General features: G+C 40.3%; 4 protein-coding genes and 1 long non-coding RNA gene across 12 annotated transcripts; 3 read left to right on the plus strand and 2 right to left on the minus strand.

Moving 5' to 3' along the window:
- The first annotated feature begins 1,341 nt into the window (after positions 1–1,341).
- LOC105684890 (protein eva-1 homolog C-like) lies at positions 1,342–70,282 on the plus strand. Of its 5 annotated transcripts, XM_048656378.1 has the most exons (10): positions 1,342–2,904; positions 38,347–38,561; positions 43,531–43,669; positions 44,647–44,796; positions 45,375–45,518; positions 58,630–58,851; positions 65,126–65,380; positions 66,381–66,612; positions 66,724–66,937; positions 67,731–70,282. In XM_048656378.1, exons 1-10 carry the CDS (start codon positions 2,835–2,837, stop codon positions 67,767–67,769), a joined length of 1,680 nt encoding a protein of 559 aa, XP_048512335.1. In that variant the 5' UTR covers positions 1,342–2,834; the 3' UTR covers positions 67,770–70,282. The 5 variants fall into 5 exon arrangements, with proteins under 5 accessions (XP_048512335.1, XP_012254017.2, XP_048512334.1 ...); XM_012398594.2 differs by having other exon boundaries at positions 1,343–2,904; positions 66,724–70,282; XM_048656377.1 differs by having other exon boundaries at positions 1,343–2,904; positions 43,546–43,669; positions 66,724–70,282.
- A 14,325-nt stretch (positions 70,283–84,607) lies between these two features.
- Positions 84,608–105,725, minus strand: LOC105684894. 2 transcript variants are annotated; one of them, XM_012398599.3, is made up of 3 exons: positions 101,391–105,725; positions 100,420–100,780; positions 84,608–88,730 (listed from the first exon to the last, which is right to left on the minus strand). In XM_012398599.3, exons 1-3 carry the CDS (start codon positions 101,953–101,955, stop codon positions 88,649–88,651), a joined length of 1,008 nt encoding a protein of 335 aa, XP_012254022.2. In that variant the 5' UTR covers positions 101,956–105,725; the 3' UTR covers positions 84,608–88,648. The 2 variants fall into 2 exon arrangements, with proteins under 2 accessions (XP_012254022.2, XP_048513474.1); XM_048657517.1 differs by lacking the exon at positions 84,608–88,730 and adding an exon at positions 99,573–100,231.
- Positions 105,726–105,869: 144 nt separating this feature from the next.
- LOC105684893 (probable cytochrome P450 6a14) lies at positions 105,870–108,308 on the minus strand. The gene is made up of 4 exons (XM_012398597.4): positions 107,073–108,308; positions 106,759–106,980; positions 106,415–106,666; positions 105,870–106,306 (listed from the first exon to the last, which is right to left on the minus strand). The coding sequence occupies exons 1-4, from the start codon at positions 107,935–107,937 to the stop codon at positions 106,143–106,145; spliced, it is 1,503 nt and encodes a 500-aa protein (XP_012254020.2). The 5' UTR covers positions 107,938–108,308; the 3' UTR covers positions 105,870–106,142.
- Positions 108,309–108,337: 29 nt separating this feature from the next.
- Positions 108,338–113,439, plus strand: LOC125501471. 3 transcript variants are annotated; one of them, XR_007279045.1, is made up of 5 exons: positions 108,338–108,476; positions 108,812–109,544; positions 110,067–110,162; positions 113,084–113,184; positions 113,390–113,439. It is a non-coding gene; the product is annotated as an uncharacterized LOC125501471 (long non-coding RNA). The 3 variants fall into 3 exon arrangements; XR_007279044.1 differs by lacking the exon at positions 108,338–108,476 and adding an exon at positions 108,490–108,639; XR_007279043.1 differs by lacking the exon at positions 108,338–108,476 and having other exon boundaries at positions 108,490–109,544.
- An 8,578-nt stretch (positions 113,440–122,017) lies between these two features.
- On the plus strand, positions 122,018–127,651 carry LOC105688685 (sodium channel protein Nach-like). Its single transcript, XM_048656842.1, has 10 exons — positions 122,018–124,018; positions 124,080–124,696; positions 124,803–124,980; positions 125,077–125,222; positions 125,337–125,478; positions 125,569–125,851; positions 126,126–126,179; positions 126,412–126,613; positions 126,688–126,794; positions 127,356–127,651. Exons 3-10 carry the CDS (start codon positions 124,927–124,929, stop codon positions 127,649–127,651), a joined length of 1,284 nt encoding a protein of 427 aa, XP_048512799.1. The 5' UTR covers positions 122,018–124,018; positions 124,080–124,696; positions 124,803–124,926.
- The last annotated feature ends 3,017 nt before the right edge of the window (positions 127,652–130,668 follow it).

Raw genomic sequence — 130,668 nt, forward strand, 5'->3', positions numbered from 1 at the left:
TTTAGAAAAAAAAAGTGAAAAAAAAAAATATCGGGAAGACTTCTTCACTCCCAGCTCTTCTTCTTCCTCTTCCTCATTCGTGTTGAATTTTATTCCGAATGTACGGAAATTTTTCTCGAAGGTCGCTAATTTCGAACAACCTCTTCCGATAAACGTGATTTTATTCGAAAATTACATTAGCTTCCTCTCGTCCGACTGTAGAGTAAAATATTCGGCCGATAGGAAGATGGAATACCGGAGGATGAAAAAAGAAATAAAAAATAAAATGAAAGACTTGACTTTAATTTTGGTTTTCACTCTCCATCGGACGTGTGTCGGATATCTGCAGCTTATGATAATGTTGCGTATGGGCAATTTATACATGCGGTGAACGATGACGTGGAATTTTTATAGCGGGTTATTTGCGAGCAGCAAACAGCAGACGACCAATAATCAGAATTGTAGATTTCATGGCTCGCGTATATATAAAATGTGTACGTATATATATATACAAACGCACACACGTCGCGGGTCGAACGACGGAAAGCGTATATTATTCTCATATCCGTAATGCGATACTGTGTCCATTTTTTTCTTCTTCTTCTTCTTCTTTTTTTTTTCCATCATCTTTTTTGATCAATTTATTAGTTTTCTTCTCTTCGTTTTTTTCCCTTCATCTCCCCGTCTTCGCTACGTTTCGTTTGGCTCGTTCGATCGAACAGCAGCAACAGCAGCTGTGATGAGTGAACCGAATTACGGGAGACACAATATTCTTCGTTACATATACCATGTATCGATCGATCTCACTCTGTACAGGGTGGACAATATTTTCACCGAGACGAGATGATATTGACGAATCAAAAAGGAAAATAAATTACATTGACTTTTCACCCGGAAAATGATTTTATTCTATTTTCGTCTCCCTTTTTTTTTTTCTTTCTTTCTCCTTTTGGTATCGCAGAGAGCTGAGAGAGTGAAGGAAAAAAATAGGAAAAAAAAATGGAGAAAATTTATACATGCGGAGGGAAAAAACTGAATAGGGAAAGAAAGGGAGGCAAAGATGGAAAAAAAAAAAAAATAGAAATTTTTGCGGGACTACAATCTCTGGAAACGTGACCACAATATTTCACCCCCCTCCGCCCGAAAGACGGTGTGCAAGGGATGATAGGGGGTGAAGGGACGGAGATGAAGACGGAGGTGAAGAAAAAAAAAAAGGGAAATCCTTGGAAAACCTTCTGTATCTTGGAAAACCGAGGGCTCCTCATATTCTCGGTTCGTCGGTCTCTTTCGTCGGACGTTTCTCTTCTCGTGTGGGCGCGCGTCGCGGCGCGTCGTGACGTCACATGACTCACCAGGTTTAAAATCCCCTTTGGGTTTCAGTCGCGCGCCGACCGTTCCCACGTACGCACGTTCGTGTGAAATTTTCACGCCTCGATATATGTACCAGCTCTGATTGTCAGGATATCGGTGAGAGGAAAGCTGATCGAAAATTTCCCCCTTCGATTTCACCCGTTTTTCGAAAAATTACCATCGTTCCCACACGTGTTCTTTTGAATCGAATTCGAAACGCAATTCTGGAAAAAATTAACGTACGTGAGTAATGAACGAGAAATAATTGAATTTCAATAAAATTTGAAAGAAGGAAATTAAATTATTCAGTGTTGTGCTGTTGAAAATATCGTTTTCAATCACTGGATGTTAATTAATTAATTAATTAATTAATTAATCAATCAATTTTTTTTTATTTTGGGTGGTAGTGATAATTAGTTTTTCTTTTCATTTTGAGAAAATTCCCCCTTTTTTTTTTTTTTTGATTTTTCTATCGATGTTTCGATTTTTTTATCGAAACCGCGGATCAACGATCTTTAAAAAATTATCAAATAGTTAACAAAATATGACGAGTGGGAGTGAAATAATTGTGAAAACTGCAGCACCTCCAGCTGTACAAGTTTCAGGTGTGATCGAGGGACGACGAGTCGTTGAGTTTTGAAAAACAAAAAATTTAATAATAATTAACGTCGCTAACTAATTAACAAAAATAATTTCAGTAATAATTCGGGTGGAAACCGATGGTAGTTGAGCGGTGCTCCGAATTGGTTTCATTCTTGGAATTCGTATTGCGTCGCCGATGTTGTTTTTCGCCTCTGTTATTCTGTGAGTGACCCCTAAGTGAATCGACATGTGAAGTGTTTCGTTCCCTCTCTTTCTCACCGCTTGAAACATCGAAGGGTGAATTCCAGCTACTCCAGTTGCACGGGAAGAGAGATAGCGAGAACAACAAGAGAAGGATTAACGTCGCGATCGTGCTCACACAATTTTGGAAAATATCGCCAGTCCGTAATCTACTCGAGGAGGGATAGAGACGCTCGCTCGCGGGAGAAAAAATGAGCCGCGTCACAACGCCTTTGAATTTTGCACGGAAATTATTTCACCGTGAATTTCTACCGTTCGTTACATTCTGCGATCGTTGAGTGACATCGTCATCGTCCACCGAACTAACGAACGTCGACGTTCCTTCCCGTCTTTTTTTCGTTCTTCCTTTCTCTCCTTTCAAAATTTAAAATTTAAAATAGTCGCCATTTTTTCCCGAGTGCTTCGAGTAACTCCGACGATCTTCGTTGGTTCGAATTCGTTTTCTTCACCTCCGTTAAAAAGTGCCGCGAAAAGACAAACTCGGATTCTACTACGCAGCAGCAGCTTGAGGAAGGTCGGAAAGGTCGAAGAGAGGGATCGTGACATGCGGTACCCAGCCAGGTGGTTTTAGCGATATTTTAACACCGGAGCTAAACTTCCCACCGCTGGTACCCCACTGCGCTGCTCCTCTTCCGCTGGCCACCGCCTCCGCCGCTATCATCATGATTAAGATCTTCGCTGCTGTCGCCACCCTCCTCTGCCTGCAGCCCGCTGTAACGGCGGATAATTTGGGTAAAGTAAATTATTAAACACTCTGCACACTCTGCCATCTTTACCCGCTTCTGCGTTAATATTTCAAGAGATAAATGCGCCCCCCTCCCCCCCGTACGTAACGATCCACCCCTCGCGGGGTGATCAGGTGGAGGCGTAAAAACACCCGGCAAGCTTTTCTTAGGCGTAAATAAAATATTTAGAAATCGGAGAGCCGCTTACTTCCCTCTCTCCTCTCGTCGGAGGGGATGAAATTCGCAGCGACGCGTAGCCGAATAAAATCAAAAAAAAAAAAAAAAAAAAAAAAATAGGAATACAATTGAAAAACAAAATTTTGAAAAACAAAAAAAAAAAACCCTCCTCGGTCACTTTTCTCGGGCGTATTATTCACGCGGAACTTCTCGAGGGTCTGAAGGGGAAGGGGGGGTTGGGGGGGTCGGACAAAGGGTGAAGTAAAAAAGAGTGTAGATATCTTCTCGCACTCTTCATCAGGGCGTGTCTGGCGTTCAAATTATAGACTCGAAGGGGCTTCCTCTATAAATTACGTAGCTACCCCGCGCCGAGTACGGGATGAATGTATGTAGATCCTCGTTTATCTGGTACGCGAGCTTTGGAGTGCTTATGTACACCGGCTATGTGCGTGCACCACGTTAAGCACATAGGACACGACGTGGCGCGCTTCTGTGTAAACGCTAAGTTGCAGTAATTATTTTATTATTTCAACATATAAGAGAAAAATATTCGTCTCGATGTATTCGTACGTGTACGTGTGTATCGTTGTGCACATAGGCACGGGGTACATATCGGTTCACTAATCGAATCGAGTTATATCGTTGCCCGGATCCTGAAATATACGATGAAAAACTTTTATAATTCAATATCAGTCGAGTGGAGGAAGAAGTTAGTCAGCTAGCGAGCTGGCTATTGTATCGCATGTACACTACGTGGGTATATAAATAAATCCATTCTCGTCTAACGAACTCGAAGATCTTTTTTCTCTCTTTCAATTTCTTTTTTTTTATTCTATCGATTCAACTTTTTTCGTCTTGTTTTTCGAGGAGGCCGATCACGCCCGATGATTGTAGAATAAATAAATCGTTGCATGTTCTCGATCCGTAGCCTTCGACTCTTGATTGGCCCGGAGCCGATCTCTTCACGGAGCTTAATTTTGAGTCGGTCGTCTCCAGTCCGAAAAAAAGCGAAGCTCGATTCGGTCATCGTCTTGATTTGAACCGGACCGGATTTTGATTTCGTTACTTCTTTTTATTCTCGTTTCAATGCGCAATTGAAATAACGCCGAGTATAATCATCGAGATTCAATTTTGCTCGATAAATTGTCCGATGGAAAATAGGCTCTCTTCACGTAGTACGATTTATAACGTACACGTTGGATATACCTAAAGTATCGAAGCGATCGAATTCCTCTTCTGAGTGACTTTAATTTGATATTGTATAAATAGGTCGAGTTTATACGATATACACCTTGAACCGAATATACATATTCCGAAGGTAGATTAATTGCTATTTACCTGTAATATAATTACATGTATATATACCTCTACCTCGTGGACGTATAGATGTTATATTAATTGTCACGCTCTAACGTTCCTATGTAATTAATATCCGAGGAAAAGAGAGCGAGAGAGAGAGAGAGAGAGGAATGATATCGCTTCATCGAGCGTCTGATTGTCTGCTGAGTAAAAAAAGGAATTGCAAATATTCCGTTTATTTGATTTTTTTTTATTTTAGAATTTTTCCCAAACTCCTTATCGAGAAACGTATGTATAGTCGGGGTTATAAAATTCGAACGAGATGAATAGGGTAAATTTCTTCGGTGAAAAATTTTCTTCGAATATTTTACAAATCGTTGATTTAATTGGCGCGTGTTCGATAAATCGGAAATCCTGACTTTTCTATATCCGTAAGTGTACAGGGAATGCGAAAGTTTTTCAAACTTTTCCACATCCCTCATAAATTGCAAGCAAAGTAACGTGCGGCAAAATATATACGGTACGTGTATGTACATGTATATCATATAAAAGCTCGAATTCCGGGCTCGTTCAACCAGCGGCACTTTACATACACGTATGTACTCGAGTATAAACTGAGCTTTTTGAATGAGAAAGAAAAAAAAAAAATGAATAAATAAATAGAGAAAATCTGAAAGAACCGATTCAAAAATAAAAATACTACTTGCTCGTATTTCACGAGACTTTTCGAGACGAGTAAAATGTATAGTAATAAGAATTACTCGTGTATAGCACTGATATTTTTCTCATACCCGTACATAAACGTATATCCGCAGTAAATAAAACATTTATACATATATCCATGTAACGTACATATGTATCGATGCGTCAAAAACTTTTGGATAAACAATCATGGGAAAAACCTTTCCTCCTGCAGTTATCCGCAGTAGGTATTACCTATTTTTCTCTGCAGAGCGTAAAATATCCTCGAAAATCCCGGTACGGTACGGAGATGTACGATTTTTCAAACTTGCTCAACGCGAATCCAGACGAGACGATTCGACGATAAATAGATAATAACAAATTCAAAACGGTATGAATAAAAAATCGACGACATTTCGCTTTAAAAATGTGAATTCATTTTATTTATACGGTAATCCCGCTGTATATTTCTACGATGTAACGTACTGTATAGACGAGCTAGCGCGTCCCGGTGATCACGTTTAATTGAAATGCAAATTTAACCACCGAAAGCGAAAAATAGAAAAAAAAAAAAAACAGAAACTTGTCTTTTTTGCTTCCACTTTGATTGTTGGGCGAGGATTACACTACGTTAGCCGCGTGCGTGTGCTGCAGGGCGAATTTTATCGGTTCCGCGGCGGGCGGGGCGGTTCGCCGATGCTTTTTTCCCCTTTGTTTCGTCTGAAAAAAGGCAAAAAACCGAATCAAAAACCAAATGAATGAACTAAAAAAAAGTCAAAGTTGGAAATCTAGCAAATCAAGTTAATCGGAGGACTCGATCGAACCAGATTTTAAACACAGTTGTCCGAATGGAATTGAATTTTGGATTATCTTTCGTATGACAAAAAATATGACACGGTCGTGCACCCCGCTACGTAACGGGAATCCGCAATGGGAAAATCGGGATATTTTACGCCGTTACATGTATACGTATGTACATCAGCTGATAAGCTAAATTACCCATGCACGTCATTTTTGACATTGTTTTCTCTGTGTATAAATTTACGAATCGTTGATCGTAGGTCAACGAATATATCCGCGAATGATAAATTAATTCGAACAACGGGGGACTCGGTATTTCATTTTTTATATTTTCGATTACTTTTTTTTTATCATCTATTTCGTTCGCATCAAACGATATAATGAAATCAATCGGGTCATGAACGAGATAATTTTTTTTTTTTTCAACGATCGTTCGGCGCTATACGTTCCGTTTCGCGTTCGATGGAAAATCAATTTCCGAATAATCTCCCTAAGCTCCCCGAAATATTGAGGGTGACAATTTCAACCGTACGCGGATGTTCCCCAGCGTATCTCTCCTCGGTGTTATTTTCGCCGATTTTAGGGTGTCTCGCAGGGCCCTACGTCCCATCCCTCGCGCCCACGCGACCCTCGAGCCGAAAAAGGGTCCGAGATTCGAGCCCTTGGCGCGCCTGGAAAGGAAACGCGTTATCCGCGTCGCCTTCGAACGCACGATTCGAGGCTGCGACTACTTATCCGTAGAACGGAGAAAAGCCCCCGCAACGACCACCCGCAGACGCAAAACAGCCACGAGAAACGACGCTTCACGTGTTTCAAATTTCTCCTTTTCTACGGATCGCTGCTGCTGTCCCTTCTGTACGTACGCCGAAGCACGTGCTCTGCAGCTACGTAGAAAAAAAAATTCCCCATTTCAAGTTTTTCGAACGAAATCACGTCAACTTCTCACTTTTCACGATCGCACGTGTACGGTGCATTCTCCGCCAATTACATCTCAGATTTTTTTACTTTTTCCGACGCTTTATTTTTTTTTATTCTCGATTTCAGGTCGATCTCACTTTTCGTAGTGAGATGAACAATCTTTTTTCGAATCGTTTTCATTTAAAAAAACCGAACAAATTATTGTAATAACATACAGGCGCGTTTATTTGACGTGAGAAATGGACCGTGTGTTATATCCATACGTTCGTTATACGTATGCCTACGTATGATATGCTAAGCATATAATAAGGTGAAGGGCCCGTTGGTCATTGACCTCGATACGTACGGGTTGCCGGCAAGAATTGTCCGTTGTCCAAATAACTTCTATCGACTATCCGTCCGGACGGTTGACCGCGACCAAATTTGGCGCGTCGAAGGTATTCCGAAGCCAACCCAACCCGGACATATCATAGAGCCATCGTAATAATGATGATAATAACGTCGTAAGTCAGCTCGTTTCATTTACCGATAGGTAGGTAGGTAGGTAGGTAGGTAGGTACAACATTTCGAGTACCTAATGCTCGTGTGTAATATACATATATTCATTCGTCGTACGCGATGTGTACGTATCCGAGAGATTTTAATATACCGATCACTTCGAGATTTTCACGCGGCACGGATGACGTGGTAAGATACCGGTCGCGAGTTTTTTTTTTTTAATAGGTAGTCACCTACTCGCTCGTTCAAGTTCACCGAATTCGAACCCCGTCGGGATTAATGTCGAACTGCGTTCGCGTCCTCCTCCTCTCATATTAGACGTGACTAATCGCGGCAATAAATATTAACAAAAAAAGGATGAAGAAGGACCGAGGACTCAAGGTTCTCGTATCCTCTTCGCGATTCATTTCTCCACCTCTTTCAACATTTTCAAATTACTTTACTTTTGCTTTTCTGGTATATTTTTTTTTTTTCTTTCTCTCATTTCAATTTATTTGACGCGTCGTCAATTTCGTGAAATCATCTCGATCGTAACTCACGTTTCATTTTCTTTTGTTGAAAATATCGAATGAATTTTTCAACAACCTCTACAAGTACACGTAACAGAAATGACGCGATGGTGGGATTGTTTTATTTCGCTCTAATGTACCGTCCGTTTTAATAGATGTCACGCGATCTCCTACTCATCGTATTTTCAACGCCTCAATTCTTTTTCTTTTCGTTGGTTGGTTGGTTGGTTTTTTTTCTTCTTTTTTTCTTTTTCACTATTCTCACCTGTCTTGAATTAATCTTCTACTCGCTTATTATTATGTCTTCATGCACCCACTCCTGAACATGGAAAAACTCGGCGTCATATTTCACCTTGTAATTTTCATCGTCCACCTCAAGTGCTCGAGTGTTTGTTATACCTTAGATGTATATTTATATGTATACGCTTATGTACTATGTATCCACTCTTTAATTAATATTGGTATATCAAAGCGTTACTAATTGAACTGTTAATCACCAGCCGTGGCATCGCCTTCTACGTACAATTTTTCTTCTCTTTTTTCATACGCAGGCAGTTTTCGTTCTCATATTTCCTATCCCAAATTGATGAAAAGAATAATTATAAAAATTACGAAAATTACGGTAGAAAGAGAGAACATTCAACGCTTATCTAATACAAGACATCTTCAGTTTTTGATATTCATTTATTTAGTTTTTAGTTGGTTCTATCTTTCGATAGACGAACTCCTTTTATTTGAATTAAATGAACTTTGAATTATTGAGACAGTAATTTTTTCAGTTCATTCTTTTTTTTTTTTTTTGCTCCTTTTTCTTCATGTGGTACAAACTCACCGTACTATAGGTACCTACATGTAACCCAGATAAAAGTTTCTTCTCTACGACTTTACTGAGGAATTTGTTGTTTCGGTTTGTTTGCCGATTTATATCCCGTTTTCTTCCTCTCAGAGCTCATTTTTTGAAGGTGTTTTTTTTTTTTTTTCTCATTCTTTCCCATTTACTTTTTGCTCGTTGCACTTTTTCTCTCTGTGTATTATACGTGTGTACGTGGGTGCATACGTACGTAGACCGTTGCATAGCTGCTTCGTTTTTCTAGTTTTTTTTTTCCTTCTTTTTAGATTATCGTTTCCTGTTTTTTCTTCTTTTTTTTTTTTCAATTCAACGATACTGCAGGTGCAAGCTCATGGCATTCGCACGCGATTCGTTTCCAAACCTATTCCGTGCTCTCATCGATGTACATGTACGATAAATGTACATACGTAGACGTGATGTATAATAAAATTTTCCAAGTACAGGTTTACGCTCCAAAAAGTGAAAAATTGCTACGAATTTTTCCCCATCGAGATATCCTTGATTTTTCTAATTTTTTTTTTTTTTTTTTGTACAGCAAAATAAAATTCCATTCATCTTCAGCTACGTAGACGAGAGTTATAGGTATAGTTTTGGGAAAAGACTCAAGTCAAACAAATAACGCGAGAAAACTTTTTCCCTACGATTGTTTGGAATAGGGAGAGAAAAATTTCAAATAAAATAGCAAAAAGAATGTAAAAAAGTTTGGAATACCTGCAACCGACTCGGCGGTAATGTTAACACATTAAAAAACACGTGCTTCGCTTCTGTTCGGTTGCACGGATCACACGTACGAAATTGTATAAATATTTAACGTTTCTCAAGTACGCACGTATCTTCTTCTTATTTTCGATCTCTCCGAACGGAAAGAGGTTGAAAATTTCCCTGCGCACACGAAGTGTCGCCAAAAATCTCACGGTACGTCTTTTTCTTTCAATTTCGACCCAACGGATTCGAAGAATTTCGAGACGCGAAGCGAGCCTCCGTTCGTCAATTCCTTAGCTTTCTTTTCTCAACTCCTTTTTACCCTACGACAAAATCCTCGCGGATGCGATCGTCATCCTCAGTGTACAGTGTATACACAGAGGGAGTAGGATTTATTTCGTTTTTGTCCGATCCGGTGGCGGTTTATCGGTCGCTTTTCGTCGGTTCGATTTTTTTATTTCGTTTTTCTTTCCTCCCTCCCTTCATTTTTTTTTTTTTCTTCTCTCCAAGGGTTCCTCCCGCAGGGGGTAAGCGAACCTCCACCGCCGCGTCACCGAGCTTATTGGGTCGAGCTTAATCCGATCTATATCCACGTCACCGTGCAAACTCCGGGGGCTTTACACGCTACACCTCATCCGGTGTACACCTCCTCCACTCCTCGAACTCTGATGGTTACGTTTGAATTGGCCACTCTCTCTCTCTCTCTAACCAACTTATTCCACGTTCTCCCGGACCCACCGCGAACACCCACCCGTGCGTCAGATAACAAAGTTTCTAACGTTACCCTTCAATACACGCAAATTACACTCGTACGTCCGCACATATAATTTAATACACGCTCGCAAAACCATCTTCTGATCACCGGCGGAGGATCGTCCAATTTAAAGTTAGGCACCTACCGTACGCGCTCCCCCTTATTTTACCCCGGGTACCGGAGAAATTCGAACACCGAAAATGAGCCGTTTTTTTTTTTCTAACTCTTCGATAATTTTCACACGCGATTCGGGGTTATTTTTTGAGGTTTTTCATTCGCCGATTTTCGGCAAGGTCATTTCGCTTCGCTTTTCACGTACGTACGTAGAGGGGTTGGCGTATGCGGTATATTATAACGTGCGTGAATCGCTTGTGCGTCGCTTCGGAAACGGCGTTGAAAGAGCGCCAAGATGACGACGCCGTGGACACGTGCTCGACATAAGTTACGACCTGTGGATACTTCGGTTTACTACTTCTGAAAAGATCTCGTGATGTAGTATAAGTTTTCGGGGGCTGTTCCTTCCACCGGCACCCTCCTGTATAAGAACCTCCATAAGGTTCTCTTGTCTCACTTACTTTCTTACCTACCTACTTAAGCTCATACTTCGCTTCTCCGCGGCTACCGCCTGTAACCCCCGCCTTTTTCTTAGCTACGTTTTTAAGCCGCGTAAACCCGCTAACGTTGTACTCGCGAGCTTTGTTTCGTTTACTTCGGGGGGCGTAAAACGAGCACGCCTCTTTTTCCTTTTTACTTTTCGCATAGTCTCCTATTTTTCTCTTTCTCTAGTTTTCTCTACCTCGTACTTCGCTATTTTTCATTCTCGATACACGTTGGAAAAAAGCGTTGCACACACCTGCGGAAATACGTACAACACGGAGAAGGGAGGGGAGTAAAAATTCCGCACTTGTGCTTTTTTTGTTTTTTTTCTCTTTACTCATTTATTTACAAAAAAAAATTTTCCCTTCCCCCTCACCGCGAAATGAAGGGAGGTAAAAGAGAACGAAGAGAAAAATCGATGGCTGATGATCATTCCAAAGGGTGATTTTATTTTATCCCAACACCCTTTGTTTACTTTTTTTTTTTTTTCATTTTCATTCTATTCTACTGCGATAACATCGTTAGTCAATTATCCTCACTCACGTGTTTGACAATAGGATGACGTGGGAAAAAGGTAATTAGCTATACGCGTATCGAGAGAGTTTTCGGCTTTTTTTTTTTCCAAGTTGAACTTTATTTTCGGATAGACCAGTTTTTGAAGGTATGTAATGTTTTTACCAAAATTAGGGAAAATTGGATAGTCGAAGTTAGGAAAAGTTTAGAGTTTCCTCTCTCCATTCTACCGTACACGTGTATATTTTTCCAAATCAGCAAACGATGACACCCTTATGTGTATATATATATATTCGACATTCCGAACACGTGTAGAGTTCCGTTTCATTTATTTGTACAGTCTAGGTTTTGGTTGTGCGTAGGGTTCGCCCGTCGTGTCCGTCATACGTTTGCGAAAACGTATCGTATTTTATGTACAATACGAAACGGTGGCGGTGTCGCACACCTATGTAACCGGTAGGTACGAGGTACTCACATACCCACCTTCATTTGCCGCACACGTGCTGAACAGACGATGATTATTGTGGGAAAAACCGAACAACCCTTGGAACAAATTTTGCCAGAACTCCGGGGTGCTGCAGTTCCTTTTTTCTTCTGTTTCGTCTATTTTCGCTCAACGACATTTTGCCTTTATTCTAGGACGAAAATTTACAACTCTCGTACCTACACTTCAAAATTATTTCTAATTTTCCTTTTTTTCTATCGTTATTTCATCTACCACTTTATTTTTACCTCGGCTTTCGGTTTCTCAACTTTGTCATCAATTCGACACGCAGTTAACGGACTCGGACCGTAACATTTTTCCGTCCCCCCCCCCGTACGAACTGGTGTAGGTACGTACACGCCATTCGTACACGGGCTGCATTATATACATGTGGTTTTACCCCAAAGTGTCGGATGTCGTCGCCGAAGCTTTTTAAAACCCTGCGCGACGCGAGGAGTACGTACGTGTAGCTTTTAATAATACACGTGTTCGCAATAACTGCAGCAGCATATGCACAACGACGACGTATGTCATAGGAGACGTTGGGTTCTCTACTTTATTTATTTTGTTCTTTTTCACATATTTACCGCACATTTTTCACATTCCTTCGTACATATTTTTAATTTTACGACGTTTTATTGCCTCCTCTTAGACGATAAAGTCGGGCGCATTTTTATCCGTGTACCGTGCGCGGATCTCGTGCGAAGAAAATGAGATACGAAAAAATTTGGAAACCGAAGTTACCCGATATTGAAAAAAAAAAAAAAAACTATCTCATGAAATCGGACGGTGCTTTTTTCAAAGTCGAAATTTCGTTTCACCCTCGAAATTATTATTTTTCAAAGACATATTTCTGACGTTGGTTGACGGTGGAACGAATGAATCCGCCGTTCAAACGTCAAATTTTTTCGGGAACAAAGGAGTAATGTAGCGTGAAAAGAGAGAAAAAAAAACAAAGAGGAAAGGAACGAAATGAAATGGAGTATAAAAATGAGAAGCGGCGAATTTTCGGGGTTTATTGTAAATTCCCGAAGGGTAACTCGGTACAAAGTGCATTCAAATTACCCGTTGCACATTATTATGTGCGGTACGTTGGTTAAAACAAAAGTGCAGTGTATAAATAGCCACCCCATAAGGGTATCGTTCGCGGCGGGGTGAAGGAAAAAAAAAAGAGAAAAATCTCCAAGAGCGATCCGCAGAGAGTAAATAAAAAGGAAGGGGAGAGAACAAAAAAGGTGCATAGAAAGAAGGCGAAAAAAAGAAAGAAAAAAAAAAAAAATGAACAGAACAGACTTCGCCCCATTGAAATTGAATAAAAATCGCATAAGCAAACGCGCGATGCAAACAGCCCCTGACCACCGCCACTACACACCGGAATCGGTGGGTAAAGTCTTTTTCACGGGATGGTTCGGGTTATCGGTTTTTGTTCGAAAGTCTCTTTGGTAAATCCTACCCCTCGTCTCTCGCGCCAACCACCACCACCACCACCATCACCACCACCCCTGTCGCGTCGTACAGTCAACCTGATTTCTTTTCACGCTTCAACATTCCTGCGTACGACTTGATATTCATACGCGTAGGTAGTTCGAATCGAACAATACGGAAACCCTCAATTGACGACGACGATGAGAACTCTTGAACCAAAAAGAGAGAAAGAAAAAAGAAAAAAAAAGAAAATTAATCCATTGTGCTCCATCCAGACTCCGGTCCCGGCCGATGACTCTCGTGTGTAAAAAATGTTCGCGAGCCCGAGTAACGTCATCATTTTTTTCCTTCTCTTGATATACACGTACAGGTATTTCTCTTTTTCTTCTCAGAAAATGCCGTATCTCGTTTCAAACGTTTTATTCAACCCGGTTGAAAGAGAAAAAGTGAACCGCGCGATGTCGGGGCGGTAGATTTTGGGCCACCGTGATCGCGTCTGAACCGTGCGGTTTCGTCGTAAAACGGTGGCAACGCGCGGCGTTGCGCGCGGACGGGGGGGTGGAAAAAAAAGGGTGAAATCCGAAAGAGCGACCTTATTCGACTTCCAGTCAAATTTCAGAGTTCCTCTCCTCGCCGTTTGTTCGCTTCGTTTTCCGAGTCGGCTCGTCTTCCACACCGTCTTATTCGATACCCACTCGCTTTCGGTGTCTCGTTGACCGAAGTCTGAAACAATTCGATCCCACGTTGCGAAAACAGAGTTTGGAAGGTACCGAGACCCTCGAGAAGTTAAAACTGGCCGAGGATCAAACGGAGGGTAACCTACCCCCCTCCCCCCCTCCCGCGTCTAATTTCCAACCGGCTGTACAAGGAATACGAAATTCGTCCAGATCGGAGTCTTCTCTCCGTTCGCGACTCGCGTTTTTCACTTTTACGCTCCGCCTTTTATACGAAAATTAAGGAGACGAAGAATCTCGAGTTCGGGGGGCCGGACCGAGGAGCCGCTCGGACATATCTTCTCTTTTGAACTCCTGACGTAGTTTTCTGGTCCGTTCGCGATGCTCGATGTCCGTCCGTTTCACCTCGTTTTTCTCCCCGCGTCGTAGCCGCGAGCATTTTCTTCATTCTCGTTTTGTTTCAGTCCCTCCGACTTCTTGTTCCACGTCGCTATCCTCTCCTCTCCTCTTCCTCGAAGAGTTCCGAGAAGGAGCGAGCGCGATGATACCATCTGCTGCTCGTTCGGGCCAAAAGTGCGTCGTGAGCCGACCGCGACGCGTTGAATAACTTTAACCCGCGACGTCACGTAACTCTTTACCGTTAAAACGCGCAACTGGCTTCGATGACTACCTGCCTGCCTACCTGCCGTCTATCCGCCCGGCCATCTAACTCCCGCCCTCGTCGTGATTTCGTCTCCTCGTCCACGAATTTCGTCTCCACGTCTTTTGTACTCCGCGCGTTATTCGACGAATGGATCGAGGGAGCGGAACTTCCGCACTGCGGACGAAACGTCGAAGAGCGACGAAAAAAAAAAAAAAAAACGTCACGAAGTTCGAACGTTCGATTAGTGGCTATCGCGGACGTTCGTTAGCCCCGGCTACACCTCGTGTAGCTCGAACGGGAAATCGAGGCGGTTGGCCCGCGACGTCGTCGAACGTCTTTCTTACGCGGACGGGTTCGAGTTACTTCTTCATTCCATTGACCGGCTCCTCGGTTCGACGTTTCTCACCCAATTACGGAGGAAATAAACCCGTCTCCGTCATCCAGCGTTCGCGTATCCATCGGCGAACCGACTCTGAACGTCACCCCGCCGGTCTAACGGATACGACGCACGACTACTTTTCTCGTATAGTCATAAAACCACCATGTACCCACGTTACGTACGATGCACTTTGTAAATATGTACCGAATGTCGAGCGTACGGTGCTAACTATAAGTGCACTGGTTCAACTTCGTCGCGAGTATCGGGTATTGTAAGGCGACTGACTTTATAAGGTTTGCCGCGAGGGCCGCTCGACGAGAAAAAAAAGTCCCGGCTACGGAGCTTTGAAATTCCCGTGGGATTGTCCCCGTACGTCGCGGTTACGGACAGACAGACGCTACCTTGACGACTCGGCGTGTTCTTCTAATTTGTAGACAATTCCGATCGGCTACGTGATTTTCTCGCACAATTTCGAATAGCTACCCGAGTGTATATGGAATAATTTTACTCGAGCAAGTTTTTTCCCCGTTCTATGCACGGTGACCGTGTACAGTTATTATCCTTGTGAATATAATGGCGATAAAATTTTCGTCGCGCGCAAAATTTCCACCCCTACCTATAGTCGTTGTACGCGCTGGTCATTTGTTAGACGAACTTTTCAACGTTACGCGAAAGTTTGTCGAGTCAGCGAGGAATTTTACCATAAAATATACAGAAATTGTCGAACAAAACTTTGTTTATTATGTTTCTCTACGTATGACGCGTGTGACGCGTTATCGTTGATGATATTGTTATTTTTGTTGTTGTATTGTTTCAGTTTTTGCTTTTGCTTCACACACGACGTACGCGTGCTTCGGTTGTGCCTGTATCGAAAATTTTCAAAGTTTGAAAAGCTGAAATTTGAGGATAATCGTATTCACGCGAGCGTTTTCGCGAAGGGCATTATACGAATATGACGAAACGCTCATATAATTAACCAACGTGAACGCGATTTGAAAATATTTTGCGAAAAGAATTTTCTCGATTCTTCGTTGCTCTCACCCCTCATTTTATGTTCCTTTGCTTTTTGCAACAAAATTCACACATACGCACGCATACCTGTCTACTACGTACGATATTTTTGTGTACACATATGTGCTCTAGAGCAGATTTATGTCGTGGGAAATCCGGTGAACCGTTTCCGGTTTTACCCCCGATGAACCCTTTCTCCATTTTCTTTTTTTTTTTTTATCGTTAACTAACTTTGTTTAATTTCTACCTCGTCGTACCTACTTTATCTTTCTTCTTTTCTCTTTTCATTTTCTTTTTTTTCTCTACATAAATACTTATACAGATAACTTACTTATACTTATATATATAAATGTATCGGGTTTCGTTCACCCCCCATTTACACGACGTTAATATCATACGTGTACATATAAGTATATGTGTACGTGTGTATATATACTTAACAACCACCACCGACACTGGTATGATATATAGAGACGCCCTTGACCGAACCTTGACCAACCGCCTAAAAGGATAACGCACCCTGTGTGTGCTGTCCTGCCTGCCCCCAATTTCTTTCTCCCTAGGGACCCGAACCCTCTTCAACATCGTAAAATATATATAAAAGTAGCTCTTTATTATATAAAGAAATAAAACAAAAAAAAAAAAAAAAAAAAGGGAAAGGGAAAGAAAGAAATTTATATTATGAAACAAGAATGAAACGAACGGAAAGAAAAGAGAAGAAGGAAAAAGTTTTTTCTTCACGTAAATATACTGGAAATAAAACGCAATTACGCACTTTTTCTTTTCATCTTTGTTTAATGCAATTTGGGAATAATGTGTACACGGTATTTTTTGTACATATATACTTTGCACATGTACCTATATTAAATTGTCGTGTAAAGTAAACGCAGGTATTATACCTCAAAAAGTAGGTATAAAAAGTTTTTTTTTTTTTTCTGGGGGACGGTTGTATATGCGTTTATGATGTAGGTACTAAAAAGCTCCGAGGTGTTGTTGTTCACCGCTGCACGAGTTTGCACAGGTATCCGGGGTCCTTCTTCTTCTTCTTCTTCTTCTTCTTATTCTATTTCGTGAGGAGAACGCGTTAGCTAAAAGCCGCCGGCGGTATCATTTGTCTAATGGGGTAAAAGGGGTATGCATTATACTCGTTAAACCGGGTCGTCGCAAAGCCGAACTTAATACTCCACACGTAGCGTATAGACCAACGCGTGTATCCCCTACGCACGTGTGAAACGTGTGTAGTTTGGAAAAAAAAATAAAACGAACGAAATAAAAATGCAAAGGAGCGATAAATATCATCACCCCCCACCCCCCTCCTAAAAATTGGCGGTTAGTTTTCTTTCGATGTCCCCTGCGCACCTTTAGTCAGATGTATACATATACATACGAGTATGGGACATTTTATTTTATACATAGGTTGGAAAATTGGATTTTCAAAGCAGAAAAATCGTCGTGGATTTCCCGTTGCGGCGTAGCTGGATGTGACCGAATTCAACCCGGTAATAATATATTTCACATATAAGTATATATGCATACACACTTACGTATTTTATATGCAAGTATTTCTTGCCCTGTATGCACCACTGCAAATATATTATTGTAGGTACAGTGGCAAAAAGCGAGCTTGGATTTTCAGATTTTCCCGTATACGGGGTGAGTTTTCCCGAAACTCCACGTCGAGAAAATCCGAAGTGGGTCCTCGGCCTCGCTCAGACTCCGCTATTACTCACCCTGTACATTTTGTATAAAACTTTTCAACCTTCCCTACGTACGCTCACTACCTCCGTCCGTATACTTTTGCAAAAATTTAACAATCGCTTCAAATTGCCCTCGACTTCTTCCCGCGTAATAACATATATTTTTCTACCCCCGGCCGCATCTCACATAATATATGTACGTGTATACGTGTGTATACATACACGCGTAGAAATGCAACGCGCGTTCTCCACCAGCCTGGAAAGAGTGAGGTCCTGATGCAACTTCAGTTGCGAAAATGGAAGTCTTCTTTCGAGAGTTTTCGCCTCTGTTGCGCGCACGTGTGTACACCGCGGTTTCGTTATATTTTCTACCTTCGTTTCGTTTTTTTTTTTTCTTCCCCGTTTTTTTTCTCATCGCTTCTCGACTCGAGGGTAACTGATTCTCGCGCGGTCGTTCCTTTGGAGTAAAGAAACAAAAAAAAGAGAAAAAAAAAAAAATCTAAAATTCCGTATCGACGTGCCTCGGGGATGATTTTCTTTTTCATTGTACGTAACGTAGGTACGTACGTACGTGTACCGGTGGATGTAACGTGCCACAATGTAGATAAGACGGACACACCGGCGTTGATTTATTCAAAGTCCACGAGTTTCGAATACCGTATGAAGAGTTGGTCATCTCCTATCCTTTTCATTCCACGTCGTTGAGTATATTTCATACGTGCAATACGTGGAATATGCATGCACACGTAGATGTACGTACGTAGTGTACGTAGCGGGATAATATCCTGCGGGATATAAAAACTGAGATTCAAAATCGCGTTGCGAACTGTAGGTAGCAGCAAGAAACTTACGGACGATACGAACAACGTGGTGTTACGTACACGCGAAATACGTTTCTATACGTACACCTATGTATATTATTACGTGTGTGTACGTTCCGTATGATAAAGGAAAAGGGAACGAGGGTGGGCGACAAAGGGAAGAAAATATTACGTCAAATTCAGGCGCGAACTATTCACATCTTTCTTCAAGCTTTTAGTCAAAAAGAGAAAGAATATGGACGAAAAAAAAACTGGAAAGAACGAAGGAAATATATCTCAAACTTCTCCTCTATACATTCCCTCCACCTATTATAGGGGAACCTCAGGGATGAAAGAACCCGCGGATAAGCTATTATAGAAATTCACCGGTAGCGGTGGTGGTAAAAATTCAGAATAATCCCGGAATAATCGCTTGACCACGCACATTTATAATAAATCGGAGGTGTTATGTAATACATAAGCCATTGAGAGATCTGACGCCTCTGAGAAACGGGAAAAAATGGAAAAATGTGAGAGAAGAACGATTTTTCGAGACTTTGTTTTTGTTGATACAAGTGAAAAAAACCACGAGTCTCTTTTTCTCTTTCGCGTCGCAAATAGAATTTTCCTCGTCAAGCGAATCGTTGCAGCTAATCTACGGAATTTCAAAGGGTAAATAATTAGTCTATGAGGCTTTCACTTCGGGGTCCTGATTCTGAAGGGTTGTATGATTAATCGATCTCACCGAGTGTGGGTGTGCGTACGAGTTACACGTATCGGGTATGCAAATATTTGTATCGTGTACACGCGTGTACGGGACGAGAGTTGCTCGAAACTCCGAAAATGGAAGGAAGGAACCTCGTTCCCCTTACTCGCAGCGTTCGAGAAAAATGAAAAGAGTCGAATCGAAATTATGCAATGAGCCTATGAGCCGGTTCAGGCTCCTCCCCGTCCCGGAGTTCGAAAGTACTCACCCTGTAGTGTTGCATGCATCGTTTCATTCGTGTACATGCCTTACGTTCAAAGCTGACGGGGTGTGATACGCGCGGTTATATACACGGTGATTCGATTTCGTACGGATGGGGTGGTTTGAAAAGTGATCGAAAATTTTCGCGGGCGAAACAGAGGCAGCAAGAGCGGGACGGACAGTAGATTATGTATCCGCGTAATTATTTAGGTAGTTAATGAGTGGATTTATAATATTCACGAGTTTTAGCGTGTAGCGAGAGATGTTTAAAATTGCTTCTAAATATTTGATCACCCACGGGAGTCTGCGGCCATTACCTTGTTTCGTCGCCGCATTTTTATTTCACCGTGTACCGAACACTCGTCCACCCGTACCTGTCAATTATTGCGTGCATATTGCATACGAAAAATACCGACGTTCATTTTTGTTTAACGTAGTTTCGAGCGTTTCTAAGTTTGAATTTTTTCTTTCATCTCCGTTATACGCGGTGTCGGCGAAACTTTGCTCGTTACGTCGTCGTTGAAAATACACTTCGTCGTATTCGTAATTTCGGATCGACACGAGGGATGAAAAATTTTTTCTTCTCTTTCCATCGAAATATCGTAGAAGTTTTAGGAAAACTCGTTACGTAGCGATTTACAAAATCCTCGATACAACCTGATCCATATTTCGGAGCTTTTTTTTTCTTGAAATTTCACACACAGTTGAAAAAAAAAAACCAGAAGCTACCGCCGATCGTTACAGAATAATCGAATCAACTGTTATTTTTTTTTCTCTTCTTCGCCCGGCCAGGGCAACCCGTTCGCCGGGGTTAACGCTCATCGCTTTATCCGCAGGGCGATCACCCTCCGATTGTTCTTTATTCCTTTTTTTTTTTTTTTCCTTACCTGGCGTCCCTTCTTTTATTTCTCGGTCATTCTTCTCGGCCGCACCTCCTCCATCAGCTAATTAACAACGAAATAACTGACCGTAGTTTACCTTAGTTTCGCGTGTTTACTCGGCAAAAACCACTGCTTCTATCTATCTGTGTATTCATACGTACGTGTAAAGTATATTCGTCTTCCCACTTCCCTACGCTAAAACGATCACGTGTATAGTCCGGGGCGAGTTACGCCCCTACCGCGCACCTTGTCAGATTTTTTTCTCACCCCTTTTTTTCCCCGCTCGCTCGTTTTCATTATCCTCCCAAGCTGAACGTGATTCCACGTCGTACGTTTAGTCGCCAGCGTGCACAACGTAGAGTACTGTAAAATTAACGAACGGTTTTTCAAAATTCAAAATTCAAAAACAAAAAAAGGGAAGGGAAGGGAAGAATTATTCATAATGGTTGTCACGTCTCAGTGTTGGCGACGTGTTGCAAGATTGTGAGAAGAAATTGATGGTTGCTTTTGGATTGATTGCATTTTTCATTCTCTTTATTTCCTAATTACAATACCTAATGTAATTGAATATCGGATACCATACGTATCGTGTATATACCTGAAATTAATTACGCACCTGATAAAAGGGATGTTCTGACACGATCGGAGAGCTTTTTATTTCTAAACTTTTGACAAGTTTTATCCGAAGTTTTTCTCGCTTTATTAATCTCACTCTTCTTTTCTTTTCTTTTTTTTTTTCTCATTTTTTCTTCTCGTACATCTTTTTCTCGTGTCATTCATAAAAGGTTGGAGCTTCAATAAATGTACAAAATTGTACCTGCCTTTCATTATTCTTTCATTCTTCTCAACTTTTCACGATAAAACATGTGCCTCTCCTCGTACAGCGCACGGTATAATTTTTTTATCGCCGTATACGTACGTCGTACTTTCGCAACATTTTTTTTTTTTTTTTTTTCGCTCTCGAAAAGAAGAATAAAAATCGTTACACCCTGCGTAATACTAGTTGGGTTATCTACGTCTAATTACACTTCAACTGCCATGCGGATCGTTTTTTTTTTTTTTTATCTACATTTGTCCGCAATGTCCGTCTGTTTTATTTTATTGTTACATATTTTTTACTCTTTTATACTGACTTACTTGGTTACTTACTCGGTTACTTACTTCCTCCCTATTCCGTATACGCGCGCACGTACACACATAACTACACCTTTTTGTACGCTGAGTATGTATAGTTTACAACAATAACGTTAATATTAAAAAGTTTTTTGCTTTGTAGAGAGAAGAGATAAGAAAAATAAAGAGAGAGAAGAATGAAAAAAAAAAAAAAAAGACAGAGTGACTGGGGTAGAGTTTTATATTTATACACGGGGTTTGTATAATCGTATATATGTATACCGTTGTTTGTATGTAATATGAAAAAGCTACTTAAAACTTTTCATATTCTTTTGATCTATTTTTCATAACCACTTGAAACAGACTATATACCTGCATATATATATATTAAAATACGATTTTTCTCCAGTTTTATACAATAGGGACATTCGATACATATATATATATAAATACGAGTATCTATGTATACATATTTGCGTATAATGTATAAAACAAGACATGCAAAATTTTTCTCCATAAATCAGTCCTAAATCCAATTTCTTTTGGACTGGGTGAGAAAAAAAAAAAACGAAGAAATGAAAAAAGAACAAAATTCGCCATATTCGAGCACGTACGTAGATACGTCTTCTTACAGTTGGCGCAGGTTCGTTGGATTCTTTTTTTTCTTCATTTTAATGGAATATCGAATACACAGAAAAAGAAAGAAAAGTTTCCATCAAAATAAACTCAACTTTTTATCTCTGTGCGTCGGGCAGCAATTTTTCAATATTTTTAATTGAAAAATCTGTACGTAGCCCATAGTTATTCGAACACGTAGTTCCGAACGTTCGTCTGGCTGCGAAGTGAATCGAGAAAAAAAATGCGAAGAATTTTTTCGACTTTTCTTCCGCCTCGGCACGAGGGAATTCGTTAATTCGAAAATTGCGTGTCCGCGCTTCCCTGCGTTTTTCTCTGGTTTGTTTTTTGGCGAAATTTTTTTGTTCCTCCGTCGTTATTAGTGTTATCGGTATTACTTTTAAAAAAGAAATTAAAAAACAATTTCATCCTTTCATTCTTATTCAATTTGCTCCGCTCTCCACCTTTCGTTTGATTTATGTCTTATGGCGCTCGCGGAAAAAGGAAATTCCTTCGCGAATTAATCATTCTCTATGGTAGCTATGTATACATCGTACACACCGACTCCTATCTCTTCTCTCTTCTCTCTTCTTCTTTTTTTCCGTTACCTTTATCTGTCTCTTTGTGGCGCTAAAAATGATTTTCTTCTTCTCATTCTTATTCATTTTTAAAGACCCCGTGCATTCGAAAAAAAAAAAACAAACAACTACATATAAGCTTTTTCAATAAATAACCGCGTATGTATTCGATATTTCCAATCTGAAAAGAATCAGATGAAGAAAAAGAAACGTCCTTTCCAAGACTTGATTTTCTTCTCCTCGTCAAAATCTGCGATAGTTTTTTTTCCAATACTACGGGTCGCGTAATTGGCCATTCGAAGAGACGGAAGACGAGCAGAACGGAAGAATAAAAGTCATCCGGCTAGCGTTTTAATCACGTCTTCTTCCTTTTTCTCCTTTTTCTTTCTTTTTTTCCTATCCATTGTTTTTACGGGCAACGTGGAAAGTTGAAAATCCGGCTAAAAGCTGGCGTAACAACGGTAATCCGATAATACGGTTTTTTCGATCCTCTGTTTAGTCGGCTCTGCTATTGGTTCATATTACGCCCCTTTTTTGGCGGAATAAAAAGAAAAAAAAAAAACTAAATTAAATTAACGAATATCTGGAGGTACGTGCCACATTTTTTCTCACCCCTTCATTTCGTCGCTCGATTTTATCGTACAGATGAAAAAGGGAAAAGTAAATTTTCGAATACGGAATAAAGTTCTCCGATTTTGTACACATTTTCGACGATCTACTCTCGTTTTCCCAATCATTTTCATTTTTTCGTTCGATTTTTGAAAGCCGATCGTGAGCGCGTGTAACAATCCGATATTCTCGTCGCGAGTTGAAGCGGAGAAAGGAAAAGTGGAAGGCGAGAAAAAAGCGAAAGAAAAATACGAAATAAACAAAATTGCCGGGGTACATAAGCTCGCGAATAAGGACAGGGGGGGCTAGAAAAGAGCATTAAGGGTGATCTTAAACATTTAGTACATACAGAGCGGTGGGTACAGCTTTATCTGGTAAATGGAAGCGATATATTTTTCCTGTCGTAAACACGCGCTTTCCTACCGAGTAGTAAATAAATTTTCTTTCAGCTAAGGCAAAAACTTTTCGAAGGGGTAGTTGTGCATCTGCAGTGTACAGTTAATATACATACACATTTATCAATGCGAGTGGTACGTGTGCACGTAACTTTACTCGGTAAGCCGAGGGATCCGTCTTACTCTTCCGCTTCCTCATCATCGTCTGGATTTTTTATTTTATCTCCTTTTTTTTCCTCTTTCTCTTCTATCTCGGTTTCGGTTTTCTTTTTTTTCTTCTTCTTCCTACTTTACGTGGCGCGCGAGATGAATCGTCGGTTTTTATCGAAAATGCAGTTTCCTTTTTTTACTGGTAACCTTTGCGTCGTTTTTTGTCTCGAGTTGCTCTGTTTTCTTCCAATTCTTTGAGTTTTATCGAGAAAAATTCGATTTCGTTGAATACAGCGATTACAAATTTTTTTAATTTTTGACTCCTTATTTCCTCTGTGTCTTAAAATAATCATCCTCATTATTCACTTTCTGCCTGATCAATAATATTTCCGGGGGCAAAACGAGGGAGAAAATCTTCGCGAGGGTCCCGCCCGAGATTTGATTAATTCTAGTAAAACAATTCGCTTGATTGTAATTTCACGTATAACCTATATTCGTGTATATATGTATACACGTTTATGATGTATGTACATAACGTAGCTACGGTTCCGTTGTAGCTTATGTACAGGTGCACGCACATAGGTATAATACATAATAACGTATTGTGGAGTATATCTGCCTCGCTACAGAGTAAATCAAAACAACGTGGTACGGAAAGACGATTTAATTAAATTTACTAATCCGAAGTACTAATTGTAATTCATAAATCAAATTTCGCCTATACTACCACTACTATTACTACCGTGTAATATGACTATATCGCTTACCCAACAACTCTGCACGTATATTATATTTGCAGAAAGGTAAATGAATTTATATATCTCTCTCTCTATAAATTCGCGTACACATAAACACTGTAATACTCCTCGAATCTGGATGGAAAATTATCACGTAGGATAACCGTCGACTGTATCGTGGCGATAAATCTTTTTTTTCTACATCGTTTCTCGAAAATTCTTGTTGATTCAATAAAAAAACGTTGAGCGAGCCCAGGGGACCCGGGCGAGCGTGACTCGTCATTTTTGTTTTCTCACTCTTCGGGATTCGAAAATTTGCTTTTTCCAAAGCTCCGTCGGTTGAAAATCATCGATTCTTTTCTCTCCGCATTCGGATATGACAAAAGTAGATCTCTGTCGAGTAGAAATATCGTACGTGCAGGCAAACGTTGGAGCGAGAAAATATAATTCTGCTTTTGCAAAAGCTCGTGCGGAATGTGAACCGATACATTTACACGACCTCGAAAGCAGAACGACGTGTTTCACCGAGCCCGGTTAACCCGACCACGGGATTCTCGAAGAGTCGTCGAAATCCAGCTAAACGCCGGGAAATTTTCTCAAAAATTCTCACCGTCAAAAATTTGCAAAATTCGCGAAAATAAAACGAAAAATTTGACGAAACGCGTTTGCGACGCACATTTCTCTCCTCTCGATTTTTTCCCTCGCGGAGAGAGAAAAAAACTACCGAGACGGAGGAGCTATGGATTCCCGAGGCGGTTCGGACGCGCGCGAGCTTGGGGGAATTGAAACAAGCCGTGTGAGCCTGAAATATCTGCGGCGAGTTTTTATTTTCTCCCGAAATTGTTTTTTCTTCATTCGATTCCTCTTTTTATTTTCTTCGGTTTCTCCCGCTACCGCGACCCGAACGGCTGGACTCCGGTAACCAACAATGTCCATATTATTAGCACGACGGTTCGGCTAAATATAAAGCGACATGCGACCGTGTGTAGCTCGGTGGTTGGCGCAAAAGCTTGATATTCCGTGGCTTTTCTCAGCGATGAATTCTCAAAGGGCTCTTCGCTCCGCGTCGCGCGTCGACTTCTTCCCCGAAGCGTTTCAAACGCTACTTGTGCACCGCCGCCACCGCCACCACCACTACTCCCCCGGGATCTTGCGACGAGGAAAAACGTACGGGACTAACTGAAGATTCGAAGGAGAGTTTTTTTTTTTCCTCCCCATGAATTCGTCGAACGGAGACCTTCGATCGTTTTGATTCTTCCGAAAATTGTTAGAATTTTTGGAATCCAGTCGTCGTTTTATTTTCCCTCGTTCTAAGGGTGGAAAATAAAAAGAACTCAGCGACGTGGAGGAGTAGAGGGAAGAAAAAGAGGGAAAGAAGAAAAGGAGATACGGAAAGAAAATAGAGGGAAGAAAAGCCAAGGACGAAAAGCCACAATCGGGTCTTGATTGGTAACGGGGATTTTCGCGGTCCCGTGTATTCTCGGTCTTATTCCGCTTGTAGTCGTACGCAACGTGGTCCTCCTTTCCAGATGCGTATCTGCTAATGAACAATAGACGAATCCCGCTTGTTTCAAACCGTTCGCCGTCGATCCCCGTGGGAGCACCGCGCGCGGTGTATTCGTGTTCGGTTACTATACTGATTACGGGGTTCAATAGTTGGAGAGTCTAATTACACCGGGACAAAGGACGCCATTTTCCCTTAGGAATTCCTACGGGGCAGAGACCCGGCCAAGAGTACATATTGTGTTACACGTACACCACGCTGCTCACCTATACCTATGTGGGAGGGGGGACAATTTTAACCACCCGTGTACACCTGTGTACATAAACGTCGGTTTACCCAGCGGACACCGTCTTCGAATCGGTGTACGTACGTACGTACGTACCACCCGATGATCCAGACGGACGATTCAAATTCACTTGACATCGGTCGCTATTATGGCCCTTCGAACGGGGAAGTGACGAAGCCCTCGTGTACACCGTAGATGTACTACACGTACTACACGTACACGTGCTGCTTCGACACACACGCGAATACGAAGGAGAACCGCGGACGAAGATATATCCGGCGAAACAGAACGGGAATCGCTCGAAATTAAACCCGAAACTACGTAGACAAAACCCATTATCCTTATCAACGATCCGTATTGTATCCAAGGTCGGTGGTAAGACGACTGACTCGGTGTGTCGCGGATCTCGCCATCTTCGATGGAATATAAAATTCCGAGACGAGAAGTCTCCGTCGATTTTACTTGAGGGACACACCGTAGATGAACGGCGAACGAAGTACACCAACTACTTGCAAGGGTTGGAAAATTTCTTCTCTTCTTTTTTCCGAGGATCAAATCGACGAGAAACTGGGATTCCAATGAAAATTATACACTCGACTTTACTATTCGTTACATTACGGGAGGATAGTACTGATCCTCTCGGATCAAAAGGTGAAAGAGGACGAACGATGAGAGAGTAGTTCTCGAAGGACGTGGAGTGAAAAAAAAAAAGTGAGTCCAAGTATTGGTGCGGTACATATCGTGAGCACATTAGTTGCATCGGTGCTCCAGCCGAGCTACATAGTTATAGTCGAGCGGGTACCCGAAGTACTTAAATTCTCGAGTCCTTCCAGAAGCTTCCGCGCTCGGTCCCCCTCCCTCCCCCCCCCCCCCCCCCCCAACCGACGACGACTTTTCCTTGCCCCTTTTCCTTCGGCTCCGGAAAGGACTCTCCGTGCCGTTGCCGCTAGAGCGTCTCGCGTCGACGACAACCCTCGGGGATTACTTGGAGCACTAAATCCCGAGTTTCCCTTTTTTCTTTACCTTTATATTATACCTCCATGAATAAGGTCGTCAACAAAGATTGTTCCGTCGGCTTCGAGTCTCAAAATTGTCTCGAGTGGACCGCGAAGTTCGTTTTTTTTTTTTCTCTTTCTTCTCTTTTCGGTTTTCTTTTTTTTTTCCCCCATTTCATTTCTTTCGACGCACTAGCGGAGCTTTCTTCTCGGCTTTCCTAGATTTTGGCAGTAGTTATTCACAAATAGAGATAGAGATACGAAAATTTAATTACTATTATTATCGTTGAACAGTCCCGGTAAGGATCATCTCCGTCGATGAATTATTGGTTTTCAAAATTCACCAGATAAAACGCACAGAAGAATGGAAAATACGTTGAGCACATACGTGTATTTGGGAAAGGAAACAATGCCGGTGAGGGTGGCAACGCGATGAATAAAAAATCCGTTTTCCCTTCTCGTTTTTTTTTTTTTCTTTATTTTTTTTTTTGTTTTTTTCATTTTCCTCTCTTTTTTGAATTTTTTTTCCGTTCAAAGGGTCCAATAAATGTAGGGGCATGCATGGGAATATCCTCACCGAAAATATATGATCCGATGTTCGAAAGGCAGTCGTCCTCGCGAATAGCAGTGAATATATATCTGGTTTATCGGTGTTAAGGGTAGGTTAGTCGGTTCTGCGGTACATAAATATTTATGCGGTCGGCAACGGTTCGGCCCCGATCGTGTCGCGAATCTTTATTGTTTCACCAGGGTAACGCGAACTCTTCTATTCCTCAGCTTAGACCTATACCCCGATTCGTCGACCCCCCGGCCCCCGGCCCCCGGCCCCCGGCACCCGCACCCCTCGCCACACTTTTCGCATTATCATTCCTCATACACTTGTATCCCATCTTCCCACCCCTTTACTCACTCATTCAACAACTACTTTCGTACCACCTGCATATTATCGGTCCCCCCCCCCCCCCCCCCCCGAAGTTTTTCAATGGAATATTTGCTTAGGACCGTACGAAAAAAAAAAAAATGTTTGCTTTTTTTCGTTAGTCTTAAATTTTGTATCCACTTTTGAGTTTTCCATCGAACGAAGAATCGAATATGTTCGAAAAAATTGTGGTCTTTGCTTTTTTTTTTGATGGGAGAGAATTTTTTTTACGTTTCTCGGCAGTCGATTTCTGGAGGAGATATAACTACGGGGTCGTTGTTGCAGCTACGTAATCGAATGAAATTCCGATTTCCGATTTGTAAGGTTCACAAGCTATTTACGACTAACGGATAATCGAATCGTCTTTCGCTCAGCTGTTTCACCTCTAAACAGCTACCGAACTAAACTAGCTTTGGGAATCGGGCCGTGTGGGCTTTGGCTATTGGGTATACTTATAGGTAGAGAACAACACCCCGCGAACGCGTGAATCAGAGAGACCGAGGCAACCAGCAGTTTTATATTTATAGAACCTTCACGAATTAGGGAATGTTAGACGCGCCACGCGACTTATTTAGTTATATACGTGCACGTGTGTACTGTACGCACGTGCACGTGTGATCTCTGTCGCAATCGTTTTGTCCACATCAAAATTCGAAACGGACCCCGTGAAATTACCCGATCGAACGAAATGATCGATCGATCGCGATCGATTTCCAATCACATCGCGCGCGCATCGGGTCATCCGATTTATCCGAATAGAGGGGTGAAAAAAAGTGTATTCAGCTCAGTTATCGTCTCATCGTTCGTCAAATTTCAATTTTTTTTTTTGGATTGAATTTTTTTTTTTTTTTTTTTTTCTCCCACTCGTCAAGTCAAATTTCGTTCGGCTCGACGAATTTAGGGTTATTAACTCGGCGAACAAAACACGTGGAGTGTATATGTATAATAACGTGAGATCTGTTTTTACCGTTTGGCAATTCCTACCGAATTCTCTCGCTTGCTCTTCTATTTTTTTTTTCCTCTTTCTTTCTCTCTCTTTCTCTTTTACCGCTTCTTCTTCGCGCACGCCACGACGCGTGTATAAAAGCTCCGCGGCACCGCGAGCGCGTGGTCTATTTTCTACCGATCTATTTTCGATCGCGTGTTCCCATGCTATTACCATCTTGCCCTCTTCTCCTTCTTTTGTCATATAATATAAGTCGCATACCTTTATTATATCTACGTTGCCATCGTCGAACCCCACCCCACCCTGCCCTGCTCTCGTCCCCTGGTCGTTTTGACTTTTTGATTTTTGATCTTTTCCTACCAGCTCTTGTTCTTTTGTATCACCTGCCCCGTGAAATTTTTTTTTCTTTCTCCTCTTCGTTCCTTCTTTCGAAAATTTCCATTTTTCTACGCGATGCCGACGAATGCGTGAATGGTTCTTTAAATTTTCAAAAAAAAAAAAAAAGGAAAAAAAAATAAACAGAAAAATCCCTCGATTCGCGAACGATGCTCGTTTCACATCTGCTCGTCGCCAAAGAAAGGAGAGAAAGAGGAAACTAGAAAGAGGAAAATTCACCGTTTCGTTGTGAATTGTATATAACACGTCGAATATCGCATACATGCAATTCTACATATACCTGGGAATGCATATATCTCGCTTACTCACGCGTATGGAGATGCGTTATCGATAATCGATGCTGTAGGAACATTTATCCTGATTATTATCGCGCGTCCCATCTATACGCAAGCTGATAGGGTGAATATTTATTATATATATACCTTACGCGTACGTATACGTACCTCTACGTATCTATATATATATAACTCGTAACGAATGACAAATGCTATTGTACGTAACGTCCCAGTGCATTTATATCTATATCGATGCGCATACTTACCTGACCCTATCTTATTCGATGACCAATAATACGACCTACGTATCGTGTCGTTCGTTTTCATTATAATCGTGCACATAATCGTCGTACGTTACAGTTACAGCGTGCGTGAAATTCAACGATAATAATAATAACTGTAATTATTATAACAATTTCCAATGCACTCGAGTCACCGCGCAGCAAATCATTCGTTAATCGATTAACTAACGTGCGTAAAATATTTATTAATGAAGATACCTTGAGCGGAATCATCGTTATTAACGTTGCTATTATTATTATTATTATTATCATTACTACTATCATTGTCCAACGTTATCGGAGGTCATCTCTTGAAAATCGATATTATTCGCTGACGACATTTGAAACGAGATCCCGGTTCAATAAACTTCAGCACGAGTATGGTACGTCTACTCGTACAGGTATATAGATACTCGTACATTTTATAGGAGAATCATATAAAGGACATTTCTTTATAAAATATTTAATATCACTCTCTCTCTCTCTTTCGTTATAATCCACTTTTATTCTCACTTTGAATAAACCCTTCGGTCTGTTTCCTTTAATCCGCATGTACGAGAAGTTATTACCATTGAGAGATATAGAGGAAATAATGAAAATAGAAAATAGTTAACGTTGAAAATTGCTGTTATTGTAGTAATTATATTCCGTAATGTGAAGTTAGTTCGTAGCGACGACACGTTTGAACTTTGATACCTATGTATTATTTGCGTAACTCCGATATATACGTATATATATACATATATACGTACGTGTACGTTGGAGAAGGCATATGTATATATGATTCATAGAGAACTAGGTAATAGTGAAACGATGTTACAGAGGACCTAGCTCTGAGTACGTACGTACGTATCACGTTATACGCTCCACGTACACACACGTATCTCTGTAATTGTTGATGTTCAAGATTGCACTTAGCTCACATCTCGAGTAAAACTTGAACTTGCAGCAGTCAGTGAACGCGCCCCGTGTCTCGTCGTTAACACCACCGTGTGTCTGGTTGCCCGCCATCGAACGCCAGGTAAATCAGACGAACGAACGTGGCTGCCACCCTGACATTCCTGATGATATTTCAATCCGTTCGTACGAACCCAATGCATTTCTCTCGCCTGTACGGTTAGCGTCGATTTTCCACCACGGTTTGTAACCGTGATTAATATTAATTCGATTACGACGTCGACGCTTTTGGGCAGGTGGGAAAAATTTTTAATCACCTTCCCGCCCTAATCGACGAATTATCGAAGACAGAATACGAGGGGAAGGGGATGAGAAGGACCGGAAAGTTTTCGAGCAATTTTCATTTGGTTTTTTTTTTAATTTTTCTTTTTTTTTACATTTCACGCGAGTAAAAAGTTGTAATCGAAAATTTTGATTCGCGCATAACGCGATCGATCGAGATTGGATATCTTGACGGATGTTTGGGACGATGTAATATTATACGACTGGAATAGATAATAGTTTATTAAATTTATACGAGCGAAACGATAGATTTTCCGTGTGTTTGTTCGCGGTGTGTACGAGTATTGTATGCCATGTGGCGTTGTACCGATACCGGGACACGAAGCACCGTATAACGATATTAGTGACGCCCAACGAACTTAAGGGATCTTATGGGTCGGCCAATCGATTCTATTTGTGGTAGATGACTACCGAGAGCTTCCTCTCCACCGTTGCATACGTAAGCGATGACCCTATAAACACTTGAAGACAAAATTAGTCGTTCCCAAAGGCCGGTTGATAGGGCATCCTCCAATTACCACCGTACCTACCAAAACGATCGAATCATAAACGCATCTGCATTACTGGTGATTGGTTACGGTGACGGTCGATTAAAAAATTCAATCTCATTTCACCCTCTGTTCTTCCTCCCTTTTTATCATATGATATTTCGAACGTGACGAGGAATTTCGTAAAAAAGTTAGAAAAAAAAATTGAGGGGAAAAAATTCACATCTATTATACGCGCAGATTCGGAGGGGGGGGGGGGGCACCTTCTCCGATTCCTCCTGATTTATTTATGATGAACCAAATCTGTCGGGAGCAGGTTCCACAAATCACGCGATCTCAAGTCTTCTACTACAACTTTTTTTTCTTCTCTCTTATTTTTTTCTTTTTTCTTTCTTTCTCTTCTTCGCTCAAAATTCAATTATTATTAACTCGTGTGCCGGGTCCGCGTCGTCGTATCATCGTTTTCCTCTTGACCAGGAGATGAAAAAAATATGATGTCCCGTGTAAGCCAACATTTATTCAATTAGATCGACGAATGGTAGGGGATGAAAATATATTTAGCGGACCTTTTTTTTTTGTTGGTTTTTTTCCGTCATCGAGTCGGTACCGCATCGCCTGTGCACGGGAAGGGATAACGGGGGGGCATTCCGGTTTACCGAATAGTCTGAATTTAATTGGTTGAAAAAAAAAGAAAAAGTCGATCACACAGCTCAAAAAATTGAACCTTTGAATATCAAATGCACGCGACACGGGTATAACCTGTGAAAAAGATTGTGGGGGTAAAGGAGACGGGGTAGTTTTTTTTTTTTTTTCCTTTCACGGCGTCGGACGTGAACGAGATGTGTGGGAAGAGGAGGGGAGAGGAGAGGAGAGGAGATGAGATGAGTTGAGGAAAGCTGCGGGCGGTTGGTGCGATGATGAGGTATAACGTCAGGGAGTCAAGTTACCGGAGATAACGAGGAAAGACGCTTAGACACGCGCTACGTCATCGTAAATGTCGTTTGGCTGCGGGTCCCTGGGATCCGTATAGGTATACCATAGGTACCGTAATATAGGGCTAAGATCTGTCAAATTGTGCGAACATCAGTTATGATTAATTGCCCTAATTATTACACCAAACAGTACCAGCTGTACACAAACTTCTTCGTCTCGTCCTCCGCTTCCTCTTCTTCTTTTTTCTTTTTTTTTTTTTTGTCTTTCTCTTCTTTTTCTTTTCTTTTCTTCCGACTCCATTCCGTCAACTTCATTACTCATACTTCTCTTTCAATCCCTTTCACCGTTTCCTCTGTCACGTTTTGATTTTTTTTTTTTCTCGGGGAAGGGTGTTTTGAAAACAAGAAGAAAAAAAAAAAAAATTCAACATTTTTTTTCTCAGATAAGAGTTGAGAAATTTTCTTTCACTTTTCTCTCCCCGCTCACTTCTTTCATTTATCAAACCACATCGGCTTCTTCGTTTCATTGTTCTTTTTTCTTGTGGTCTCTTCATTCGGTTCGGGACATTTTCAAATTTTTACGAGCTTCTTTAACAGCCGGAAGAAATTGGTTTTCAAGGTTTTCGGCTCAGAGCGTGTCCCGGGACACCTGGGCGACGACCAGAGATCGAAACTTGTAAGTTAAACAACCGCCAGGGCTGCCCTTCGCAAATTTTTTTTTACGATTTTCATTATCTTATAGCCCCTCCCTGCTCATTCACCCCTTGTTTCGTTCTCGTCCTTTTTCTTTTTTTAAAAAGGGAAAAAAAAAAAAAAGTCAACGAAGCGATAATTATCTCTCGTTATTTTATCATCAGCGTTATCGTTACATCGCGTGCAACGGGGTGTACGGAATAAAATGAAAAATTTGATTTCGTTTCTTTTTTTTTTTTTTTTTTTTTTTTTTTAAAAACTAGTCTTTCTCGCCGTTATCGTCGCGCGATAATGTGAGTTATTTCTTACAGTATACCTCTACCAATTTGTCGCACCGGCTATTTCGTAGAGTTTATAGCAGACACTTACTTAGTTTCCTGTCTATGTATACGGTAACTTACTACCCTGCTGACGTGTGTTATGTATGGGCGTATATGCCCCGCATACATACGTATACATACACGGTTCATAATACACACTTTGAACTTATGCATATACGTGTACTTACGCCTAGTACATGAACCTAAAGTTAACGACTCTCTGACATGTCAGATGTATGTATATGAGGGTATGTAAATGCTATTTATATATGTACAACATGTGTGTATATATATACATATGTATATCTATAAATTCGAGGTAGTGCGGAATCTAGTTGCTCACACAGTTACGTCGTCACGGTTTCATCATCCGTTCAATCAACTTCAAAGTAATAAAAAAAATGATTATCTATATCGCATCGATGCACGCGCGTACGCACGTGATGTACGTACCGCGTACACCGAGTCCGAAAATCAAAAGAAGAAAGTTCGAAGCGGAGGGATGAAAAAAAAAACAAACAACATTCAAAGCACCGAGTCCGCAACGTTGAAAAAGCGAAGCTGTCGCGTTGAATTCGAATATCGTCATTTTTAATCCGTATCCTCATTATAGAGCGACGTTCGATACGTGTCACATGGAAAATCTGCGTGCGAACGCCACGTAACGTACGTACGTATCCACAAGTATTTGTATAAATATCTCTATGGGGATAGGTATGTGCATCGCGACCGCAGCGTGTATCACCGTTCGTAATATACGTTTGACACTTCTGTGCGGTGCAGTTTCCCTCCGTTGATCAAATCATTCCGATTACGCCTATCGCACAGCATCCCACGACCATGTCCTACATGGAACGGTGTGTAAAGTACGAGCGGATGGTATTTGTGCATTTTTTTTTCAAATTTTTTCTCCTCCTAATTTCGTCACGTTCGTTCTTAGCGATTGTTCCTTCGTAACGGTCGAATCTGATCGGGAGAAAAAATAAATTTCTACGTCCGGTCGCTGTGCGTAGGTACGACATAGGTATACATATACGTACACGTGCGATGTGTAAATCGGCAGAGTTTGTGAGTTTAGAAATGTGAGTTTTTTTTTTGATTTTATTCGCGTTGGCGCTACGATCGGAGATAAATTGAGAGATGATTTAAAATTGTGCGAGGGGATTCGGTTGGTAGAGTGAATTTTACCGTGGGAGTAACCGAGGGTATTCCGGAGGTAGTTTTATATATAGAATTTAGATTTCCAACAAAGATTTCTGCTTCTGAAACTTAAATATAATATTATACCGAAACTAAAAAGACGAGGGGGAAAACAAGTATACTTATATATTCACTCGGTTCTTCTTGGGCGCCAATTAGTTCCGTCAGATACGGTTATTTAGTTTCACGAATAAACTTTAACGTACATCCACTTTACGAAATATCCTTCGGCGATTCAAAGAACGGAACAAACAGATGTCGGTTTATATTTAATTATTTATTCCTTCATTTTTCTCTATTTTCTTACTCGTTTTTTTTTTTTTTTCTACAACTTTTTTCCGCTTTTCTTCTATTCTTTCTATCTCGGAAAGCTTCCGATTTGTAGAAAATTTCTGTATTTTTTCTCTCACTTTCCAAAATTAGAACGGTACGAAGACGTCGTTCTCGAGTACCTACGTCAATTTTTTCACGAATTATTCATCCAATTTTCGATTCGATTCTTTTTTCGATTCCTTCTCCAAACGGATGAAAAATATCTATTTTTTTCTCCTCTTCTCCCGATTTATATTTTTCACGCCAAACTTCACCTCCATTTTTCATCGTCGTTTTTTTCATTTTCTCGTTTCTATTTATTCGTTTATTTTTTTTTTTTGGTCTTAATTTTTTCTTCGAGATACCGAAGAAGAGAGAGAAAATTCACGGGGGGGGGGGGGGGGGTGGAGAATTCGCGAGAATTAGCATAACGGTCTTAATCAGATTCGTGTCCGTTTTTGAAAGACGAGATAAAAAATTGAACCAATGAATAATTCAAATAGACGTACACATGTATATTGTATATCTACGTGGAAAACTTGTATAATTTATACGCGTCGGGTCAAACTAACCCTCGCACCGTTGTGTTGAGGTTGCAACAGCCAACAACAACACGGAGCAACGTCAACGGTAGCAACAACGTTCGCGCAATATTTTCACGCGAAATTGCTTACGAAACTAATTTATCAACGTTAATATTCATAGACGCATTCGCGAAAATGGCGTGCTTTAAAAACAATTTAATTAAGTTTACTTCCCTCGGGATGAGGAGGGGCAACGGGAGGGGAAAGGGGGGGGGGGGGGGTGGAAGCTACTCTCCTCTGTTCGGTGGAACTACTCATCCTCGTTCCTCCGCTGCAACCATGGTGCATTATAGATATTATATTTTCTTCGCGTAAAATTTTTCAATCGTGTCAAGGGTTCTTTTTTTCATCCGCAGGACGATTAATCAACCCCTGAGATTGTCGTCCGATTTTCAGCAGTTTTTTATTTTTTTATTTTGTCAAAATTAGCTCGAGGGTAGTTGCAGAGAGACAAGTGGTTGAAAGATTGAAAATCAGAGTGATTAGCTTTCGAGAGGTAGAGGAGAAGATGAATGAAAATTTATTATTTTCAGATTGGAATGAATTTCTTTCGGCGAAGAGTACGTAGTTCGTCTATTGTGAAATCGTTGCCCCGTACGAAACGTAGATAGCGTAACTCGAGGTGTGACGTGGGGTGGGGTATTATTAAAATTTAATCGCAAGTAAATTACGGGTATTAAACGTGCTCGAAATTTAATCCGGCTCACACCACCGCGTTGGCAATACCGTCGTACCGCAGGTTAGAATTCAGAGGAACGTATATATACATACGAACTGCGAGCGAGTGGCTGTATCGTATAATAATCCGCGTTTTTCAACCAAGTGAATCGCAATAATTAACCCGTTCGAAGTAAAGTAATAAAATAATAATAATAATTCGAATAAAAAAATTCGCAAATTCGAACTACCCACGTGTAACGCGCAGCGTTCGGGATGAGAACGAATTCAGACGTAATGACGTAATTCGTTTCAATATCGCAATCGCAAAGAGACCGGTATACGTCACATGGCTACGTGGGGGATAAATCTAATTGCTCAAATTATAAAACCAACGCGTGCGCTGCACGTATTACGTTAAGTGTACATAATATCGTATACGAAAATTTAGAACGGAAATTGTCGAGTACGCTGCACTCGCGTGTCCGTAATTCGTTGCAATATACGAATCTGACGTTCGTTACGTACCGCAGTTTTACGTTTCGTTTGAATTTCTTTTCTTTCTTTTTTTTTTTCCTCTTACTTTCCGATCGAATCAAACTCCGCCTTTTTTTTTTTCCTATCGGCAATCAGACGTTCTCCCGAAACGCGGGGATCGCGAATGGAAAGAACGAAGAATTGAAGGAAAAAACAAAAAAAATGGAATTCCTTCCTCGGATCCCGTTGAAATTTTATTTTTTTTCCCTCGTCCCTATTCCTTCGTGCTTACGTGTCTCATCAACGTGGAGAAACGGTTATTCTTCGTTTTTATGGACGCTTATTCGGAAGCTAATAAATGCTACGGAAATTGTAAACTTCGCATTTACAACCCTTATTCCTACGTACATATATATGTACACTTGTATCATGTAACGTGGGTATGTAATGCCCACATTGTATGTACAACGCGTTAATATAATCCGCGCAATGTGCACATACCTCGCACACGTACGTACAGGTAACGTGTATGATGCGGTTGGTTTACATCCCTCGGCAATTTCAAATGAAGTTTAAAGCTCGGGACGTACTAAAATGACATAAAGTGCGGCCGTTGTACCTGAAATATATTATGCAATTCTCTCCGATACTTTTTTCGTACGTAATGATATTTTTATTAATAGCCGCGGTGAAAATACACGCCTTAACGGGGTGACGGAAAAATTATACGTACGTGAAAATCCGTCGATCGAATTCGTTGCCGCATTTCAATTTCGAAAGTCAGTTTTTCGAGAGCGAAAATTTTTAATTCCTAAAATCAAGAGCTTAGATCACGTGTGCTCTTGATTTATTTTTTTACATATAACGTTCTGGCGGTGGGCTGCGATGCGCGAGAATCGAAATCAAAATTTACTTCGTAAACCGAAAGTGTGTAACGTAAAATCGAATGCAAATTATGTTTAATTGATCGGTTAATTGATACGTCGAAGGGTCAACGAGGTCGTTAAATTACTGTGAAATTGAACGACCGTGTCGGATTGCGAATCGGATGGAACGACACTGCGGCGTAGTGCGATGATGAGGTCATAGATAAGAATCGAGGAGAAAAATTTTCAATTTCTTTTTCGCCCCTCCTCTTTCGCATTGATGTACAATTTTTACTAAATCACACACGTCCAATGGTATTTGGCAACTGACAACGATGTAATCGTTTCTTTTTTCTCTTTTCTATTTTCATGTCTGCCCCGATGTCGCTGGGAACTTGGCAAACGATAAACAAAAAAAAAAAAAAATTCAAAAAAAACTCAAAAATACACACGGATCATTGGTGATGGTTGTAAAAAAATTAATTTACCTCTAACGAAAATCAAACGAACTAACATGGGACTCTACTGGCTGTGGATCGGAACCGACGGGCATAAAAAAACAAAAACAAAATCCAAAACAAATAACCGAAAAATTGGAATAATTATCTATCTAACGGTCCAGCCCTTTTGTCAGGCACTTTAAAGACGTACCAGAGGGCGGCGTGCGACGAGGAAACTATGACCCTGAGGTGTCCTCCGGGCACCACGATTTCCGTAACATTGGCTCAGTACGGGAGAGCGGGTGTGGCGAGTATCAGCAAATGCAGCACTCCCAGTCCTCCTCCGACCATCGACAAGGAACCCGTTCGTACCTGCTTGTGGCCGAGAGCGTTGGAGGTAAGTTTGACAACTGAATATTCTTAACTTTTCCCTTAACTTGAAAACATGAACGGACAAAAAATGGGACCCGGAAAAACTGATCTCACACGTCTCCGACTTTCTCGTTCCCTCCGATATCATGGGGATAAATTTTCGCTGGGGATTTCGAAGCGGTAAGGGATGAAGTCCTTTTTTTCGTTGGTACATTAGACGCGTGTATCCGGGGACATACGGATATGTATAAATCCATGTAATATACGTTGTATTCATAGGCTACGGCAACTGTGCGGACCCTTGTATACATATGTATATATATTCGAACCCTTATAAATTCTCATACGATACAAAACGAGGTGGATGCGATACGTGTATACACGCGTGCTGCACTATACGTGCGTATAAATATCCCTTAGTCGAAAAAAGCGAACGACGGAATCGCCCCACCCCCCCTCCCCAGCGTTCAAAAATCGAGACCCTGGCAAATTTTCCGTGTCATTGAAGAAACGGATATCGTTAAGTCTAGCGTCGCGACGCGAAAGCTCCTTCGAGTTCTCTATAGTGTATACCTGCGTTATACAAGATACCTCTGTATACTCGTGTATAAAGGGCAATAGTGGGCAAAATTTAAACGATTCTGAATTTCTGTGGGCATCGCAATAGGGGGGAGGGAACCTCTGGAATCCTGAATAAAGATTGATACACCCCACCAACTTGTATACACGCCATATGTAAATATATACAATTTCTTATGTATTGAATCAGTTTTCGATCGATCCTTGAAGCACTTTCGAATTAGAATCACTGGAGAATAATGAGATCAGTATTTTTTTCCCTGGTTTTGTCTTCTCAAAATTTTCGGTATATTTTAAAAAACGTTCGAACGCACAGTAGAAAATTTTCGTAGGTCGTAGCTCTTCTTCGTCATCTGTTCTTTTTTCACTATCGATTTTTTTTTTTCTCTTTTTCTCTTTTTATGTTTAATATACAAAATGAAAAAAGTTTCCACATTTTCCTGGACGTTTAGTTTTTGAACCCTCGACGCTTTCTTGTGAATTAATTCTGTTTATTGTTTGACAAAAAAGGACGACGGAGTCAAAAAACAAGGGGAAAAAATATTTTTTTTGTTCGTTATATCACTTTTCCCTTTGTACTCGTGTGTAATGTGTACTAGCGTTGGCCCTATGTCCCTTGGAATAATTTGAATTTTTGGACAAAACGAAAGATTCTCATTTACCGTTCTACTTCCGACCCCCGACGTTATATGGGTACTGGGGGAGGATAACATTCTTTAGAATTTGTATGTCTAGGTACGTATGTACGCGTAACGTTACAAAGTCGTTTTGGTGACTGTGGGAGTACGATTCTCTATTTTTTTCAAGATCTTTTTTTGCTCTGGTTCGATAATAATAAGTCACGGACCTCCACTGTAGCTTACAATGAAATTCACCGCGCCATATCTATCTGTCGAGAAAACTCCATTTCATTTTTCACGTTTCAATGCTCCGGAAATAATGATTGCCAAGGAGGAAACCGTTCTACCGATTCTCATCTTTCTCACTTTTTTTGTTTTATACGTATAAACTAGCGTTGCACGCGCCGCATTTGATTTCATTCGTCGTTGGAATTTTTGTCCCGTTGTTTTTTCTTCAAAGTCGATTTGGCTTTCGAATCCACTTTGAATTTGTTCAATTTTCAAGCCGAGAATGAAGTATTTTCTAAATGCGTAGCCAGCAGCGTAGCGCTTTGTTGTGAGACGTCACCTCTGCTCAGCCCTGAAGGTGACGCCTCAAAACAAACCGCGCGCCCGTGGCTACGCTGACTCCAGCTAAGCTCGGGTTTGCTGGTGAATTGAGAAATTCGAATATTTCGACCCATGCATAAATTGCGACGAAACAAAGTGGGTCTACGACTAAAACCAATCGATATGTTTTATAATTTTTCTGCTCCCAACAGCGAATAAGTGATGATTACTCGATCGATTGCATCAGTAGGTGATTTTGGCTCTAAGATTTAGATTCCTGAGCTGATTAAACGTGAGATTACTCTTGAAGAACCAAAAAAAAAAATCGATTTTTGGGCCAAAAGTAAAGTAGTTTAAAAATTGATTGTATTACACTTTTCTTACGTATTTTGACCTCAGGAATCCGAATCTGAAAGAAAAATTGATCTATCTCTAAAATTGATCGGGTTATCGCCAATTTTCAGCTTTTCGGGGTCAAAAATAAAAAATTGATTTTTTGGTCTATATTAATGTAATTTGAGCTCAGGAATCTAAATCCAAGAGAAAAATTGATCAATCTTCAAAAATTACCGAGTTATCCTCATTTTTTCGCATTTTTTGGTACAAATTTGAGGATATCTCAAAGGGAAAAAATCGTAGCTCAATTTGGACAACGGATTCGTGTTCCTGGGGTCAAAATACATAAGAAAAGTGTCATACGATCAATTTCAAAAAATAAAAATTTTTGGTCAAAATTTGAAAAAATCGTAAGGGGTACCCCTTGGAAAAATCTCAAATTTTGACGAAAAATTTTTATTTTTCAAAATCGATCGTATGGCACTTTTCTTATGTATTTTGACCTCAGGAACACGAATCCGTTGTCCAAATTGAGCTACGATTTTTTCCCTTCGAGATATCTCCATTTTTATGCTAAAAAATGCGAAAAAATGGGGATAACTCGGTCATTTTTAAAGATAGATCAATTTTTCTTTCGGATTCGGATTCCTGCGCTCAAATTACATTGACATAGACTAAAAAATAAATTTTTTATTTCTGACCCCAAAAAGCTGAAAAGTGACGATAACTCGGTCAATTTTAGAGATAGGTCAATTTTTCTTTGAGATTCGGATTTCTGAGGTCAAAGTACGTGAGAAAAGTGTCCTACAATCAATTTTGAAAATTAAAAATTTTTCTCCATATATATATCTCAATTTTTCGACTTCAAAAAGTGAAAAATTGGCGACAACTCGATCAATTTTGTAGTTAGATCAATTTGGCTCTCAGATTTAAATACTGAGATTAGAATACATAAGAATATCATTGAAACCCTGATCAAAAAAAATCTTCATTCATAATGATAATAATATTCAGTTTCATAATAATCTGATCGCCGGATTTCAAAAACTTGAGGAGTCGTTGATTCTTTTTTGGTATTCCTTTCGCGTTTTTCATTCTTCCGGATTCTCAATCACGTTGATCCATCCACAAGCATATTCTTCAGATTCTAATTTATTAGCCAATAATACATTTTTCGATACATCGATTCGTCGGAAGGAAGACTTTCTGATCCGCTTCCACGTGAGCTTATCCCTTCCTATATTCTTCACCCACGTTTTCACCTCTTTCTCTTTCTTCTCCTTTCCGTAACTTATTCATCTCTGAGCTCCGTCGCGTTTTCATCCCTTATCCTCTTTTCATCGCTATCTCTTCTCCTCTCTTTTGTCTTTCCTTTTTTTTCGCGTTTCTGTTTCTCTGAAAAACACAAATCTACACTTTGGCGACGGAGAACCGTAGCTTTTTGCGTAAAATAAAATGTCCTTCCTCCCCCCCGTCCCACCCCTCTTTCTACCCTATGAACGCGTCGGTGTAACAAGAAAATGGCGAATGACGCGGCTGGAGATTTGGCGCCGTAGAGAAAGTGTCGGGAAATGAATAAGTAAACTCGACGAACCAAAATTCAACACCCCTTTATACATAGAGATTTATTTACGTACATATAAAGTATGTATGCATACATATGTACGCATACCTACCTCCAAATTGTATTAATAAATAAATTAGAAATTTACATATCTACAAATTTAGATTTCTATATATATATCTCGTTCGGCTTTTTAAAATTACTTTTCACCCTTCGTTTGCGACGATGACGATATGCCTTGTTATTTTATCATTAAAAATACATTTCCCACTGTGTCAATATTATACCTAAATTGAAATGATTTATTTTCTCAACGGATAGTTTCTATCGTCTCCATATTTATCTATTCGTGAAATGTATTCCTCCTCCGTATACCCCGTAACGATTTATTTATTTTTCAACTGCCCAATTTAAATGAGAGAAATTTTCCGTATAAAATCTTGCGTCGAAAATCGAATGGAGGGTAGGGAAAAATTGATTAAAAATCGATCGTTGTTAGGGTAAAATTTTAGGTCATTTGGTAGCAACCATACGGATACTCACCTACACCCCGGTTTTATTGATAGAAAAAAAAAATGCTCGGCATATTTTCGTACAATATCGGTTAAAAGAAAAAGGTATAAAAATTTTCAAAATTCACGGTTGAAAGGCATATTTGTTCAAAATTTTGTTCACCATGGGTTTATGAATACAGCTAAATCCCTTTTCAATATTTGTAAAAAGGACTGAAATCGTTTCGATTCTCTTAATTTTCGAACGATCGATCGAGCCGGAAAGAACGAAGGGTGATCGAGATTCGGTAAATTATTGATATTGTGAAACTGAAAATCCTCCATTCGCGTACCAATAAGCGGTTCAATTACGATAATGAGGTACGGTAATTCGATGTGGATTTGCGGGTGGTTAATGAGAGTGAAAATCAGAAGTTAATCCCCACCACCCAGCTTGACGATGACGATCAAGGCAATAACGACGATGATAATGACCATCGTAATTATAATCGATAATGGCACGGCCATCGCGACGATCACGATGATTTATAATTTACCGATCGCATATATAGGTGTCGTCGCACATAATCAAACGACACGCGATCAATAACACGGTTATCGTGCAGGTAGTTTACCGAGCGAAATCAAATTTCACCTCAAACTCTGTGAATTTTTTTTTTTGCCAGTTTTTTTTTTTTTCTTTCTGTTCCACGATTCATCCCACAGTTCGTCCGCGAAAAAATGAATGAAAATTCGTCTCTGTTTCATAAAATGTCCATCTGTCCAAAAATTTATCCAATTTTTATCGAAATCTTTGACAAGCTAAATGAACGGGTGGTCTGAGTGACGCGTTAGTACTCCTTGTTGCAGACCGTCGTGGAAGCCTGTCAGAAGAAAAGACAGTGCAAGTTCAACACGAGTCCGGAAACATTCCAAGGTGATCCTTGTCCGGGTCTGCCGAAGTACATCGAAATCGCCTACAAGTGTCGTCCTTGTAAGTTTTTTTTTTTTTTCTTCAAAAACAATTTTCTCCTCGTTCTCCTTACAGCCATGCGAAATTCAACGAAGGTGAATCGTGCGGGTGGACGGCGGTGTAGAGATACAACGAATCGAGAATTGGAAGGTAACGAAATTTTCGCGGGGAACGGAGCAGTTTCCGCACGAACTGCGTTACGACCGCGTAACGCGACGTTTCCAACAAACCTGCAGGATTTCGGTGTCGCGCGGTGACTTTGACACGTACACCAGGTGCTCGTCGCCTACCACGGACGTACCCCCGCGCTCACTCTGACATATTGCCACGGCAGACGTCATGTATCCAACGATCCCGCTAACTCCGGACAATGTTTAATTACCGATTGCTAATCACGAGCGCTACCAAAATTATACCGGTCGTCCGCCGCTGTTGCCGGGTCGACGTCGTCCGCCGGCTACGCGGTCCACCAGAAATTATCGCCGATGAACGCGATGAGATTTATAAGCGCGATTGTCGGGTCGTCGGAGCTTTGTAATTTTCGAACGTCGCTATTTTTATTTTTTTATTTTTTATTTCATTTCCAAAGACGCTTCGCGAGAGGAATCGAGACAACCGGATAATTGTGTACCGAGAGGAAGCGTACCACCGTACATTTTGCCACCAGGGTTTTTTTTTTGCCGCGGCCACTCGTAAACTTTTTCCCAAGCGCTTTTCGTGTCCGCGATAACGAGTTTGAAATTAGTCTTCAGTGCTCATTGTGGCTTTCGTCGAGTGCGAAAAAAAGCTCAAACCGAACGACGGGGGCGCGACGCGACGCGACTTTCGTCGAGTGAAGTTCAAGCTTTTGAATTTTATGAAACGTTCCAAACGTTAACCGTCGACGGATCCGAAAGCGTTGTTCGGGTACAACCGTCGGAGAGGATCGTTTACCGAACGACTGACGTTTCGTTATCAAAAAAAAAAAATTTTCTTTCATTTTTGATGATCATTTTCAGACGAATTCAGGAGCAAAATCGCCTGCGAAAACGACAACGTCAATCTCATATGCAATCCTGGAAGCAGAGTCGCCATTTACGGAGCAACCTACGGACGGACTCAGTACGAGTCACTGCAATGTCCGCAACCGCAAGGAGTACCCGATGAGAGTGAGTAGATAAGCGTAGGATAATATCAATCGAATCCTAGCTTCCATCCACATCCGACCATCGAGATCTGCGATTCGAGTGGATTTTTTTTTCTTTTTCTTCTAATCTCTCGTCGATCGCTCCGCTCCCCGTTTTCTCTTTTCGCCGAGCCCTTTGGCCGGTCGCTCCAGATGCAGGCTATCCGACAACGAGGAACAATGGGGTAAAGTATCGTGGCACATAATGGCCCTTTGGAGCGAAGCTTGAATGGCCACGTCCAATCATAGTGGCTCCTGTGACTCCGTCGCTGGGAGGGGGAGGAGGGAGGGACGGTGAAATTTCACGTTAACATTTGCGTCGTCGCCTCCGATACCCGTAGTCGTTGCGGAGTCGCGCATTCGATATATTCGCGAAACCGCCGAAAACCCAACCGGCTACGAACCCCGTGTATCCTTTGCATTAATACCGTTTTCTCGTCAAAGCAAAAGCTCAACGTACTCGGCGTCGTTTGACCACTTTGACGATCAAAACGCCCGCCACGCAGGTGCGTCTGGACGCTACCGATCGATGCGTAGGATAAATCCCTTCGTTTTTTACAGCCTGTCTGATGAGCCACGCTACCGAAACGGTGATGCAATTGTGTCACGGAAAGAGGAGGTGTTCCCTGACCGCCGACAGTCAAACCTTTGGGAAACCCTGCCGACCAGACAGCAAAGTTTATCTGAAGGTCGTCTACACGTGCGGTGAGTAAATTCGCCGATTTGTCAATTTTTGCTTTTTCTATTCTTCCAACACGATTCGCTCGGCGGGTCAGTTCGGAAAGGAATCCGCGTAGGTGTCCGCGATCGATTCGCGAGGACCCGCTGTTACACTACGTACATCCCAGCACCGTTATGGAAGGGAGTGATTATTTCTGTTTGCGGTCATTAGAACGCCAATCTGTGTTGGCGTCTCCTCCGTTATACTTGAGAGATCAAGGAATGACAAACGGAAAGCAAGGAACGGCTGATTGCTGTTTCTAACTTGTGTTTGCTTAATAGTTAGAGATGCGAGAGAGAGAGAGAGTTTCGGAAAAGGACCACCACCGAGCGGACCCCTCGAACCTCAGGTATATACGTCTCTCTACCACCGCTACCACCGTGGCAAACAAACGGTAAACACACGCGATGTTACTGTGTATATAAATGTGTATGTATCTATGTATGGACGTATGTATTTGGTACATAGGACGCGAACCAATGGCGTAACTCGGGCATTAGGCTGACGCTTGTTATGCCAAGTACGTAATCTCCCCCCTTCGGGGTATTCACACGCTCCAGTCGCACTGATATTTTCCCCCTAATCAGCTTTGCATATTTATCATTTACTCCTATATCGGGTGGTAAATAGTTGAATATTGTTCACGTTACACGTTGTAACTATCGACCCACCCTTTCACGTCTTATGCCCGGAAGTTGACATCCCCATCGAAGATCCTAGAGAGATCCTTTCACCAGGCCCGACCACTCCGATCGAAAGCTCGATCGTCTCGACTGCCGGTATTCTACGGGGGTGAAACGAATTCTTTCGCCGTCTTATTTGTTTTCATTAAAAAATTTTTGCATCGGCCCGGTCCTTCCGGTCGTACGATGACGAAGATTCCGATTTCCGGAAACCGCGAGCTCAATTCCGCGGAGCGGCTGGATCATTCCTACGTACACGTCTCGCGTAAGTTTTGTTCGTCCGTCTGCATTCACCGGGGCGAAGCGTGTACCTCATATTCCGCAGACACACTGCTCCGGTTTTCGTTTTAGCTTCAGGAATCGAAATACCATCGAGATTCACCGACCTGTGAATAGAGTGAAGTTAGTTCTAATTGGCTCACGAACTAAACGCCAACGCTTCCGCCCCGTCATTTCTCAATGGCTTTGTGTGTCCATTATACCCACTATTCGGGGCTAATTTAGAAACTCCTTTTGAGTTCGGTAGACGGTAATAATTGAAGCGTAAATATTCCGCGTCATTATCGTCATTGCCGCAGACTGAAATAGTGGATGAAAAACTTCGGAGTCGAATCGGGAGTATTTGTAGATTCTTCGAAATCGTTACTTTTATTTTTCCTCTTTGCGCGAGCACTCCGAAACCCGGAACGTTCGAAAGTTCGAAAAATCGATTCGATCTCGGTTCAGACTCCTCGGAAAAAAGGAGACGCGGCCGGAGGGCGGAGGCGGCAAGAGGACGGAATGAACTTTAAGATCCCTAAAATTGCTGGAAGCTATCTACTCAGTTTTACGATGGAAATTTAGTTCGCTGAGAATTCTAGTAGTCCGTCCGTCAGTAGCGGCAGTGGTAGTAATCAGGTATAGGATAGTAGGTACAACGCGGAGACGTCTTTCCTTCGAAACGACGACGAAGACGAAGACGATGACGATGACGACGACGACGACGACGAGCGGAGGAGGAGGAGGAGGAGGAGTAGAGTTCGTTGTCGTTTAAGTAAGTGTTCCTCCGCTATAGTCGTACCACCTAGATTCTCCGTAACGACCGCGGTACGGACTCTTTTCCAGGACCAAACTTCCAGATTTCGGCATACCTCCGACTTCCAGATAACTCTACTCCCGACAAATTTTTTACTACCCTACACATCGACATTACGTCGTAAACTATTTTCGCGAGTTTTATACTCGCGAAAAATAATCGAATCGGGGAGACTGTTTTTTTTTTTTCTATATCAAGCGCGTGGATCATCTCTCGTCAACCATCTTTGGATAATTTAACCTTTCCCCGATATTTTCCGGACACGTATAGCGGGGTGAAATTTATGCATATGTTCGTTGTTAAGAGAGGGTCACGTCTGCGGGATCAGACCTTAGTTATCCCTAGCTATCGCCATGGGCGTACTTCGCGAATCCCTCCCTTTCTCTCTCCCTCTCTCTCTCTCCCTCTCATTCTCGGGCTGACTCTAAATCTGGGCTATCTCCTGGTATATATACCCCGTTCAATTTTAAAGTCTAATTAAACCTGCATACCGACACAGTTTCCGACCGGAACCTTGATCTGATCATCCGATCGGATCAATGGACTGTATAAATTTACGGATGCCTTAATTCGAATTAGGTTAACGAAAACAGTTTGAATTTAATCTTCGCGACGAGCCGTACGTTCGAATCGACGAACAAAACGAAAATTCCCGGCTCCGGAAGGGGCCGGAAAAAAAGCATCATACTTCCGTTGTATTTGACGATAAATTATCTCCCTTGAAAACGTGTGGAAACGAATGAAATTTTCTCAATTACGATACGGCGGTAGGAGAAAAAAAATATCAGGAATCGTAAAGTAAGGGTTGTTTCAATTCGTACATCGGTTGGCCCGCCTCGGGCTGGATCGACGGTAATAAAGTTTACAATAATTCTTACCGAATTAGAAAACCTCCGGAAGCTACGCGAAAGAGAAAAAAAAAAATGAAAAACCGCCCCTTTGGCTGGAGAAAAAAAAATAAAATAAACGGAAGGCACTTCGAACTAACTTGAAAAATCTTTTAATTTTTGTATCCCGCGTTCCTGCACTCTTCGCTTTTTATTTCTTCCTCTCTCTCTCTCTCTCTCTTTTCCCATCTCCCCCTTTTTTTTTTTATCTTCGTAGCTTTGCGAGAATCCATCATTATTATACCCTCGTTATAACGGGCATTTGTTAGAAAGAACGGAAAGAGAGAAAACGAAACGATAGAAAAAAAAAGCGGACGCAAATCCCGCGTCGAACGTTCCACGTGAAACGAACTCGCCAAAAAATTTTTCACAAATAATTGCGGATGTGTGCAGTCCGGTAAAAGACAAAAAAAAAAAAATCAGAAACCAAATCAAGCGTCAAATTTATCCCTTTTCTTCGACTGGTTTTCTAAAATTCTACAAGTTTTTTTTTTTTTTTTCTTCTCTTCCGATATCGAATCGCGTTTTTTCCACCCCGTTTCTGTCCCGACCTCCTTTTTCCCGTATATTTATGACCCTCTGGCGCGTGTACCACCTTATTTCATATTATCGCGGCTGCTCAAACGCGTCGCTGTTTAACGAGAGGTAAATATTTTTCCTCGCAAGTTACGTGCCACTCGCGAAAGTATAAAAATCAGAAGAAAGAAAAAAAGAAAGAAAACGTCATGTAAAAAAAAGAAAAAAAAAAACGTTGTGCTTTTCGTACGCCTACGAAAGCTCTCTCTGCAACGTACACGTACCGTAAGTACCGAAAGGGAGAACCGGCCCTCTCTTGGATTTACATGTACATATATATACATCTACCCTCAGCTTTTATGTACACCGATTTTACAGCTTATACATTTTACATGCATATATACCTCTGTACGTATACATATGTGTATTTATATATGCAAAATGTTTCTTAATAACGTAACGGGCGCTTATGAGGTGGTTTCAACGAGCACTTTTAAAATTTTCTTTTTTACCTTTTTTTTTTTTTTTTCTTTCTTTATCTACCTCGAGGGAAAAATTTTTTATGCGACGAATATCTGTACCTACTTTTCTGCTCGTACACATATTTAACCTTACTTATACCCGTGTTACAACTAAGAGAAAACTTTATCTTTCATTTTTATTGAAAAAAAGTGTTTTTTCAATACCTCGGCAATCGAAGGTCCGTCCGTCAGATTTTTATTTTGTGCTTCTTCCTCTTTTTGTTACTCTATTTTCTGGACAAAATTAACTTCCATTTTAAACTCTAACTGACCACGTCACCGGCTGTTTGCTGACCACTCAAATACGCTCGAACCCTTTAAAAGCTTTTTTTTTTACTCTTATTACCCCGCTTGAATTAATTCGATCTTCAATTCGCCGTGGATTTTTCGTTTCCGAAAGTAACGGGGTTGGAAAAAAGGATCGACTTTATCGATCCCGTGGAATTTCATCTCTTCCTTTTTTCCCTGAAGGGGAAAAAATCATCGTCGCCATAGTCGAACGAGTTTTACTGTTAATCGCTTCTTCATCCGTAAAAAACAAATTTTTTTTTTCCCCTCTCTCGGTTTTTCTTTCTCCGTCGCATTCACATTTCGCTTCTCAAAGGATTCATACCGTTTTAATATAAATCCGCTCGGGTCTTCTATCTTCAGATATCATTATTAGCATTTTTTTTTTCTTTTGGTTTCTACAACAGAAAGGAAAAAGTTAATTCCACAGAAACGACTGTAGCTGGGATATGAAAATGTGGAGAAGAAGAGGGTGTCAAAGCAAGGGGGGGGGGGGGGTTTAGGGGTTGGGGGTGGCCTCGCCGACCAGATTCGGAAGTGATGGAAAGAAATCTGCGTAGGCAGGCAAACGGGCCTTTTTTTTCTCGAACTTTCGTGACCTTATTTGCAAAAAAAGGGACTTTTGCATTCGCGCGAAATTTCGTGCGATAAATTTTCCGCCGCTGACTCGTGAATTGAATTGGATATCCTTTGGCTGAAGGGTTGCAGTAACGTTAACAACAGTATAACCGTGTATAGCAGCGGCAGCAGCGACACCGGTGGACTCGGGAAAAGGAAACTGAGACAACCAGAAACGCTCGCGAATAGAAGAAGAATAGAGCGAGGAAAAAATACGGAATAGAAAAAAAAAAAAAGTGAACTGAAATGAAATGAACACAAGAGATGAGAAAAGTTGATCAGCGAAGGAGAGGATATGAGAAACGGAAGCGTCTGAGAAATATCTTTTGATTTTACATATTCGATTCGATCGAATAAAAAAAAACAAAAAAAGGTGAAAAATGGCACAAAGATGAGAGAAAAAAAAAAACTAAGTCGAAAGACATCGGGATCTGAAGAATGAGACGGAGAAATTTATATGACGGAAAATCTTTTGTTCGTTAAATTGATCTCCGTATATACTATGTAGGTAGGTACATAGGTACGCGATATAGAAAAGTAATTAGATTCAAAGATGACAAATTGTTCAATTATATATGTATTATACGTCGGAGAGGAGATAATAAAAGCTTTATTGTTATTTTCGCGGAGGCGTGAGGAGGGATGAGAAAATCGGAGTAATTTGTTAAAAAAAAAAAGAAAAAAAAAAGAAGAAGAAGAAAAAAAGACATTGATGGATTAATTCGGAGCACAAAAAATTTTCTTTCCATCCGAACGTGTATATTGTGCGAACGGACGAGGGAATTAAAAAATAAGAGAGTTATAAAAGGTTGTCGACGCGATAAATAATTTGCGAATGAAGATATATGTATGTATACCTATACCCGTGATACGAAAAACGGAAAAGGATAATATATCTAGTTTTCATAAATCAGGGTGCGGCAGTCGAGTTCTATATTTTATATGTTAATAAAGCATCGTTAGTCACGGGGGGTTGAAAGGATGAAATTCAACGATATCTCGGAGTTTCTAATACTTGTGTAATATGACGAAGAGCTACCGATAGAGATTTTCAATGACAATATACACGCATTTCAAAAGAGAAAGGAGCACGGGGGATGAGATGAAGTAAACGAGGCCGTGTGTAATATATCCAAGTTTACAACCACCCCCTTCCACCCTCTTCCACCCCCCCTCCCTCCCCGGCCAAAAACCCATTTGAAACCAAAAGCCGATAAATTTTCTTCGAATACCACCAACGGCGATAACTATCGAAACTTTTCTGCACAAACATACACGTACTAAAAACTCTGCGAATTTTTTTCACCGCGTATAAACGAGATATTACACGTGTCATCTAATTTTTAATCAAAACTAATCACCCGAATCATCATCCATGTCATTTTCAATCGAAATGGAAAAAAATTCGATCTCTTCCAAGATCGGAAATTTGAACCGCGCGTCCGGAAAAATGTGGGAGAGAGAGAGAAAAAAAAGAGGCAAAAATAAAAAACCTAAAAAACTAAAAATAAAAAATCGCGCGCCGAAATTCTTGATCAAAAGACGCCGGCGTCTTTGGCGTACGGTTATATTGTCGTTCGGTGTTTATTCGATGTAAATTTGATTAGTCAATTTCACCGGTCGCTCGTTCGCGTCGTCTAACCGCCTTATGAAGTCCACGTTGTGCACACACTCCTCACCACATCCCGCGAAAAGCTTTAACGATTAATTAATTACTTGCACTCCGAATGACACGTCCGATCGCGCGACTATAACTAACTAACTTCCTTCTTCCACGCGCCGTATCCGCTTCCTTCCTCCTTTCTTCGATCGATCATTCTCCCAATTTCTGGACGACCCTACCACCTTTCAACCGGCCCTACGAGAGCTCCCCCTCATTCTTCTTCCCCACGTACACGCGCGTGTGTCTGTCGCGATAATCCTGACTTTATTATTATCCGGCAGAGGTGAAGATGAACTCGCTCACGTGTACATCGAGAGCACACAACGAACGACGTGTTACCGCGTGACGCGAAACCACCCCCCGTTTTTCCAGCCGGTGGTGGTCAGTCCCGATCAAAGAAACGAGGAAAGCTCCGACCCGGCGTTACGCTACCCTCTTGCACTCCACCCTCGCTCTCCTTCGTTTTTCGTGTCAAACAACCCCCTCGCGTGTAACTAGGCGTAATGTGCACTCCAGACGACCCTTGTTTCTGCGGGGTGTTTTACCCCTGCCGCTAAACGATCGGAGCGATGGGGACTTTGATTTTTTTTCTACGTTTCGATCGCGTCGGACGAGAATTTCGCTGGTTTGGAACGTTGGGATTCGAACTGCAGATTTTTCAGCGAGCGCGCGCTGAACTCCGAAAAAACCCATCCCCCGCAAGTTAGCTCTTATCTATTTATGTTACGTTCGGTGAAACCGGGGAGTACGAATGGCCGACTGAAACCGAACTCTCCGCAGTTACCTACCTCATCCCCCGCGTTACCTCCTCTTCCCTATTCTTTTTATTTTTTTTTTTTTTTCTTTTCTGCTTCTCTTCCGCTTCCGCTTATGCTTCTGCTTTTGATTCCAACTACGTCGTATCGTGTATTTCACTTTCCGCGGTACAAACAATGTTCCGTATCCGCGACCGGGACGAATACCGATGAAGAACATTGTTGAATACGTTGAATTGTTTAACGTGGAATATTGAACGAAACGGGAGATGCTTTTACTCCCTATACATCTGCAGCGTAACTTCGTTCCACCCCGACTAGAGAAAAAAAAAAAAAACCCTCTGTCATTGTACACATATTATTATCATTCATGTCGACCTTTTACCCCAAGTTTTCCCAAGTGAACTAATTTGCTGAAAAATTTTTTCTCTCTTCCCCACGTCTAATTCAACATTGAAACGCGAGGTACCCGGAGAATTATTTTGAATTTTGTCGTTCGCGTGGGTACAATAAAACTTGAGGTTGAAAAATTGCTTTTTTTGCCCTTTGCTTTTATAAAATTGATAAAATTTTTTTTTTTTTTTTTTCAAGTTTCAATCGAACCACAAAGTTTTATTTATGAAAAAGTATATCGTTCTCGTTATTATTATTATTATTCCAAAGGATGAAAAGAACAAATGGATTCTAAGGGTAGTTTTTCCGTTCCTTTTTTTTCTATTACCACTTCGGTAAATTTGATAAATATTATCATCATTATAATATAATATACTAGGTACACACACGCTTTTCACGTACATCGTGAAATCCTTTGTGCGATGAATTTTCATTTTTTTTTTTTCTGCTTTTGATTTCTTCTTTTCCTTTTTTTTTTTTTCTTCTCCTTCTTCTCGTGCACACGGCTTTCATCCTTTGGCGCAAGAGCGGCGACAATAAATACGCGGGTGCTACGCGCGAGGATCGGTTGAAATCCACTTGGAAGAACTTTTCCCAATGGATTTTGTATTGTACACGCGGGGAAATACATGACACACGTATTGTGTGTACGAATACACACGAGCAAGTATGTCAACTTTGTAACCGAAAGAAAACTTACTTCGGCTTAAACTGCTAACGAAATTGTAAATCGATACCTATGTACGTACGTACGTATACATATGCGACTTGTATCTACGGTAAATATATACTCGTGTGTCCGATTTGCGAAATTTTATCCGTCGGAGTGAACGATAAACGTTTTTTTTTTTGTCCTTTCACCGAACGAGATCGGTTAACGATTACGATAATCGGAATTTTTAATCACCGTTACAATGAGGGGGCGCAAGTGCGGTGTATGGAATTTTGCGGGTACAACGTGTGTGTACGGGTTATTGCTCGTTAATCGGGAATATTGGAGTCGAACTGTTGAGCCAGTTTGCCACGATATTAAGGACGATAAATTATTTGAAAATTAACCGAGTTTCGAAACTGCTAGAAGATATCGTCAGAAGTCCGTTTATTCCGTTTGTAATCTATACGGAATAATATGGTCTGCAGCTGCACCGAAACTCCAGCTGCAGGCTATTGCTGCACCACCGTACCAAACTACGTTATAGCCGTCTACGTTCCACCCTCGCGTTCGATCCTTAAAAGCCACGCGAAGCCAACCCGATCCTTTGGATTGAGCTCCTTTCAGAATCTACATCATATCTGATAATACAGCGTGCTATTGTGACGCGCGATTATATTAACCGAAAATACCTTTCTACGGAGATGAAATTTTGCCGTTCACGATACTCTTGATTCTCGCACGAAACGTACGAACGAGGATCCGTTTTCACGTGGACGTTCTTTCTCGCCTTTTTTTTTCTCTCATAAAAATTTTTCCGATTCGAGTTTGCACCAGATAGTAGTGAAAAAAGGATCCGAAGTTCATTCGAAAATCGGAAATTTCAGAACCACCCCATTCGCCCGTCGCTTTTCAAAACGGATTCATTGTTCTCTGGTTTTTGTTCCAAAAAATTTATGGAGAAGAAAAAAAAACCAGCGAGCCAGCCGTGTTCCCTCGTGCGTTTCCAACTTATATTGTTTCGCCTTTCGAAAGTAGGTAACCCACTTTTTTCTTCCTCTTTCGAATTTTCTGAATTCCTACCCTCGACGAACCCGCGAAACGAAACGATCCACCCTCGTACGTAATGGACACGCGTTGCGTAACGATGTCCTTGTAGTAGTTTTTTCTATAGTTTTTTTTTTCTGTCATTTTTTGGCGTCTCCGGGTTCACCGGTACTTTCGAGATTTCGGGCTTTGTGCTCCGTGTGATTGCATGGCCGGGCTTTTCGCCGATGGAATTTAGGGCTCCTCGAGTGGCCTCGGTGTACGGAGAGTAGAGTTCAGTCGGTCCTTAAAGAGAGGACCTTATAGGTGTAATCTACTCCGACCTTAGATACCTGCATCCCGTACACTCGCGGGCCACGCGATATATCTCTCGCTTATGGGACTTTGGGGAATAATTATAACGAAACCCTGCGGAATACCCCTCCGTACTTGGATTTACAAACTTGTACACTTTCCTCTCCTCTTTATCAAGCCCCGCCTGCGTTCGCGTCCCTCTCCTTTGAGATTTTCCAACTATTTTCGTTCTCCCGCAACTTCATTAGCAAAAAAACCAAAAAGTAGAACGAACGGACCGGTGACGGGATGTAACTTTTTAATCCTTTTTTTTTTTTTTTTTTTTGTTGAGAAAGGATCACCACGACGTTCGGAGCGGACCAAAAAAAAAGAAACCTCGAAATATCGGTCGGGTCATACGCGATTCATTAGAGGGGTTAACGTTCCGTTAATAATTCAACGGTTTGATTAAAACGTTCAATCGGAAATCGGTCAAAGTTAATTACTTGATCGACTCCGATATCTATAATTACTCCCGATATCACTTTGCGTACGTACACCGTATACCTGTGCGAAATCAAACTGACGAATAACGAATGTAACGTGTACACACATTTGACATACGAAATATGAGGATACTCGAAAGAGCAAATTGAGAAAATCTTTTTTCAAGGGAATTATAACGCTACCCCTGAGAGGTTTGTCAAAAATTCTTTACCGCATTATACCGAAAGGGCGGCGAAAAAAGAGGCGTGCTGCACTCAACGGGGGGTAGGAGATTCAAAGTCGTTGAGAGAAGAAAAAATGAACGAAAAAAAAAAAACGGAAGAAGGCTGAAAAGGACGAGGAAAAAAATACTCTGAATAAAAATTCACTCTCAAATAATATTCTAGGTAATATGTTTCTCGCAAAGTAAATCGCAGCGGGGCTGGGGCGGCTTTTTTTTTCAATTTCTGTTTCTTTTTTTTTTTTGTATACCACAATTTTCGAAAACGTCGGCTGTGCATATCGTACGTGAATTACGGTTACAAGAACGTCGACGATTTGAATTAAGAATCGGTTTTTTTCATTTTTATTATCTCGGTCACCGCTCGGGGATATTTATATAAAACCGTATGCGAATAATGGGGGGAAAACATGCGGAGCAAAAAAAAGAAGAGGAGAAAATAAAAATAAAAAAAAAAAGACAAGGAAAAAGAGAACTTATTGCAACGCTCACATTTAAATTTAATAAGAGCTCATTTTTATCCAGAATTCTTTGAAGGAATAGAGAGAAAAAGAAAAAAAAAAGGGAGGCGCGGCAGCGGTGCAGGAGAATGTTTAATTAAAAAATATATTTTCATTAAATTTATTGTGTATAAAGTGGCAAAATTTAAAACGCCACACCTACATCACGATTCTTTAGGGTTTTTAATGAGATTTTCATAGCGCCGCGACCTTATTCGACTTGTGGTTTTTATCTAAAGAATCATCTCTTTTTTAGAAACTCGCAAACCGCGAACCGTTGTGTTCTGCACAGAATCCCTCGTTGTACTTTTCTTTCTCTTTTTTTTTTCTTCTTCTTCTTCTTCATTTTTTCATGTTAATTCTCTCGGTTCTCTCGTCATTCTCCCTGATATTTATTTATATCCATTTTTAATTTTTTTTTTGTTTCATTTTTAATTTTTTTTTTTTTTTTCGTTATACCCGAGAGCGAAAATGTTTCGGCATTTAACTTCGTCACTTTCTTCTCTCGTTCTTTTCATAGTTACAATTTATTTATTCCCTCTCTTTTCTTTTTTTTTTTTTTTTTTTTTTCGTAATACAGAGCTTTGAGCACCTCGTGAATCTTGTTAACCCAAAGATTATATTACATTCATTTCGGAGCCGGTGAATTTTTCTTTTTTACTTTTTTTATATTTATTCTTTTCTTCAATTTTTTCTGTTTTATTTTCTTCGTCACTACTCTCCTCCCCTTCCTTTTCTTTCACCGCGTTCACCTTCCTGGCCGTTGTTTTTGCTTTATATTGTAAAAAAAAAAAAGAAATTTCTTTCTTTTCTTGCGACCCTCGATGTCATTCGCAGCTCGACGATTCGCAATAATCCTAAACAACGAACTACCGCACTATTCTCGGTTTTCTTACGTCGAAGAATTTTCTCCCGTTTTTTCATCTCACGTTTCCTATTCATCCGCTTTTCTTTTTGAGAAAAATTTTATTCTCACCTCTCATATTCCTTTACATATTTCTGCTGAAACCCTATCTTTCTTTCTTTTTCTCAAGGATCACACGTGTAGTTCAATCAAATCGTTTGGTTGTTTTCGCTGAAAAGCGGATTCGAATTTCTCAAAATCGTTTGCTTCGTCAACGTTTGCGCCATTTTCTGTTTTTTGTTTTTTCTTTTCTTCTCTTTTCTTTTCGGTACGCCTTACTTTTGTCACTCGGTCGCTTTTTCGGTCGGTGCCACACTTACGTACAGTGCAGGCAATCGCGGTGATGGAGGTAATAATGGTAATGCGTAGCAGGTAACATTTTGAGAGCAACCGCATAGACATACCGAGACCACAATTTGGGTCGTCCTCGTGCCGCCGTTTTCCCTAATATCAGATAGCTTTTACGGCGTACGTGGAGAATGTGGAAGCTTTGAAGCTTTTCATTTCTTCCAGGTGCTCCGCGTGCCCCGACCGTATCTCTAATTCGCCAGAAATTTTGATTATGGGAATTCCAATCACGTAACCATTTAAATATGCACACATGCATTTATACATACGTGTTTCCAAGCGCACATACCCACTGTGTATAATTGATATAACGAAACGTTTCTCGACACGAGATGGAGGAAGAAAAAGGCGAAGAAAACAAAATTAGGAAACTCCAAGATCTGCCGAACCATATATCCCTACAATATGTGTACGTATCCCTGTATGGTATATATACGGAGTGTCTACGTTACATAACTCCTTGACCATTCTCGAGTGTCCTGCAGCGTCTATATTATCGCAGACCGAAAATTTAGCAAAGGGCCCAAGGGCGTTTTTGGTTAGCATGGATGGAATAAATTTCTCTACGTAGTAGGGAAGGAGATCCACGGTGGTGGTGGTGGTGGTGGTGGAGAGGAGAGATGTTTGCGGAGCGTCGGAACAGGTATATACGTAGGTACGTAAATATATATATATCTATACGCGTGTATATCTGCAAGGATAGCCGAGGATGGGCGCGCGTTGGGTGGATTTTACGGTCAACCTCTGGAATTGCCGCGAGCTCGGCCATCGTTTCCTATATAGAGCTATATTCGCGCACGTCGTCGGAGGTAGAGCAGTGCGAGCGAAAGAAATAAGGAGGGGGTCGGTGGTTATGAAAGTGGCGCAAGGTCGCGTCAACCACCGCTCACCCCTTAGCCGGTATTAATATCGTAAGCTGCTTCCAGAATTACCGAACACGGGTTATAAGCTTCTTTCCCATATTTGTTACGGACACTGTACGCCCCCAGAAGGTTGAGGGAGAAGACGAATAAGCTCCCCTTAGAAAAGAAGATCGTCAAACATCGACTTTCTCAACCACCAAATAATGAAAACCCTCTCCCTAAACTACCTCCCACGCGATTAGCGGAAATCTTATCGCTCGGCATCGAATAATCGAGAGCTCGAAATCGCTGTGTGAGAAAAAAAAAAAAAAACACCATAAATTTTCAGCGAGTAGATTGCCAGTTTAACGAAATTTTTCTTCATTCTCGGTTTTTTTTCCAGTGCCCAGAAAGGTTCTTCGCGAGCAGTACGAGGGCGCCGTAGAGGCTGACGAAATGGATTTGGTGGACGAGTTCGAGGAGGGCTTCGACAGGGCCGATTTTAGGGCTGAATTCAGCCCGAGTCCAAATTTGGAAGGTCCGCAACCTCAGCCGAGAGATAACAGCTCTCGCGATGGGCCGACCGTCAGTTCCTCACCGCCGAGAGCCAGGACCAACAACGACGGTGAGTTTTCAATGAGATTCCCCAACCCCCCCACAAAAAAACCAAATCACATTTTTTCCCCCTTCCCTAATCGAAACTGCTAACAAAAAATAAATATATACATATGTGTGTTTTTAGAATTATTTTCCTTCTCTTATGTCAGCATGACGTGTGTGTGCGTGTGTCTTTGGAATGAAATTTTCAATATCAAAAATTTGCAATCTCTGTGTTTATTTGATCGTTTCTCTTTTTGTGTAACGTCTCGAAATGTAATCATATTCGTACCCGCACATTACAATCACGTAGGGTAGGTATTACTTGATTTCAGTTTTTTTCATTACATCGTAACGCGATCTGCACTGAATTTCGAACGAATTTTCTCCACGTCGATGCGTCGGCTGGGGGGGTAAAAAAAAAGAAAAGTGAACGACGGAGTTCTGGCGTATATAATTGTAAACAATATCGGGTAATTAATTTCGGGAAGGCGTCGCAACAATTACGGGGGGATCCTGTGGCGTTCGGTAGATGTGTTTGACCTGGACTTTGTCGTGTACCGGTATACATACATGTATATGGGTTACCGTAAAGTAAAACACAAGTTTGAAACTGCAACAGCACCGCACGGTACGATGAGCTTTAAATTTATCGCGCTTAATTAAATGCATGGAAACGTTTAATGTATATTTCATTTCCCGCACAAACTATACGGTATACGCGTACAATGCATATTATACAACATCGGCTATACACGCGGCTGTTTCTCATCGTTGATAAAACAAAGAGAGAGAGAGAGAGAGAAAAAAAAAGTATATTTATATTAAAAAAAAAAATCGGTCGGTATTTTATCACCGTTTTGTTCGACCGATATTACTCGCGCGTTTTTCGTTGAAAATTTGGAGGAAAAAACAAAAATATATCAGGGAAAGGGACGAAAAGGTGGTAAGAAAAATGTGAAACTCGAAGGATTATTATATTTCCACCTATACGTACATACGCGCAGTCAATATTCAGCCCTCGTTTTTTTTCTTTTTTTTCCTACGATATTCAAAGAATCGGCGAAATTTTTCCCCCTCGTCGAAAAAGCATAGCGAGAAGCACGCGTATAAACGCAGACGTATTTTAATATCGTGTCGTACACGTCCTTGAGATCCTGCGGCACGCGATGCCGAGGGAATACCTTATGGTCCGCTGAAATGTAGTTATATAACTCATATCCTTCATGGTAATATTATGTCTGGATGTACACGTGTTAATTGGCGCATTCCATATGTCTAATTAGATTCGCAAAATTTTTTTTAAACATTTAAAGATCTACTCTACGGAGTGCAAAGATCTTTAGAAAAATTCAAAAGATTCTGTGCGATTTTTTATTTGTATTTTTCTCGTTTTCATACAAGTATCAAAGGGATTAATTTGATGGTTTTTGGCGTTGAAAATTTTGAGGGGAATGTGGGGGGGTAGGGTATTAAAGTTCCGGGTATATTTTACTCTGCTAATTAAAGGGGCTTAGAAACATCTTTGTTTGTTAAATATCTACTCGCTTTGCATTCTTAAATCTTGTCCCGGTCCTACGTTGTAAGTTCGCGTTTTCTCTCGAGGTGAAACGGGCAGGAAGATTATAGGGGGTGCTGCAGGTACAGGCGCCGCGAGTTTTCGGCCCTAAGGACTTTCTGAAGTTTCCTCTTCTTACAGCGCTCGACCTATTATACCCTCTTGCAGCCCTGTATCTATACGTTTTATATAATAACCTAACTACAAACACGTTTACTCGGCTTTTCGGATAAGCCAGAGCTATTAAGTTCGCCAAAGATTTGGTAAAAACACCGTTCACGTTTTTTCTATATTCTATTTTCGAAGACCTTTTCGCTTTACGCCCTTTCGATTCGTGACGTACCGATCTGATCTCGATATATTTTATTTTCATCTCTTTTCCATTTTTTTTTTTTTTTTGTCTCCCTAGATTGGATCCATTATTTCACTAGGATTTTCCCCTTCTCCGTCTTTCGCGGGGGCGACGTTCGCCCTATACATAGATCTTTAGACTCTCGAAGCTTTCAAGCTTCCTCTTATTATTATATATCCTCATCCTCCTTTCTATACCATCATCAATTTACTATCCGTCGGTTCATCTTGCTCCTCGGTTCCTCATCTTTCTCATCTTACCTCACGTACGGAATGTATGTACATAACGAAAACGGCTATGTATACATGACTCTGTATTTGTACATACGTTATGTACGTATACGTTTACACATAGGTGGTATGTATCGGGGTACGTTTTCCCCCGGAAGGGCTACGATCTTGCGACAATGAAATATTTATGAGGCAATTTTCTTTGGGTGCAGAACGCGGTAGTTTTATTGTTAGTGATTCTGCACAATATTATACGCGGTGGATGAGGATATGCTTTATATATATGTATACCGTGTCTCCCGTAACCGTGGGAGTAGGTAGTATACCGTATACTCGGACAATGGTCGAGCCGAGAGATCCCGGGGACCTCCTCGTTCATTTCTCCTCACGGGACACCTCTGGGAGTCTTGGACTAATTATCTTTCCCGCAACGCACTACTCCCCCCCCACGGTATCCCCCGACGCTCTCTGTACATAGGTGTATACCTATATATACGTATGTATGTATATTTTACCTTGTCCCCCCTATATAAATATATGCCGTAGCGTATGCACGTATTATATACACATCCAGTCTCCTTGATTAGTCTGGGAAAGGTGCCAGAACGACTTGGATAATTAGTTGGAAATTTGATCGTCTGTACGGGTCGACGACATCCGACGTCGAATTCAACCTTGTTTAATAATTTGAGAAAAAAAAAAAAATTTCCACAGATTTATTGTTCTGCAACTTCGTCTCGGCGGTACGCGAAGCAAAAAAAAAAAAACTTCTCAACTCGATTGAAGAGAAAAAAAGATAAATAAGTGATGCAAAAAATGCAAAATACCCTTTGAACCGAGCGGAGCTTTTTCAATCGAATTAATTATACGAGTTGGGAAAGCTATCGTTCCAGTTGTTGTACCTGTGCAAATTTTTCGCATTATATTAACGTAACAACTTTTTCGACGACTTTCGTTATTTTTTATACGATATCATTTGAAATTACCCCGTTTCTCGACATTCGTTTTGAAAAATTATTGTTACCATTGAGCTCCGTTTACGTTTGCTTTTTAAATAATTTTCCGTATCGCGTCGCGTACGTGTACATAATTTACAACGGCGGAGATAAACTCGAGTACGAATTCGCTTTACAATGACGGAATCCAAGGGGTATAAAAATTCCTTCGGTTCTCCTTCTCGATGTTCGGGTTTAAAATCCCCGTAGACGTTGGCCAGTCAACGAAGTTGAGCAAACTTTTGAATTATTCACCATTGCACGCGTTTAATTAAAGCGAAGTGGTAATTAAATCAGACGAGAAAGAACCAGGCCAACCATACAGATATACGGACGCGCTTAACTCGCTGTGATTTTTATACTGTCCAGCGAGAAGATAAAAAATCGCGACAAATTTTCACAATTTTACCAAACATTGAAAGTGCACCTCGAGATCGATCGATGTTGAACGACGGGATAATCCGGATCGGTACCGATTGAGAATTATTTTCAAACATCTATTTTCGATTTTTCTCTCTATTCGATCCGGACCGGTGAGGTGAGACGAAAAATTGCAAAAATAAAATGAAGACAGTCGTAGTCGCTGCGGAATTATCTTCGGTGATATTTTAATGAAATATAGTATAAAATTTCACCGAGTTCGTTTTAATACAATAAAATTTAAATTAGTGTATATATATACACGTATATATAGGGTGGGATAATGTGAGGATAAGAGAATTCAATTATTTCGCCGATAACGAACTACTTTATTAACTCTCGGCGGTTATAATGTAACGCGGGACAATTTGAGCTTTTCTTTTTTTCCCCTCAGTTTTTTTTTTCTTCTTCTTGGATTTCGATCCCGCACCGATACTTCATTCGATTATACAACCAGAGAACGATCATTTTAGACGAATTTTCAAGTCTGCAGGAAAAACTAGGTTTACTGCAGATAAAAAAATTGCAGATTTCCGCGATGCATTTTTTCAAACAGTATTCTCGCAATCGTCGATACCGCACAACGCAAAGACCGTATTACTCACGCTCTCATCCCTTTGAATGACCTATCCAGTCCTTGACCCAATCGATGAATCGATAATATCGTTATCGATGTTATCCGTCACTATTATTATCAAAGCCCTGGATTTTCTACCTCGGAAAAATTCACCCCGCAATTTTATCAATTCTCTTCGTTTCGACGCTTTTGAAAAAGTAATCAAAATGCGGGTATTACGTCACGTCAGGTGTGAGAGTATGATTCGACGCGGGAAGAGAAATCAAAATTGAATTAATAAATGAATAACGAACGATTAAAATTGTAAAAAATTGTTTCGCAAAGTATTTCAAGTTAATCGCGCTCAGGAAAAAAAATTATCAACGACATTGTCGATTATGAGGAATATCGAATCAACTGTTACTTTTTCTTTATCACACGTTTTTTTCCGGTTCATTAAATACCAAAATTGAATGAACGTCAGGTACGTCGAGAAACATCGTTTGAAAGTCAGTGCAAAATCGTTTGATCAATTCCCAGTTGAAAATCCCGAATGGTTTTCGTAGCATGTTTGTTCGATTGATTCGCTTGTATTTTTCGATTGCGCATGTACAGCAGTTTGCGATAGTAATTCAATTTTTTCAATCAATGATCACATTGATATTTCGAATTAAAATTAAACTGCGCGCGGTTCATTCTATCTCTTTTCTGTGTCTTCCGTTGATTTTTTGTTGTTTTTTTTTTCTTTTCAATTTTATCACCGCCGCTGCTGTAGTCCAGATGTTGATAACTTCGTACGCAGGTATCATGAAGTAGGTATAACTGGCGGTGCTTGTAAAATTATGAAAAATTACAAACCCGATGAAAAATTGTGCCGTATATTCAAACTACAAACCACACAATTATTACCACAAATTTTGCATTGCGGATTTCCACCGTAATTTCGAAGAACAAAAATGGGATTATCGATGTCATCATTCATTTAACACACCTGTTTCGGACTAGAACATACAGTAATTAATTTCACACGCGCTTACTACCGATCGACGCAACTGTACCTGAGATTGCGCGTTCGTAAAAATTTCAAATAATTCAAATAAAATTTAAAAATGAAATTCTCAACCCACACGAGAAGTAAATTTTATACTCGTTAATTATTGTCATAGTTATCGTTGTTGTTATCATCATTGAAGTAATTTATAATTCTTCTTTTATTGTACATACACACCTTGTGGAAAAAACGGGGAAAGAATAAAATAATAATTAGATATTTGGTTGAATGTTTTTCGCACAAAAATTAGCATCCACTGCAGATCGTGCGCTGGTGCACCAATGAGATTGTGTAAATAGAAATTTTCAATGCAATTTGGTTCGATACACGATTGAATTTAATTGGTGAATCGCGTATTCGATTCAATTCACAAATATAAACTATCGGAAACATGTGTAATATGCTGCACATGACGGAAATCTGGCTTGTGCGGTGCGTCTGACTTTTTGGGTAGAATTAACGTTACAAATTTATGCGAATCGATCGACTCCGCAGTTGGTGTAAAACTTTGTAACACCCACTCGAAGCAGTGGGTACTGTACCCACAACGTTATCTGAATCATTGAAGGTATTTACGAATTCATTCGGTTCACGTAACTTTGTTGAAAAGATAACGCGAACTAGTCGACTTTCAACCACCGCGCAGTCGTCTTCATCGAACGTGGGTTGAAAAAATACTTTTTTTTTCTTATTCCGTAAAAATTTTCTGTGCCTCCGTCGATCGTCTCGCGAATCGTTCGAAATTCAAACGAATTGCATTGAAAGCGGAACAAAAAAAGGCGAACAAAACCCACCGTAAAACACGTTACACGCCTCCCTTTTGACATTATGTAATTCAGTTATATAAATATCCCCGTGTTTTATGTTTCTGTTTCGTTTTTACTTTTTTCTTTGTTCTACTCGTAATGCTCACGTGATACCTAATAAAAATTTATAAATACACGCTCCTCCATTCTCGATAGTTAAAAATAATTATACGAATCATTTGGTAATCAAAACTGTTCTTTTCTCGCTCACCCATTTAATTGTTTGTGAATATTTTTTTTAGTTTTAATTTGGTATATATATTTTTCATTTTTTTTTTCAAATTTTTTTGAATTTCTTTCTCTCGCTTCTGTCATTGATCGGGGGATGTAACAGTGGATTCGCGATACAAGATTATCACTGTCGGTACAAACGAGATAAAACGGAACAAGATAACAGAATATCCAACCGAAGAGACGCCAGGGATGATGTTGGGTGACAGGGGTGGTAATGGTAAAGTGGAGACAGCTACAGCTGGAAATATATTTCCAACGAACTGCACAACAGTTATCTACGCTTTCCCGGATGAGCAGGAAAGAATTGTCGTTGGCTATCTTAACGAATGGATCAATGCCTACGCATTCATATCGAGTGAGTATACACATGGATACGCATAATTTCACACCTCACGAATACAAAACTGCACAAAACAGAGCAGAAAGATACAAAGAACGTTAGAATGTGTCGAACTACCCTCGTTATCGGCCACCGATACAGCCAGATAGGAAATTCTACCCACGGTAGACAGGGAAGTTCGCTTCAAGACCCGAAAAACAACCCCTGTGCATAAGATTATCTTATGCGTACACGTAGCGTTGGAAATGATTTTTACCGACCGATAAAAATAACCCTTGATCGATAACGAGTGAATCATCCCCCTGATAAAATCTGCCTTACCCATCGGACATTTCACCCCCGTTTTTATGTTATCCTTTGTTTCATTGGCACGGGAAATGATGATCATTAGAGCGTCGAATGAGGGTGAAGTTTTACACGACCTCCAAAAAACTTTTCACTCTCTATTACCGTTATCATCAGATTTATTATAATTTTGATTATCATGTGGCTATATAGGGAATGTAGCATTGGGTTTATACGAGGCAAACATTATGGCTGACGTTTTTGCTGTTTTTATCGCATCTATAATATTTCAGTATTTTATAAATTAATTCTGCGATGTGGTATTAAACATTAAGAAATAATCGATTACGCATTACTATATTCGCAGTAATTGTGTAGAATGTTTTCATTTATTTTGTTTATTCCTTTTTGGTTTTTTTCTTCTTGATTTTATTTAATTATTTTGTTTCATCTTCTTCTTCTTCTTCTTCTTGCATGCGTTTGTCATTTTTTGACGTAGAGTGTTTCTTGATTTAAGGTAATGACTAGGGATGACGATGACATGCGTATTTTGAAATTTTTCCAAATTTTCATCATCTTAAATTATTTTATATTAATAATTCATTAACTCTAAAATATATTACACCCATTTATCTAAACCTATCATGATAATTGAACGTCTCTTCGATGACGTAAGAAGAACAAGACGAAATTTGTTTTTTCAATTTACATTTGATCAATTCTCCGACAGAAAATCAGGAGAAATTCTATCTCTACATAATCGTATCGGTGACGGCTGGGATACTTTTGTTCCTCGGTTTGGTTATCGGTCGTCTTCTCGTGAGCCGCCATCGTGCGAAAAGAGACGCCAAATTTCACGCCAATAACGAAGCATTGCCAAACGGTTTCACCGACGATATATCGGAGATCGACGCCGACATTGATCTCACCACCCCCGTTCCCGTACCCATGCAGGACTCGAGGTAAGAGAGCGGTAGGAAAATTGAAAGAGAAAAAGAAGGAATTGCGGAAAAATCGCTGTTCAACTCTGCTACATTCTTTCTTTTTTTTTTTTTTTTGTGTATTTCTATTAGAATTCCGGAAACGCAATTAGCGGAACGTCTTCACGGAGACCGTTATTATTCGGACGCAAGAATGCCGATAATGGCGCCGACTCCTGTACATAGTTCTCACATCGGAAGCGGAAGTTTACTCCACGGACATCAGCAACAGCAGCAATTGGTTCAACAGCAGCAGCAGCAGCAGCAGCAGCAGCAACATCATCATCATATATCGAACGCTCATGGGGTGAGAATTGACTTAGGGAATCATATGGTGGGAACCGATAATCTCCACACAATTCTACGTTCCGATAATCAAAGAACCATGGCCAACAAAAGTTATTATTACGGCTGACATGAAGAGGGGGCAGCCCTTAGAGAGGGAAGGCCCCCCACGTTGAGTCCCGTACCAGAAGTTACTACGAGAAAATATTGCTTCTAATTGGAGAGGAATGAGAGAAAAAAAGAGATGAATAAAATACAAAATTGAGAGAAGAATTTAAAACAAAGAAAAAAACTTAAAATCAAAATTAATCAATCGATCGAATGGAATGAAATAAAATCGAGAAGTCTGCAGTGCAAGGGGAATATACGTCTGTCCATGATATAATTATTATTAGATATCATTGTAATTATTATTATTATTGCTATTATTATATTTATTGTTGTTATTGTTATCGTATCACATCGCAATATAACGTAAAACTCTATACATTTGTATTATGTATTTAAATTGGAAGGGATCCGATTTCCACTGTAAATAATTATTAATTAATCAATCGTTATTATCGTCATTCGTGTTTGTATACGTCATAGGTAATTATTTATTAGCGAGTACCTCAGAACACTATCTCTTTGAAAATCGAACAAACAATTAAACGATAATAAAATTAAAAAATAAAATTATAAATAAATTATAGCAGGAAAGAGCGAAAGAATTTGAATTGTACAGAACGAGTTGTAATATACATGATCAGTTACTGTAAATGCTGAGGTAAGAAAGTGTTTGGTTTCGTATTTTTTAATTTCTCTGTTTTTAGACGAGTTCGAAAAATGGCGGAGTTGATGTCGTGGGGTGAAAGAACCGAGGAGATTTTTTATTATTATTGGAATCAGGAGAATTTTGAGTCGTGTTTTCTGGGACGTGGTGGACCGTAGAGATCAATAAATTACATCACTCAAACATACAATTTTTCCTTTTTTCTTTTCATTTGTGAATAAAATGAACTTCTTGTAAATACAATTATAAATAAAAATAACAAACAAATAAGAAAGAAGAAAAAATATATGTACATGTATAAATATATAAGTAAATACTAATTATAAAATATAAAATTATAATTTAGCATAAAATTAAGTATTACCATAGATAAGAATTTATATTATATATTACATATATCTATATGAGTATATTCTATGAAAAGATAAAGAGAAACTTTATATATACATATATTTACGTTGACAGGAGATAAGCAGTTGGGAAAAATGAAATAAAACAGAAAAAAGAGGATAACAGAAGAAAGACAGGAATAATTGGTAGATAGCGGTGATGATGATGATGATGATGATGATGATGAATTGTGTAGACGGAAGTTAAAGAGTTTCAACCGATCTTGTGCCATTAATTTATAGTAATTATCTTTACTAATGACGTATTATTATTTCTATATACAAATAAACTAGGTAGGTGTTTAAATGAAACATGTTATAATTACTTGTACGATCGATCGATTATTCTACAGGTACGCATTGCGGGAAAGAGTAAAAATAAATAACACAACCTAAAACAAAAGTAAAATTAAACGGGAAACGAATGAAAAATGAAGAAAAGAAGATATATCAGAAGAGAACGAACGAGGAAACGCGGTACCAAAGATAATTAAGGTCAAAATAACAAAGTAATAATTATTCTTGTTGGAAATATTTTTCAACGGAGTGCCTGATAATTTAACTATCTAGTAGAAAAATCAAAATAAAGAAAATAAAATGAAAAAATAAAAAATGATGAAGAGGGGGACGGGGGATGAAATAACCGAAAAAAAATGAAATTATGTACAGCATCGTTTTAGTTAACAAAATAGAGCTCTCCACCGATGACGCGTTTTAACGTATATAATTTTTTCCATCTACAAGTAATATATGCGCATACATTACGTATGATACTCATTACGCTTCATCGCGTTAAAACAATGTACACCGCGCGTACATGTGTGTGGTATATCTATAGATAAATCGATAAGAGAATTTAATCGCGAAATGCTCAGACGTAGGATGGAACCACGCAGATAAGAAAATAATAATATTAATAATAATAATGATTATAATAATAGTAATAATAACGATGTAACATTACACGACTATTGTATTAATCTAAAATTATTATCATCATCAAAATAGCTGCTGAATAAGTGAGTATAAATAATAATTAGAGAGACGTACGTAATATAATTAAATGTTAAGTATCATAATTCTTTTCTATGGAAATTGAAGAGAAAAGAAAAATGAGTGAGAGAGATAGAGAGAAAAATCTGTGCTGTGCAAGTTTGAATTACATACATATATCCATTGATGATAATATTAATAACAATAACAACAATAGTAATAATAACGGTAACAATAAGCGCGATAATCGATTTGTTGAAATTATATAGTCTCGTCAGTAATATGTAAGTTTTTATCGGTACTTAAAGAAACAAAAAAAAAAAAAAAATAATCAAGAAAATGAATGCCATGTAAATATTTCTGTGAAATATATGAATGTAGATTAAATAATCACGTTATCTATGATAATACGTAGGCAAATATTTATTTTTTTTTTGTTTCTCAATTTTTCCTTCATTTTGTTCTCTCGTCAGATTAACTGTCGTGCACTTCTTGTAGGTAATACGAACCATCTGACACGTTGAGAAAAAAAATGGAAGCACTTGTTCCTTTATTGTTACTTTTTCTACTGATACTTTTTTTTTAACATTTCTTCACCAATTGTCTTTGTAAAGAAATAACATGTGATTGGATTTTTTTTTCAATCGTTCAGTCGAATTTGATCGATTTTTGTTAAATTTTCTTACATCTATCTTCAGTCTCGTTTCGTCATATTCTTTGTTTTCCAGTATAAATGTAATTATTTATCTGTATAATCAGGAAAAACAAAAAAGATTAGCGTATAGGCGGTATATGGAATAAGAAAACGAAATCAATAGGACCATGTTAAAAGTGAATGTTGATAAAAGAATTAAAAAAAAATCAAGAAACAAATCGAAATCAAAAGAATGAAGAATAAAACTGCAGTATAAATAAAAGTGTATCATAAGTGATGGTTGAAATCCTATGAAGAAAGCAAAAAATAAAACAAGTAGTATAATGTTAATGATACTAATCACCTGCAAAAATATTCATAATACAAAAGAAAAAGACAGAGTGCATGAGAGGATTCAAAAACGTCACAGAAGAAGAAAAAAAAAGACATTGAGAAAATTTGTGAATCGCGATCAGTACGTTGAAATATATAATTGTAATATACCTACTTATTAAGTCACTGTTGTTATATATCATGAACAAAAAAAAAAAAAAAAAAAAAAATGAAAATGAAAAAGAATGAAAAATGATTATAGAAGATATGAAAAAAAAAATGCTGAAAACTACACATACACACACACGGATTGAAAAAAAAAAAATACAGACAAACGAACAAACAAACAAAGGTATGAATAAATATTGAAGAATTGTCATAGAAATTATTGAAATATTATATAATAGAACCATGTACATAATATTATATTTTATACTTTCAATTATACAGGAGGTGATTTTACCAAATAAGTTCTCTGAAGTCGGGTATTCAGTCAACTTCTTTACCGAAGTTTTGTTTATTCATTTCTCTCTCTTCTTTTCTTTCGTTACTTTCGAACAAATGATTTTTTCTGTTTTTTTTTTTTTTTTCTCATAGAAGCTCCAAAAGGAAAGAGAGAATCGAATCGAATGATTAAGCTTTGAGAAAGTAAAATTACGATAATTATCAACGTGGCTCGGATGAGCCCTTTTTATAGGAAATATAAAAAGAAAAGTACTCACGCTTCTACTCTCAAAGAGAATAAAGAGATTTCGACTCATCGAGCGCGCACCCCCGGCCGAGTTAATTCACACGTATATCAAGATAGCTGATAATAATTCGGGGTGAATAAGTGCGCGGCCCCACTGAAATTCCCTCGTCTGCTTCTCTTTTTTTTTCTGCTGACTCGATTCGATATTCTTTCAGGTACGTACCGCGGGCGTCAAAGCCGCAAAGTATACTCGGTAGTTCTCCGGCTGTGAGTGAGGAGATGTCGAGAGGGACAGCTTAAGTCCAATATAGAAGCTTGAAAAGGCTAAAAATACTTTTCTAAAGGGTTGTACCGCTGTCACAGGTGAAACCAACCGGCGAACGACTTCGGATTTCCGTATTATTCGCAATATTCTCAAAGACCACGTACCAAAAAATCATCGAATTATTCGCCAATTGTATCACGTACCTTTTGCAAATTGTAAAGTAGATTTTTAACTTTTTTTCAGATTCTCAGAGGATTCGAAAAGGACACCGAGAATATCCGTTCTATTTTTCTTCTTTCAGCACGTTCGCGAGGAAACGCTCTCTTTAGAATATATTTCTCACATTTCAGACAAAGGATAAAGTTGAAGGGGGTAAAGTGTTGATTTTTTTTCTGTTTCCTTTCTCTTATTTTCTTTCACAGTAATCTACTCGGCCCAGTTGGGTCACAATTATATCTACTTGTTGTAGAGGATTCCAACGTTAATATTGACACATCGGCGTCCGAACAACCGGCAGAGGGTTGACAGTTCGCCGATCGAAATCACGTAATTTCAGAGGGTAGGTATAAGCTGACCTCAACAAACAAAACTGGCTTCCGCCCTGGTCTTCAGTGACGCGTTTACGGCTCGTTAAAATCTCTATTTTTTCAGTTTGGAAAAAAGCGGCTCTAATAAATTTCCCAACCCTTCATCCCCCCCTCGTACCGATCCGCAAAGAAGCAAAAACCGAGTCGATGGAAGGGGAAAAATGACCGTGGATTCGCAACCGGAATTCGAAAGACGATAAGATGATATCCGAGGGTAATTATGTCATTACTTGTCATCGGCGGATCGAACCCTCTGATCGGTTGTATGAATTCAAACGAAATGAAAAATGAATCTCTACGGACGGAAAAATAAAAAAAAAATGGGTAGAGATATTCAGCTGAAACTGTAAAGTCGGTTGTAACGTTTTTTACGACGTGGACAAATAGCTCGATTAAATTCTAACGTGCGCTTTCAGAGATCGTTTCGATAGGTCATGCGATCCTCGGTAACGTTCGGTAATGGTAACGTGTTAGTCGCATAAACGAAGAGTTTTCGGTTCGTGCGACGCGCGAATAGGTATCACTCGCTTCGCGGTTCCCCGTTGAAATCGTAGGATTTCTTTGCCGATTTTACGAACATATCGCTTTCCCCTCGTCTCATAATTGGCAACGTTGATATTTCCTTCGATGGCGCGATCGCACGTGACGCGTATAGATCATAGAGCGGAATGAGGCGGCGAACAACGTATGCGCGTCGAGTTATCGTGCTCCCCCGCAATTAGGTACCGACGAGCGAAACGTATTAATCAGAAACGTCATGTTCGTTGGTAATTATTGAACGCTCCTCGCAGTGACGTGTATTCGTATTCGTACGCGTTATACGCCACCCGTCTCTACGTACGCAATACATCTGTGCACGTGAGCATGTGCCCGCCTACCGTACATCGTACATCCCGATACAAGTGAATACACCGAACTGCGGAAACGATATTAACGTTTTGCGAATAACGTATATATATGTATATATCGTCTGTGTGAAAATTCAATCCATAGAATGTACACAGTAGCTCTACGTATAATACACGCAATACATCTAGGTATAACGTATATAATACCGCCGTTGAAATTGATCGAAAATATTTTTCGTAGGCGATTTTATTACGTATTTTTTTTTTTGTTTTTTTGCATCTAAAATTGTCATCGGTCATCAATTTTCTTTCCGCGTGCGATACGTGTGATGTGATTCGATACATGAATTGGAGAAATGTTTTTTTTTTTCATTTACACCGGTAGAACGTGCACGATTCGAACGTTTGCAAAAATTTTGTAAAGGTATCAAGAACAATAGGAAATAAAGAACAATGTATAATGTTGTTTTTTCTATATGCAAAAATGATACGTGAAAATTGAACACCGTAAAAAGGTATTCACTGTGGTATATATATACGGTACGTATGTATATGTATACGTATACGTAATATACCTACAACGTTGGAATCGTGCTCGTCACGTATTGATTCTAGCCGATTACAAAGGGATATATGCGAAATGCCATTGGAGAGATATGAAAATACGTGAATAAAAGAAGAAAAAAGAAGAAGAAGCGAAAACGTGGGGCTACTGTGCATGTGAAATAAAAAAAAAAAAAAAACAGAAAGAAACGTACTCCGGAGACGCGAAGGCAAGATAAAAAGAAATGATTCGAAAGAATTTGAAAATTTACGAGGGTTTCGAAGGCAGAACATAAAATCGACTGTATAAAAAATTAGAATGAGCAAAAAGAAGATGAAAATTAGCCGAAGAATAAAAAAAAAAAGAGAAAGAAAATTTCGTAGACACCGCGCAACATCGTCATGATTACAGATAGACAGATGTGCGTGACTTTTTACAACGACATTTGTTAATTAAATTTCATCTACGATTCGACCGTTTAAATTATTTCGATTAATATTTTTCTCGTCTCCTTTCACATTTCGTTTTTCACGTATACCTCGTCTAGCGTTCGAGGATCGGAAAGTAACGGAATCAATTGAATTTCCTTATTTTTTACGCTCGTCCAGCTACCTGTCGGGTGTGCACCGCACGCTATATACCCACGTACGTATAAAAAAGTACTTCGGCTCGTTGCCAACGTCGGCAGCTGGGGGTGTAAAACGATAAAATCTACTCTCTCTCTCTCTCTATATCTATAACTCCATTCGATTCCGATTTCGATACGTCACGGTTTCGGCCCGGCCAGTATTTTCCACTCTCTAAATATATCGAGAACGAAGCTTCGAGCGGGTGTAGAAAAAAAAGTACGGTAAATTTTTCTTCTTTTTTTCCCTCTCGCCTTTTCGACGATATCGAGATAATTGAAGAAAAATACTCATCTGCAACCAGCTGTGCTATAAATAATCGAATCAATTATCCACTTTTTCTCCAATCGTGAAAACTAATCGACGAAAAATAATTTCTTGCTTTTTAGTTACTTTCTTTTCTATTTTCACTTTTACCCCTATCATTTTAAAACACGTGAGCACCTACGTGCGTACGGTGTGCAAAAAGTACACGTTAAAGCGTTAATCCTCGAATAAATCTCCGGTCTGATTACTAAGATTTCAAGTAAAGATCTAATTAGCATCGAGCAACACGATCAGATACATAATTACTTGCTGCACGTTTTCGTTTTTCTAATTAATTTATACATACGTACATTATTAATGTACATAAATTTTATTTACACCTGTCGCTCACAACGTTTGACATCTCGTTACGGGTCACATGTAATTATCACCCCCTCTCCCCCCCCCATTTAATTTTCCTCACGTGAGAATTAATTTTAATGTTTTTCTTTCCACGCAGCGGTAACTTCGAGTTTCGTTTTTCGAATTTACTCGCTTTTTCCACCGGAATTCCCGCTTTCCCGTGTTCTGTGTACACAAAATGGATCGAGGGTTGAATTAAAAGAGAAGAAGAGAATGAAGAAGAAAAGAAAAGTGAAGAAAAGAAAGAGGGAACAATAAAAGAGAACTGTGCACGGGTATTTCTTTATATATTTATATCATGTGATCGGGTGTTCATAACGAATCTGGGAGAAGCTCTAGGGGGTTGTGAACCGGTGGGGAAAAGCTCTCGTCTCTCTTGAAATGATGTGGTATAGTATAAGGTTGAAATAGGTACAGTGTAACGTATATATATATTCGGGTCGATATTTCCTCCCCGAGGCTCACGACCTCGGGCGACACTCCTGTCAACTTCGTTCCTCAGCTACCCTCCACCCTTACCCCCGTCGTTCGCCCCCCCGGAAAGTTCTTGTTGCCGCCTCGCCTCTATTTTCCTCTTTCCACATATTTTTCACTCCTTCTCCGCCTAGTGTGCGTCTATACCCTCTTTCTTTTCTCTTTCTTCGCATCTCCCTCTATTCTCCGCAATTGCATTTCCACCGTTTCTCTTTCTTCCTCGTGTTTTTTTTCTTTTTCTTCTTTCTTTTTGAAAATTCATCCGCAGGGGTGCGATTCCCTTCAGCGCCGTACGCAACCCCCTTTTCACTCGTCGGAATGAAAAGAGGGGGATAATGAGAAGAGGAGAATGGCGGGAATTAGTAATGAGAAAAAGAGCACGCGATGCAATCCGATTTTCTCTACCACGAACCGATATTCCATAAAAGGGCGTCTCGCTACGCTGTCTCCAACGTACCGCACCGCGCGAGGTGATTTTTTTCACTTCTTTTATTTTTTTACCCTTTTTCCTTGTTTTTTTTCTTTTCTCTCTCTCTTCTCTTTCACTGCACGCGCTGCAACTCTTTTTACGTAAGAAACTGAAACGAAGTTGCAACGGCGCGGCGGCAGCGGCAGCGGCAGCTTCGGGCTACGACCAAAGAAAGGACGAAAAGTACGTTGCGAAGAGGTGTACGTGTATACCTATGTACATGTACATGTACATGTATGCACGTACGTTGGCGATGACGTTAACATATACACGTACCGTGTACGTAAATGACTAGGTGTGTACCGAATGCATATTCCGCGCAAAGGTACACACGAGCGGGTCATATTTTTCAATGGAGAAAATTTCATTACGTCTACAGGGCGTTCCGTCAAAAAGCGTCCGAATTACCCTTGTTCGTAAGTTTTACTTGTTTTTAAAATCCGTCTTCTTTATCATCCCGGAATTTCGTCGTGCTGACTGCGACAAGCGAAAAAAGAGATGTGAGAAACCAGAAAAAGAGAAACAACGTAAACGACTGTGGGGATCTCGCGTGCCGGTAGTTAGATTTTGCATAAAATGTCCCATTCGAGGTGGATGGCCGCCTCTTCCTACTTCTCCTTTTTGTTCCTGCTTTTTCTTTTTTCTTTTTTTCCTTCATTGGTCGCGTAAACTTGTCTCGCGGTGCAACGAAGGAGGAAAATTGCCGTGGGAGATAAGGGGAGAGTCCGCGAGCTCGACGCGGCTGAGAAGAAATTCAATCGTCTCCGATTTCTTTTTTTTATCGATGGTTTCGACGCGGTTGAATACGAGCAACTATTCAACCGACCGCACTTCGTTACAAAGAAAACCGAAAACCGCGAGAGAGAGAAAGAAAAAAAAAAGCACGAAACGCGTCCGCGACGCGCGACAGCGATTTTAAGTAGTAACGCCGGTCTCCGGTCAGACACACCTACTCAGCGCGCGCGAGAGCGATTTTAAGTAGTAACGCCATTCAACGGTCAGACACATTTACTACAAGCGTACGAACGACGAGTCCCTCGCTGCGTTTTATTCGTTCGTTCACATTTATTGATTGATTTCTTCTTCTTTTTTTTTTTTTCTTCTTTTCTTCCGTTTGATTCACCTTCGAAGCGTGCGTCGATTAATTTACATACGATACATTCCGTGTACACACGTTACACAGATTTGCGCAGAATCACGCGCTCTCAACCGAAGAATTTGTGTAACATGAAATCGAATAGCGAGGCGGGACAATCGGATTAGAATTCACGTATGAAATACACGCTTCGAATCTTCGCTCTCGGTATTTATACATCATCTCGCTTTTTCCTCTCTCTTTCTCTGTTCCCGTTTTTTTAACGAATTTTGTTGGGTTTCTTTCTTTTTTTTTTCGTTTTTCCACGACATGGGTGGGACATCGCGAGTTGGAAAATTCTGTCGGACCTTCCGGGTTTATTCGATCAGTGCGGCGGTCGTTTGTATTACATATATGTACATACCTATGTACGAAGACTGTTAATTTTTTTTTTTTTACTTCTTCTTCCTTGTAAATCATGCGTCCGCCGGGGGTCGCACGATGAAATAAGTAACCAAATTACGTTCGGCGGTAGCGCATATAAATTACTGCACGGGTCGGCAAAAATCTAAAAATAAACTATCACGTTCCATACTCCGTTTTTGTTTGTTTCTTTTTTTCTTTTGCCAGTAGCTGAGTGAGCGTGTTTCGGTCTCATTGACGAAATGATTCATTCTAATTTATGAGTTAGCAAGAAATCCAACAACATCGTCGCCGGATATTTCAATTATATATCCTCGAGTCGCGGATTCGCGAAGCAAAAGAAGAAAAAATCCTTCGACCGGTCAAGATCGAAAGAAAGAGGAGAAAACAAAAAAACAAAAATAGTGAAAAAACTGAGGACAGCGTTGGGAGAAAACTTAAGAAAATTAGAAAGAAAATTGTATCCGATAAGACCGACTTAAACCCCTTGGTGATTGAGCGGTAATTGGCGTCGCGAAATTGCCACAATATTGTGATAATTAGTACAATGGTCGCGTCGGTGTATTAAAATAAACGAGAGAGTGAGAAAAAAAAGTGAGACAGCGAGAGCGGGCTTCGGAGAGGGAGGAAAAAAAAAAAAAGGAGAAAGTCCGCGTTAAACTCGGGGGTAGGCACGCCGCTTTCGTACATAGGTATAGGTACACGTATGTATGTATGTATACATGGGTGAAAAACGTAGGGGCGGATGGGCGTATCGCGTGCCCTACAAGCGCCGAACAAACTTTTACTCCAGAACCGAAACGCACACGGTTACACGCACATACGTATATGTAATATGTGTACGCTGGATACTCGCACGTATACACAACACCTGCTCGGGGAACCAAAACTCGCGGAACGGCGAGGTGCGCTGAGCAGCGAGTCATTATAGGCCAACTTGAACTTCATTTGTGCGCCCTGTATACTATAGACCCGGAAAACTATTTCACAGCGAAAGTCGGACGGCTCAACCGTTCGTCGGGGATAACAGACGCGATGGATGAACTTTCCATTTTTTATCCGACACGGTAACGCCGATATTATTATTCGACGGGAGGTAAAAAAAAAAAAAGAGGGAAAAAAGACAACGTGTGTCGTGAGAAACGAAACGAAACGACGACGGGAAGAAGAAAAGGGGGGGGGCAGGAGGAAGAACGCCGTTGAAGACCAGTGTCCAGTTTCCTTGGCCGGTCGGGTAAACGGTGCAGCGTCAATTTTGTGTACCGGGCGGCTATACCTACAACGTACACATTTCCAGGGAGATGTATAATGTTCCGGGTCGCTCTTTTGTGCTCGCTGACAAATTGCGCGCCCCCGTCCCGCCGTCTCCCAGTGGGGCGAAAGACGGGCTTTCGAAGCCACTTCTCCCCTCGTCAACAGTGTTACAATGTAAACCCACATCTGCACACGATTGTTCTGTATTGTAATACGACATTTTCACCGTGGATACGTGTATCCTATCGTTATATATAAGTCACCGTGACGCGTCGACGTGTTGCTATATCTTACCGTCGGAAGTTCAATTATTCGAAAGAAATTCGCGTCATTTTCACTTCTTTTTTGTTTCCAAAATTTGATTCTTCGGATGCTCGTGTTTGGATAGTTGGAAAAATTTCAAATTTGATTTTACGTGTTTTTCCTTTTTCTTTTTTTCTTTGGTTTTTCAGTCGTTGTGTGCACCGTGCGGACAAATTGATGAGAAGATGGAAAGCAGGTTCCGAAATTCTTTCTTTCTTTTCATTTTTTTTTTTTTTTTCTCTCTTAAGGCCCTCACTTCTCACGTTCTTACGATTCGTGCAGTAGCTGTTGAGTTTACGGCAGCTTCGGCTTATGCAAATGTTATCGCAGCTCAATCGGTCTACGACTTTTTGTCAGAATTTATGCGCTGAATTTTTTAAAGAACTTTTTTTCTCTTCTCTTCTTGTTTTTCGAAATAATATTCAGCCTGCGGCAGGCTTCGAAATAAGGTCGGTAATTCGAAATACCCCCATGATACGTCGTACCACGTGTTTCGAAAATTTTGAAAATCATTTTCAGGTGATTCTTTTATTCAATTTTCGTCGAAGTCTAACGGAGCGAATAATGCAGCAGATTAATGCGAGTGTTTACGGTTGCTGGTACGTTTTCCCCCTCGCGGAAAACGCCGTCCCGGCGAATACTTGGAGGAGGCGCATAGGTATACGACGTATACGTGTATACACGTCACGACGACTAATGAGGTAAATATAACGAAGGTTGCAATTAGCAGAGAATTGAGTCAGCGCGTTTTGCAATACCAGCGTAACTCGTCGCGTGCACGAGCCGCAGTTTATATATACGCTTCGCCAAATTTCTATAAGTGCAGCTCCGGGTCGTAGAAAATTCAATTACGAAGCTGCATGTCCGAATTTCCGTTGCACGTCAAGCGCGGGAAAATACCTCGGAGAGAGAGAAAACAAACAAAAATTCACCAACTTTCGAATGACGTACGTTCAAATTTCGAATCGCATGAGACGGAGTGCGACGTTTTTTTTCCGCTTCTTTCCCCATCGATTTCTTCCCTTATTTTTCTTGTCTCGCTCGTGTTCGCGGGGTGAGGGGGGGGGGGGGGTTGAGGGGTAGGTTGGTGTGTACGGCAAAGTCAAAGTGCAACTGGGTGACGACCAACCCAGTTCATCGTCTGATAGCGGTCAACCAACTTCAACGGATAACCAATGCAAGCGATTCAGGTCAGAGTTGTTTCCTGGTGGCAGTAAAGATAAAAAAAAAGAAAGAAGAAAAGAGGAGAGGAAAAAAACAACAAGCGAGCCCCTAGTTTTATTCTTTATGATCGCGCGGGCCTCCTCCTGGCCTTTTACAATTCAATCGCGTAATTGCGCCTGCGCTCGATACGTGTTGCGGTATGACCTCTTTTCAAATTATATTAACATTTGAAAAAGGAAAGGAAACAATTATTTTTTTCTCTTCTCTTCTTGTACTCCACACGTGGTCACGTGATTATTTTTGCAACGTTACGATCGATGAACACTTGCGTATGGTGAAAAATCATTTTTTCTGCTGTGAGGAAATGGTTTCCTCATCCTTCTTTTCCTGTCGATTACTCAGTTTTGTTTATTTTCGTATCCGCCATTTTGACGTATTTGAAAAAAAATTTTCGATTCATCCGATGGAATCGTCGTTACCGTTATCGAGGTCGATTTCACCGGACGTATTTTACAAAGAGCAAGCTCTGGTTGTTGAATGTTTGCAGCTCAAGCTCGGTATAATTTCATTTCAATTATGGTACTACACTCCAAGTAATTTCACCTTATTTAACTCCCGGTTGGATTCAAATCTTGATACCACCCCCTCCGCCCCTGACGCTTTGCCAACCCCGTTAAGTTTCAAAGAAACTTTCTCTCTCTCTCTCTCTCTCTTTCTCTTTCTCTCTCAGTTTTTCTTTATCCTCGCGTCTTCGCAAAGAGAATCAAGATGAACAAGAATACGAAGAAGGCGAAGAAGTGGCACAGTGTATACTCAAGGAAAAGCAACCGGGACGAGAAAGGAAAAGGGAAACATAAAGTTGAAGATAAAAGATGAAAGATAAATAATAACGTATAAATAAAATACTAACCCCTCGGAGATTCTCGCAGCGGATGTAATCGGTCGTGAAACTCGTTAATTTCAACCACCCTTACGCGGTGTCCTGCCTACGTTACACTACTTTTATCATTTTCTCGAACTAGGAAGAAAAAAGGATTTTCTTTTTCGTCTCACGATTGTCATCGAGCTCCGGAAAATTCTCAGGAGTGAATAATTAATTTTCTTCGGAAAATTTACCGCAGCTATTTAACTTGGAGATCCGTTTATCTTTGCAGTAAAAAACCATGAACCATGGCAGCAGCGGCGCGCGACCATTTTCAAATTTAGAACTGTTGGAAACTTTATTATACGTTACGTACGCAGAAGGGGGTTGAAAAGGCGAGTTTGTCGTTTATAATTTCAAACTTTTCTGCGGCTCTTCTCCAAAGTGAGGCTAAACCGTTTTTGATATATTAATGGGACTTTGAGCTTCGGAACTTATTTTTCCAAGACTTATTCCTACGGCTGAAATCGTGTCGCTTTTATTTCACTTTTTCCACCCCTCCCCGAAGATTATCAATGTCGTTACCGCGCGCACGAGTTGCGTAAAACACGACCTACTCCGTTTCGAGGAACTTCGGAATCATTTTTTACCCTATTCGATTTCAAAATTATCAAACTCAACCGGACGAGTTCGCGGTTCACCCTGCTGCGAAGTTGAAAGACGAGGAAAAAATTGAAAACAAAAAGACAAGCCGTGAAACGCTATCATCCTGTTCTCGAGGCTTTTTAAAAGCGCGATTGGATTAACGAGCTCAATTTTTCAGGGAAGAAAGTCGCTCAATTAAAACCAGCTTTGCCGGCACGTTCATCCGATTCGTTTTGAATCTGAAGTAGACAAGCTGCTCGTCCGATTCCGCTTACTTTATTCCGTTTATTCCGATTTCTTCCTTCCTCCTTTTTACTTTCTACGGTCAATTTTCCCCTCGAGATAAAAGTGTAAAAAAAAAAAAAAACAGATATTTTTCTCTCTCTCCCCCTCCCTATTTCCACTTATTGCAGCTACGCTCGAATTTTCGCCCCACTCGGTGGGAGATGGAGACAAAAAGGAGAAAGTGGAGAAAGAAATTTCGGATTTTTCTTTCCAACGCGACGTCGTAGGCAATTTGAAAAATGTAAACGATATTCGGTGCGGTATATCTGTAAGGGTTGTTAAACGTCGAGGTGCGTCGCGTCGGCGTCGGCAGGAGGTTCCGATAGAGTTTCGCGGCGTCGGGACGCTGCTCGGCTCGACGTTAGCCGTGAATGTCGGCTCCGATCAATCCCTTCAAGGACTTTACTCCCGGTCAAAGAGGAGAGCGTACGCGAATAAAATGAGATAACTGAGGTGATGTGAGCGCGGGGCTCGCGGGGGCCGACGAGGGGAAGTGAGAAAATTCGACGCGTTTATAAGCGCGCGTATACGTTCGCCCCCCCTTGTTTTTCCGGGACGCCCGATCTTTATAATAAAATTAGACACGCGTCCGTCCGCGCCCCAATTAGGCCCGTTTCCTAATCCAACTACAATTCTACCCTCGTAACGCATTTCACGACAACCTCGTTACTCATTGCCCTCGGAATCGGGGGATGCGGAGGTCGTAGAATCGAGAGGCCCCGGTTTTCCCAACGATCGTTTTTCAGTTTTTCGATATTTTTTGATTCCGATTCCAAATTTTAAGGGTTTACGGAGCTGCGTGCGATGCTGCGTACATTGCAACGTACTACGGTATAGATCGAAAGCTCCGCAAGCTCATTCACAAAGTCGTACCGCGCCCAGGAGAGTCAATGAGCGGGACACTCCCTTGCAAATAAGCAAACACTTTGCTGACGTATTAAGTAAGTGAATTGATGATACGAATCCTCGCGTATCCGGCGGTGGTGATATCGGGTACCTGAAAAACATGCGGGAGAAATGAAGCGAAGGAGAAAAAAACGACTCGATTCGTTCTCCGGGATATCGAGATGAACGAACTTGATCGATAGATTTCATTCGTTTTGAACTTTGAAAAAAAAATAAATAAATAAATAATCCAATTGCTCGGGGTTGAGCTTGAGCTTTTTTTTTTTTTTTTTGTTTTTTAGATATTTTCTCCTCGCCGGTGGAGGTCGAATAAAAAATATTTTCGCGTACGTTAGGGTGGCGGGTAGTTTGCCGTATACCAATTTTGAACTGTATAAAATAAGGCGAACAGCTGCGTAGCACGACTTTGCGTAGTACAGTGCAGAAGACGTTTACAAACTTTCGAACATTATTAACAGAAAAAGAAGGAAGAAAAAGGATCCTTTCGATTCGAAAAAAAATAAAAACGATCGAGTCGTTCCATTGTATCCGAAAAATCAAAATCGGGGGGGAAACGCGAGATAGGAGGACGTGTGTACGCGGGAGAAAAAAGAAAAGAAAAAGATTCAATAAAATCATTAAAAACACCATAGTTTTTTATTATTATTATAATAAATAACTCGTCACTGTAGCTTACAAAATCAGGAATCTCTTGTCGTCATCTATAAGTATATCATTATATGTTATTTTATGTAATATATATATATATTTATGTATATTGTAACAGTATATTATTTTGGTTATTATGGTTATGCGTAATACACTATGTATAGTAAATATATATATAATAGGCAGATAATTATTATTTTTCTTCTTCTTCTTTTCTCGTTTTTCTCTTGGGTACCTATACGTGTATATCGTTAATATATTATTTTTCATCTCGGCGAATATTGATTCGATTTTTATCGTTATATCCCGGTATTCACGTATATGCATACACAAATATATTATAATAATATATAATAATTTCAAAAATCATTAATCGAGAAAAGTTTTCGATTGAATCGCGCGGTGTCGAGGTACTGCAATGTAACGATTCGGGAAATAAAATTAATATGCAGGTGCAGACGCGATGACGGTGAAATTTTCATTAATGTACATTTCTCTATACGAATTCGAGTATTATAATATATTTTAAATTATACGAAAAGGAAATTCCAACCGGCTTCAATGAAACTCACCGTAATCACGCATATTCATTATTATATTATATCACATATATATTATGTATACATATTTATGTGAATAACACCAGTCGAATATATGTATGTACTCATCCTATACATATAAATACCGTATCTCTAATTTATGGCATATAAGAATATACAATTACTTTTACGAATTTTTTTTAGTTCTCCATTTTCATTTTCGGTTTTTTTCAATAAATCAATCAAATTTTCGTACGCAAGTCATTGTATACATCGTTATATACGTATATAATATTTTTATGTATATATCCATATAGAAAACATTAATCCTCGTTTTAATTTAGACCAGCTAAATTATTTTTTTTCATTTTACTTCTTCGTTTTTTTCTTTTTTTTTTTTCTTTCGTCGTCGGTTTCGATTACACGGGTGTATACCTCCTACTGTATGCTATTTCTAACGACGACTTTTACATTTCATATAGGTAATATACATATAATATAGTTGCAATATCAATCGTCATCGATTTCTTCTCTAAACTCTATCATATTCATCTCTATTTTTATTTTATTTATTCATTCCTTATTTTTATGTAATATTTCGTTCGCTAGGTATATGTTGTGTATGTATATACTATGTAGCTTAGATTATTTTTGTTCTGTAGGCGTATTACATATAATGTGATATATGTATACATATTTAACAACTATATAAATCATACTTATACGCCGTTATTTTTTTTGTTCAACTCTAATTTGACAAAAAACTATGCTTAATCATTGCATTATCAATAATATCATCGTTAACATTATTAACATATATATTTTATGTACTAAAATAGAGCCTGCATAATTTTTCGTATTTTATATTCTTTATTTCTCGATTACTTTTCCGAACCCGTATGATAATAAATTTGTCCCATCTATTGTAACGAATAAATTGTATGCATCGGTATAGAAGAAATTTGCACGTCCGGTACGTCGTCAAGTTAGTTTGCTGTTTTTTGATTTTGATTTTGTTCTTGTCGTTTGATATTTAAAATTAAATTCTCGATCTTTCGCAATTTTCACCGTGACGTAGTCATATTCTCTAACGCGTAACCCCGCCCTACGTAATTAGGGTTTTCACATCGATACAAGAAGAATTCAATCATTCTTTCATTATTGATCCATCAATTTTCATTCCCTATAATTATTACGCCGTTTATATTATTTAATTTTGGTACGGTAAGCTCAACGCGTATTTTAACACACAGATTACTTACGTTTAACATATTGTGTTAATTTTTTTTTTGTTTTTCGTTTTGGTTTTTTTTTATTTTTTATTGAGTATCTTATGTATTGGTCACAGTACTGCAGTTTTTATGTATATAGGTATATACATGGTACCTATACCTATAGTAAAAGGTAAATTCGAGTTACACGACAAACTCAACATGGCTGTGCCCTGATTTAATCTTTGCAATAATTGAAATATCTAATCAATCACTTCGCACAAAGAAACATTGAAGAAAAAAACAGAAAATTCAGATCCTTGTGTAAGCATCTCTTTTTTTTTGCTTTTGATTCATTTTTCGCGCTATATATGGCAGTGCCTATGTTGATTATATAATGATTGCAGTATTAATTGTTCGGTTTCATTGATATTATAATCACATATAGTATATATGTATAATTTTTTTCCTATGCACTCTTCTATATTTTTTAAAACATTGTTTATTCATTGATTTTTTTATACTTTTATGTACATATATTTCCATACACTGTGTATATATATTATTTATATAGATTTGATTCGCACCAATCGATATCGTTTTTATCATCGCTAATTTTCTTATTATTATTAGATTAGGGATTGTATTATTTCATTTGATTTTGTATCTGCTTTTTTTCTTTTGAGGAAATTTTCGCGTGTACACGCGCGATGAAAGAAAGAAAAAGAGGAAAAAAAAGGAGGAGAAGATCATGATGTATTAGGAGAAAAAGCTCACCCGAGCTATTATTAGAGGTTCTCGTGCTTACTGGTGTTGCCATTTTTACTAAATTTAAAACAAAGCATATTGACCCCAGATATATAAGGATGATAAGTTTGGGGTGCCCCGATATAGAATAATGGAGGACGTTACGTATGTAGTTTTTCAAGATATATGGGGAGCTTTTTTGTCTATTTCATCGTAGAGTGCACAGCGCAATAATACATTATCTTTCAGAGATTGGGTTAAACAATTTTTTTGCGGGAAAAATTGATTAAAGTATATAATATTATCGTGTGCGTGAAGCGATCAGATGCGGTGTCGTATGTGTAGCATGAACGTAGACATCTTGATACAGCTTACTTAGCCGACACGAGTCGAAATAATTTTTCTATTTTTAATCCTGACTCGCATTTTTCATTCTACATTTATGTACGTACATGTAAGTTATATATACTTTGCGTCACGAACCGCGATACCGTGTACATGGTACACATGTACAGGTATACATGTACGCATTCTAGTTTTTTTTTTTTTTTAGATTTTTATTCATAACCCTAATTTTTCTCTCTTTTAATTCTTTTCCTTTATTTTCTTTTTCTACTCTTCTTTTTGTTTTTGGTTTTTGGTTTTTTTCCCTCCCCCCCCCCCCCCCACATTATCTCCTCCAACTCCAAAATTGTGCCTAAGTATATTGTCGCGTGCACTAGGTAGATTAATTTCATTATAATTACATATGTAATACGTACGCACATAACTTTTATTTCTATACATACATAGCAATCATATACATCTTTCGTATTTATGTATATGTATTTTTCTATAACCTATTATACCTATTTCTTTTTTTCTTTCTCGTTATTGTAATTCAGGGTAAATGGATGCCATATGTATTATATTATTTTCAATACATCGTGTTACATGAATATACGAATAATTTTATTTATAGCGTATTTCGTAGAGATTTTCCTATTGATTATTTCTTCACATTTTATACTTCCAACTCTATTTTATTTTGTTCGTATCGTTTTTATTTCTATCCTCTTCTCTCTAACTTCGTTATCGACATTATACATATTTTTATTCTATTAGTTATTAGGATACAAAAATTACATATCCAGGCCCTTTTGTTAATCGTATTATCATCATTATCTATAGTATATATGTGGTACACACATAGGTATATAATATTCATGTATAACATACATACACGATGAATTGCATTCACTTACCTATTTTTATATACGTATGTAATTTTTTTTCTTCTAATTATAATCAGCCATTTTTAATTTACTACCCCAATGATTAATAATATTATAATCATTGTTCATATTTCTCATATTATTATCAATCATTTCATCGTTATTATTATCATTAATATTACTATTATTCTCGATATATAATATTCCAACAGCCGTAAAAACGTGTGGCAGGTAAATAAATTGACCGATAAAAAGAGTAGATTCATAGGCCCTTTTGGGTTTATAAGTTAGTTTAGGTACGTATACCTGTACACACAGGTATACATACGACATGAAGCTTCATTCTCAAATCTAATTGAAACTGAAAAAAGTGAAGAAACAGTCAAATGAATAAATAATATATCATTTTGATCCTCGCGCTGCAGTATTTGTGATTTTAAACTTTGCATATTAATCATGTTATGGATTAAATCAACGGTAATCTCGAATTGTTAATTATAATAAAGCTGCTACGCGATTTTAAATAAATTCCCATTAAATTTGCATCGCGAGAACAATTAAAGAATTACTCATTAGGCATTGTACGTATACACCAAGTGTACATATTGATTCTTTGTCGTACTTCGTTTTTTGATTTTTCATTATGTTTCTCACCTCTGTTATCCGATCGATTAGTTTTTTCGTTTTTCAATTTGATTTTACATCAATCATCGATATTGATTATCACTATTATAACGTGATCCGATTTCATTTTTGGTTTTTTGCTTCTACGCGCTATGAAAAAAAAAAAAAAAAAACGACAAAATATGAATACATCGCAACACGTGTTATATTATTACAATATATGACAATTATTTCATTTATGTATACGATCTTTTCGCAACGATATTATATATCAACGCGTCCGTCGAAATAGTAACAAGTTTCCACGGACGCTCACTGTATAAACAATAATTTATTTATTCATATGTTTGATGTATATTATATCTGGACCTGCAGAATTTTAAAAACTGTCTCACAGTAGTTTTCAATTAATCAATGTAGTTCTTTTCAGATTCCTTTCGTTTTTTTCTCTATAACATGGTGACATTCGAGAGGAGTTGGAAAATATTTGCATACCGCATATACGGATATAGAAATAATTCACCCTCACCCCGCACGAACCCACCTATGCCGCCCAAATTATTGAACAACGCAAAGATATGTAAGTTTTTATATTAATTTTGTTGATTTAAAATTTTTTTTTTTGTTTTTTTTATTTCACATCTTCCGCTTCACGCCATTTCATTCTATCTTCACACTTTTTCTTTGGCATTATCCATAGATGCCGAGTTTTCTCTTCTTTTTATGATTTTTCTTCTTTTTTTTTTTTGCATCTCTCCAAATCGTCGAGGGTAAATTCTTCACTCGGCACCTTATTTCCTCCCGCGTTTCCTGGTTCTCCAACCCTATGTACGGTATCAATTCTCATCAATATACGATATCGCACATCGTCGAGGGTATAAATATTTTATTCAAAGACTGAGAAACGCCGTTGCACGGATTCGGATTTCTCAACGATATATCAACTCGAAAACCGTACCGCTACCCACCCCTATGCATCGTTTCTTTCCTTTTTATTCTTTTACCGTGAATTCACCATTCTTCAATTTTCTTGGTTCCTTTTTTCTAATTGTTCGAAACCATGTAGAGTTTGTATCAGGCTACGTTTTAAATATTTTTATTTTCTTCGTTCAGTTTATTTGAATTTTATATTTTATCGTATAACATCTTGCGAATTATCAAAAAAAAATTCAATCGTCGTCCAATGAGAATGGATCCTTGGAAGGAAGCAACAAAATAAATCAACGTTGTTGAACATAATCGAAATAATTTTTCGTTCTCGTTATTCGTTTTTCTAATTGTTTCTCTTCGACGAAACGTAAGAAAGAAACGAAAGGTGATTCTTTTTCTTCTTCCATCGTTACGGAGACGGTTGGAGAGATAATTTCGCATCGCGTGTCGTTCGTTTGAAAATTGTTCTTTTTTTTTTTCTCCGTCTTTCGTCTCGATCGTTTTTTGGTTTTGTGGTTTCTCGCGAACTTTCTCTCCCCCCCTTTTTCGATCTCAAAGGTCGGATTGCGACGTGGCCAAAACGCTCTCCGCCGTCTCCTCGTGCCGTCATAACGGTCTCGTTACGTCGCCACATTCGCAATGCGGCACGTGACCCCGACGATCCACGCGATTACTTATGGAATGATCGCTGAAACAGACAATCGATTAATTATTATCGAAAACTTTCGTTGAGCATTGATGAAAAGAAAAAACCAAACAAGAAAGAAAAAACGAGTGACACAGTCAACGTCAATTATTTCATAATCGTTCACGCCAAAATTTCATCCCTCGCCCGATTTTACTTTTCGTTTCATTCGATTTCTTCTAATTCCACAATGGGAAAAAAACCACCCGGTATATTTTCAGTTGTGCATGAAAAAAAGAGAGGGAAAAAAAAATTAGGAATAGGAAAGGAAAGTGAAGAAAATTGCCGTTCAAATAGTCAGAGTCACACCTAAAGAGAACTCTGGACATCCTACGGCTGCACGGAGGGGGTGGCGGGAGAGGGGTGCAAGGAAACGGGGGCGGTTGGTTTTTTTCCATTAGGTGAATTGGTCGCGAGGAAAAGAATGAACTCGTCGACGGAGGTGGTTGAAAAAAAAAAAAAAAGGTGAAATAAAATGAAATGAAATAAAAGGAAAGCAAACATAAAAAATGGGGCTTCCACGGGGGACGAAGGAGGGAAGGGAAAAATACAGAGTAGGAATAGAAGGAATATGGCTGACCGAGTGAATGGGGCTGACTGAAAGGACGAGCCATATTAATCGCGGTCTTTATTACGTACCAGGCAAGTTTGACTTCCTTTTTTTTTTTCCTCTTCGGTTCAGTTTTTTTTTTTTTTTTTGCGCTTTCATTTAATGACCAAACGAAAGGAAAATCAATTACAGGGAAGCTTGACCGATCTTTTTTGTCGTTGCAGGAAAAATAAACTAGAGGATGTAAAGTGGAATAGAAAAAATGAAAAAAAAAAAATGGCTCCACCGAGCTACCGCCCTCCTGGTCGCGTGCTGAGTCGCGTGTGCGTCACGATATATCGTGAGGACACGCGGGACGACGAAAGGGACAAACGAACCTTCCTCAACACACGAGCTTTATCGTGTCTCCTTTTTTTTTCGTTCCTCGGACCCACGTTGTGTGCCCGTTCCGCAGAATTCTTGAAGTTATTTTTTTGATTTTGTCTGCGGGTAGTTTTCTTTTTTCATTTCCTCGCGTTTTCACTTCCTCCTTATCCTATTTTTTCTTTGGGTAGTTTTTCCGTTTTTTTTTATTTCTCCTACCTATCTTTTATTGTCCTAGAGCTTTGCCTTTTTCCGTATCCCGGTTTAACGCCAGATTTTGTCACCGCGATCCTCGGAATACCTTATACCATCCGCTGGCGTTTCTAGCTTTTATTTTTATTGTGTAACGTAATTTGCCCGATGCTTTTAGGAAAATAAAAATTTCACCTTCCACACCGTTATCCTTTTTTTCTTTGCTTTTTTGTTTCTCATTCTTTTTTCGTCCGAGCGAATTTTCCTCGTCCTCTCCTCGGATCTCCGTCTGAAGGTTAGGCGAAGGGTGAAAAATCGATGATTATTCAACATTTCAGCGTTTAATGTCCACGCGTATGCGGTGCGGTTGTGACATTTTTTTTTTTTTCATCGGTTTCGCGGTAAATTCAACGCGCGATTAAATCCCCGGGGAATAAAGCTGCTCCGGGGATTTGCGGGGGTAAGAAGATCGCGGAAGAAGGAATAGAGAGAGACAGAGGGGGTGGATGGGGCGTGTGCGGGATTTGTGGATTTCAGGAAACGCGCCGATTGGGGAAAAATTGCGAGAAGGGTTAATAAAAGGCGATTCGGGGACTTAGGGAGATAAGCCTGCAGTACGAAGCACAACTTATTCCAGTGCGCCCACGCGCTCAAGCTCATCCCAAACGATTCGAGTGTGGAGAATAAAAAAAAGTATCCCCAGACAATACGATCGTTATAACGAGCGGATGAAAATAACGGTCAACTTTCGTCTCGCGGGGCTGTGAAAAAATTATTAACGAACGACCGAAGAAAGTAGTTTCCCTTTTCCGACCTCCGAATTGTCGAAAGTCAACCGAACGAACGGAAATGAAAATTTCTAAGTTTTTTTTGTCGATAATAAGAGAATTTGAAGTCCCTTGTTCGTGCGGTAACGGGGAGGACGTCGGAGAAACGGATTTCCTCTGCCTGTAAAACGATTGAAATAAATTCTAACGGACGTGAAATCGATCGCATAGGTGTGCGCGGGCTATTCGCGTGTTGGATTTCAACGCGAAGAGCGATTTTTGAAAAATTAAAGAAGAATTTATTCCGAAGGGGTGTCTCTTCTTCCACGTTCAGATGTCACCGAATCTCGTCCGACACGTTACTGTCGCCGGAGGTCCCAGTCGGTCCTCCTCTACCACTTCCTTCCATTTTTTTCTTTTTCCTTTTTGAATTTGAAACGTAACAGTTCTGGTCGGTTCGGATATTACGGTATAACGGGACGGTGGGCCTCTGAGCTTTTTCTTTCTAATTTTCAAATTTTTTTTTCTTTCTTTTTCTAACGAGACCCTGAAATGACAATTTTTACTCACATGATACGAACCCTCGCGGCAATTTTCTATTCTTTGTCGCAGTTCTTTTTTGTTCATTTTAATTGTTTTTTTTTTTCTTCCTCCCCTCATTTCTTCGCATTCTCTTATATATTTTTGTTTTAAACAGCGCAAGTGGAAGAGGTCAAGGGTGAACTAGGGCCGAGTCGAGTTATTCGCGCGTTGCCTGCCGGTGAAGCTGCTCCCAACTTTTTTTCTACAATTAATTAAATTTAACCGCGTACATGTAGTTACAACAACATTCACTACGGTACGTATGTTCGTACGTATAAGTTGTACGTATAATCATCTACATATGAACACATGTAATACACTCGTTGTACATCAGGGCGAGGCGCTTTTGCACGCGCTTTGAAGGGTCGACAGATTTAAGAAAAAACAAAAAAAAAAAAAAAAATACCAACAAAAATAAAATAAAGCTAAGAAAAAGTAAAATCCGTACGATGATTAAAAATTCAGCTCAACGACGCGGTAACGTTGAATAAAATTTTTCATACCACCCCGTAGACGTTCGCATGATTAATAATAACGGCGAAATTTCATCGCCATAAGATTATCGCGCTTTTAGATTATACCCTCTTTTTTATACGGCCGTTAAAAAAATGAATGATAATCAAAAAATGGAAAAATAACAGCACATACTTATTTTTATCGATTCGAATATGAACGTCAAAGATCGTTCGGAGCTTTTGAGCTTTTTATTTCTGAGAACTTTTTTGCTCATCGCTGAGTCAAACACAGTGATCCGCGGTACGGAATTATAATTTGAGAATATGAGTCTCTGTTTCTATGTACATCGGATGTTGAGCCACCGCCGATGATGTATTATACAGTACGCCCTGTATACGCGCACCTTCCCTGGACGAAATCCAATTTTAATATCCTTGAATATTTATGAATAATTATCAGCGGACAATGCATTCTGAAGTCTTCAACGAAACGAGGGCAGTTTTAGCCCCAAGAGAATAAAACGCCCACATATTATAATCTAAGTTTCCGTTCCGTTTCATTCCCTTAGCTCTTGGCTTTTGAAAATTTTGAATCCAACCGACTAGACGGCGATAGGATCTGGTAAACTATCGAATTTCGCACCGACGATATTTTATCTCCAATTATTAACAACGGGGAGAAGAAAAAAAAAAAGGTTTTCTTATTCGACGACGAGATTTTTCGAAAATTCTTTCTCTCTCGATTCTCTTCGGTTCGTTTTTTTTTTTTCTTTTTTGAGAATTACCCGTTACGTAGTCGGGGTTGATTTTGACCCGTGGGTGTTGAAAGACTTTTTTCGGGTCACGCAATACGGCGAGAAATCTAGGCTAGAAATTTTCGGGTGGATAAATAAATATATATACATATTTCAACATTATATTTTTTTTTCTACACGTGTATGAATGTGTTCTACATTCATAGAACAGCCGTTTTGCAAATATTCAAAAGTCACGGAACGCGAAAGAGCTACCGCACAGGGAGAATTTTGATCGATCGAAAAAGCTGCCCGCACAGTTATATATGTATATTCACGTGTTGGTATACCGTTGCAAAAAGAGCGGCTTCGTGTACAGTTTGTACGATAATTTTAACGGTATTGTGTACAATTGTACATATATATATATATCTATTTACTTTGTCTCTGTGTATGTAACGTACATACACCCATCTAAGTGTACCTTAACGTAACTCTGCTCTAAATATAATGTGAAGTCGGGGTTTATGGATTTTGGTAACAAACCGTCATTATGCGGGCTACACGATTTATTCCAGCGTAAATTATCGCGGACGAATTATACGTGTATTTCAATTGCATCCGAGGCACATACATTCGACGAATACACACACACACGTACGATAACTACGTATACACGCAATTAACAAACAATAGCCGATTGTTCCGATAAGGTAATCAAGCCTCTAATCAGCGTAACATCCCACGCGGGTACGGGAATTCATCGTCGTTGAAATGGGTGAAAGAAAAAAAAAAAAAAGTTTTTCAAAAAAACGACCAACTGTACGGAATAACGATTACATATTTTAATATCGATATAATTTTTTGTTGGTTCTCTTTTTTTTTTTGGATTTATATTTTTTGGCGAATGGAGCAGAGTTGGCTATTTTTTATAATTTGATTCGATTTGAATTTATTCTCTTTCCTTTTTACGTCTTCCACTCGTCCTTTTCATCTACTCTGGTTCACCGTCCTTCGGAGTGATTAAATTTTCCGAATACGTATAATACGTGGTATACACGAGCTTCCGTACGACGATATCGTACGCTGTAATATGAAGAATTGGATTTTATTCATTTAAAGGAAGAGGAAGAAGAAGAAAAAAAAAATTCATACAAGATCGGATATCAATTCTCTCTGATCTCATTGCCCGCAATATAAGTAGACCATTGTGCGCAACGAATGGAAGAAAAGATTCTGCACAAATAACGCGAAGAAAAGTAAAAATGGATTTTCTTGTTATCTTCTTTTATTCATCATTATCATTGTAACGTATTTTCGCTCGGAAAGAATTTTCATTCTCTCTCTTGTTTTTTTTTCTTTCAGTTTTTACAATCTTTTCTCTCACTAACGAGTACGTACGAGGAGTGAAACGATTCGCGAGTAATTTTCTTATTTTCTTCAATTCATCGATTCATTTCAGTCGGCGTCCGGACTCGGCGATCTTTGCGTAATTTTCAGTCGTCACTTTTCGAAAAAGAAATACACGGAATTAGAAAAGAATTTTGGAAAATACTTCGCCGCAAGTTTTACGCGAATATTGTAACGGCGTCGGTGCGGGTAGTGAAGTTTCAAACCTCCACTGTATAGTAGTATGTAAAGCTTTCTTCTTTTTTCTCTTTCCCTCTTCCGCATACCCGCTCTAATTCTCCACTTTGAAACGAGGCGAAGGGCGCGGACCGTACCAAAGAACGTGGGGGTGGGAGAGGATAAAACTTGTACGAATTTGCATAATTTCATATATATATATATACACACCTCCGTAAATTTATCCGAAATTCCACAACTCTATTGTGCGTACAACAATTTAAAATCATCTCTATGGATCGCCGATTTATAGGTGTCGCAAAAAATCTAACGTAGCCGAAATATTTTTCGTTTTTTTATTTTATTTCATTTCTGGCCGTCGCCTATTTTCGAATTTCATTTTCGTGCCATCACGCGGGTACCCAGGCGGCGGGTTATGTGTGTACGCACAAGGTGCAGTACATACGTACGTACACGGGGAGAAAGTTTTTTTTCTGCGGATATTACAAAGGTGTCGGTGGAACAAGAGACTATTAATTATAGGCCTATAGACGGGGTAGCCGTCGATAAAGTATAAGGGTGCAGGTATTCAGGTCATGTATTGATCGAAAACTACTCCGCAGGTTGCATACCTACAAATGAATACACCTATACGTGCATGCATACACGTACGTAGTCGGTCACGTGCTAAGATCTAGATCAAGAGATAAAAGGCGCGAAAGTTATAACGAGTGCTGCGGAGAGATTCGATGCGCGAAAACACGTACGTGATTTGTAATATTTTTTTTTTGTCTGAAAATGGAAAAAATAGAAAAATGGAAAATAATCAGATCAGAAGCAACAGATTCGCGAAGCGATTTTCTCCCCCTTTCCCCCGAGACACGACGACGACGACGTGGAAAAGCATACGGAACGTCTTCCTAATTTTCCGACCGATTTCGTCGGCAGCTGCAGCCCGCAGCTATTGTACTTTCGATACGACTCTCGATGGCTACTTGTCGGAGTCTGCGGGCGACTCGCCAGCGGAGACTGCGGTGAGGAAAAAAGCTTACAAGAGCTTCATATCTCGAGTGGGAGAAAACCGCCGTTGTGTGTGTGTGCGCGCGGAAAAAGTGCAGGTGTTCGGTACGAAAATCCGTCGGCTTCGGTATTTCGTAACAACCGCTTACGTTCCGCACGTCCGTTTCTCTACCCGGGCCGATATATCGATTTGTCTTTCGACACGCGACACGCGACGCGATCGCAATCGCACCCGCCGGTATGTACGGGCCGATTACACGCGGGCCGATCGCATATAAAATACGACGGACGTTGCACGGGACGCTTCGACGAAGAAGGCTGCTCCCGACGTCGTCCCCGTCTTCTTCGGGACGGACCGAAGGAACCCCGATTCTCCTCCGGGGGGTGGCGGGACCGGAAAAAAAAAACAGGGGCGGGGGCGGTTAGACGAGCGGGTTTGCTGTACGCGCAATAACGCGGGCCGGAATAGAGTGCGGACGACTCGCGAGGGGTCGAATAACTGTTACAACTACTCGGCACCGAACCCGACGAGCTTTTTTATTAGCTTGTTAAATCGTTCTGTTCAATAAGAAATTCGACGTTTCTCATTCTTCTCTCGGCCCTTCTTCTGGTTTCTCTCGTTATTTTCCTATCTTCCGACCCCCGCGAGGGTCGCGAGGATTTTCTCAAAAATATCTTTGATTTTCTTATTTCTGATTTCTAACGAAAAAAAAAATGGGGAATTGCGGATGAATAAAAAAAGGGAATCAACCAAATCGGGAGAAAAATTGTAGGAATTTAATGGGATATTTCTTTTTTAAAATCGCAACTAATTTTCCATCGACTGTCTGAGATGCGTCGTGTACGCGAATTCGCGTGTGTGTGTCACAACCGTGGCGATGTTGCACACAGGGGTTATAATCCTGAAAGCTTATGTACCCGGAGGTATGTATTAGATAGTCGAGTATATATGGGGGAGGGGGATACATTATACCGTCTTACGTAAGGGGGTAGGCATCATCGTTGGGGTGTTGGTTGGGGATTGGTATGCATTGTAACGTGGAATTACTTGTAGGTAGCTATGTAATATATGTATATAGCTATGTACAGCGAAGCGCCTGCAGTGCGTGTCAATCAGGAATTTAATTGAACGTGAAGAGTTAAGTCGACGAATCTTATTACGGAGAGAGAGGATTTGAAATATATATACATACGTATCAAATAGTTATACGTTATGTACAGTGATCTCATGTATCCCTATCGACTGTGTATATCGAACGTGCGGTCTACGTACGTAGATCCAAACCGACGCGATTTCGAGAGTTGAAAAACGTTGAGAAATGGGAAAAAAAGAGAGAAACAACTGTAAACCAAATTCAACACAAATTGCGATCTGCACACGCTCATCGGTTATTCCAAACTCAAGGTTCTCTCCCGTCCTATGTACGCAAATTAAATACCACATACGTATGTAGATAGGTACGTATGTGCAACAGACATGTCTACATATATCTAAACAAAATGCGAGTACACATGGGAGAGCTTTTATGTAGTATATCTACGAACGAAACTCGGTCTCGTTTTCAAAAGAAAAAGAGAAAAAGTAGGATAGTAAAAAAATAAAGTAAAGTAAAGTAGAGAAGAAAAAAAAAGGTTGAATCACGATTCATTTGCTCGATCCCGTTTTATTAAATTTTTTTCTTCTCTTCCCTATTCAGTTTCTTTCTGATTTTTTTTGTTTTTTTTTCCTAATTTATTTTCGTCCCGTTTTAATTGGAAGACGCTCTGGCGAGAGAGTCTATTGTATTCTTTAGTTTTTATTTTTTTTTTGTCAAATCCATATACCCTCTCTTCTTTGTTACGTTTCGATCGTTTGTTCTTGTACCTGTTTTTTTTTTTTTTTTTTTTATTTGTTGCAAAGATCGAAGTTCCTTTTTTTTTTTCTTTTTCTAAAAAGAGGAAGTAGCGCACGTAGATTTGTATGGAGAGAGAGAGGAAGAGGGATAGAAAAAAAATGCCTGGTACGGCTAGAGATGAAGTGGAAATAAAAAGGTAGAATAATGGTACCGCGAGCGATTTAGACGAGATGAAGGGAAGAAAAAAATATTCCTTTCCCACGGTCTATCGCAAGCTGAGCTTTTGCTGATTGAGAAAACGAAAGTGCTCCCGCCGCGCCGCCGTACAACTTATGCGTATATAATACGAGCTCGTGCATCAGACAGAGCAAAAATTAAATATGGTAAATACAAGGAGAAGGGAAAAAAAAAAGAAGAAAAACGAAAGCCCCGTATAATCTGAAGAAAGAAAGTACCCGTTTTTCGTTTTTTGGTTTTTCTTGCCTTGGTTGAGCTTTTTTTCTCACTCCTTTTATTTTGTCCCTTTCACGTCGCTGTGTACGATACGTATACGGCGGGTAACAATTATTATTTTTCTCAGCTACGAGGATGCTTGGAAAAATAATTGTTCCTTTGACATATTCATTAAATCTGCATTATAATTCTATGCGGTGTATGTATACGTATACGGTTATGGAAAAAAAACTGTAACAATTATTCCAACGAATTTTTCGCTCTCGAGCGACGTAGATTGTAATAGGTACGCATTGTGTTGATATTCAAGGTATAATTTCTACGCGAAATCAGAACAATGAAAGGATCTTTTTCGTTGCTTATCAGAACTCCGGAATCGTTCAATCGGATACAAAAGTCGGAAACTAGAGCGGAGAAAAAACGAAAAAATCGAAATCGAAATTGGAAGCTCTGTGCTTCGCGGTAAATTTGGGGGAAGAAAATTGCCGATTTGAGAAAGCAAAAAAAAGGAAAGGAGTATTCACTCGGCGTGTGTACATTGATTTCCTTTAGAAAACACGCCAAATTCTTAGCTTCTCCTTTTTCATCCTTTCCGTTCCATTCCTACGTTTAATAAATCGCCAAGATAAGTGAGATGAAAATTTGAAAAAGAAATTTTTCCCTTTCATCGCAGTCGCAGAAATAACTTCGGATCAATTACCCTCCCTAACATAAAGTCTCCCGCGAGTTTGACGACGGATATTTTTCTCCATGCGCAAAATATGGAGGACGGACGAATACGTGGGAGTGTATGCGAAATATGATATTAAATTCGATATCCCGATTCTCCGGAAAAAAGCGCGGCCTAAATTCCCTCGCAAAGTTGTACATCGGTCCGCCGGGGATTTCCTCGACTTCGAATCCACTCTCTAGCGGAGATTCGTGTTTCGCGTAATACGTATGCACCGGTAATACGCCGCGCAACGAGGATCGAGGGCCAATATATTGGTCAAAGGAATTCCAATATGTCAACGAGTGCCAAGACATGAAACGTTCGTAAAAGACGTCGTTGGATTCCCCGTTTCATATTATACACATAAATTACCGCACATACACGTGAACAACGTACGTACACGTGAGTATCGATACGTCGAAGAATTTTTCGTCTACGGTATCAGCAAAATAACTCGCAGTTTCCAAAATCGAATCTGTTTCGGATCGCGTGAATTTTTCGGAAAAATATTTTTGAGACGCGCCTTCTGACGGGATCGTTGAAAATTTTCAAAATTTCAATGACTCGCGGGTGCGAGAGAAATACAGGTATAACGTGCATACCTTCTGCGTTGTTACGTTGTTCGCGTTTCTAGCAATTAGAATCAAAGCGCGCTTTGAACGGGTTCGTACCGTCCGCAGAGATTCTATATTCGTAACCACCGTACTGAATTTGCTGCAGAAATAAGCACCGCGGCACGATTTGCAGTTGTACATAGATCCCCGTTTTATATATATTTATATATACATATATAATTAAATATGTATGCATATGTACGTATTGTACATATGTATCCCATGCATGCATGTAAGATAGGATATCGTGTGCAGGTACTTTATAATTGTTGTATAGATTTTTAAAAGTAGATAACGATAACGCGAGCTTCGAATAAATAATTTACGTACATACCTACGTTTTCTACCTATTGTCCGACGTTATTCCGTTTGATCGTTCGCCACGCGGCTCGGGAGCGTTCAAAAAAAATCCGCCGGAGTTTTGGAATCTCTGAAAAAATTAACTTTCAAAGATTTTCGAAGATCCGATGATAATTGTTTCAGAAACGATCCTGTACGGTTACGTTTATTTCGAGGATAACACAACGTACGGTGGACGTAACGATCTCTTTGTTTTTTCGCGAAGATAAAAAAAAGAAATCCCTCAAAAAGGTTGAAATCCCTCGGAAAGCTCCTATTACGATTTAAGTACCGTATGTACAACCGCCAATTCGGCCTCCGATCCCAAACTTTGAGCGGCCACCTACCCTCTCGTACGCCCTTGTTATTATACCTCGAGCAAAAAGAGGCCAAAATATATATATATATATATATTTATAGCCCCATGGTTTCATGTATAGTACCTTCGAGTTTACCACATGCAGAGGAATAAAAGCTCCGTAAGTTTTCCAGCTTAATCCTCGGTTGATATATGAGGTGGGGGCGGGTACGGGGGGGGGGGGAGCTCGGTTGGTATTTCTCTCAGACCGAAAGCTCGAGGATCCCGCAGGAGCCCACCCCCCTCACACCCCCTAAATACTATACACCGCAGGTTTCGTACTCTATTTTCTTTTTCCTTCTTCATTTCTCTCGTTCCTTTTATATTCTTTATTTTATTTTTTTTATAAGAAAAATTTTCTCCTTCTTCTCTATCCGTCTATTTATCCAGCTCTATTTTATCCTTTTTCTCATTCTGACGCCAACTCCGCACACCTATTCTTCCAATCCCTAAGGATGATGAACTGCGCCCCGAAAAAAGAGCAAACAAAAAAAGCCAGAAGAAATAACGTATAACCTTTTATTATTCAGGAGAGACTCTCGAAGTACTAAAATACTAAAAAGTATAACTTATATATCTGTAGCTGCAAGGATTTATGCACAGCATATATATCGTCGTACATAAAACGCGGATATATATATACATACGTACCTAAAAATATCGGCAATCTAACGCGAGCTACAGGTGTATGTCGCTGTACTTTAGAGTTTCGAGTAAATATGTACGGTACATATGTACGTGTATAAATATGTGTGAAGCACTGCGGGGCGAAAAAAAAAAAAATATTTTTTGTTTCAGTTTATTTTTACCTCTTTTTTTGATTTTATTAATTTCTTTTTTTCAACCACCTCCATCGATTCTCGTTTCGTTTTCAACGTTTTCAACGTTTTCTTTATTTCGTTTTTTCTACGTACTAATCGTGTCGCGATTAATTGCGGATTTTCATTGCACCTGCAGTTTCTCTCTGAAACGTTCGATTTGAAAATTTTCCAAATTTTGTTCTCGTCGTGATTACTTTTTAATCGTCGATTATTTTCTCCAACAATTTGAGATTTTCATTTCACACGCTTAATTTCAATTTTCATTTCAACGCGCGCGTTACGCGCATTTTCTATAATTTTCGTTTTTTCGTTTGCCTGCGAATATTCTTACCTGAGATCGTCCAATCTTGGTCTCCTCATGTTTCTGTGCGTTTGTCTCGGTGGGGCGGCGCATCTGCAGTCACAATGCATAACACAAAGGGCTACACTGGTCGCCAAAGTCACAACGAAAGGTGCGGCGAAAAAATGCATAATCGTCGCTATCTGTGCTTCCCTATTGTAATCCGCCATCACTATACTCCCGTTAACACGACTGTAGTGACATGGAAATTTCGATCCCTCGTAGCCGAGTTCTTTCGTAAAATTGTCGCAATCGACGATCGGCGGATATCCACAGCCCTTTATGTTCACCATCAGTATCGCCTCCACTTCGACACCCGACAACGATGCGGACGACGCCGAAGAGGAAGTAGCTGAAAAATGCAAGCGAACGTTCTCGTTTATATATATCTACTTCCTTTTTTTTTTTTTTCTTTTTTTTGACAATATTTTTTACTCATCAATGATTTTAATTGAGGGATTATTCTTTCGGAAATTTATCGCACGTCTGAAGTATCCTCCTTTCGCGTGGGGTTGGATGGGATTTCTTTTTCTTTTTCTTTTTGCTTTCAATTAGTCTTTTTTAGCTATAAAAATCTGGCCCGCGTAAAACGAAAAGCTCGACTAAGTAAGTGAGTGCTAATTTCTCTTTATCCTTTCACGTTCTTCTCTCTCTCTCTCTCTCTCGCCTTTCTCCCCTATTAAGAATATTAAAGGGTTAATGCCGCCGGCGTATATGTGGTTATATATACCATAAAATCCGGCGGCAAGTGAATCTCGAAAACGTTTTGAATTTGGCTCCTTTCCAAAACCGACGATACCTATACGTATGTAGGTACACACATACTCCGAACGTCAACGTTCCATGTACTCCGAACTAATTGAATCAGCGGTCTCCTTTTTTCCCAGTTTTTATTTTCGTTTTGAAAAAAACAAAAAAAAAAAAAACGGGGAAACAGAAAAAATAATCCAAATCGTACTCACCGGAAATAGTCGCGGACGATCTTTGGGTGGCGGAAACGTAGCGATCGAGGACCGATTCGTTGTCGTTCGTCGAGAAGGAGTTAACGATCGTTGTGAAATTGTTGTCCGGATTCGCGGTGGTTTCGTTGTCAGTCGACGATTCGTTGCTCCAGGGTGTGTAGGTGACGTATATGTGGGTGCACCTGTAGACGTCGCTGGTGCAACCCTCGCGGCACGAGCTCCAGGAGCAGTTGAACAGTCCGGCGAGATCCTCGCGTCTCGATGTTGTGCAGGTGACGGGATGGGGGGAAAAATCGGCTGCCAGGGTGCTTATCGCCGGGTCCACGTAAAGGGGGACGAGAAACAGAAGGGCAGCGCCGCCCGACGTGGCCACCAAAGCAAGGGCGGACGTGGCGTAAAAATTGAAACGCTGACGGCAGGTACGTCGGGGCGGTCGACGCCGCGACGCGCCGAAACCGAGCTCCAACAGTTTGCGACGCCGTAGTTCCTGCTGTTGAATCTCGTATTTTTGGGGGTCCCGGTTCTGACTGGTATCCAACAGAAGTTCCGAGCTGCTCCCACGCATGCCGCAGTACACCTTGACTCAGGGCTCACAGTTCCTCCTTATTTTCGCTCTTTTCTACGCTGCTTTTTTTACCCTCATCAAAATTTAACGAAGTCAACTTCTCGCGCGTTAACTCGAAGTGCACCGCCGAGTCGTATCGCCTTTCGCATCCCTTCATCGGGGTGAAATTTGATTTCTCTTTGGTTCTATTTTTTTTTTCTTTTTTTTTGATTTCACCTTTCTGCGGTTTTCGATGGGATGTCCAGTTTTACATATCGAGAAGTTTGGGACTTTGTCGGTTGGTTGGTTGTTTCGTTGATTTTTATCTTTTTTTTTTCTTCTTTTTCTTCTTTAACATCGGTTTAGAGTTACATAATTAGGCTTTTGATTTTATTGATTGTTTGCTTTCTTCTCCTCGTTTATTATTTGAATTTTGAAACACGCGATTTTGATTCGTTGATAACGATCGTCGACTGCAACAGCTGTTTGAAACGGCTACCTTTTCTATTGTTCATTTCGTCGGTTATAATTTAAAAAATCACACACCACGAAACGATCACCGATATTTCTCCCTCTATTTTCAATCTTATCAATCTCATTATTATCTACCGCGATGAAAAATTAATCTGTTCCGCAACATCATCGGCAAATTGTTGCAACAGCAAAGGCTGTTGCAGGTGGTGGAGCACAACGGCGATCAGATGAATTGATTTCGTTTCATTTGATTAATGAGCTTCCACTTTTCGATTATTCCTTTCTTTCTTGTTATTTCAATCTAGTTTCAGGTTGCGGGTATATCGATTGAAAAAAATAATTCTCAACTTTCAACGCGTCACCTTGATAACGATTTTACATCGTCATTCTCTTCTCAACGGTTTCTGGTATGAGTTTAATTTTAACTTTCATCAGTCGGACAATTCATTTTCCCCATCAATTTCAAATATTTATTACATAGTGTACAGTATACGTAATTATATACCAAAGTCATGTGTGTACGTGTGTGTATATATTTTGTAAAACTTTCGTTAACTTGTCATGTCTTTGAAATATCGATTCAGCGACGGCATGTTTCCTTTTTCCATGGTACTGTCCTGTGCACGGATCCGCTACTTGGCAGAGCTTTATATATTTATAATATTCAAACACACGAAATCGATATCACGATTTAATATCGTTGTACATGGAATTTCAAAAAATCATAATTCATCCGATACTTGAATTGAGTAAAATCAAATAAAACAACGATCATTCGCAGGACCCGGGCGGGTTCATGTTATTTAAATCAAGGACGAATCATTTTCCCAGTCTGCAATTATTTCATCTTTTCCGTGCGTGCGAAATAATACGAATGATGGAAAACGAGACAAAAACTTACGCTGACCGAATTTTTTACGAATGAAAAGTAAAAATGGAAAAATTGATCGTAGATTTATTTTTTCTTTGTTAGTATTTCAAAAATTCGTTTCGATCTTCGCAGACGTCGGTTTTACACTGGCCGGGATAATGATGCGGGTACAAATTGCGGTACAAATGAATCGTTTGTTTTTTTTATTTTGTTCTTTCGTGCTTTTTGTGTTTTTTTTTTATCAATGAAAAGAGGCAGTCTGTGCAGGGGGATGATGATTTCGTTGAAGAGAATTCTTCATCGTCGGTGTATCGACATCGTCTCGCGCGTATCGCGAGTGCATTCGCGTACTGAACTGACTTTTGTCCAAAGCCTTCGAATTTCACCCCTCGCGACAGGGCGGGGTCCCACGGGCGCATGCGCCCCCCCTGAAACTCCTCTTGTTTACACTCCTGAGCTTCGCGTTCGCGACCCACTGGCTGGCTGGCTACCAGCTGCTCCTGCTGCTGCTGCTGTTTTTTGATTTCTGTACGTATTTTTTTTTTTATTTTTTTTTTTCTCCCCTCACTTTTTTCCCACTCACATCTTCAATTCGAGGTGTACTCGTAGGCATAGAAATTTTTTCACTCCTCGACCTTTCAACCTTCTCATTTTATGAGATAATCCACTTAAACGATTTCCAACGACCCTCGTACTCGCGAACGTTCAACCGAATATTCAATTCTACCTCCCGCGAACCGCATGGGGAATATCATGGAAAATCTCGAATCATTCTCATTAGGGAGCGGTGAGAAAATCATTTTTTTTTTTTCGAAACGTCTCGAATCAGGTTCGCTTTGTCGCGTTGAATTTACTCGCAGCTTTTGGAGGTGGGGAGGCTAACGTGGAAAATTTCACCCTTGCAAACAAACACCCGTCGTATTGTAGGTAGTAGTGTATAGCGGGTACAGCGGTAGTCCCTACTTCTGCCTACTTTGGTATTCAAATAACAAATTCCAAGCTGCGACACTTGGCGTTCCGGTGTTTCTGGATATGGTTATTCGTACACCTGTCGCGAAATTTGAAAACAAGTTGTTGTTCTTGTGCGTGAGCGGAAAAAAATCTTCTGTACAAAATGTAAATAACAAAATAAGAATCGAACGCTCTTTCCGAATACTCCGGGTCGAGCGGACCTTTTAAAAATCGAGCGCAATTTTTAAACGCTCGAGATAAGAGGACACCGATTCGCGTTGTTTGCTCCAAGAAACCAGAGGAACGATATACAGAATTGTTTCATCTCCCGAGACCTGACCTACTGCAGTAACGGCAGCGGCAGAAGTGATGTAAGTAGGGGGTGGTGTTATAAGAATGACCGGAATTGAGGTGGCCAGTAGCTTAGGTCTCCTGAGATTTTTATCAAACTTCTAACGACTGCGACTCGCTCGCGGAGTGAAACGCGCGCTGCAGTGGTGGTAAACGTTGATGATATACCGATCGCTCTAGATCGCGAGTTTGACCTTAATTTTGCACTTAAATAGCGATCCGGACTTACGATAAACAGTTTAGATCATCTTCGAACTATACGAGGTTTCGATATCGCGGTGAAATTAGGCGGGGCGATACCGGGGCACTTTAAGTTTGAAAATTGAATCTTTTTTTCAATTTGATTAAACTGCGAGCCCCTGTACGAAAAGTTACGCTAAAGGATGACGAACTGTAAACTGAATTGACATACCTAATGGAATAATCGAGTTACGACGAATGTTTTCGGGTTTTAGAAAAATTTTCTAATTTTCATCAACGTGAAAATAAAACTATTACTCGATCAGAATTTCACTGGACACAGATAACGAATAATTTTCATTCTCGATAGAACGAAAATCGAAAGAAATTCACCAACTCTCTCAGACTTTTCCCGAATCATGAATGCTTGATCAGAATAGTTCATGAAGCTTTCTCGAAACGAAACGAGTAATCCTTGGTTTTTCTTCAATTCGAAAAAATGTTCGAAGGATCTGTGGAATAAAGAAGGGTTGGTCGTTACCAGAGGCAGATCAGTCGAGTTCGGTAGTCGGATATAAATTTAGAGAATCGAAATTCCGCTTTGTTTGATAGAAAGCTGAATGCTAGCGTCAACCCTCGGGATTTCGGGAAAACCAAAGACTTGAAGGGTAGGAAAGTATTGATCGAAGCGTTGCGCCTGATGTGGGGCAAATTGCGGGACGTGCACGAATGAGGGTGGTTCAATGTGCATACTACTAGGCGCTAGGGGGATGAACGAAGGAAGGTTTGTGCCAATTATTAGAACCAGAAGGAGCGATTTTCTATACTTCACCTACCTTCCGCTGATATCTTTTATGAGAAACACATCGTGACGATAAGCTCCGACTCGAAAAACTTCTAAGCGAGTTATGCAAAGAAGGAGGATCAATAACTCTCATCAAAAAGTATTTCTCGTTCCTCGATCATTGATCAAAAATCCTCAATGTCACTCGGTTTAATTTTTCGCATCCTATATCGTCGCCTAATTTCACGCACATCAAACTACTTTGATATCTCGTCTTTATAGTTTGCCCAACACCAGGCGGTATACTCAAATTAATATTTCAACTCCTTTCCGAATGATATTATTTATAAAAAACCTGAAGAAGAGCGCCAGCTCCAGCGACTCCGTACATTCTAACAACATTTTTGTCACTTAATTAAATTATATTCATTCAGTTTTCGATTCATTTCCGACCCAAGAATCTTCGAGCCTGTTTCATCCACCTTCTGAAAAACCACCGACTCGAATCGCATTGTCTGATGAATTCCAACCGCGAAATTATCGCGGATATTTCGGGACAGGTGATCGGTTTCTACCCGGAGTAAGGGGGCTGACGGATTAAATTTTCGTAAATTGTAGATGTATTCCACCGACGGGCGTCAAGATGAAACTGGCCTTGTCGATGACGTAGGGAATCGTAGTTTTCGAGCAAACGTCTACCCTGTAGTTTTTCAAAATCCTGATGAGACCTATTTTCGTCTGGTACGTGGCGAATCGAGAACCTGAAAAATTTAAAAATCGTCGTCTGGGTTTCCGTCGAATAACGTACGACTCCTTTTGTAGAAGAGCAGCTGATCGGATCGGACGCTCGAGATTGCCGAATTATTTACCAATGCAGTTTCGAGGTCCGTCGCCGAACGGTAAGTAGGCCATCTGAGGCCTCCTCTTTATTTTCGCCTCGTCAAAGTTTTTGGGGTCGAATACCTCAGGGTTGCGATAATAGTCAGGATCGTAGTGGAGTCCCATCACCGGTATGAAGATCCTCGTCCCCTTCGGCAAGTCAATCTTACCGTCGGCGATGGTAAAATCCTTTACCGACTGTCTGAACAGAGTTCCCAAGGGCGGATGTTTCCTCAGAGTTTCTGCGAACGTAAAACAAACCCCGTAGCAATCGAGGGTCGAAAGTTCGAACGAAAAGATCTTCGACCGTGTGAAACGAAAAAAGAATCCCCACCCTGCATGACCTTGTCCAAGTATCCGAGTTCCTTGATCGTTTCGTAAGGAAGTTCTCCGTTGTGCTTGTTAAGCGCGTCGAGAATTTCGTCGCGAAGTTTGTCCTGGACGCGCTGATTTTGCGCGAGTTCGTAGAGCGCGTAGCTTATAGTCGTCGAAGATGTCTCGAAGCCGGCGAGGAAGAATACGAAGGCTTGAGCGGCTATCAGACTGTCCGTCAATTCTGTGCGACACAGAAAAAAACAAAAAAAAGGACTCATTTCATTCCAAACGAAGGAAGGAAAGGAATGCCGGACATGAAGAGAACGAACTCACCGAAATCCGTCTGGTCGGGGTGAGCTTGAATCTGAATCAGCAAATCGACGAAATCGTGACGAACGATGTCGCACTTTTTTCTGTAAGAAATCGTCTGCGACGTGATATCCAAGAAGAAGTTCGTGACTTCCTTCGGGGTTACGCGGACATTGAAAAATTTGAACAAGCTGGGGCACAAGGCCATCATGAGTCCCGCCAACGTGTTTCTGAGGGTCGGTTGAAAAATGGCACGACTCATTTTTCTGAATTCGCTGCCGTCGTTGCTCATCGCTTTCAGATCCAGACCGAAGGCGCACGACCCAATAACGTCGGTGGTGAACTTGGCCGTGAGTTCCCTGCATTCTATCGGTTCGTTTTTCGCCACCAATTCGGCGACGTATTTTTCGAAGTGGTCGGCGCACTCGTTCAGCAAGTAGTACATCTGTTTCAATTTACCGGACGTGAAAGCGGGCGACAATTTGGATCTGAGTCCTCTCCACCGGTGACCCTCCAGAGCGAACAGGTGAGCGCTCAGAGGGTCAGCCTCTTCGTTGATGATCACCCCGCGATCGGTGAACGACGAGAAGTCTTTTATCAGAATTGTTTTTATCATCTCCACATCGTTGACCAACAGCAAGGGCGTCGATCCGATGTACAATCCGACGAGAGGCTCGTATTTCCATTCTTTGTACCAATCCAAAACCTCCTCTACTTGCGAATTGTTTCGAAAAACGATGTTCTTGAAGTTTCCGAATACGGGGATCGGACGCGGACCCGGTATGTTCTTTCTCTTCCAGTAGGAATGACTCCAGGCGTAAAAAAAATAAACCGCCACTAAAACGGTCGTGACACTTACGGCTATTTGGCTCAAACTGAAATCGAACATTGCTCCGAACTTCGATAAGTCAATGTCAGACGAACGCTCGGTGAGATCCGAACAACGCACTTCAATGTCATCGGCGATAACTGAACCACTTGAAAATTACCTAGCAATGCATCGGGCGCGTCGAACGTAAATAAAAATCTTCCATCTCCACCTTCGAGTATATTTTTCCCACTAACGGCAATCTCGTACCAACTGATTGGTCAACCGCTGCAATGGGATTACTTAAAGATTTCCCCGATTCGTACGAGATTGAGGGAACGACGAGTAAAAACCAGCGAACTGCGAAGTTCGTTCGTTTTTCAACGATCACCAAAAGTCAACGATATTATATCGCGTTAAATAATTACACTCCGACGTTCGAAGTTCGACAAACCGTTCAGATATCCTACGATGATGCACGAGGTGCGAACCTCCTCGAAACGAACTTTGTTCGTTTTGGAACTACGCGGAATCGTATTACGCTGTCGAATAATACAGATTTTGTTATTTCATTATCCGACGTGGAATACGAGACTCCACGCCATTGCGACTGGGATTACGTAAGTCCGAGGTTAAATTTACTCGGATTACTCACATCAAACTGGTGAAACAACGTCATCGCCGCCTCCACGGAGACCGTGATGAGATAACCGATACTCCGAGCGACGCTTCCAGCCGGTTGCGCTGGTGGAACCGCCGCACGGACGATCGTCGGAATGATTGGTGCGATATTGTAAAACTTGTGACAAAAAAAAAAAAAAAAAACCGGCCAGACACGAAGATGTTCTGATCTAGAATACGTAATATTTCCGGAAATAACTCTTATTTTCCGGAGCTGCATTTTACGTTTGACACGTGTACTCATCTTCGTTCCGTTTTTTTTGTTTCGGTAAAGGAACGTTTGAACCATCAAGCTGTTTGGCCCCTCACTGAAAATGCAAGACCATTTCTGGAGCATCCACGAAGCTTTTCATTATGTGTGCGGTGTCGGTGATTTGTATAAATGACTTGTACATTTTCTTCGAAGACAAATTACTACTACAATCTTCATTAAAATAGAGATATTGTCTTGACTATATTTGGTGTTTTTCACCCCGAAATCCCGAAGAATCCTCCCGAAAATTAGCGAAGATTTTGGAAAATGAAGCTCGCACAGCCGCCATTCAGTTTTTCATGAAAAAAGTTCACGAAAAATTCCGAATAATCTTGAAACAGTCAATTGAAAACGTGCGATTCGGTATTCGATCATTGGCAGCGTCTCGTACGTAGATTCTCCTTCTCCGAGGCATCGGCAGTACGGCCGCAACAGCCGAGGCAACGTCGTCATCGGGAGCGACATCGATGGTAGTGCGTACATCCTTTAAGAAGAGATAGAAGAAGCTAGCGAGGAGAAAGAAACATATTTGGGTGAGGATTAGCAACGGAATAGTACGCGGTTACTACAGCGCCATATTTTTGGTTGACAATGAGTCCAGGGGTCAGTTTTGTTCGAGCAGTGACTCGGGAAGTAGTGTTTCGTTTGATCTACATATTTTAAAAAAGTGCTCGACAATCGGTAGTTAGTGAAAGACCTATATCAGTGGAAATTTTGTGAATTCCGTGATTCGGCGATTTTTCCACAAGCACTGGTGAGCATATAATGTTTTTACCCTGACCGTCGTATGTCCGGGCTCCCGATCGGTCAACAATTCGTTTCAAAGAATTTGTTTTGGAGGTCATGCGACACGAACTTGGAATTTTGATAGATTTTGAGTAACGATTAAACTCAATGGTAGGAGAGATTGAGATCTTTGTTCAAAAACGGAAAATCCTGATTATTCACAATTGTATTTTCCGTATTTTGGATCGAGGGAGTAAGAGGGTCCCGATTCTGCGCTGTAGAAATATCTTTGATCGTTCAAATTCTAGATGACTATACTTAGCTCGTTACAAAACATAGCATTACTTTATTCATGAACTTAACTGAAAATGATCGGATTGGTTTCGAGATAATATCAATTTTTTTGTCTAAAATCACGGCAGGTACCTATCATCGGGATTTTTGTTTGAAATTATGCTTCATCAACATTTCATGAACAAATTTATCGATATATTTGAGATTCAATTTTACAATTTCACTTGGTTTCTGACATGATATTTTCGCATTTCAGATTCATACATGACAGACGTTGAAGTTGCCTAGTTCTTCGCGATACTGTTCAACTTTCAACTACCATCCCTACGTTGTGCTGAGAAATTCATATAAGGTAAGAAATGATTGATGTCTATCTACTCTCGTCGTCGATGTAAAGCAATCGTCGCGTCTATGATTGCGAACTGATTCAGTAATCAGACGATTGATTAGTAACAATGATATTTTGAACGATTACTTCAACGATTAGTATTTCAAGAGCCTTTTTTACTATCCAATCAGTCGAATAAATAAATGGAGAACCGAATTATTTGATCGAATCGATGATTCGGTAGGATTTCAATGCTTCTAAATTGATGTGTTCATGCATTTATTTATTCAGTTGTTAAGATATTCATTCGTTGATGAGATTCGCAAATTAACTTGATTCTGGTATGATCTCATATGTGAAATGAATTAGATTTCGTGCGTCTGCAGTTTATAGGTGATTACTTCGATCGCTAACTCTCGTGAAGATATCCTCGATTTTTTACATTTAGGACCAATAAACTGGCGATAACTCGGTTAATTTTGAAGATAGATCATTTTAACTTTCAAATTAGGATTCCTGAGATCGAAATACATAGGAATAGCATGGGAAACTCCATAGAAAAAATTGTTGAATTTTGTCTCAAATTTTGAAAAAATCCTAAGGCTATAGGCTTACCGTTTTTTTGGGTCAAAATGCGAAGTATTTCTAAAATCAATTGCAGGACACTTTTCTTGTGTATTTTTGCACAAGGAATACGAATACGTCGATTAAATTGAGTTAGGAATAAATCCGATCGAGATATCCTCGATTTTTTACATTTTCGACCGATAAACTGGCGATAACTCGGTTAATTTTAAAGATAGATTATTTCAACTTTTAAATTCGGATTCCTGAGATCAAAATACATAGGAATAGCATGGGAAACTCCATAAAAAAAATTGTTGAACATCGTCTGAAATTTTGAGAAAATCCTAAGGCTATAGGCTTACCGTTTTTTCGGGTCAAAATGTAACGTATTCCTAAAATAGAATGCAGGACACTTATCTTGTGTATTTTTGTACAAGGAATACGAATACGTCGATTGAATTGAGTTAGGAATAAATCCCATCGAGATATCCTCGATTTTTTACATTTAGGACCAATAAACTGGCGATAACTCGGTCAATTTTGAAGATAGATTATTTTAATTCGCGAATTTGGATTCCTGAGAACAAAATACATAAGAATGGCATAGAAAACCCTTCAAAAAAAAATATTGAACACCGTCTCAAAATTTTGGGAGAATCCTGAGACTATAGGCTTACCATTTTCTCGGGTCAAGTTGTAAAGTATTCCCGAAATGAAATGCAGGACACTTTTCTCATGTTTTTCTTCGCGTAAGGGTGCAATTCCATGCTGACACTTGACGCAGATTCTTAAGCGCCAAGTGTAGTTACGAGGTATTACTTCCACTGAAACGTCACCGGAATTCTAAATGTATATTCATCATCATTCACTGATTGTCATCATCTGTAATCGTTATCACAGATTTATTTCCAATATTCGCTGATTTTTAGCATTTTTTTCTCGATTTTTATATAATTTTCTTATTGACTTTTCAATTACTAAATATTCCTGACCCTTCAAAGGCTCCTCATGATTTGACACTAAAAGTACGTCATCCCTAATTTATTTCTCAATTTTTCCCGATTTTTCGAAATTTTTTCTGTTTTTTTGTGATTTTTTCCGATCTTTCTCCTATTTTTCTGAATATGTTTGAATTTTTCTGCTGCTGGCCACGTGGTCACGTCACGTGATGACGTCACGTGACAGCCCACGTGACCGGACTCGCGAATACAGCTAGCGCCATGTGGCGGAATTTTTGTGAACTAAAATCCCAAGTTTCTTGCCCCTTGACGTCAGGCAATGTGATGCGTGAAAGAGATGTATTTCAGGTCAATACTTTTCCGGTTCCGTTCAGAGAACCGACAAAACTTTTGCCGTTTTTCTGTCAGAAGAATGGTCAATACTTTTGCATTCTGGCTTAGAGCTAGTGACAAAACTTCTGCCTTTATTGTCAAGACGGGGTCAATAGTTTTCCGTTTTTGCTTGAAGGAGGGTCAAAACTTTTGCATCTTCCTTTTACCTCTCTTTCACGCATCACATTGCCTGACGTCAAGGGGCAAGAAACTTGGAATTTTAGTTCACAAAAATTCCGCCACATGGCGCTAGCTGTATTCGCGAGTCCGGTCACGTGGCCATATCGAGGCGGGGCGGCTGAATTGAAAAATCTTCTGAAAAATCAGGAAAAAATCGGAAATAATCGCAAAAGATCAGGGAAAAATTGGAGATGAATCTTTGATCACGTACCTTTATTTCTGGAACGTCAGCATGAAATTGCACCTGCATGAATACGAATACGTCAATGAAATTGAGTTACGAACGAATCCTGTCAAGATATCCTTGATTTTTCACATTTTGGAGCGATGAATTGGTCAATTTTAAAGATAGAATTATTTAGCTCGCGAATTCGGATCGCTGAGATCAAAATACATGGAAATACCATCGAGAACTCTATATAAGAAGTATGAATTTCCATCTCAGATTTTGAGAAAATCCCAAGGCTATAGGCTTACCGTTTTTTGGTGTCAGAATGTAAAGTATTCATATTTTGCGATCTCGGGAATCTGGATCTGGTGCCCAAATTCACTCGTATGCAGAATGAAGAAAGTTGGCGCCGTAACTCTATGCGAAGAATATTCTTTGTCTTCGAAATTTCGAACAATTACGTATAATTAATCACACGTTGATGAACTCTCATATTAGTACTTGATCAATCATGATGTTCTCAAGTGCGGGATAGTGGTCCCTGCCTTCGAACACTATGATTCGTCTATCTGCAGGATTTGGGAATTTATCATAGGTCGAGAAATGATCTCCGCTATTATATCGTCAACCAATTTATTCATATATCTTAGGTTCAGGTTTACAATTTCACTTCATTACTTAGATGACATTTATTCCAGGCTTTCAATCAATCATCACGGTGCCTAGTGCATCGCAGTACTCATTCAACTCCCAACCACGAAGGGCAGTAGTCACATGGCATCGCACAATTCGTTTTCAGGTATGAAATAATTATCAGTACGATATAAGTTAGAGTATATTACAAAAATATATTCAATTTAATATATTATAACATCACATTGGCAGTAATATATTAACAGATAATATAACATAACATTCAACTAACATATTGACATAAAATATAATATTGCTGATAACATATTCTTATATTACGTCATTAATAATGCACTTTTCGTATTTTCCAGGTACCCGGAGATGCTGTCGCCGCAGTTATGACCCCCTGGACTTCCCCTGTTCATCAGGGGGAGTCCAGGGACCCGTCCCCTGGGACTGCGCGGCCTCCCACCGCCCCCGGGGTCCCAGGGGACCCAGTCCCTGAGGACATGTCCTCGGGGATGCGGTATCCCCGCTGGAGGGGATGCCATATCCCGAGGGACATGTGCTCAGGAACTGGTCTTCGGGGACGCGTGTCCCCCCAGGGACACGTCCCCGGGGATGCGGTATCCCCGCTGGAGGGGATGCCGGGTCCTTGGGGGCGTGGCCTTGGGGGAATACGCGTCCTCGAAAATCCCGGGAAAAGGAGGTCCCAAGCGGACACTTTGTTTTTCGTTTCTCTAGAGAAATCAAGAAAACGAGTGACCGCTTGGGACCTCCTTTTCCCGGGATTTTCGAGGACGCGTATTCCCCCAAGGCCACGCCCCCAAGGACCCGGCATCCCCTCCAGCGGGGATACCGCATCCCCGGGGACGTGTCCCTGGGGGGACACGTGTCCCCGAAGACCAGTTCCTGAGCACATGTCCCTCGGGATATGGCATCCCCTCCAGCGGGGATACCGCATCCCCGAGGACATGTCCTCAGGGACTGGGTCCCCTGGGACCCCGGGGGCGGTGGGAGGCCGCGCAGTCCCAGGGGACGGGTCCCTGGACTCCCCCTGATGAACAGGGGAAGTCCAGGGGGTCAATGACGTCGAAGGATATGCGACCTGTAACATAAATAACAAATATACAATTAGTTAACTGATTACATAGCTTACCTAATGTATGACTTATTTTATGATCAGTATATAAAGTGTAAGACGTTTGAATTCTAATAAATTGTACCAAGTTGTATGATAATAAATTATTGTCTTGCCTCATTGGCGTGTCTAATGAATTTTATTATGGGGGTGTATGAATTTACCGAGTCTATTGGGTAATGCTAGGTGATCTGATTTTATAAGGAGGATTTTGAACATTTTTTTCAAGGGGGTGCAATTCATATACGCAGACTCTAAATGTTGGAATATACTATGGACTCTCGAAAGGGATAAATTAGATGAAACATACCTTCGCAAAAGGAAGGTGTTGTACGTCTCATGTGTTGCAGATCCATCATCTGATCATCATCAGGATGGAGAGGCGTCGATCTTTGGAGAGACTCGTTGATGTCCTGATTCGGTTCCATCACGCAATGGTCATCTACTTGGAAGAGACAAAAATATCACATGTACAATTCAAATCAGATTATAACAATCGCTTATATTTATACTCCATTTGTATCCACGAAAGAGATCAATAAATCATTCCGTATCTCATTGAGAAAAGAAATTGAGTGAATCATTGTAAAATCATCGCTACGAATTTTTCTGGAGCTGCATTCAGTGCATTTGCAATACATCCTTCAGTGAAGCTCATAATAACGTAATCGAACCACAATGGAAAACAGACGCTCGAATGATTCGAAAACTATTTCATGGACGGCCCGAAAAAATAGAAAAGTTTTGTATAGAAAGTTGATCAAGAATAATGGCTATATCTTATTTGCATTAGTTAGATAAATCAATTGATTATCTCCGAATTTCAAAAAACAGAATGAAACGCGTAATCTAATTGAAAAGGCATCTCTCAGAATTTTAAAGGATTGTTCCGAACCCGGGCTAGCGTATTTCTAACGACTGTTTTTAGTATGAATAGTCGAGAGCGAGTGATAAAAATACATATAGGCACGTTTGCGCAACCGATTTCAGCAATATTCAACTAAATTTCATGTGAAGTTCTGCTCACCGTTCTGTCTCTTCATCGTCGCTCTGAGGGACCTGCTTTGCTACTGATGTCGCTCCCGATGTCGCCTCTTCTGTCGCCGAAGCCGAACTGCCGTCGAATCCAAGACGGAATACCTGCAACACATATGTACTCTGTTGACCTTTCATCAAATTACACGCCCTCGATCGGATGTTTCTTGATTGGCTGCAATTTGTTCGATTGTTATACATATATCGCTTCGTGCCTAAATCAATGCACTTGCTAATCAATCGTCATCGATCAAATAATCGAAGTCTAAATCGCTTGTATAAGATTGCAAGTGATGATCAATTGAGATGGTGAGAAAAACAGAAAAATGAAGGAGAGAGAGTCCCCGAAATGAGGTTCACGGATTTCTGTTTTATATCATAAGCATTTTTTGCAAAAAATAAACCAATCAATAATTTCGAATCAGGATAAAAAGAATGAGGTCGGAAGAGATTCATCTCTATATCCGAGTTAAGAAGGAATCTTGTAACTCTTCAAGTACTCGATATATACTCCCACAATTTTCTGACATTAATCTTTGTCAAATTTATAAATCGAATCAGTGAAATCGTGAGTGGGTGTTCCCACAGATTTTGATGTCCAATCGTCCATCCATTTTGTGTGTATTTTTTTCATAGAATAAACGTGACACCTGACAAGTATATTACTCGAAAAAAAAAAAACGATTCAATATTCAACGAAAGATTACCAAGATTGATCCGCACAAAATCACTGGTCGGGTAGCTATACATATCCGCCTTACATCAGAGCTTTTTTAGACTCTCTTTTCCTTCCATTTTTCCAAGCGTACAACTTGATTTTTCATTTACCCTGGTGTATAATAGTTTTTCTTTTTCTTTCCATTTTACTGTACACTAATACAGAAGTAAAATGCATGAATAAAAAATGTCAACGAGAAGCCAGCAGCACAATATTAACAAATTTATGCTCGTAAAGGTGAAAAGTAAAATTTTGATAATGACGTACGTATGTTATACTCGATAGCTGAAGTATCATCGTGATTGGCAAATCATTTTATGACGTGGTTAATGTCCTCGTTAAACTCCGTATTAAAATTCATCCGTTATATCTCATCTACATTGCATAGAGCGGAGTTATTATTAGTATTATTAATATCATCATTGCGACTAAAGTGCATAAAATAGCGGTGGTTGTATACCATGTATGTATGTAAATTTGTTGCATGTGTGGTATATCCATGCATTATTTATCCATTACCATTACGAGCCGTCAACTCAAATTTCAAACCGTTTCTCCGTCATCCTAGTTATTATCAATTCATTATTCTTCAGGCGTAATAATACTACAGATCAATGGATAACGTGTTACCGAAATCTAATGACACGATAATGACACCGTAATCAAACGTTCTTTTATCACATTTTTCGTCAAAATTTTACATCAATGTTTGCTCAATTTTCATCCGTGCGGATTCACGAAGACCGCAAAAATCGCGATAGAAACGATCGCGTTTCGATCAGCTACAGGTGCTCTACGTCCGCAATTTTTCTCCCCTATTTATAAATCATAGAGAAAATTGAGTTTTTCGCCTCCGTCAAAGCAACGACTGTAAGAACGACAATTAACGATCGCGTGCGCGTGGATGTGCAGCAAAGTTATGAATATTCAGGTCGACCGACAGCCAACGGAAATCGTTGTGGAGATGAACACCAAAGGGATTTTTATAACGTCATCTTTCCCATTATCTACTACGTCGGGGATATCGCGGCGCATCGGATCCCATCGTGTCGCAAAAGGATGAAAAAATAAATTAGGTAGTCGTTAAGCCCCTGAAATAAACTGACAAATGCAAAACTTGGATGAGGTATAGTTCCGAAAATATTGATCCTAGGGTGAAATCGGAGATGATCGAAGTTGCGGTGGATAAAATTTCCTACTTGATTGGTCCTCATTATTTTCGCGACAAAACTTGACGATTAGCGAAATAACTGCGGACGCTAAAAAATGCATCCCTCAAACTAGGTGAAGTCTGAAAGTATTGATCCTGGGCTAAAAATGGTGGCGATAATCATGGTTCGGGTGACTCGAATTGTAAATGAATCAAAATTCACCTAATTTTCGAGATGGCTGCGAAAGCACGTTGAAAATATCTCGAAGCTTTTCCGAGCCCTCTCCACACGGTATCAAAAAAAATCAGATTTCTCGCCTCGTTTTCTTCTGAAATTGTGACAAAATAAATGTCGAAGCGAATTATCGATACGCAGTAAACGGCTGGTTGAACGGGATTATCGGAATACAGAAACTCTTGGGAAAGATTAATGTCCAGTGATTCCCTCGGAACTAATACCTGGAGTAGGAAAAATACATGTATGCATGATATTGATCTAGTCCTACATATATGCATAGGCGAGCATCAACCAATACACTTTATATGGGGTATAATACTGCAGACTATTTTAGTATTCCGATGTTATACAGGAGAGACAAAAGAGATTCGAAGGCTTTTAAGATACATGTGTACGTGTGCACGTGTACAGCGTATACACACCTGTGTGTGCACGCTCGGGCTTATAACAGCCCGTAGTAATATACATGAATGCTGGACGTGAAACATTCGAGTTCGCTTTTCCAAATACCTCTCAAAACTGTCTCGAGATGTTCACTAGAATTTCGAGGGTTGAAGATGATCGTGCCTCGCGATGCGCCGAAGCTACCAGCTTCGCTTTCAAAGCCTCGAGGGTTCTACCTATAAGCAATCTACGAAAGGCCTTACCGCTCTCAGGTAAAAAAGACGAAAATAGGAATAAAGTCAAAGGAAAAAAAACGTCAAAGGAATTTAATACGCATTGTGGCGAGTCCGGTTGACCCCGATTTCTCACGCTGGCATGAGAACTGACTTTTTTTAATCGGGTGCTTTCATTTTTCAAAATTTTCGGCCGATTAGAACAATGAATTTGATCCCGGAATCACGATCCCCTCCGTTTTATTCCGAAAATTGGAACATCGGTCCCCGGGACGCTTCTGAGAACACGGAAAAAAATCATGTCACTTTCGTACTCGGGTCATTTGTGATGAAATATCAGAAGATCTGAGCGAAACGTTTCCCTCGGGATAACGTATTTATAGATACACACAGGTATACCGTAACGTCCACGTACAACACACGGAAATCGTGAAACTTTCGTAAAACTATTAAATAAAAGTACAAAATGCAGCTGAGTATAATCCACTTAAAGTTGGAATTGAAGTAAAATAAAGTGAAAAATAGCGTCAGCTAGGTAAAGAAGAAAGAGGAGCGGTAGCGGTAGCGAGGGGAGTGCGAGGGACGCCCGGGGGGACTGTTTCTGTAAGAGTTATATAAAAAGGTGGAATTTTAGCGGCAGCGGTGACGGCATGGGCTGCAAGTTTTAATTCTCTCCTCCGACCGCCGTTGCGTTTTCTACTCTGCTGCTCTCTCACACACCCGTACGTTATATACCGTATTCCATGTATCGTGTATAAGTATACGTATGCGTAGCTACCGTACATATCTTCGCATTGTTTTCCGAGAGAGGATTTTCGAAAGGTCGGGCGTGCGAAAGCTCGGGACAATTAGCGAGCGAAGCGACCGTTCGTTCGGGGTAGGAGGCGGAATCGCGAGACGCTTTGATACCAGCGCTGGATTTTCCGGGATTTCGAAATAAGGTGGTTACGTCCGAAGTCGAAGGTCGTAGGTGGTTCGAACGTGTGCAGGAGCGCCGCTCAGACTTTCCCCACCCATCCGAGCGCACCCCTCTCTTCGAGGTGCCTCCGGCTATTGTCGTTTCTAGCTTTGTATCAATGTTTCTAGGTGCAGCTACATACTTTCACCTAACTTCATATTTCCGCGCGTACGTTCCGGCTGGAATCCAAGGGCTTTTGTCTCACGGAACCGCCCCAACAGCTTCGGGCACGATACAAATAATTTCGCCCGTTTTCGGATTTTTCATTCTAGCGACGTTTTTCCCCTGGGAAAAGTTCACCCGCCATTTTGGGTCTGAAAGCGCAAGCTCATTTCTGTCCTCGTAACAGGGAAATTTCGCCGTTATCCCGTCCGTATCCTTCCGAGGATAATTTTCCTACGTCCGCACGCAGAGGAGAACGCAAGAGTCGCAAATTTTTGAAGGAGAAAAAACCAAATCGCAGTAATTTCCGGTGGTTTGTATTCCGAAGTCGGTAGCGTGTAACCGCAGCTACGTCGAGTCACGAGTAGAGACAAACATCTATTTCCGAAATGGAAGAAAAAAAGAGACGGCGAGTCGATAGTTATTATCAAACGAGAGATTTTTCCAGTCCGATTTTCACGTCAGATCGGTGTAACGCGAGAGAGATCGTTACTTGTACGAGATAAAAGTGGATATGAATCAGATCGAAGGTTTAAAATGTGAAGGATAAACGGGACATGAGAAAGAGCAAAAAGAAAAAATTGATGGCCAGCCCAGCTAGCTGCTTTATACGGGAACGAGAGAATATATATATATATATATCCGAATTCTAACGGGCAGCAATAGCCGATAATCGTTCTTCATTTGAAAACGCTGGTAGGTATTACGGAGGTTGTGAGGTGCGGGAGTGGGAGGGCACTTCGTTCACGTCGTCTTTTTTTCCGCGATCACCGGGTAGAGAGAGAAAAGTGGAAAAGGAACATGGAAAGAGAAATATAGAGAAAGAGGGTGGCAAAGAGAGAAGAAAAAATAGCGAAAATAAAAAAGATGGGAAAAAAGCGAGCCGGGCAATGGAGTGATTTGTGGCCGCGAGGACTCGTTGCCACAGATTGCTGCGACTGGTACGAATCCCATCCCCCTTTCGCCTGGTCATGGCTACCGTTCTGAAATCTGCCTCCCCCCCACTCCCTCTTCCCACCATTTTCCATTATATTCATTCATTCGCGTTCGCTAGTTCGTCGCTCGATAGATTTTCTCGTGTTTGACTATCGTGATATTTCAGAGCCGAAATCTAGCACAAATATTATTCGTGACTCCCGAGGCAGACCTAACAGCTATACCGCCCTTGTACCTGCGGTGTGGTATATGTCACGAAAAGCGACCCCGAAAAATAAATCGCATCCTTGACGGATGGGGGTCGAGTTACGAAAAGGAAGTTGTTCCTCCACCCCGATGTTTACCGATGATAACCTCGTCCCATGCACCGCCATTTTGTACTAACGCGAACACAAAATGGCCGAATGAAAACAAAATGGCTGAATGAAAACAAAATGGCCGAATGAAAACAAAATGGCCGAATGAAAACAAAATGGCTGCATCTTTCATGATATCTGTACCCGATCGTCGATCGTGAGATGAAATAAATCGTTTCAGTTTAATCCGATCGGGTATTACGTAATGTATTCGCGTTTATGGGTAAAAGGGACGCGCATAAAAGGGGGTCTGTTATCCGGAATTCGCCTCGGGGAACTTGTAAGAGTTGCGACAGATGGTCCGGTAGTAGATTTTGTTCTGAATTATACATAGATATACATAAATCCTCGACGGAGCGATGGGCGTCTGAAAGCAAAACCGTAGAGCCAAAACCGAAATGTTTTACTTACCGAAAGTTTATCGGGTCTTGTTATAGGTATATACGTCTACATATATACCCGTATACACGCAGAGATAGATATATCCGGGAAGTGAGAAAGTTGAGTCTTCGCGTCATGCTACCGGATTGTTCCCTAGTTGCGGCTTCGAAACTTTCCCTTCATCTTATCCCGCGCCAAAATCCATCCAACAACACTCCTTACTCTACGGCGTCTCCGTCTTCTTCTTCTTCTTCTTCTTCATTGCTGCGACTTCGCAGTTTTTCTTTTTTCCTCCTCATAACTATTTATAATTTATGCTCAACAATTTTCATCAAACACCAACGCGCCGATCTACTCCGCGCGGATTGCCTCATAATATCGATATCACAAATTTTTAATATCAAATTGAAAAAACTCCCTGGCTCAGAACAAAAATGAAAAAACTTAATAACGTCACTTTAAAACATTAATTGCCACGATTAACGTTATCATTTTTTATGATTGAAGATATTTATATACGTTATACCTATGTACCGCGATGATGGAATGTACATGACTTGTTATATTTAACTATCAACTCTTGTATACAGCCGAAATATTTCTCTTCGCAAGCTTTACAACGACATAAAGTATCTAGTTACTCCCGTATACCCCGATATACGATCGTCACGATCATTGAAGAGCACGATAAAAACATAACAACAATAACAATAATAATCATAATAATTCTAATAAGTACAGGAAAAGTAAAAGCCAAAGGAAAAGCGGGTCGTTGACGGAATCCGAGCGAGTTTAGGGGCGTAAAATTTTTATGTGCTTTCAAACAACCGTAAAATAACTTGTAATTTGAGTTAATACAGGTGTATATAATGTACATCGGGTATATATATACATACGTTTACGTCTGTTACGGTCGGTTAAGTTATATAACTTATATACATCTACTGGGTCCCCCAGAAGTAACGGACGCCATTGTCGTGTCTTACATCTGATGGAAAATAAGATTCCAAAACGAAAAGTCCTTGGCTATTTTTCGATTAGACGCCTGGATCATTAATTATCGATCAAAACAAGAAGCCAATCAGGTGCGCACTACAGTGGCAAGACAGCGTGGAGGTAAAGCGATAGGGTAAGGTTAGGTCTTGTCTTGCCAATGTAGCGTGCGCCTGATTGGCTTCTTGTTTTGATCGATAATTAATGATCCAGGCGTCTGATCAAAAAATAGCTTGGGACTTTTCGTTTCGGAATTTTCTTTTCTATTAGATGCGACAAAGGCGTCCGTTACTTTTGGGATACCCTATGGAAATTCATGTATGCATATCATTTCATATATGAAAAGACGTATGGTCAGGAGACGTGAAATTGGTAAGAACGTATTTCGTCGAGCTTTTTTTTTCTGAACGAGCTTCGTGAAAAAAAATACGCGAGTTACGTATATCTGATTGAAAAGTATCCGGGACAGAGTCTCGCGAATGATTTGAGAACGTACATTTTTTCTACTCACGGGAAAAAAAAAGAAAAAGGAAAAAAAAAGACTTTAACGACTTTCCCACTGATTAGGTACGTTTAAAACGAAAGTCACGCGTAGCAACGATTCCGTAGGGTGATTGCAGATCGATATTCATGTGACATATGTGTACGTCTATTAGGCACACAAGTTATTGTAGATATATGTATTTCTCTATGTACCGCACACTTGTCTAATAACGTTTGCTTTGTGTTATAACGTTTTGTAGATGACAGAATATACATAAAATTGCGAACTTGCTCGTTTACAGGCATTTACCCGACGTGTCTATTTTGAAGTACATATAATGTGGGTACATGTGCAGGAAACGCTGTACATGTGAGGGGTGCAGCGCGGGATATTGTGCGGTGAAGAATTACCCCTCAAACCTCGACTGGCACGCGAAGTCAAACACAGGAATATAATATAATCGAGCGACAAAGCTCGCAGTTCTCCAAGGTGGTAATCTATATAACGTTTTCGTACGTCGGAAAATTGAAAAAAAAAAGTGCGCGAGGGAAAAAAAAACTATTTTCACGAGTTGAAATCTCAAACGATAGTCAGGTACGTACGTTGATGATGGAAATTGACTTGAAATGTCCGTTACATCGACGTTGCCATAAATCGCGTTATTATTATGATGTAAAGAGTTGGAAGGCTTGTGTATGGAATCAATTGTTATGTGCATAACCAACAGCAATAAAACCGTCTATACATTTTATCGTATAAACTCACGGTTTTCGAGGTGAAATTAAGTTAACGTCAGAAATTTCGTGGGCGGAGTAAATTCAACGTAAATACAATAACAAAATTTCACTCGACTCAGACTGCAAAGCAGATTCCCCATCCCGTAACATTCGCGAACTTCACCTCCAGGCCGATTGTTTAATTCGGTAACGCCAAAAAAATATATCAAGGAAAAGCCAAAAGGGTGACATTCCTTCGTCTAAATATATCCATCGAATTAATGAACATCCGACATTTTTTGAATTGCTTGAGCTTGAGCTTTTTCGCTTATTTTTGAATACTTTCATTCTCTTTTTCTTTCTGTCAAACGTACAAACATAGGGACGTAAAGCTTGAAATGTTTTTTGCAATCGATTTTCACTTTCTTTCGATTTTGATTTTGATTGTTTCCTTTTCTCTAACATTTGTGCGTACCGCATGTATACCCGTAAATAACTTGCGTGCGACTAAAAGCTTAATGAGAGGATACGGTGTACATACGCGTGCGTGTGTACATAAGTCTAGTTCCGGTAGAATTTTTGACGCGAGGATTTTCGGGCTGTGGGGAGAAAACGGGGTTGAAATATTCAGTGGAGGAAAGGTTTCGCCGTGAGAAGCGAGAGCGAATAAGAGCCTGCAGGGGAGGAAGTATGATATTTGCGAGCTTAACGGCATGAAGTTGTCTAAATTTTCATCGTCAAACCGTGAAACGATAATGTAATCATTTCTTATTTATTTCTTCAAAAAATCCTCTTCGACTTCTCATTATTACACTTATTTTACAACTCGTCAATTTTTCACTCCCCGAAATTCCACGACTTGGTGATTTCAGCGCGGGATGTAACGAAAAACCGGCTAAAAAAGGGTTGAAAAATTTCGACGAAAGATTATCGCGCGCCATGAAAAGCATCAGCGAAACCGTCGATCTGCCCGAAGTCAACGGTTGGATCCGCTCGAGGAGCAATCGGAATTCGAAATCTGCTGCGTTTCTCGAACAATTGAAATTGTACTGCGAAAATTCTAGCCTGAACGGCTGCAAGTATTTCACGGAGCCGGGACGCCACTGGGCCGAAAGGTAGACGAGAAGAAAAAAATAATCGATCGTTTCGTTGGTTGAATAATATTTTTCCTCGCAGAATCGTCTGGGTGATTATCTACGCCTTTATGATATGCGGTGTGGCTTACGTTGTTCTCGACGTTTACGGTGAGTACAGAAGATCGCCGATCATCGCAACCGAGGACAAAGATCAGTACCCAACTACCAAAATTGCGTTTCCCGGTGGGTATCCGAAATTTGAAAAATATTCTTCATTTTTTTAGTTTTCCATTCTTATTCTCTTCGAAATCGAGACCTCGATTCGACGCGATTTTTGAGATTTTAAAATCAATCGAATTTTGATTTCCTTTATCAAAACGGTAAATCTACAGTCCGAACATAGCGAGGTGGTAATAAACAACCGTTATTTTACCCGACAGCCACGCGGAGCCGTTGATTAACCACATTTGTGATTTTTAATTGATGTTCTATCGGAACCGCGAACTCTGTTTTCAATTCTGAATAATCGCGGTCCGTTTGAAAAACTCGTAGCGAACGCACCCGAATTTTCGTCGCTTGGTTGAGCTTGGTTAGCGAGTTATTTGACGTGCACCGACACTACAATGCCTGCTAGTAATGAATCAAAATTTCAGCACTCGCTCTCTGCACGCTGAACCGAATAAGCTACAATTCTGCGACTGTGTTGGCCAAATCCATGTGAGGAAAATCTATATGAATTATTTCTTTTCGATCCAATCGAAATATTCCTCTCTCTCGTCAAATTCTGATAACTCGCTCCCCCTTTCATTTTATGCCTCCTCAGTCACGAAGCCGAGATTCGGAAATCGAAGAGTTATCAAGAAATTTTGGAACTCCTCAGATACCTCGGCCACCTCTACGATTACACGCACGAGTCTTTCGAAACGGAACACGACTCGCTTCATAAAATGCTGCTGGAATTTTACGACGGCCCATACGATCTCAACGAAATCATGAAGAATGTATGTACGCGCAGGTAGAAAAATCTGCCAATTTTCATTCGTTTCAACAACGACAAAAAAATTTATATACATTTTTCTCTTCATTTTTTTCCGCAGTTAACGCCTCGTTGTCAGGACGTGATACTGAGCTGTACTTACGCCGGACGAGAAGTGACGTGTTCCGATATTTTCACGCTTCGTAAAACTCAAGACGGTTACTGCTGCACTTTCAATTACGTGCGACAGAGCGACGAGTTCATACCGTAAGAAAATTATCAAAAAACAAAAAAAAAAATCGAGAAATTCTCGTCGAATTTAAGCACGCGGCGTCTGATCCTCCCTTATTTTGGCTCCGAATAACGAAAATACAAAATCAGGGCCAGCGGTTACAACAGTACGGGTTACAAAAGTAAAGTACTGCGTCCCAATGGACCGGGAGTTTCCAACGGTCTGAGTATCTTGATCGAACCGTTGCTCGACGATTATTTTTACACGATACCCAGCGGTCGGGGTTGGAAGGTGAGACGATCCCAGGTGCAAGGAATCGGAACAACGGCGACGATTGTTATCGACGTTACGGTTGAACGATTCGTTTTTTGCTCCTTTCAGATAATAATATTCGACTCGGAAGATTATCCGGACAATCCGAGCGGCAGCGTGATAGAGCAAATGATATCGCCGTCCACCGAAACTTACCTCAGACTGGACGCGATACTGTTCTGCACGCCCGACGATATAATAAACTATCCGGTGGAAAAAAGAAAATGTATATTCAACACCGAATTGCAAAAATTATTCACCGGATACACGTACAGCGATTGTATAGTGAATTGTCGAGTGGAGGATATATGGAGGACGTGCAATTGTCTGCCGTTTTTTTTCCCGAAAAGAGGTCAGTACTCGTTTAAGGATATAACCGTCGATTCGTTGAATCGTTGACGCGCTTCGCGGGGCTACGGGTACCCGCGATCAAACGCAGTAAACAGGCGTGAATAATAAATGCATCGACGTGTCGATCGTTGAACGCGAGATAAAAAGAAAAAAAGAGAGAGAAGAAGAAAAAACAGAAAAATGATCCCAAACGATCGCGATTAGGAGAGCATTAAGAAAATCGTTATTGACGTACGTACTGTGCACACGTAGGATAACACGATTTTATATTTCAGATATGAGGAGAACCTGCGATATGACGGACCTTCCGTGTCTCAACGCTAATAAATGTGAGCTTTATAACGATTCGAACATACGGGGTGGACGGAAAAGAGATAATCGAAAACTTTAGTATTTTTTGTCCCTTCGAAACGTTTTGAGAAAAAGCCGGTTGACAGACGGAGAAAGCGAAAATTATGAAGGAGCGAAAGAAAAATTGAGAAAGCTTTTCATCGCTTTACCCCCCCCCCTCGCCCCCTCGAGTTGGATATCTAACCGGAAACTTGTTTCATTTTCGCACAGCAAAATGGTGGGTCTTATTTCCGCACGAAGTTCCCGAGGATCGGTGGGACTCAGACGAAGGTTACCCGAAAGCTGCGACCTACGAAACGCTTTCCGGTCTCGACTGCAGCGAATGTTATCCGGCCTGCAACGACGTCCGTTATTTCGTACGGAATACCGTGACCTCCCTACATCCCCGTGGATTCCACGCGACAAATTTGATGTAATTTCGAGTCTTGATTCCTTCGTTGATCATCTTTCAGGTTTTCCCTGATTTTGTAATTCTTCCTTTTCCAGTTACAACGTGAGTCTAGCCGAGCACAGCGTTGTTCATATTTACTTCGGCACCGTCGGTATACCAAGGTTGAAGCAAGACCTGATTTACTACTGGTACGAGCTTTTGAGTGAGTAGAAAAAAATCCGCCGAACCTTGATCACGACATCGAACGTCCCGTTTTTTGTGTACTTTTCACGAACGGGGATGATTTTCTTCTCACCGTAAGAAGAAATGTCGTCAAATTTGGGAAATTGGACGCGTGCTGGAAAATTCGTCGTTGCAAAAAAAATATTTTCACCCCCACCCAAAAAGGGCGTTGAATTTTCGAAATACGTATATACAAAATTTTCCTTTCCTAGTGAAATATTACTCACATACGGCATTTTATCTCGCTCGCGGACCTTTTTCCGCGTACTTTATGTACACCTACGTCCTTTCGAAAATAGGAAACGGAAACGACGCGTCGTTCGCGAGGTAAACGTGACGCATTTACACACCTACAGGTACCCCAGACACAGCTGGATTGAGTGTAGAATAAAAAAAAAAAAAGAAGAATCCTCAGCGAGATAAATGATAAAATAGAGCGAGAGCTGGGAAAACTCTTTTTTTTTCCACGTTATTCTGCTCTGAGAATATTTGATACGATTCGATTACCGTAATCACAATGACAATGACGATCTATCCGCAGGTAATATCGGTGGAATTTGCGGTGTGTTCGTTGGATTCAGTTTGATAAGCGCGATGGAGTTTCTGTTCTTCTTATTACTAACGATACTGCCGGCGAGCAAATTTGGAAAAAGAAGAAAAAACCAGAAACGACCGGGAGAACGTCATCGGCGAGAAATTCAGCGCAAGGGTGAAAATGGCGGAGACAATCACGTGCCGATTTATTGGAGCGAATTGGCCTGCTCGAACGGAGTAAAAAAATGGAACGTTAAAAACCGAAGAATCAACGATCTGTTCAATGTAACCGCGCCAAAATAAACGAATTTCAAAAATTTCGAACACCATCCTCATTCACGTCCTCGGGCAAACGCGAATCATCGACGAAAATCTGAGTCGCGCGGAAATTCATGAAACATTCGATTAATTTTCGGAAACAATCGGTGCCGACAGTTTCGCGGACAATGACAAAAATATTCAACGTATGCCTCGGAGACGTCCGGATACGAACGTGGTCCGAGTAGGTCGCCTTTGGACTTCCGTACCCTCGCGACGTAATTCCTCGTTTCCGCGCGGTGTGCCCTACCCACCCCCCACTCGCACGTTACGTAGTAATTACAAATACCTATGTGAATACGCTCGAGGGATATATATGTATACGCGTTGCCGAAACTGTGCAGCTCCGGGGGTACGCTCACACACGTTTAATTTGAGAATTCCGACTATTCCGTCGGACGTAATCGCCGATTCGTCGTAAGTGGCGGCCAACTATTTCAACTCCCCAGACTTTGACGAAGCGCGTGTTCACCGCACGCCGGCGACCGAGTTCGAAAACGGAACGCTAGTCACGGAAACTTGAACGCCCGGTCGAAAGATCGATTATCGTACCGGACCGTAACCGAATCCGCGGAATCCGATCTTCGCTGGTTTCTTTTTCCCGTTGGATCATGAGGGGAGGGAGAGGAAAAAAAAAGAATTTCAAAAAATTCGAACAAACGCGCGCTGTTACGAGTCCGATTCGCCGATGAATTTTTCAACCGCGATTTCCACCGTCTCCTGAAATTGACGTGTTCGCGAACTAGGGTAGGGATCATAAATATGCGGATACGTGGAGAGTACGGGGCGAGGGGTGCGGCAGTTTTGAAAAACTGTCCACTTGACGATAAAGCGCGGTGACGCGGAATGGGAATATAGTGTTGAAAAATCGTCGGTACGTAGAGTACGCCGCTAGTTATGTCGGAGTCAACTGTTTGTGACATTTTCTCCCACAATAATCCACGTTGGGTCGCAGGGTGACGTATGCGCGTAATAAATGTCACCCGGTACTCTTTAACGCTCCTCTTGCGGCCCGTTTTCACATTTTCACCCACTTCGACCTCTGCGTGTGTAATGATAATGTGGAAACGCATACGAACACGTGCGTGTACCGGGCGTGCATTATTCGCAAGCAGAAAATACCGTCAGAATCAGCCTCGGCGTCGACGAAAACCGTACGCCGTCGGAAAGGGTGTGAGAGTTGAAAAAAAATCCGCGTATTACCGCGTCGAAGTATACACCAGGTTTCGCCTCGCAAGGCGTGAAGGTTGAAGGTAGCTAACAAGTTTATAACGCAGACTCGCGAGGGAGGGGGGAGGGATCGTGCAGTGTAACGTACCAACGTGAACCGTAAATTGATTTATTAATCTCACGTTAATCCCTCCGGCTTTCGAGGAGTCGCGGAAACGACAAATCGAATTAAAAATCGGCAAACTACAAAACGAACCGCTCGTACCGCCGCTTTCTCATTTATTTACACTCCACACTCCTACCACCACCACCCCCCGTTTCGCGTACAGTTGAAACTAATTTACAAGCAGATTTGTCAAAAGTTGTTTTTTTGTTTTTTTTTTTCAGCTCGTTTTCGTTTCCTCCACACTCGACCCAATTGATTTTTGGACAAAAAACGACTCACACCGTATCGTCGAAATTTAGAATCACGAGATTCTATGAGAATGATCGGGAAATTTTTGATATTTTTAGAAAGGAAAAACGAAAATCCGTCAAAACGAGAATCTTCGAAAAATCGATGGGGGTGACTTTTTTCCGGTTTCTCGAAACGACGTTTCATACGTATTCATTTTTATTGATAATACTGCGGGTACACATACCTATGTATATGTACACGAGGGGGATATATATATATATATATATCTACGTCTCGTCAAGTTGACGTTCCACCGGCTATGCCCGTCTTCGGAATCATTAATATCGCAACATCTGTGGCGTATGGGGAGCAAGAGCTTTCGACCCAGGCAATCCAGCCGAGGGAGAGAGGCGGCACAGCTCGATCTTTCCTCAACATATCTCGCGTGCTTTTAGGAAGGGTTGTGTATATCCGAGGCTTTCTTGGCTTTTGGTTACATTCCATACAATCTACTGTTATATTTGTACACACAAAATAAACGTATAATATACGTACAACGATTCCGCAACTCCTGAGGCCCGGCAAAGCCATTCTGATTTCACTTAACGTAAAACCGGACGCGTACGAAACGCGGCATATCAAGTAGCTCCGAATTACGTGACAACCAATTACTTGCAACGAAAATTGAGATGAGTTCGATCGTTTCGTTGCACCGAGTGAAAATCTCAAATTAAATTTCAAAGCGTCCTCATTTTTCCTTCCATGGGTTTTTTCATCGGCAATTAGAGTTATGAAGTGATCAACGTTATACATACATACACTCCTATATCCCCCCCGCACATGAAATATATACATACATACGCGCGTATATACATATATGTATTCCCTACGTACGGAGGATATAAACTGGGTTCACTTTTCCAGCTCAGTATTATCTATCATACTTTGTCCAAAGCCATCGATCAAAAAAGCTTCTCCCCCCCTTCCCCGTTACAAGTCCGCGCGTTGCGAGTCGCGTTTGTTCCCTGCGTCTCTCGTCGTTCGTTCCGCGGCTTATCTCTCCGCTATCCTCCCTTCCTCCCCCCACGGCTCGGGCAATATGTGAGAGGAATTGAAATGTCCCACTACGTTCTCTGCGCCGTTCTCTCCTTTTTTTTTCAGGACTTATATTTATTTATTTATCTCGAGCTTTTCCTTTTTTCTCTTCTGAATTCGACCCCCCCGCGAACGCGTCGCGAAAACACCGTGGAGCCACACGTGACGTACGAAGATATAATCGGGAGATCACGCGAGGATCCCAATAAGAAGAGAAATATAATTCGAGAAACAAGGCGAAGTGAGAAAGTCTAAATTACTCGCTGATATAAATTTTCATTTATACCTCCGGTATTTCTGTTGAATATAATCGATGCGCGAGATATGAAATAGTTTGGTT

Source organism: Athalia rosae, chromosome 6 (assembly GCF_917208135.1).
Source record: "Athalia rosae chromosome 6, iyAthRosa1.1, whole genome shotgun sequence".
NCBI lineage: Eukaryota > Metazoa > Arthropoda > Insecta > Hymenoptera > Athaliidae > Athalia > Athalia rosae.

Excerpts from the sequence above, each read along its gene's own strand:
- LOC105684890 (XM_012398594.2), top strand. The coding sequence starts at position 2,835 with ATGATTAAGATCTTCGCTGCTGTCGCCACCCTCCTCTGCCTGCAGCCC. Across the intron at positions 2,905-38,346 it reads TGTAACGGCGGATAATTTGG|CCCTTTTGTCAGGCACTTTA; the intron begins GTAAAGTAAATT and ends CTAACGGTCCAG. Across the intron at positions 45,519-58,629 it reads GAAGGTCGTCTACACGTGCG|TGCCCAGAAAGGTTCTTCGC; the intron begins GTGAGTAAATTC and ends TTTTTTTTCCAG.
- LOC105688685 (XM_048656842.1), top strand. The coding sequence starts at position 124,927 with ATGCTGCTGGAATTTTACGACGGCCCATACGATCTCAACGAAATCATG. Across the intron at positions 124,981-125,076 it reads TCAACGAAATCATGAAGAAT|TTAACGCCTCGTTGTCAGGA; the intron begins GTATGTACGCGC and ends TTTTTTCCGCAG. Across the intron at positions 126,180-126,411 it reads GTGTCTCAACGCTAATAAAT|CAAAATGGTGGGTCTTATTT; the intron begins GTGAGCTTTATA and ends ATTTTCGCACAG.
- LOC105684893 (XM_012398597.4), bottom strand. The coding sequence starts at position 107,937 with ATGTTCGATTTCAGTTTGAGCCAAATAGCCGTAAGTGTCACGACCGTT. Across the intron at positions 106,981-107,072 it reads CCCCGACCAGACGGATTTCG|AATTGACGGACAGTCTGATA; the intron begins GTGAGTTCGTTC and ends TGTGTCGCACAG. Across the intron at positions 106,307-106,414 it reads CGGACCTCGAAACTGCATTG|GTTCTCGATTCGCCACGTAC; the intron begins GTAAATAATTCG and ends TAAATTTTTCAG.
- LOC105684894 (XM_012398599.3), bottom strand. The coding sequence starts at position 101,955 with ATGCGTGGGAGCAGCTCGGAACTTCTGTTGGATACCAGTCAGAACCGG. Across the intron at positions 100,781-101,390 it reads ATCGTCCGCGACTATTTCCG|CTACTTCCTCTTCGGCGTCG; the intron begins GTGAGTACGATT and ends TGCATTTTTCAG. Across the intron at positions 88,731-100,419 it reads CCAAGATTGGACGATCTCAG|CGATCATTCCATAAGTAATC; the intron begins GTAAGAATATTC and ends TGTCTGTTTCAG.